The 130650-nt window shown below is 38.0% G+C and overlaps 7 protein-coding genes and 1 pseudogene across 16 annotated transcripts; 4 read left to right on the forward strand and 4 right to left on the reverse strand.

The window, feature by feature from the left end:
• The first annotated feature begins 1465 nt into the window (after positions 1-1465).
• On the forward strand, positions 1466-16377 carry ovol1a (ovo-like zinc finger 1a). Its single transcript, XM_038304011.1, has 5 exons — positions 1466-1986; positions 12611-12834; positions 13030-13248; positions 15328-15472; positions 15555-16377. The coding sequence occupies exons 1-5, from the start codon at positions 1887-1889 to the stop codon at positions 15896-15898; spliced, it is 1032 nt and encodes a 343-aa protein (XP_038159939.1). The 5' UTR covers positions 1466-1886; the 3' UTR covers positions 15899-16377.
• A 5483-nt stretch (positions 16378-21860) lies between these two features.
• dnai2b (dynein, axonemal, intermediate chain 2b) lies at positions 21861-30778 on the forward strand. Its single transcript, XM_038304029.1, has 12 exons — positions 21861-22179; positions 24556-24717; positions 26631-26746; positions 26826-26968; positions 27228-27341; positions 27426-27565; positions 27721-27843; positions 28025-28248; positions 28425-28560; positions 28649-28795; positions 30253-30474; positions 30577-30778. The coding sequence occupies exons 1-12, from the start codon at positions 21997-21999 to the stop codon at positions 30676-30678; spliced, it is 1812 nt and encodes a 603-aa protein (XP_038159957.1). The 5' UTR covers positions 21861-21996; the 3' UTR covers positions 30679-30778.
• Positions 30779-32672: 1894 nt separating this feature from the next.
• Positions 32673-49722, forward strand: mus81 (MUS81 structure-specific endonuclease subunit). Its single transcript, XM_038304003.1, has 16 exons — positions 32673-32806; positions 33050-33192; positions 36335-36464; positions 37914-38002; positions 38981-39112; positions 39202-39282; positions 39375-39463; positions 44090-44449; positions 44523-44650; positions 46373-46485; positions 46800-46919; positions 47589-47684; positions 47917-48045; positions 48140-48243; positions 48657-48740; positions 49630-49722. The coding sequence occupies exons 2-16, from the start codon at positions 33052-33054 to the stop codon at positions 49694-49696; spliced, it is 1863 nt and encodes a 620-aa protein (XP_038159931.1). The 5' UTR covers positions 32673-32806; positions 33050-33051; the 3' UTR covers positions 49697-49722.
• A 4929-nt stretch (positions 49723-54651) lies between these two features.
• Positions 54652-81604, forward strand: LOC119795795 (prostaglandin D2 receptor 2-like). 4 transcript variants are annotated; one of them, XM_038304013.1, is made up of 3 exons: positions 54652-54848; positions 59210-59309; positions 77948-79270. In XM_038304013.1, exon 3 carries the CDS (start codon positions 77985-77987, stop codon positions 79134-79136), a length of 1152 nt encoding a protein of 383 aa, XP_038159941.1. In that variant the 5' UTR covers positions 54652-54848; positions 59210-59309; positions 77948-77984; the 3' UTR covers positions 79137-79270. The 4 variants fall into 4 exon arrangements, with proteins under 4 accessions (XP_038159941.1, XP_038159942.1, XP_038159943.1 ...); XM_038304014.1 differs by lacking the exon at positions 54652-54848 and adding an exon at positions 79777-81604 and having other exon boundaries at positions 58767-59309; positions 77948-79144; XM_038304015.1 differs by lacking the exons at positions 54652-54848; positions 59210-59309 and adding an exon at positions 60512-60542.
• A 748-nt stretch (positions 81605-82352) lies between these two features.
• si:dkey-165a24.9 (G-protein coupled receptor 4) lies at positions 82353-86860 on the reverse strand. Its single transcript, XM_038304016.1, has 2 exons — positions 85904-86860; positions 82353-83436 (listed from the first exon to the last, which is right to left on the reverse strand). The coding sequence occupies exons 1-2, from the start codon at positions 86482-86484 to the stop codon at positions 83016-83018; spliced, it is 1002 nt and encodes a 333-aa protein (XP_038159944.1). The 5' UTR covers positions 86485-86860; the 3' UTR covers positions 82353-83015.
• A 5663-nt stretch (positions 86861-92523) lies between these two features.
• On the reverse strand, positions 92524-120502 carry ugt5g1 (UDP glucuronosyltransferase 5 family, polypeptide G1). Of its 7 annotated transcripts, none has more exons than XM_038304024.1 (3): positions 120367-120502; positions 106971-107523; positions 92524-93718 (listed from the first exon to the last, which is right to left on the reverse strand). In XM_038304024.1, exons 2-3 carry the CDS (start codon positions 107521-107523, stop codon positions 92682-92684), a joined length of 1590 nt encoding a protein of 529 aa, XP_038159952.1. In that variant the 5' UTR covers positions 120367-120502; the 3' UTR covers positions 92524-92681. The 7 variants fall into 7 exon arrangements, with proteins under 7 accessions (XP_038159952.1, XP_038159948.1, XP_038159949.1 ...); XM_038304020.1 differs by lacking the exon at positions 120367-120502 and adding an exon at positions 114935-115060; XM_038304021.1 differs by lacking the exon at positions 120367-120502 and adding an exon at positions 114935-115060 and having other exon boundaries at positions 92524-93706; positions 106959-107523.
• On the reverse strand, positions 98420-104473 carry LOC119795800 (annotated as a pseudogene).
• On the reverse strand, positions 111679-115057 carry LOC119795798 (UDP-glucuronosyltransferase 2C1-like). The gene is made up of 2 exons (XM_038304019.1): positions 114935-115057; positions 111679-113408 (listed from the first exon to the last, which is right to left on the reverse strand). Exons 1-2 carry the CDS (start codon positions 114950-114952, stop codon positions 111819-111821), a joined length of 1608 nt encoding a protein of 535 aa, XP_038159947.1. The 5' UTR covers positions 114953-115057; the 3' UTR covers positions 111679-111818.
• Positions 120503-130650: the final 10148 nt, after the last annotated feature.

Genomic DNA, 130650 nt, shown 5'->3' on the forward strand with positions numbered 1-130650 from the left:
AGGGTTTTATACACTCCCTACAATACTTACGGTACAAGAGCCATTGGCACAAATATTCAAATACCAGACGGAGATGCACAGAGAGCCCTTTATGATGGGATATTTAAATATTGGAGGAAAAAAAATGTTGCACACTGCAGGTCTGCTCATATTTCACCAGCAGTGGCTCAAATGTAAGACTTAAACTCTCTCCTTCGATTACCTCTGCTTGTTTAATAACTGAAAATGATTAGCTGAGGCCGGAATAACAATTTAAGTTTCTATTTTGTAGGATGGATCTTTCCAGGATCTTTGTCATAAATTAGCCCCTTTCTTTAACTCAAAAATGTACTTTACATTCTATTCTGCTAAGATATTTAAGAGCCATCTGGAGTTCAAAGTAACAGTTATTTTGCCTTTACTCTTCATGGTGAATATGTTTATAATGGAATAATATGAAAAAAACCTGTCCTACAATAGTTTTTATATATATTTTTAAACTTTTTTTAATGTGTAATTTTATAACATTAAACTTTATTGAAAATTCAAGTTTTATTAAGGTGAATTTTTGTCTACCCGCCCCATACTTTCATACTTAAATACGTTATAGTGCAACCAGCTACCTTCAGAAGTCACCTGATTAATAAACAGTCCAACTGTAAAAATTAATCCTTTCAGCAGAGACTTTAGAGTTTTGTTGCAGAATATTATGGAGCAAAAAGAAAAAAATAGAGAAGTAGAATGCGTTAAATCAAAATTAAGCATACTCAGCATGTTTTAGTTTTTTGTATTCATTTCATTATAGTTAAAACCTTGATTTATTCTTCCTCCTACTTTTTTTATTAGTCTATAGAATTGTTCTAACGTAGTTTAAGAGCTCATTCCCATGTATGTTAGTGGTTCTTTCTGCTCCATCTTGTGCAGTTAGGGGATTGTTTTTATTTATTTTTTATTTTTTTTTATTTATTTATTTTTTTAATTGGCATGCTTTGAGCTCTAGTCAATCTGGAAAAGTTTTTTTTTTTTCTTTTTTTTTAACCGATATTAGAAATCGTCATTGCTGCAGGGGGGGAAATATATCATTTCGATATATTTCTTTACCTATTTGATCCTAACTCCTTTGTCTTTCTGACATCATGGATGTCATCTTCCTGTTTCAGACTTTTATTCATCTGGCTGAAATCACCTTTTATTGTGAATCCATCTCCTTATCTTTCCTTCACCTTTTCTCCTCTTTCTCACGGCTCCCCCACCTTGAAGGGGAATGGAGAATAGGTAGGGAGCGAAAAAGAAAGAAAGAGAGAAACAGGGAGAGGAGGGGTAAACCGGTTCAGCAGGTATAGTGCGGCCTAACCCTCGCTCCCTGCAGCCTGTCACCGTTATTTCTGCAGCGCATGCGCGCTGGCGCATGTTTCCTGCTTTTTTTTTTTAATGAGTACCTGAGCTGTTGTTTGACCCACCTTTGTCGGCTTTGACTCTCTCTCTATGTGTGTGTGTGTGTGTGTGTGAGTGATCAGGGATATCCACCGTTTTTTTTTCACTCGCTCTCCCGTTATTTGAAGGCGCTGCTGAGTCCGCTCTGCTTTTACCTGCCTCACCTGAGCAGACTCACCTGTTCACTCGTTCCTTTCGCTCTTCAAAACTGAAAGCCTCACTTTGAGACGGATTTTTTTTAAAGAAATATTTAAAGATAAACCTTACGAAACAAGAAGAAAAAACGCAAGGAGGAGAAAAGAAGAGGATCGACCCTTGCCACTTTTTCCCCCTCTGCTTCCTGCTTTTCAGCCGTTACCTGGTTTGACGTCGTTTTTTTTTTTTTTTTTTTTTTTTTTACTTGAAAAGCAAAAATAAATATATATATAATTATATTTAAGATTTAAGAAGAGGACTGGTTGATTTTAAGGAACATGCCGCGGGCTTTTCTGGTAAAAAAGGCGAACGTTTCGCCGGGAAAGCGGAACTGGAGTGAGCTGCCCGACCATGAGAGAGGAGACGTTTACATCCCAGGTGAGTCCACTGCTGCAGTAATGAGCCATGTTTGGTGTTTAGCGGGAAACTGGACACTAACTAAGACTCTAAGGGGGTCACAGCGTGTTGGTTTCGGTGCCCTTTACGCACAGATTGGAGCGTAATTTACGCGGGGATTGGAATCAGGCCAGGAAAGCTGTTGTCGGTGTTGCAGGTGGAGGTAGAGGGAGGGGGTCCGGTGTGTGGATGTAACTGGGCCACCTTAGAGTTTGCGAATAACGGGAAACCCGATGGGGCCCCTGGGAGCCTATCGCTTCTTCATTGCAACATGTTTTTTTTTTTTTTTGCGTAAAATAAAATTAAATGAAAAAAGTGACTCATTTAACATAACCTAAATAAAAAAAAAAATATTTGATTAGATTTAACTCTATATAAATATCTATGCAATGTCTAAATATAGTTCTGACGTCTTCAACTGCGGGCCTTTCTTTCCAAAGGGCCCGTTGCTTTCCATCGACCTTCAACCCCTGATTGCACTCCTCCTTCCTTGTTCAATCGCTCCGACTTATAAAAGTCCACATGAAGGCCCGCTCCCTGAACGCACACCTCAATCAAAACAAGTCGCTCTTTTCTTTATGTTCGGATCCTTTAGAATAAACAGAACCCATCCCCCAAATTAAGACACACAGTGATGCGGATTTCAAATCCTTATGTTTACCCTCAGCTTTCCATGACTATCTGATCTGATTATTGGGGAACATCACCACCCCTCCTTTTTTTTTTTTTTTTTTGAGAACAATCCCCATTGTTGCCGTCGGCGGAGTTTTTATTGTAACAGGTCGTCGGTATCAGATAACAAGTAACGGACTACACCCTAAAGTACTCTCTGACCCTTCCCCCGCTCCTTCTTCACTGTTTTCCTGCGTCTTCCTCTCCTCTCCCGTTAACTTTTAATCATTGACTTCTACATCCTCCTGGCTGTTTGAACTGGGATGAACTGCAGGAAAGCTGATTTTTAACTCCACCGATGCCTTAAATTAGCACTATCTTTCAATCAACTCTGGATCAGCTGCTCTGTTTTTTTTTTTTTTTTTTTTTTTTTTGCTTCCCCACAGCATTATGCTGCTTCCACTGTGTTTCCCCATCAGAATGTTGTGTTCAGAGCTTTCTGATCTGATTGGAGCCCCATCTTCTACATGTTTGCTTTAAACTCTGACATGGCTTGTAGGAAAACTACCATTGGACATCTTGTTCTTCTAAACACTCACCAATAAAGGTTGAATTTGTGGATTGTGAGGATGTAGAAATCTGTCCCCAGATTGCCCAGCCTGAAATATGGATCTCTGCAGCGACAGAGTTGTCTGAGATCTTAAACGCTTATAATATTGTTTCTTCGCAATTGTTGTTAAACTAACTGACGGGTGAAGTCTATTCATCTATTGTAACTTTATGACAATTTCATTTTATTTAGAGGTAGGGAATAAAAAAGGGTTGAACCCACCCTTACCCCACGTATGATAAAAAAATTCTTGCTCTGTTTTAGATGGATATTTGCTTGTTGTGGAGTAGAGTTTTTTTTTTTTTTTTTTTTTTTTTTTTTTTTTTTTTTTTTTTTAGAAAAACAGTAAACTAATAAGCAGTTCAGTATAAAATACCAACCTTTAAATCTTTAGGTTTTCAAGTTTAAATCTTTCAAGCTTGAAACCAGAAAATGAACGGGACATATCAACCTGTTTTTTTAAATAACGTGTTGCAAGAGCCATATCACCCACATCTTCACTCACTACCATATATTTGTTATATATTTCCATGTCAATGTCTGCAAAACTTGATTTTACTTTTTTTCACAAATGATGACTGCCAATTAAATCCCTTAGTGGTAGAAGACCCTTTTATTTAATTTAGTTTTAAGACTTATAGACTAAAAATAAACCTGGAGCACCTGTGCCTTATGACACATCGTCAACACCCTGACAAAACCCAGCAACGGTCTCTGCTACAGTTTCAGGTATGTGCCGTTACTTGATGTACCTGCCTGGAGTGCGTTGGCGTGCACGCACGAAAAAAAAAACAAAACAAAGGACACCGCAGTCCAAATGAACACACACACACACAGAGGTATGATAATTACCCAAGGGAGAAATAGAGTAGGTGTGCTAAATACTTTTATTATGAGCCACAAGATGCCATCAGGATTATTTTTCCACATGATGATTTTGTGTATTTTGGAGTTTTATTTTTATCTCATAATCCAGAAACATGTGTCGGGGCCTGTTTCTGTTGGATCATCAGTGTGCTCTGGTCCTCCTCTCAGATTAAATACAGCTGATGGGATTTTAGTTTCGTAACAGTGGTCTTTAACGTTGCAACAAGCATACAGTTATTCTTGACATTAAGATGAAAGCTGTGCCCCAACCCCTCCTCTCCTTTTCTTTTGAATGTATTGTTTGGAAATAGTTAAATTCTGTCAGATTTAAGTTTTTTAAAGAAACTGTTACTTAAAACAATAAAGGAAAACTTAAATTAGACTTCCTGGATAAGACAGCAATAGCCTGTTGAACAGGTTATTCTACATTCAGTCTCTTTATGCGATACACCTACTCTTCAAGTGTTTGTAAGATGGGTTAATTGTATTTCTCTTAAAGTTTTGATATATTTTGACAGTAGTTTCCTTGTGGTTAGCGGAGGGAGTGTGTGTCCTGGGAAAGCTGGAAGTTCTCAGGTTCAAATTCCCCAGGCTGCTGCTGTGGGTCCCAAAGTGAGACCCTTAGCTCCAGGAAGCTCCCCAGGCGCTGCACAGTCGGAGTTCACGGCTCCCATTGGGATGCTGGAATTCAGAGTACATATATCATGATAGTTTACTAAATTGTGATGAAAAATACAGATGATTATTATTTTGATTTGCACTAAGTTAAATCTCTATCACTCTCTACAAGGAAGTTTTTATGTTATAAATGAGTGTTTTAACAAAAGGATAACATAATATGGCATCTAAATTTCACATACAGCGTATCCGTTAACAATAGCATTCATAAGACCTTAGATTTTGGCAACACATTTAATACTAAGAGCTTAATCTTTTGAGACAAAGCATTTTTGGCTTGGAAAAGAACCAGAAGCCTTTGCTAAAACTATTACTTTCCAAACTGTATTTACTAAGTTTTGGTGTCGTTATTTAGTTATCTAATTAATTGCATAAAAGCAAAACTAAATAACAGGATTAAAACCCCATATGGGGTTTTTGGAATTAAAAAAAAATATATTTCCAAAGGAGTCTGGCCAAATCAAAATATGACCAAATATTGCCAATGTAATATGAATTATGCATTTAATAACTTAATTCCTTATCCATGTTTTTATTTAATGAAAGCAGGATTCTATATGTAAGGAATCTTATTTTGTTCTTCAACTTAGAACCCAAGCAGCACATTTGCTCTCTCTTTAAATTGGCTTTAATTGCTATTTATTTAACAGAAAGACATTAGTAGTCTTAGATCTATAGCTATATAAGTTCCTATAGTTAGTTTTAGCCAATAGCTTAGCATTAAAATATTCACTGAGTAGCACTTTTTTAACTGAACAAATTTGGCATGAAAAGTTTATATGAAATATAGTTATTGAATCCTAGAATCCTAAATTTTTCTCTCTTTTCTCTTTATGCTTATGCTATGTATACACACACACATACATATATATATATATATATATATATATATATATATATATATATATATATATATATATATATATATATATATATATATATATATATATATATATATATATATATATATATATATATAATTAAATATTAATATAATATTTAATATGATAATTTCAAGTAATGGTTAATTTTCATTCCTAAAATATGGCAAACGGGTAATCTAGGTAGAGTATATATTCACCACAATTTTGAGATAAAATCTCACATTTATTCAGCCCTGTAACCAGCATTGAGAACGTCAAGGTCATGTCCTCGGTATTTTCTCTTTTTAAAATGATTTTATTACTATAATTTTTTTTAATTCAGAGAAATGTCCAACTATATTTTGAAAATTGTTCCGACTTTGGTGTGAAGATCAGCATGAATTCTTCATGAAGTCCACAACCATATTATTCCAAGTCATTTGATACATTTAGTGGGCCATGCACATGCATGTGGATGATGGTGACAATAATAATAGCAGTAATAATAATTCAATATTAATAGCAATGATAATACTATAATATAATGATGATGATAATAATAACACACTCAAATACTCTTAATTTTGTGAGTTTTGGAACTGTTATAATAAGCATGTTCATATTCACCTCCTTGATCAGGCTTATGATTTAACTCTCTTTATTCACGTTTCCAAAATATATATTTAAAAAGTCAATATATTAGGATGTTTTTTGTCAAGTAACATTTATGGCAATATTTGACCTCAGTATATCAAAAATCCTGGTTACGGCCCTGCATTTATTCCATACTTTTCTTCAGAATTAGCTTTTAAATATTTTATCCCTCAGTAGCAGCAGCTAGGTGGAATTCATGACCCATTCAGGGAGCTAGAAATATTTTCACAAATGTCTATATGTTTTAACAAGCTGAATACACATAGTGAATTATCGCAGTGGATTAATGATTCAACAATACAGGATTGCTTTGAGACTAACCAAACACCAAATATTTAATTGCTATCATCCTGTTTTGCCAAAAACTGAGTTGAAAAGAGGAAATTTTTATGCAGCTTTTGATAAGCAATTTTAGTATCTTATCGTGTTTTAGATTTGATAGAATCAGTAGAAGCTGTATGTCATCTACATGCCTATTTATATTTGTAAACTATGAGTATTAGTATTGAATTATTTGGCTTTTAATGATTTCAGCAGATTTGGGGATCTGCTTAAAATGTCGGCTTTCAAGCCGCCTGAAGGTTAACGTTTATTGAATGGAGGAAAATGTAACGGACTCTACGAACAGCCGGCTGCTGCAGACAATACACCTTTAGCAAACACACGCTGAGTCACACCCAATGTTTGATAAAGTTATCTACTGATTATTGACTCTCTCTCAGCTGATCTTTTTTTAAATAAATAATTTAAAAAAACAACAACACTATAACACCAAAACATGTTCAAACAACAGTGGAGCTCTTTCCTGGTCTTGACCTTGAAGTTAAAGCATTTTGATGGTTTTGGAATCCCTGCAGTTCTCCCAAAAACAAATACACTTTTCATTCATTGGTAATGGGGGGATAAGCAAACAGTACGAGTTGAGATTAAATGTCCACAAAAGGCAGTAACCAAAGAGCGTACCAAAACACAAAAGTAATTAAGACAGCCTTTGTGCCAGATGGGTGTTACGATATGATATGTGTCACAATACTTGGGTCACGATACGGTGTTATATTATGATATTTTTCTTTATTATGATAAACATTTAGGCCTTGTCTGAACGTCCGCCCCAACTCCAAGATCCCTCATTCACTTTATAGCACCGTCAGTTAACTAACCCTTCGAACTGATCATCGCTACTGTTCGCTCCCCGTTGTTCGCGTAACTCTGTCTCCAACGCACAGTGCCATCTATGTTATTTGTCGCCGCTGTCAGGTAGCGACAGCCTATAGCCACAGCAGGCCGCTGTGAAAGCAAATCCCATAATGCTTTACGAGGAGAGCTCTCCGCACAAAGCATTCCAGGATATATCTGCTCGTCTAGTTCCCATGGATGATCACTATATTTCAAGGTGCACTGGGAAATTTTGAGTCGAGTACTTTTCATCCAGTAGACGTTCGGACGCTCATCAAAAATGGCATAACCACTATATTGTGCCCTATATAGTGATTAGAGTGGACTTTCAGACACACCATAGATAAAACAGCAAGTGCTGTATATGTTCATCTAAAGATATTGATAATTTGGTTATTTTGGTATCCATGTTGTTTGGGGTTCTAGTCAGCCCATGACTTCCCCTGTGACTGCCTCAACATCAACAGCAAAAGGGCTACAAAGCCCTATCTAACAAAGTGACGGTGCAGAGGTAGCCCATTTTAGCTCTTTGTTTCAGGTAAAAATGTCTCGTTAAAATCGATGCTAGGAACTAAAAGATTGATATTATATCTAGCAGCCGAAAATCATGATATATCACCAAATGTATCCTTTCTCCAGGGTGTTGGAAAGGAATTTGAAACCGATTGTATTTTGGTTCAGGAAGATCAACATATTGAACATGTCATAGAGTCTGATTTCCTGGTCTGGTTGTACTTTGTAGTTCTTTAGGTTTACCTCCATGTCTGCAGAATCAGTGCATGGAATATGCTGCGAATGTTCCAGAGATGCTTTACAGAAGCTACCAGGTCGTTACATAAGCAAAGCAAGATCTTTGATTATATTCTTTGCATAGATCAAGTGTGACTTTACACTTTCAGTGGTATTTTGGGTGCTTGTGAACAGTTGTTAAGTTATATTCATGGAAAGGAGGATGTCTAGTTTGGGATTCTCTGGGTCTCCACACTGGAACAAATAAGAATGAAGAGTTCAGGAGGACATTTAATTCAGTTTGAAGGCAGGGAATTCTAATGGTAAAGGATGAACTGCTCCATCCGTATCCGGCTTCAGTCTCTGCAAAGTGTGCCAAAATTCATGCATCTTGGTATCAGTGATGATAGGATGCAGAAAGAAACTGGACAAATGTGACTCTAAAGAAGACATGGCAAGAGTTGGTAAGGATAATCAAACTTGGCAAGAAAAGGCAAAGCTCTTGTTTTCCCCTCCGTCTATGTTCTCATCCTCACCTATTGGGATGAGGAGATGCAGATTAAAATTAAATCCATGATACAAGAGGCTGAAGATGTAGGGTGGCTGTCATTCCTAGAGTTGGTTGTGGTTTCAGTCAGCAGTTGGAGCTGAGTTTTGAGCCATTGCTCTTCCACATCGGCAGGAGTCGGCTAAGGCTATTGAGGTATATGATCATGAAGCCATCGACCGATGGGTGAATGGATTTTTGTCAAATCTGGTAAACCGATTCTTAATCTGGCACCTCTAAAGAAACATGACAGGATATCCAGAAGATCAAATAGTTTAAACCTCATCTAAAATTAAAACGTGTTGGTGCTGGAATTCGGTTATAGCCTGCTGGAAAAACCAGTGTGAACAAGGCTTTTTTTGTGTGTGTGTAAATACTCTTTGTTTAAAACAGAACGTCAACAAGAGTACAGTCTCCCCAAAGGGCAATATTGATCATCCTCCAGTATTTATAGCCTCCTTCGCTATCATTATGCCTGTGTCTGTTATGCCAAAACAGGCGATGCCACCAATCAGGAAGTCACCTGCAGGCAGTCAGTAAGGAGCTCCTTGTGTGAGTTTTTTACCTATTGATTAGGAGACCTGCAAACGATAGTAAATTAACCATGGCAAACTGCTAATGTAGCTAATGCTAAGTCCACATGAACACGCTCACACACACACAAGTCAAATTCTTGTGCGTACCCTTGCAAAAAAAAGGGAGGTATGAAAAGGGATCTGCTTGAGCTTTTTTTTTTTTTTATCTTTTTTTTTATCTCCTAAACATGATTAAATACAAATATAAAGACTATTACCTGTAGCACTTTGAGAGATTTTGTTATTGGTTAAGAGCATTACAAATAGAATGTATTATTATTATTATTATTTTAGAAAAATTATGTTTTTAAATTCCCAGGTTAAGACCCCAAATTTGGATTTTAAATTAGAAGTCATGTCAGAACAATAATCTGAAATTGTAAAGAAATGTAGTCATTATTTCGTATTTTTGGTAGCACTTCATAATAATCTGCTCATTTCTCTGTAATCCCAGTCCTAAAATCCTCTGAAGTTTGTGGGTGACATTACATTACCAAATATGCTGCTATGGCTGCACAGAGCCCTCCTTGTGTCACCGCGTACCGTTAACTCTGTAAGTTTATAGATCAGCTTTTGTGTCTTCTCATCTTTAAAGCTAGCTGTGGGGCCTCATTTGCATTTACATTTGGGTTTTATCAGATTCTGGCCTGAGAACCTAAACTGATTCCTTGTTTTCACTTAGACAAGCCACACCTGCCAATGGGTTACCTGAAACACGCAGACAAGCACGCCTTTATAAAGTGCCGTTGGTTTTCCCTGTCAATCACGTTGCTCTATTTGACGTTTTTGTTACGTTCTGCTTGTGTGCACCTTTTTCCACATGGGGAGCACACCTGAGCGAATGGAGACGCTCAGCCCTGCGGAGGTGGATTGTTTGAGGAAGGTAAAGAGCTGGTGCTGCAAGACCAGCTGGTTCAGCAAGTCTAACTGTAATGGGGATGTCTTTGTATAGGTTGGTGCGTGTGTGTTTCTAGGCATGTGTCTGCGTGCAAAGTAAGGCATACTCAACAATAAGCCAAAGAGAAGCACACCTACCCACACAAACACACTTTTTTTTTTTATTATGTATGTTTGCTAGAAGAGCAATTGTGCAAATATGAAGTGGTGGACGATAGCTGCCTTTTGTGAAACCCAGTAATGGAATAATAATTTTCCCTAATTTCCCCTGTTTGCATTTCCATCGCTGCGTAAACAGTATTCTATTTCACCCGCCTGAAAAGACTTTTTAAAATCAGATTTTCTACTTTTCAACTTTTCTTTTGTTAAATCAGGAATCAGGTTCTTTCATTAAATTTAAGACTAAAGCTAATTTAGTGAGCAGAATGTTAAAGTAATAAAAAAATCAAGAAAGCATCTTCAAAGGGTTTTAATAAAGGTGAACCTGTTAGAACATTTTTTTTCTTGTTTGCAGACCGCAATTCTTTTACCTGCATTCTATGGAAACTCTTGAGTAAATACTATTTAGTCAGGTTTAATATTCATCATTGACGGTATAGAATACCACTTCCCTATAAATCAGTGCACCAAGTACCTTTAGTTTTTTTCTATTAAAAGATAGGAGGCAAGGGATGTTGGTTTAAATAGCACAGTTCATTACGAAGACAATTCAAAATGCTTTATATGAATGAAACAGTAAAAAAAAACTGAATAAAAGCAAGTAAAGAAACAAAAAAAAAAAGCAGGTAGTAAAGCAAGCATTAATCAGTTGGACCACAACCTTAAACTAATAATACCTCAGTTCATAGATTAACATCAACAGTCAAAGACAGTTCTAAACAAATGGATTTTTTTACTTTGACTTAAAAGAACTCAGGCTTTTAGTACTTTTACAGTCTTCTGGGAGTTTGTCCCACATAAATGGAGCATAGGAACTAAATGCTGCTTCTCCATGTTTGGTTCTATTTCTGGGTGAACATAGCAGGCTTGAATTATTCTATACAAAAAGGAAATAACATATAACAAAATACAGTCAAGGGTAAAGGAAAGTATCCAATTTTTAGAAACATAGGGTTTTACAAATGTTCTGGAAATGTAAGAGTTGCAGTCATTTTCGCATTTTCTGTATAGTTACTAAATCGGGCTGTCACCTTAAGGTTTAATTTCTCTATTCCTAAGTGAAACACTTCAACTGCTAGCAATTTTAATCAGATTTATATATTTTACAGTTGGATTTATATCACTCCAATAAACAATATCCAGAAATAACTAAGTATATTGGTCGGTTATATTTTCACTTTGAACCGCGGTCCTGGTGACCTTTACCATTTTGGAGCCCAGCCTTTATCATTTCTTTCCTTCCTGCAATAATTTCTTACCCTAAATAAACAGTCTTGTCCCCATTCACTAATTGTTTCTGCCCAGCACCTTTAAATTATTTTAGCTCATAATTGTGTTTTTATGTTTGTAATAGAGATAAATATTTATCCAGTGTATGTTTTTGCTGAGTATTTGCTAGGGTTGTCACGATACTAAACTTTTCAACTCGATACCGATACTAAGGAAAATACTTGATAATCGATACCATTTTCGATACCACAAGGATAAAAACAAAGACTCCAAAATTCTACAGAAATATTTTCATTAATAAATAAAATACAATAAATAAATACAATAAACAATAAGAACAATATTTTGAGGTTGTTTGCTGTGCACAATATTAAGCAAGCTTGATAAAAAACTTATAAAATGTAAAAAGTGTTCCTTCCTTGGCTATGCTTTGCACACATAACAATGACACTAGCCAAACTGGTTAAGAAACAAAGCACTGTAGCACTGTATCGATACTTTTAAAAATGAGTATTGTATCCGGATACAACATTTTGGTATCGATACTTTTTTGAGTCTCGATACTTTTGACAACCCTAGTATTTGCTGCTCTTGTTTGCGTCAGAGCTTCCAATTTTATTTATTTTCTCTCAGCTGTACACTGTAAAGGTTTAACTGAAGGCTTTTTTTTTTATTCTAATCTGGATGTGTCTGCTTATATTCAATTAGATTCAGATACAAAGCAAATGGAAAAGAACTACAATATACTATATTATATTATAATGATGATAAACGATCTGTTTGATCAAAAAGAATGGACATTTCTATGTTTGAAATGTCCAAAAGTGATTATGACCTAATTTAATTCTTACCTGGATTGAACACCACATCTTTTTCACTTCCTGGTTTGACATCTTACACTATTTTTTTAAAAAAAGTGGAAGTAATAAAGAAAAAACAGATTATTCTAATGTTAATGTCCATAACACAGTATAAGTGGTGATAACTTTTTTATCCGTCTATCTTCCAGTCTCCATCTTCCCGCCGTCGGTCTTGATGACAGAAGTTGAGGCCAGCCCTGCAGAGACTGTGCCTCTCTGCCTCACCAAACGCTCTCCATCAGACAGTCACGCTGAGCTGCCGTCCAGCACGCTGCTTGGACAACCGCGAAGTCTAGCGGGTTCGCCAGAGGGGAAGTCGAATATCAGACGGAGCTTGCATGGCGACTCTTTGTACATCCGATCTAAAATGAAGGTGAGGAAGGAGAAACGGCATTAGGCCTCTGTTAGCAGAATCAGAAAAAATATTGAGGTATTTGAAGTCTATTACTTAAGATATTCTTTAAAAAATTTAAACAGATCATCTTTAATTAGGATGTCAGAAAAGGAAGCTGTTTTAATCGTAAATTATTTCATTAAATGTTGTTAATTTAACTTCTCTCTCTGACAGGTAACTACAGGCGTGTTTCCTCCTGATCCCTCTCTTCTTCCTGAAGCTCGTCCCCAAATTTCCAACCCACAGCCTCTACCTCCACAGCCCCCTGTTACGCCAGCACCCCCCCAGCAAGCTCTGCCCCCCGGCCCTTCAGAGGCTCCAACTACTGTGAACAGATCAGCGGGTCAAAGTCAGAGCGCTACCCCTACAATGACAGGAGCGTATGTGTGCCAGGTGACTACAAGACACTCCGTCTTTGATTCATCATTGATTGCTCCAGATCCATTCTAAAATAGTAGAATTTTTATCTGCTGTTAAACTTGTAAATTCCTTAAAGTGATCCGACGGTTCTGAGGAAGTAAGAATTTTAAAAGCATGAAATTTTTTTGAAGAAAGTAACGTCCCAGTTCGGAGAAAACAATTGTTAGCTTTTAGGAAACAGCCTGTAAATTCTTGCAAAGAAAGCGATCTGTATGTTCAAAAAAGTTAACCCCCGACGCCCAGGAATGTTCTCTGTAAGTTCAAAGAAAAAAGATCCTGGGACTTAAAAAACTGGAAGGTTTTACTTTTTACAGAAATGTAGCCAGTAAGCCTTAGGAAAGTAACCTGTATCTTTAGGTATCTTTTCTGCATCAATGAAGAAGCACCATATTTTTTAATTCAAGAAAAGTTTATCATAATAGCTAAAATTGTATTTAGGAAGTTTTCTGAAAATGATAATATCTTTTGATATAAACTGTTAAGATTCGATGACAAACTGTGTGTTTTGTTTAAGTAAAATTTAATCGGAAAGAAAAATATTCAATCGATTACCTCTAAGCTCTTAAGATGTAATTTCATATAAATTAAACCGTGAGCTCTGGGTAGGTATTTTGTAGATATAATACAATCAAAATTCAACCTCTTGGGGAAAAAATAGAATCACAAAGGGTGTTTTGTTAGTTCAGTTTCATCTCACAGGATCCGTTTAAGCTTCTCATATTAGTTTCATTCTTGAATCACTTATTTCTGATTTACTTCTCCTAAGGGTGGCTTTGGAGCAAGAGATAAGCTAAACAGAGACAAGACATCAACAAGACATTAGGAGACTAAGTTGAGAAAATACTTGAGAAGTGGGATAAACACATGAGATCCCATAATAGTGCGGCTCTGATCTCAATCAAATCTTAGTTATTTTGAAGGAGAAATAAAGAAACATTATATAAATCTGAGCTTTTTTTGTTTAGTAGCTTTATTTGTGAGTAAACTGACACATTGGGCAGCCGGGGCTCCATGAAAAGGTCACATGTTTTAACCCCTGCTCCACTGCCACCACAGACATAACTGAGAGAGGGCTTCCAAGTAGAGATATCACATTTAAACAAGCTACAAACGTTCTGTCTCTTTTTTTCTCGTTGCTCAGGACGAGAAAAAGGGAGAGATGTGAGAGAAGTTTGAGAAAGAGCATAACGTTAGAGATTGAACTAACAGATTCTGCAGAGTGGAAGAATAGAAATAGAATGAAGCATTATGATGGAAAAAAGGGTCCCTAAGTCCTCCAGAAGTCTAAGCCTATAGCAGCATAACTATAGAGATAGATCAGGATAACCTGAGCCACTCTAACTATAAGCTTTAATAGAAAAGGAAAGTGTTAAGCCTACCATTAAAAGAAGACAGGGTGTCTGCCTCACAGACAAAAAATTCAAATTTAAAGGAAATATCGCCAATGTGGAACTTTGGCATTTTCAAATTTAGCAGAAATCAAAAGAGTTTTGCGCATATTTTTAATGGAAAAACAGCTTGTGAGACCTTATTCTAAAGAGAGAAATATAAAAGGAATTGGAGAACCCCTTTGGTCTCGATTGGTACTCTTTTATATCTAGCAGATGTGAAATAAATGATGTCTCACCTTCAGTTTTGATTTGCTGTACTTAGACCGATTTATTTTTTTGTATACACAAGTGTAAACAAAAAGAAATTTCGTTTAGAACAGCGCTTTAGACAATATCATGTTTTTAAAGTGCAGCCTTGATAAAGTAAGCAGCAGTGATAAAAAAAAAAAAAAAACTTTGTGATATTAAGTCGCTATATCTAGTTATGGTATGCGCATCATTCAAGTTTGCTTGGTAGCAGTGATGTCAGGCGGATCTCGATAGGATCTTTGCATCCAAATGGGACTTTTAGAGAAATAGAGAAATCTGTAAATTCAAACAGTTATCTGCTTCTTTTCCAAATATAAGATGAAAGTTATTCCATAGTAGTAGTATTAGCCTTAAAGACTCGAAGTGTTTCCATGTCATGCTGTCAGCTAAATGATGTGCCTGCTGGTCTCAGGTTTGCCAGAAGACTTTCCAGTACCAGCGCATGTTGAACCGACACATCAAGTGCCACAGTGAGACCAAGAGACATCTGTGCAACTACTGCGGCAAAGGCTTCAACGACACGTTTGACCTGAAGAGACACGTGCGCACGCACACAGGTAGCTATTCGCTTTGACTGTCACAAGAAGCCTCAAGATGCAGGAAAGCTTTTAACTCTTTGACTTCCTCTCATTACTTCAGGGGTCCGTCCGTACAAGTGCACTCTGTGCGACAAGGCCTTCACCCAGCGCTGCTCCCTGGAGTCCCACATGAAGAAGATCCACAGCGTCACCCTAAAGTACGCCTACAAGGAGCGGCGCAACAAGCTGTACGTCTGCGAGGAGTGCGGCCACACTGCGAGCACTCAGGATGAACTGCTGGTCCACCTGCACTCCCTGCACCCGGACAGCGCCCTGCTGAAGGGAAAGGCAGCAAGGAGGGCGGGAGGTCTGGGGGGATCCGCCTCTGGCTCCGTCGGAGGATCCACTCCAAGTTCTCCACGGGAGGCAGACAGCGATGACACTAACGGATCAGCTGGGCAGTAGATCACCGGAATGAACTCGGCAGGGAAGGATGAAGGAGGGATGTGTTAACTCATGGACATGCAGAGTGTTTTGTTTATATATTTATAAAAGGGCAGGGATTTGGGTTTTATTTTGCATGAAAAAAAAGAAAAAAAACTATGATCAGCTTCCTCTGATATAAATGTATTATTTATATTATATTCTGATCAACATGAATTTGAGCAAATATTTTCAGTCATGAAGGTGATACCCTGACCTTGGAACTTGACTTGGAAGAACCTCAAACAAGGTAGAACTTTTTCAGAAGATGCTCTGAATCAGGCATCCTTTCATCCAACATTCTTCCAGTCTCTGTATATTACATCCACATTGTGTTGTGGCTCATTTTTATTGCTTTGAATGGGACTTTATTACCAGTGGGCTTCTCTTTGCAACAGAAGATTTGAATTTTTCTAATGGAATATACATTATTATTATTAAAGCAAATAATATATTACATAGCACTGACTTAATGTCTTTTTATTTTATTTTATTTTTTATGTTACCTGCAGTTTAGGAGTTGAATTGCCTCAAAAATAGAAAATAATAAGTACTAACCTGATCTTCAAATCTGCAAAACATGTCAGTAAATACATAAAGAAACATGGACACATATATGAACACATAATCCACATAGAGTTATAAAGTTTTGCAGTCCTATCAAAGTTAAAATGCAACTAATAATTGACATCAATGCCATAAGATTTTTAATTTTTTTATTTTAACACCTACGTTTTTAAGGTTTGTGTCCAAAGAGCTTTAAGCAACTGTTAAAATAAAAGTTCAACATATACCTAAAGAGATAAATCACTTAAAACAAACAATTTCCATTGTAAAAATCAACATAAATCTAAATAAAAAGTCAAGGAGAACAGATTTGTTATAAGGTAAGACAAAAAAAAGCATAAGGTGAGTCAAGATGCCGGATGTGCAAAGGTCATTTAAAACGATCTTAAGGAATTGGGGAAACGCATAGCGGATTATTGTGGATTTCTTTCTTACTCAAACTTGAACTGCCATTTAAGGGTTACATGTGTTGACAAGGTTTTTGCATACCTTTTCAATAAAATCTGTTCTATAGTTACACATGTGAGGTGTGTTTAGGATCATATTTCGGTGGTAAAACCCAGTTATGTTCAAGCTTCTGTGGCCCTTAGATGAAAAAACGGTTGGTTAGAAGTTATAGAAATGACTACAAATGGGGAACCCAAAATATTGTTTTGAAGATAAAAAGGACTATTTGAATAAGTCTAATTTACTTTTACTGACATGATGAAGACACATGCCTTCTGAGGACAGTTCTATGATCAGATGGGAGGCGCTGCATATTGAGCGATCAGGCCAACAAAGATTTTTGAAAAACTTGAAGTGAGGCTGTCACGCATATCTGTTCTAGAACTTTTCAATTTCGGTGGTGGTGGCATAATGGTGCGGGCTTGCCTCATTGCTGGTAGTGGCATATCATACAGAATGGATGGAATAATTGAGAAGTAGCACTTTAAAACTCTAAATCTACACTTAAAATAGTCTGTTGTAATGTAAACCACTTAGGAATGGATAAGTTTCTGCAGAGGATCTGACCTTTACCAAAATGAAAAGTTATGATATTTTGTTAAAAGCCTGTACCATCCCTATAAACCAGGTATCCCCAAAGTCGGTCCTTGAGGGCCGCAGTCCTGCAGGGTTTAGAGGTTTCTTTGCTCCAGCACAGCTGATTTACATTGATAGCTGATCAACAGGCTTTTGCAAAAATGCACTCATCAGAATCAGCTGTGCTAGAGCAGAGAAACCTCTAAAGCCTGCAGGACAGCGCCCCCCCGAGCACCGACTTTGAGGATGCCTGCTATAAACCAAGCAGTTAAAATTAACTCTACTATAAGATTAGCCAGAAATCAACATTGTTCAGAATGGTTAATGTGCATGAATATGCATTAGATTATCAGGTTAATTCCAGGGTAAGAAAGCTGAGCTGACTGGTCAATTAATGAACACCCCTCCTCTCTAAAATCTACTGTGGTTCACAGCAAAGCAAAAGGTGCACAGGTGTAAAGCTGTACATTAAACCATTTGATGGTGGCTGATCATGGAAGAATGAAATCTAGTTACATTTTTAGAATCCACAGAGATGGTTTAAAGGACAGAAGAAGATGGCATGGCATTATGTTCTAGTTGCAGAGTAGAGTGAGATGTTACCCTCTGAGAAACATTTCAACATCCCGTCTGTGCTTCAGCTCGTAGTCAGACTGGGATTAGCTCTGCCACACATAGCACTGTTTTAGACCATGTTTAGACATATATAATTACATGTTTAAAAAGGGTGCAGGAATAATGAACCACTAAATGAAGCATTTCTCACCTCTAGTCTTTAGTGCGTTCAATATTTCTGTCCAAGCAGTTAAAGAGATTTAGCTTAACTCTTACTTCAGAATATATTCAAAAATACATTTCAGGAGATGCAAACATCCACAGGTTATGGTGGATAATCTGTTGAAAGAACAGCTGTCAGTTGTGCATTCAAGAAATCTGGTGTTTATGGAAGAGTGAGAAGAAGAAAGGTGTTCTAAAAAGAGATCCTGTTTAACAGTTGTTCATAGTGCAGGGAACAGCCTCACTGACGAGGACCGACTCAGGACATACAGATTAACAAATGGTTATCAGTTTCTCCATATTGATCATTTAGAAAACAAGTCAGGTGAAGACTTTAATGAACAGTTAGATCTGCTGAGATGATCCTAAGTGCCGACATTCCCTCTGTCCAGGACTTGTTCAGGTCTAAGGTCCGGAAAAATGGGCCGCTAACATCTCTGCAGATCCCACATATCCTGGGCACAAACGCACACCTGCCATCACTTAGATAGTTTCTTCCACGCCTATTTGCACCGATCCAACCACGTCTCATACAGTATTTACTAAATGTATACATTTACATGAACAAGAATGGAATCTTTGATTAGATTCCATTTTAAATGTCTATTGAAAGTAAAGAGGAACCCAAGTCAAGAGTCCATCAGACTTAATGGGAAGATAGATCAAAGTAAACACAGAGCATCCATGATCACAACCAGTTAGAGGCAGAGAAACACAGGGATGGAAATGGATTTAGCAGCAATTTAACCACAAACATACACTTAGAGGTAAAATAGCAGATCAATTAATATTCATCTTAAATTGGCCTTGTTGAAGTCCAGATATAAGGCCAGTTTAAATTCTCTTCAAACTTGTTTATTCTCTGGGTGTGCAAAGGTGGTGCAGACACACCCAAAAGTCTGATATCACAGTAGAAAGGGGTTCTGCATAACAATAACTCCTGCCTCCTTGTCTCCTTCTCCTCTTGGGTGACGCAACTGCTGAAGTACATAAAAGAACCAGAGGCTCTACTAACTTTAAAGTGAAAAATAAACTTCTTTAACTAGGTGGTCTTAATTCAGAGAAGATCAAATATGAAGAAGTTTTGTAAAACTTTTTGCTCGTATCTTTTAGCTTTTTTTCCCCCTGCTTCTGTGCTTCTTCCTCCAATTCTGCTGCTTTATAACTGGCTTTGGACTGACTGCATGTTTAGAAGACATAGAGGCTGTGGCTGGGAGGGAGAGGCTGGATTCCTGATCCCTGTCGAGTCTTGTCAGAGGATTCCAGCTCCTGTCAGCCTGGGGATACAGGGAGGAAAATGGAGGCGGTTAACGGTCTTCAAAGGAAACAGAGACTAACTGTATAAGAAAATAATACAACCAGAAGAACTCCTAATTCTTAACTCTTATCTTGTTGCTTTGTCATGGTTTTAATTCATTTAGTGTAAACTACAGGCAGATGTACTTTAAATGTGTCCCTTGGACAACGGCGAAATAGTCAATTGTGAAATAAGCTACATTTTGATCCTAAGGGGGAAAATGATCAAAAACTCATCTTTAATGTGGTAACATGAACTCACACTGAAAGACATTTAATAAGGCTGATTTATTCCCTGATAAAGTTCCACAGCAGACTGTTTTTTTTTTCAAAAGGTCCCGCCCACTCTTTATTCTAGGTGTGCACATTTTCTCACCTGGTGAGAAATACTCACACGTAATTAGTTAATAGTGTTTTACTCTATCATTTATAATGCACTCTAAGCTGCACATTCACCAGCAGGCCATTCATATTTTATAATGTTAAACTAATATTGTCTGCACTTAGTGATGAAATATATAAAATGTACTTTTAAATACATGCTCTATCTAGGAAGAAAAATCCTCCGTCACCAGGACTTTGTTTATTTTTTCTTATTAATCCACTATTTTATTGTGAAGGAATAAAATTACTTAATGCAACCTCATTCTCTAGGAATAAAACAGTCTGTCTGTCTAGATCACTGCTTCTGATGCTTTCTTCTCTTTAACTCACCCCATTAGATTTCATTGGATCTAGGTTTTGGACCAAGATGTTCACAAAAGGTGGTTATTTTTGTGTCTGACTAACATCTCCATGAAAAAGCTTTTTCTATGTTGATTTGGCTATACACTTTAAATCTGTTCTTCTAAAAGACCCGGTAATGGGAAACTTTTTTTCTCCCACATACCACTAGATTTTTATTTAATATATATTCATTTTTTTGGATGCTAAAAGAGAATCTGGTATGGCTCCAAAACAAGTGTCTAGCATGTAGACAAAGACTAATGATTTTTCTCTGTTCCTAATTCTTTCTCTGACTATAAATGTCTGCAGTGCCATAATCTTGGCACTGATGATTGGATTATTGGTTGATTTCTTCCACGTGCTTAGCCCCGTTTTATCAAACCCCTAGTGAGCAGGATGTGATGACCAGAATGCCCCCAAAACTCTAGTCTACTTTAATCACTAAAATATAGATTATAAGGCTTAGACTGCATTTATTTATTTATCTTTTTTTTTATTTTTTTTTTATCAATAACGAGCATAATAAAGGGGTTCTGGGATTGTGTTTAGAAATGAACCTTCAATTATGGATTTTTTCCCCCCACTGCATTAATGTTGATCAAATTCAAGGATTTCCAAATGTGAAATTCTTCATTATTAAGATTAAAAAGTTAATAAAAAAAAGACTTTAAACTATATATACCCAAAAAAACATGGACAATTACTTCTGCTATTCCAAATTACTCCTATTGTCATCCTTATGCTAGAAATATATGGCTCCTTCCTTGTTTGACTTAAATGTTTGTCTTGACTCATGAATCCTCTGCTGTTAGATTTTATACTTTGCACTTTTGAATTGTATTTTGTCTTCATCTGTACTATCTTTTTTTTATTTATTCTTTTTTATCCTATTTGAGAGTTTGTATTCTGTGTTGATTGATAAAAATGGTGCGGAACTGCTGACAACACTTCCGGGGGGAGATTCTCACAATAAAACTATGTTGACCCACTACGTAATAATAATAATAATAATAATTAAAAATAAAAATGTATGGTTCCATTTGTGTCTAAAATAAGTAAAAACAAAATCTACACTTATTATATGTAGGCCTACTTATGTTTGGCTCAAATGGAACCCATGTTAGATAGATAGATGGATATCCCAAGATATGTTTAAAGAAAACAACTTGAATGTTTTCCCTTTATTTCCGTTTAATTATTATCAGTTTGTTAAGCACTAGAATGCTGACTAAAAGATATTAACAATGTAAACCTATTATATCCCCACTGAACAAAATTCAAGAAATTTTTTGTTGAGAATCCTATTTTTAAAGCAAATTTCCTTTAAAAAAATGGTAGCATTGATAATTAAGATTTAAAGTCATACTGAGACAATGAGAAATCAAAGTTAATATTGAAATAATAATTTAAAAATTATTTACAAATTATGTATAACACTTACTCAAACACATATTTATACATTTTATTTAAGAGGATTTTTTTTCTATATCGTAGTGGGTGATTTTAAAAGGCTTTAGCCTTATGTATAGGCCTTTTTCTTCTTTGCGCCCTTGGCGTTGCTAGGATACGGTGTAAACGGCTGTTCTTTTAACTGCAGGAGAGCTGGTCTTCAGTTGTTAAAACAAGTTCGGTCCGAGTCCGAGCGAGTTTCCCTCGGTCCCTGTACCCACGGCTAACCGGTAAATCCCAGCATGGAGATCAACCACTTTTACACGAAGCTTCGCCGCGACTTCGGCTGCCGGTGTCTGTTCTCTGACCGGCCTGCGGACCTGAGAGCGGACGTCCATCCGGATCCCAGCCTGGCCTCCCACTTCATCCAGAAGACCTCCAAAGATCAGGCCACGCAGACCTGCAGTGAAATGTCCGAGCACCTGGTAGGGTTATACGGAAGCTCACCTTTATAGGCCATGATTTCTGAATTTTTTTTTTATAAATAAATAAATCATCCATTTAAGGCCTGCATAATAAATCCAATGGATTTTTGAAATGGGTTCCTAAACTAACAGGGTTATGACAAAAAAAAAAAAAAAAAAAAAAAAAAAAAAAGACCTTTACATGTGTAATTAAATAAAATATTCAATTTAAATGGATCACAGAGCCACGAAGAGGATTAGAGTCACTGAAAAAAAAAAATGAACTAATTTTTAAATATTTCAGTTTAATTTGGGAAAAAAGTCTGAACTTTGAATTTAATCTCAGAATTCTGACTTTTTTTTCAGAATTAAGACTTTTTTCTCAGAATTCTGACTTTTTTTTCTTCATAATTCTGACTTTAATCTCAGAATTTTGGATCTTATTGTAAATGGGCACCATGATGAAGAGATGTGGAAGCACTCAGCTTCACTGACAAATATGTGAGTTGTTTGGAGGGCCAGTGACACATTGGTGGAAAATTATGGAATTATGCGACTTTGTACGTGCCTGAGGGGTCCCTGGTGATCCTATTTCATTAATGGAAGAGCAGAAGGTGATTAAAACAAGAGAGCCAGGTTAGTTTCTGAAAGAGACATGGCTACGGCTTGATGCTAACATATTTGTTAGCCGTCAGAAAACAGCCAGAATTCTGAGATTAAATTCAGAATTCTGAGAAAAAAGGCAGACGTTTGAGAAAAAAGTAAGAAGTTTGACAAAAAAAAGTCAGAATTCTTAGATTTAAGTCAGAATTCTGACCTTTTCTCATATCCTACTGAAATACAATTTTAAATCATTTAACTTTTTTAATTTTTTCAGTGGGCCTAATCCTCTTCCATACAGAAGAAAAAAATTCAAAATAATAAAGTGCAGAACATGAATCTAGCAGAGTAGGTGAGAGGTGTGAGCAGGGGCCCTGCCATGAATTTGGGGCCACATGAAAGACATTGATATTGGGCCCCACCCAAAAAAAGTAAAAAACTAAATAGATTTTTATATTTGAAATATCTAGTAGAATATATGTTTTCTGATTCTTGTGTTCATTGTCACTTTATTAAACAAGCAGGGCAACAGTAAATAACCTCTCAGGTTTAGTCAATAGTTAATTTCAAGTCATGTAAAGAACATTAGTAAGGATCAGATTAATAAGAAAAGAAGTATAATTAGCGATTTGAAATGCAAAGTAATCAGTATGTGCTCAGGCAGTTTCCAAGCGGCATCATAAACACAGATAAAAATATAAATGGACAAAAACTGGAGGCTGGAACCCAGGGTCAGGTCAAATTTAAATTGTTTTCAAACTTTCCAGCCTTGTTTATAAAAGTGAACCCAGCTAATCTGTTGAACTCCTTATGGTATCTTGGCCATATGCATAAGAAATTGTATCGCTTTGTCCAGTTCCAGCTCAAAACAGACCCTAAACAGGTCTTAAAAGCGGCCCCAGGAGCCCTCCCTCCATCAGTCAATGAGTCCCCCTGCTAGTTTCTGTTAGCTATCTGTTATTACACACAAAACATAAACACACTATAGAATAAACCATACATGTTCATATTTATTAGCGTAATAAAGCCTATTACTTTCAACTGCATAATCCTCAAGTTTATGTTTACTATTGTTAAAGTGTAATATTAAGTTAATAATGTATGTATTTAGGTCAGATACATAAAAGATATTGTATGATAATGTGGTTACCTATACATAACAAATAGCATATATACTTTTTTGAATTGCATGTCCTCTATGCTAATGTAAACCGAAACGGTCTCCATCAAGGCCAGTGGGGCTGGTGTCTAGCCCCAGCGCGCTATGTGCGAAAGGCAGGATACCCTGGACAGATGCATGCAACCATCTAAACTTACACACTCACACCTAAGGACAGTTTACAGATGAACAATAAACCTAAGAGTCATGTGTTTGGGTTGTGTAAGGCAGCCAGAGTACCCAGAGAGAACCCTCACATGCAATTGTGAAAGTAAAAAAAAAAATCTGCAATTAAAAACTCCAATAATAGTTTGGGAGCAAACCAGAGAATGTAGGAGGGTTTTGATTTGTGACTCAAAGAACACAGTTTGTGCACTTGTACTCAAAAAAAATAAGAGGTGGAACCTTCTTTTTAAAATTTAAAATTACAAAACCTTGATTTTATTTATTTTTGGTGACATCAAATTCACAATAACGATGCACAAATACCTTGAAAATAAAATGAAATGTAAAATAATTACCCTACACATAAATCCTCAGAGCAGAACCTCTTCACCAGTAATAATTTCATCTTTCTTTAACATACATGTTAATCTGGACATTATACATATAATCAAATCTATAACCCGTGTTTTTAGGTTAACACCAAACACGTTGAGTTCAAAAGCTGTGGCATAAACCATGTGGAGGGCGGATGGCCCAAAGACATCAACCCCAAAGACGTGGAACAAACCATGCGCTTCAAGAAGAGGGTGAAAAATGATAAAGGCTACATCAACAGCATACAGCGACTCAGCAAGGTAAGATCTACTTTAAAGCAACACTGCGTAACTTTTCACCCAAGGTTTAACTTATGTTGAGCTGTGTTCAGTTATTCTTCAGGTCAATATACAGCACATTTTTAACTAATCACTGTTCCCTTCAAGCTGCCCTTCTCAAAAACCGGCCTATTTAACGAGGAAGTTGGATTTGTCAATAAATGAGTCATATGACCCAAAGCACCACTTTATGGCAGTCTGAGCTCCCATTAAATACAAGACCAAACTAAGCTAAAAGTTGTTGCTAGGCACCAAATTTTGACCCTAATCTGATCAATGGCGTAACAACACAACAATAAGCCCGTCAGCAACATTATCTGGGTGGGCCCCATATGAAGTACAACACGCAACCCCCTTTGGTCCTTTGAAAAAAAGTGTTTATTTTGGGAAGTTTTTTCCATTCTTCCAGCAGCTCGTCTCCCTTTTTCGTCGTGGGTGAGCGGTTAGGGTGTCAGACTTGGATCCCAAAGGTTACCGGTTCGACTCCCGACCCGCCAGGTTGGTGGGGGGAGTAATTAACCAGCGCTCTCCCCCATCCTCCTCCATGACTGAGGTACCCTGAGCATGGTACCGTCCTGCCACACTGCTCCCTTGGGGCGCCATTGAGGGCTGCCCCCTTGCACGGGTGAGGCATAAATGCAATTTCATAGTGTGCAGTGTTCACTTGGGTGTGCTGTGTCACAATGACAATGGGAGTTGGAGGAGTTTTCCCAAAGGGCTTTTCACTTTCACTTTTCACTTTTTTCTTTTCTAGAATCTGCTTAAGTACCTCTATTTGGTCTCCATCGTGGCTAACACATTGCACGCAACGGTTATGGTCATAATCTACGCTCTGGATTACCCATAACTCCAAGTCGTATTGTAAAAAATACTCAAATACATGGTTCTTTAGGATGTTCTCTAGGAGTGCATTTATTGCCAACCGTCTAATGAACTATGCACAGTTATTAACATAGTAATTAAAAGTACCACTGTCTGCTTTGCTATTAGTGTCGTGTTTAAACGGCTCACCATCATGTTGAAATCTGGCATGCTTTGCAGTATAACTAAGGTCTGGTCAGTCATTCTAGAATCAGGTGGGTTTAAGAGGAATTTTTCTCACCATTACATCTGCAAAGAGACGTCCTAGTCCACAATTGCGTAGGGGGCCAACCAGGTGTCAGTGACGGGGCCCCTAAGAGGTCGGGGGCCATTGAATCTGATAAGAAATATTTTGATTCTCATCTAAAGCGATGAAGTTGGCCTTGTCTTTACAAGTAATAATAATATAACTTTTTTGATCTCCCACTAAGGAAATGTACTGCTGCATTTAACCCATCACCTTGGGGAGCCATAGGCTGCCACTCCCCTCCAGGGAACAGTGTGCAGTTAAGGATCTTGCTCAGAGACCCAGTGTGCAGGCTTTGGGGATTGAACCGGGTACCACTAGGCCAACACTCCATCAGTCTCAGTCTGCTGATCGAAATCGGTGTCCAGCCAGTTTCCAAACACAGAGGCAGACTGCTCCCTCAGTGCCGTGATGCTAGTGGCTTCCAAGGGAGCTAAACCTGGAAAGTATGGACATAGCGCCCCATAGTGGCTAAAGGCTGTATGGTGTTAGTTTAATTCAATCAGCAACAACTGAAGCACACTTTATAATAAATATATATATCTTCATATACTGTATATACAGTGCTTGCTTGTTTATTCTTAAAGCACCTTTTTCCTTGTTTGCACCTTCTTTAATTACTATGCCAATATGTGACCAGTGAATTTCTCCGCTGTGAGATCAATAAAGCTCATCTAATCTAATCTTTAGCCTTTTATTGATGTATTCCAGCTTTGTTTCTTTGTTTGACCACAATATACATGGAGAGAAAATTTGTAACCACTGTCCCTGTTATCATGACAATTAGGTCATGGAACACATGATACAGAACAACAGCATAGACATCCACCAGCAGTACTTTGAGGAAGATGAGGTGGAGGAAACTCCAGAGCTGACGTCTGCAAGAACCGTCATTGTCTTCAGGTACTGTATACTTGATCAGCAGCAGAGCAGGAGATTGATTCATTTCTGATACTTGCTGGGTGCCTCATGTCTCCCTCAGGGATCCCAACAAGGTGCAGCGTACCATCTCTGGCCTGTCGTGGCACCCTGATGGCGGCAGGAAGCTGGCTGCGGCATACTGCTGTCTCAAGTTCCAAAGGACACCCACAGACATGAGCTTGGACTCCTACATCTGGGACATGGGTGGGTCATACTGGAGCTCTTTCTGGAGAGGCTTCATAAAGTATTCAACCCCCATTAAGTTTTTGAAGCGTCTAACCATATATTTCAGACATTAATGACAGAAATATAGGAAGGCTTTTCTTCAGCAGGGACTATTTTAACTTGTCACAAAAACACAGACTAAAACACGTTAAAGTCGGATTTTAACACAGCAAAGTAGTTCTGTGTGTGCAAACCTTCAGAGCAGAACCTTTTCACCAGTGATCATTTCATCTTTCAGAGAACCCAAAGTGCCCTGAGATGACTCTGGAACCAGATTCCCCTCTTGTTTGTCTGGACTACAACCCAAAGGACCCTCACACTCTGGTGGGGGGCAGCTACAATGGGCAGATTGGTGCGTTCTGCTTCAGGCTTTCCAACATTTTAGCTGAGAATCCTTTTGGAACCAGTGGGATTGATCTGTGGGTTTTTGTCTTAGCTTACTGGGACACTCGGAGAGGCAGCCAGCCTGTAGAGTGTTCCTCTATGGAGCACAGTCACAGAGATCCAGTTTACAAGATCATCTGGTTGCAATCTAAGACTGGGACGGATGCCTTCTCTGCTTCCACTGACGGACAGGTAGAACATCCCACATACAGTAGTAAAGTGATATCATATCGATTGGTGAGGGTAGGTGGATCAATGGTAGTTAAGGGACCTTTGGTTGATCATCAGAGAGAGAACCTCCTTATAAAAATGAGACTTGAGGATGAAGATTTCTCTTGTTTTGTCAGGTTCTTTGGTGGGATGTCCGCAAGCTGAACGAGCCAACGGAGCATCTAGTTCTGGACCCGAGCCGAGAGGGGAATCTGGATAGAGCTTTAGGTGCCATCTCTCTGGAGTTTGAGCCCACCATGGTGACCGTGTCTTTTTTTACTTGCAAGCTACAGTCAGTCGTCCGTTTAGAGCTTAAGTTGCAAAGACTATTTTTAAGTGTGGAATAATAACAGAAGTCTGCTAGAATAGATAGACAGAAGTTCCAGCTGGTTGGTTTTTCAGTTGATTTTCATCCTGTTCATGTGTCTGATGTCTGTTCAGCCAACTAAGTTCATGGTGGGCACCGAGGAGGGCCTGGTGGTCTCCTGCAACAGGAAGGCAAAGACTCAAGCTGAGAAGATTGTCTGCACATATCAGGGCCACCTTGGAGCAATTTACGCCATGCAGAGGAATCCCTTCTTCCCCAAAAACTTCCTCACCGTCGGGGACTGGACGGCCCGCATCTGGTCAGAGGACATCAAGGAGTCGTCCATCATGTCCACCAAGTAGGATAAAGACTCACTTCACTGAGATCGGCTCTGTAGGGCGAACATTGTTGGATTGAGTTCTGTATTTGTCCTTATGTTTGTACTCTCTCTTCTTCTAGTGATACACTTTTGTATCCTGCTGTTTATTCTGAACTCTATGGTCTTTTTTTTTTACTTTACAAATTGTATTTCAGGTACCAGATGTCTTACCTAATGGACGCCTGCTGGAGTCCAGTAAGGCCTTCTGTCTTCTTCACTGTTAAGATGGAAGGAGTGTTGGACATCTGGGACATCCTGTTCAAAGAGAGTGAGCCCACCCTGAGTGTCAAGGTGCTTGGATCTCCCTAGTAAACCCCTGAATTTTCTCCTCCCCCGTTTCACAACCGTCATGGCGTTTGCTCTGTTTCTTTGTCCTCAGGTGAGTGACAAAGCTCTGTACAGCCTCCGCATTCAGGATAACGGCCAGCTGGTGGCGTGCGGCTCCGACAATGGTGAGGCCACGGTGCTAAAGATCTGCTCCGGACTGTCAACCCTTCAGAAGAACGAGAAGAGTCTAGTTGCCGATGTAAGAAACGCTGAAACATTTACTGAGCAAAAATCCTTTTTTTAGTAACAAGAAAGGTAAATTTGTCAGTGGCAATTAAGAGCAGCACCTCTAAAAGATATTAATATCCCTTTAGATTGTTTTACCTTTTTGCAAGTAACAATCACAAACTTTTGTGTATTTATTTATTAGATTTATTTTCCTTCTTACAATAATGTAGAATGGAGAGAAGTCAAGACAGTTTTAACATTATGTAGGGCAGAGTTCTCAGTGTTGCAGTGGGTAGAACTGCTGCCTCGCAGCAAGAAGGTTCTTGGTTCGATTCCTGGTGCGGGGTCTTTCTGCATGTTCTCCCCTATGTTAAATGGCTTCTCTAAATTCTCCTCAGGTTGTGAGTGTGTGCGTGAATGGTTGTTTGTCCTGTTTGTCTCGTGTTGCCCTGTGATGGACTGGCGACCTGTCCAGGGTGCACTCTGCCTCTCGCCCGTAGACAGCTGCAGATAGGCACCAGTACCTCTTGCAACCCTGCTTGGGATAAGCGTAATGGAAAATGAATGTAGGGCAGAAAGTTTTTGTATTCAGACGCCATGAGTTAATTATCATAGATCTTCATTAAATTGAAGTTAGAAGTCATCTAGAAGCTGTCACTTTTTGTCAGGCATTCATCTTTGTGAAATATCTCAGTGTCTGTCATTTTGGGTTTAGGGCGAACATTAGTTGCTTCATTGTGGGATGGAGTGTTGCGACTAAGGTGACATTCATGTAGATCATAATGGTTTGATGTGGATATATCAGATCGGAGCATCATCTATCACATGTTTACAGGGTTTTCTACAGTGACTTTATTTTTGTTGCTACTTTATTAAGGCCAGAAGTGAAGAGTGCAGTGCTGATAGGTTTTGCACTCTGCAGAGATTCACACCTGAGCCAAAGAACTCTGCAGATCCTCCAGTGTTTACATGGGCCTTTAGGACTGCTTCTCTGACTAATATTTTACTCACTAAATCTGTAAACAAAAGCAGCTTGAAAGGTAAATATATTAATAAAAACAAGCATGTAATTTGATTTTCAGAGTTGTAAAAATAGACAAGAGAGAATAGAATAGAATAGAATAGCCCTTTATTTGTCCCTCAGTGGGTAAATACAGTGCATCACAGGAAAATGGAAAGTGCAACAATTTTTTTTACTTGGGATACAGATAAACATAGAAATAAACTAGGAAGTGTTGTAAATACCGGTACCAAGTAAGAAACCAATGAAAAGCTTCAATAAATAATGAAAGTTTTACAAATGTACATGTTATACACTGTTATAAACTGAAAGGTGTGCGCTTGTATAAATAGTCCCCTACAGGATTATAGAAAGCTTTAAAACAATGACAGGACTCTAATAGAGGTGTAATTTAGGATCTTTTTCAACACTGAATTCATCTTTATGCACTGGCTTCCAGTAAAAAATGTTGCTGCCTTTTTCTACAGATATTTGAAAGGGAGACGAAGGGGGAAAAGATTCTGGAGGCTCGTCAGAGAGAGATCCGTTTGAAGGAAAGAAGTCGCTCAGAACAGAGCAGAGAGGATGAGGCGAGGCAGGAAGATGGGGAGGATGACCCAGAGCAGCTCATCGCCAAGGCTGAGAGAGACTTCTACAGCTTGGTGGAAGCCGAGAGGAAAAGGAGGGAGAGGAGAGAGGAGACACCACAGGTAAGGGAGCAGAGCGAGGAACCTGGTCCATATTCTACTGGCCTGGATGGACCCATTTACTTTGGTCACATCTGTTTTACAACCAGTCTCTCCTTTTTCCAGCAGAATGGAGACTGTAATGGAAGAGAAGTAAATAACGGAGAGGAGAAACAGTTACCATGGGTTGACTCGTCTTCAAACCTTTCCACCTCTGTGCCAGTTTAATATCTTTGTATTTGCTAATTTGTGCTTTATTGTACATAGTTCAGCTTTGTTAAATTCAAAAACAATAAACTGATCAATAAAGTTAGATTATTATTAGTTTATTTTTGTTTCTGTGATCTGTTACACAAACACACAGGAAGCACGTCTTAGGATAAAAGGATAAAAACATCCACCCAAATATTTTCCATGAATCTATAGAGAAGTTTTCTTACATAAATGAATAATTGGCTAAAAAATATCTACTCACCACCTCAATTAAACACTTTGGAAAAACTTTCTGCTATTTTCCAGATTTTTAAACACAAGCGGTGTCTACACACAACATTAAATGTATGATTATACAACAATACCAACAATATCAAACAGTTTCTGTTGAGATTTCCTGTAAATATTGTTGGTAATTAGATGAAAGTTGGGCTGAGAGTTTAGCTTCGGTATTGTGACATCAAATGAAAACCAAGACAAAAATATACAAACACATAGAAAATGCATAATTATTAATATCAGGGAAGGAAAATAAACATGGGGTATCTCTCAGAACATAGTAAAGATGGATTATTTTAATACCATTTTCTTTCCTCAGACTGCAGAAGTTCATTTTGCAACCAGTTTGAACTCCGCTCTGCTCACAATGAAGCTTGCGGGTAACACTTGATATGATGGACTATAAAAGGTTTATAATGGAGTCATCAGTTTATGATTCAAACACTGCAAACATTTGGAGAATGTTTTTTAGTGCAGTTCAAACTCTGTATAACAGATGCAACCGTTCTTGGCAGATGTGATCGATGAATGAAGATACAGGATGACATTTAAATAATAGTCAAAGTAGGGAGAGACAGAAATGGAGATGAAAGTTAAAGGAGAGGAAACAATCATGACATCGTCACGAACTGGTCTAATAGATTTCAATAGTAATCTTTTCCTCATTGGAAAACATCAAACAGGGATGGATAATTAAAGTAATCCCCAAGAAACTAGGGAGCGTTATCGCAGATTCTTCCTCCCAGCAGCTGCAAAACTTTATAACCATCACTGTTTCCAACAACCTCAATAAGTTGTTACATTTATGCTGATTTTGCACAGTTTATACCTTAGTCAATTACATAACATGCTGCTGTCATTTTGCACAAATCTGAGGTTACTGCTATTTTCAACTATCCATTACTGTAGAAAATATCCATAGCTTAATATTGGTTAGTTATTCTCCAGGTGTAAAGCATTTATATTGTTAAAACACTTTACAGTGCAGTATGTCATTTGTTCCTTTTTTACCTCTACTGTTATGTTATTTTTATACACTTTTCTAAGATCCAAATTTGTGTGACCATTTTTTCTATAATCTTTTTGCTGCTGCGAACTATTCTATTCTTTTCTTTTCTATTCTGCTCTGTTCTTTTCTATTTTATTGTATTGTATTATATTCTGAATACGCCAGGTGGCGGTAAAGGCACCTCAAGTTGGTTGGCCAACGTATTTCTCGCCGCTAGATTTTGTTTATTTTATTTATTTTTTTCCAATTAATGCTTTATTAGTAATTTCATGTAATATTACAGACTTAATCAAACATCAAGTGTTAGAAAGTCCATGTTGTTTAGACGTTTTTCTGTTTGGAAACTAATCATTTATACTGCTTTTTCGGTGAGATGTCATATGTCTGATGCTCATGAACGCACCATAGGTGTTCGAAGCTTCATTGAACGCACCACACCTTCATGCGAGATGGCTGAACGTTTTTCCTACAGCAGTGTAAAGCTCATTATTTCCCGTTTTTTCCTGAAATTCTCCATTTGTATGTGTTTACCTACTGGACTTCAAGCATAGATATACAACAATTGGTGAAACATTGGACAAATATAGGTGAAATAATAACTTTAAGAAAGACATAGAAGGTAACAATAAATAATAAATAAAAATAAACATTAAATAATAGCTAGGGGTTTACATTGAGTTTACGGGCATTTACAAAATTGTATAATTTTATACAATTTTTCTTCCTTATAAATGTAAGTGATTTTTCTCGTCGCTAGATGTCGCTACTCATTTTTCCTCTCTGCAGTACTGAGGATCACGTGACCGATATCAATAAGGAAGTGTTCTTGTACGTTTGAAAACAAGGCGCCAGCAGGTAATTGTTTTGGGAAATTACATTAAATCTGTCTTATTTGCGTGTTTCATTTTAAGCAACTTATTCATTTTGTCTTTTATTTATTAAAGTTCGCGATTTGTGCAAAAAACCTTGAGTTAAACATTCTTGTAATGTAATTTTTTTAGCATATATCAAAACTTCCTCTCATGTCTTTTTTTTTTTACTCTCTTCTCGCGTTATTGTGCGAGTTTATCGTGTAATCGTGTCTGGTGTGGTTCAAAGTGATGCCAGACTCGGAGCCGGTTCGGTTCGGTCGGAAACGCGCCCTGCCGTCCTGTCCGAACCCGCTGTTCCTCCAGTGGCTCACCGAGCTCCGGGACGAGGCGAAGGAGAAAGGCCTGAAGATCCAGTACACCTACCAGAAGGTACCCAGCTCACTGCAGACTCTCTGAAACTTTACCAATAAGACACAGTTCGGTGTGAAGGAAGGAAGCAAGACCACTGACAGCTGGAGAATAAAAACACATTCTAGAAATTAAAACAGCAGCTTTGCTTTACATGAAAGCCCAAAAATGAGAGCTGTACTGTACATATAAAGTGAAAGAAAAAAAATCTGTTGTTAATAATTTGTCAACGTAAAACTATTTCATTTGTTTGGAAATAGGTTAAAAAAAACACAATGTTTGGTTAAATTAGAGGTGTCCTAATACAGCTTTATTAGGGTTTGTTGTTGATGAAGAGAGGAATAAACACAGTTAAAGACTTGCAGGTGAATTAATTTCTTCCCACTGCTTCCAAATTCTCGTTATGAGTGATAGCATGTCTTATACTAGAAATGCCCTTAATCCAGTAATCTGTCATATTTTACATTAGCCTCTTACACCCTAACTGGGTATAAATAAATTTCTGCCTGACAAAAACACACAAAAGTAAATAACTTATAGCCTCAAAGCTATTAGATTTAAGAAGAAACTTTTGGTACGGCTGTAAAGGTAAGATGTCATAGAATGGTTTTCTGGTGTCAGCACCATTGTAGCTTTGACCCTGCCTGAAATATTAGGGACAAAATACAAAATATTTAGCATTTTTTGAACCTCGCCAAAATTTTCTTTGAAATAAACATTGCAAAACACTACCAAAATATTATTTATAGCACAAAAAAGTAGTACAGACTTTCAAATCTAAATGTTGTGTAAAAATATACCAAATTTGGACTCAATCAGATGAATTATATATTTATTTTAAAATGGTATTAGTGAGAAATTTCTTAGGCGGAGAGGCCATTTTGGCACATTTATCCATAAATGTCACCAAACTGTGCCAAATATGTTTTTTACATCAATACTGGGGGTTTGGTAAAATTACGAGGTGATGTAGCAGCTGGACCCGCCGGTGGGTCCGTAGGGTTCAAGGGGTTAGAAGGGGATTTACCAGAAAGTTTACTCTCTCATCTTTGCAGGACGTCTTAATTTGTGTGCCCTGCTATCAGCCAGTTTCCATCCTCTTATATCGGTAATGAAAAGTAAAAATACACACTAAGTGTTGGTGTTGTCGGAAATTTTTTTTATTTCTCTTCTATTATATATTTATTTATCTTATTTACTCACTATAAAAGTTTTCACTCAGTCTGTTTCACTTTCAAGTCCACACAATTCTCCAGGATGGTGTTTGTAGACCAGACATTGCTTCTTCCCATAACAAACCAGATTCTTTCTCAAGCTTTATTCATAACATGTTACTGTTTAACCAAAGTGTTTGTAATTTGTTTTGACTCTGACTGCTTTTCCATTGTTGTAAGTAAGGGGGAACGAATGCTGCCCAGATCAGAACAGGGCAGAATACTGTGCCATAAAGGCTGTATGATGAACTGTTCTCTCTTTGCAAAGATTATTAATAAATGTGCCGACTGAGTGAAATCCATCGATCTCCGTTTATTTAACTAGGATGAATAGTTGAATACTTTTTTCCCACGACATTGGAAATCTGTTTGGTGACTGACTGTTATTTCTGTTTGGCTTAAGTGGAAAAAGTTGTAGAAATACAGATTCTCTTGGCATTTAAAAACCCCCAACACAAAACGGCTTGAGAAGACCTTGTTAATGTATTTATTTTACAAATTTGTAACAACAACTACTGATTAAACTGCATGTCACAACACTGACATGATTATATGAGCCGTTTTTACCGAGAAAATATCAGAAGCGCCATGAAAATGGTTGCAATGTGCGCTCCCGACACAGGGGGGGATCAGATTTTCACTGGGAAACAGAATTTCACACAGGACCGGTACAAAACTAATTATGCAGCTTTGAGTATTGGCCAATACCGATATTGACTAGGGCTGAAATGACTAATCGGATTAATCATGATAAATCGCTTATTGAAATAATAGTCAGCTAATTTAGTAATTGATTAATCGGGAAAATATAGAGAGTATAGAGACTAAAATGTGCCTTTAGCTGACGGAGCGACCCACTGAAATTATACCAAAATAAAAAAAGTAACATTTTGCATATCAGATTTAAAAAAGAAAAAACATTTTCGTCTGTCATTATTCTCTATCCAGAACTCCTCAAGTGGAAAAGTTTAAGTTTCTCCTGGTTTTATTTCACAAAAAAAATCTTATTTAAGATACCTTTGGCTATCGATTAATGGAAAAAATTATGGATGGCAAAATAATCGTTAGTTGCAGCCCTAATATTGAATAAATACAATATCACATGAATCATAAATACTATTAACTATTTCATAGCATGGAATAGGGCTGAAAGATTTTGCCCAAAATCGAAATTGCTATTAATTTTAACCAAAATTGCGATTTTATTTAAATTTTTCTTTATACTAAACCCAAGCTTGTAGCTGTTTCACCCCAGACTTTCAGTTTTAGAAGCTTCCTTCCCCAGAGAACATTGTTACAGCATTTTACTGTAACCAATGTGTGAAAAAGTGTTTACGTCTACTTGCATGCATGGATCTGTGTGCCAGCTGCAATTCTCTCTACCTTTCATGTGGTGAAAAACCCACCTCAAACGTTTTACCAACACCTTAAGGGGGTGGAGGCAGAAATGTGTCTTTCTCAAGGTCAAAATAGTGTGATTAAAAATAAGCGCCTCTGCAGTTTCAAAATTTTTTTTTTTTTGTGATTATATTGTAAATCGATTAATTCCCCAGCCTTAGCGTGGAATGATAAAAAGTATTGATTTGATGTTTATCATAGAGAGAGTAATACTTTACTACACATGAGAAACACTGTTCCTTTTTTATTCACCAGAGTTACATTAACTTTAAATAAAAGTGGATATAAGTAAAGTATGGGAGAGTTTAGAGGCAGGTCGATATATATTTCAACATTCTTTATTTTTTTGCTGATATGCACAGTGTAGTAGTTAAAATGCAAGAAAAGTTTGATTGTATATATCCTGTTTGTAAGTTGCAAAACACTTTTAAAATATTGCATGCTTTTTTTGCCAAAAAAACATCCAGTTTTGAAGTTACAATAAAATGTCAGAAATCAGCTGTGATTTTTGTGTTATTTAAAGGAATTGTGTTTTTTATTTCTTTTTAAAGGCTATAAACTCTTTGAATAAATATCCACTTCCACTAAAAAACGCTAAAGAGGCAAAAATCCTTCAAAACTTTGGAGACGGAATCTGCAAAATACTGGATGAGAAGCTGCAGCGATACTACAGAGAAAACGGTAAGAAACAGACGGGGAGAAGCAGCTCTTTGCATGAATTTACAAACCTGATGGATGATAAATGATCTGATGGATGGACAAACAGTAGGATTAATGGATGCACAGCAGATTGTAACCCTGAAAAGTCTATGAACAGGTATATAGACGGTTGGATAGATGAATGGATTGATTGTATCATTATCAAAGCAATGGACAGATGGATGTTTACCAGAACGATAAATGGACGAACACATGGACTGACCTGCAGAAATTCCTGTTGCACTCGCAGACGGGCTGCTTAACTGTTTAGGGGAATCCCAGGATATGAAAAAGTCAGGGTTTCAAATGCACTGAAATGCTCCTGCTGTATAAATATTTTATATATACACAGAGAAACTGAACAACAGATTGAAATCATGTTCTTCTGTAAACAAAAGTAAAATATCAGCACTTTCATTACTAGTTGAATGGATTTGGAAGTTCAGTAAATGATGCTGAGGATATAAACTCTGTAGCGAGGCCTTCCTGCTGCTGCTTTTTCTTCCATCTCAAACCCCCGCCGCTTAGTGCCACACTAGTCAAACATTCAGGTAAATAAAATAATAAAATTGTCCCATACTGCAGAAGTACCTTCAGTGTTAGGCACTGCATATGTATAAATGTGTTCTTAAAAAAAAAAGAAGAGAGCTTCTTGTGAAAGTTAACTTTTGAAAAGAAAGTTCTTATTTAATTGTCATAAATCATTGTTTTAATATTTATATACTGGTAGAAAATAACTATGAACATTTATAGTCAAATTTATACAAAGTTAGACACCCAAGGAATTTAATGTAATTTCACTTAGACGTTCAGACCATTTCATTCAAACATCATTCTGTTTAGCCAATTTATTAATAATGTTTAGATTTTTATGATCGATTTTCATAAAAGAATGGAAATCAATAAAGTCTGGGAACCAAAATAGAAACGAGGATTCGGAAACGTTCAAATTGAAACGATGCCCAATCCTGAAAAACACCAATATTTTTCTTTAAAGCCACGATACCATCAAAATGTCACACCAGCCCGTGCCTAGTTGCACTGCAGTCAAATGTGAAACGTTAGACTATACATTAAAAAAAAAAGAAAAAAGAAAGAATTAAAGACTATTTTCCCCGAATTTTTTCCCCATTTCAGTCAATTTTCACGTTTAATAAGGTTTAAAATAGATTTAGAAATTAAAACATCAAATAAGTGGTAGCTTTATAATTTGATTTAACAATACATTTATTTCACTCTAAAAGATCCCTACATTCATCCATCAATTTTAGTTTAAATTGGAATATTGTGTCATTTATTAGACATTAATTTAAAAATGGAAATGAAAACAAATCCATATTAAAAACCAAGTCATCTTGTGCTTAAATTGTTCCATCAAATTTGACTTAAACACTTTTGCGTTATTGTCTTCTTTCATTTCTGATGATGCAGGTCCCAAGGCTTCAATTCACTGCTTACCCAAAGGTGCGCCCCCTCCTGGTCAGAAAGACAACAACAACAGGCTGGCTCCTCCCAGGAAGGTGAGAAAAATCATGTTTCCATTGTCTCCTTGTTTGTGGTCTTTTTATACATGTAGGACAGCGAGAGGAGGGTTAAACTGGGAAACATATTTATTTATTGAAAAGCTTGTTTTTAAATAGGACAATTTAGTTTTATAGAAATGAGGAACTACAAGTTTGGATTAAAGTATACATAATAATACACACAGAAAAAATAAATAGGTAGACTTGGTTAGTTATAAGTACGATGGAGTGTTAGGGCCAGGCTAAAGATTATTATTATTTTTTTTCTATTTCAAGAATAGATTTAGACAGATTTAGTTTGTCATGTTGTATACACGAGTGTATACAAAATAAAATTTTGTTTAAAACAGCTCTAGACAATTTCATTTTTTACAGTGCAGCCTTTAAAAACAGTAATAATAAATATATAAAATAATAGAATAAAGTCGTACCGTTACGAGAATAAAGTTGCAATGAGAATAGTTATAAAATTATGAGAATAAAGTCATAAAGTTATGAGAAACAAGTTATATTTTATGACAACTCTTACAAGAAGCTATTTTTTTCCCTAAAATGAGCTCTGATTCTCGTAATATTACGACTTTATTCTTGAAATAGAAGAAAAGAACTCTCTAGCCTGGCCCTTATACTCCATCATAATAAGTTGTGCAAAATATAAACTGAAAGTTAAATAAATGGCTGGAACTTGTTTTCTTAATTATTTTTACATGTTAAAGTAATATTTTATAGGGTGCAAATTCCCTATCATCCACTAGAGGGTGCTGTATGACCATCCTCTCTCCAGAACTCTGATAAATGAATCAGGGCTTAGAGCTCACTCATTTTCTGCTTTTGCTTTCTTTTGTTGCGCTAACATTAAAAGGCTTTTTAGTGATTTAAAATAACTGTTAGAAATATGTTTATAAATGATTGCAACCATTGTTTGAAGGCTATAGTTTGAGCCACAGCTGTCGTAGTGTAATCAATCTGTCATAGAGGAACGATGGAAGTGTTGAAGGGAAGGAAAAGGGAGGAGGTGGAGGAACAAAGAGGAAGAAGAGGGAGTACGTACCCCAGAAGAGGTCTGGAGGATACGCTGTACTACTCACTCTTTACAGACAGGCACAGGTATGCTTCTGTTGCTACCTTTGTTCATGAAATATTTTGTTCTTGGTTCAGGATACATTTTTTTTTTGCCCACATTTAACCTCCTGCAGATCCCAGGTAGTAAAGGCTACATGTTAAAGATGGAGCTGCAGACAGAAGCTCAGCCTCTCTGTGACAAATCTTTTACCGTGGTGAGTGTTTTCATGTGAACTTGTGCTACTGCTGCTTCTGTCTCTATGCCTTCCCTAATCCTGTTTCTCACCCTCTTGGTTTTTATGACCAGCCCGATCTTGGCAGCAAGTACACCGCCTGGTCCTCAGTCAGCACTCTGATCCAGAAAAACCTGCTGATAAAGACTCACAATCCTGCCAGGTTATTCATTAATGTTCATATCTAAAGTAATCCTTGCCTTTTCATTTAACTTAGAAAATAACATTTTATCATCTTAAAACAATAAATATTATTATGCATATGTTGCTTTAAAAAGTTGTGCTTTGCTGTGAAGTGGAAGGAAAGTGGTTAATGTACAAATCTTTAAAGTGCGGCTTGTTAACCACCTCTAGCTGCAGTTATTAATAAGAGTCTCTTGTAGTATCTGCCATCTGGCTGCTGTAATTCTTGTTCTTTCCACTTTACAAAATAGCTAAAGTTTGGTCAGATTCTCAGTTTGATTTAGATCTGAACTTTGACACTTATCATGCTAAACCAGTAAACCACGCCTCTGTATGTAACTCGGATCATTGAAGAATATCAGTTGGATGCCATGATGGGCAGAATTCACTCATTAGAGGGTTTTTTTTAGGCAGTTATGGTACTGAACCCAATAAAGAAAGATGCTGATTATTAGACAACCTCCTCTTTCCAGGACCAGTTTTTAGGAACAAAAAAAAAGATGCAAAAGAGACTATTTTAATAAACAATTTTTTATTGAAGTGCTAACAATATTATTTAAACAACATTGCATTGAAATATTTGTGCAATTAAACAATAAAAAGTAAAAACAAAAAAACCGTAATGACACATTTAATAGGGGGTTTTCAGTGACGTCACTGGCCAGCTTCCGGTCCGCCATCTTGGGTGGCATATTATCGTATATCATATATATCATGTCGCGAATGGATAAGTACGCCAGCACGCTAGAGCCACCAGATCATGGAACATATCTGAGGAAATGTTCCGTGATCGACCATATGGACCCCTATGCCCTCCACGGTGCCTTGTTTAGCACTAATCCAGATGATTGGCCAAATGTAGAGCACGGTGACATAGTTCATTACCCGGTGTTCAGTGAAAACCCTCTGCACACTCTTGAGGAAATGAGAGCGTACAAGGGTCTAGAGGCTCACAACCAGTTCACATCTGGTTGGGTACGAGATGTCGAAGTGATGTACATGAAGGAAATCGCCATCATACGTGGACGGGTGAGTTTTAATAAGATGGTAAAAATGTAAACAATCCGACGCAGGGCTCGCTATGCTAGGTGGCTAACGGGCCGGCGGTGCGCGAACAGTTCCAAAGCTACAAGTCCTTGGAGTCTCATGTGCAGTTTACAAATGGATGAGTTCAGGAGCTGCAGCTCATAAAGCCAGCAAACAGTGCTAACCGTTAGTGCTAACAACCACTCAGGCATGTAATGTACTTTTAACTAGCTGCTATGTGTTTCAAAGGTTTGGTTAGTAATGTTAACTGCCAAACCTCCCTAAACCCTCCGGGTTTCTCACATATTTGAGCCTTTTCCCGCTGGTTGAAATCAAGTTAAGGTGAAATTAATCAAATTAAAACACGGCTGAGAGAGGGAGTCCAGTACGCGGTAGTCATAGGTAGTAGTCTGAGTAGCGTTGGCGGAGACGGTCAACATTGCGGCCACGGAAAGTAATACGTCATGACGCCCAAGCCCTATTATTAATATATTCTTACATGTTTTAAATGCTTGACAGTTAATTACCTGTGACAAAGTGAGCACTGCAGACTCTGGCGTATTCCAGCTTAACACCGTCCAAATCGGACCTGGATATCCGTGTCAGCCATAGGTGACGGCGTTGTTCAGATAGCTGTTTGTTTTTTCACATTGATTCACGATTACGGCTGGTATGCGATAGAAAGACCGTTGATCTCCACCTCCACGGGCCGTGCAACCAACAATTACATACAGGTGCTGGTCATAAAATTAGAATATCATGAAAAAGTAGATTGATTTCAGTAATTCCATTTAAAAAGTGAAACTTGTATATTATATTCATACATTACATACAAACTCATATATTTCAGATGTTTATTTTGTTTAATTTTGATGATTACAAATGACAACAAATGAAAATCTCAAATTCATCATATCAGAAAATTAGAATATTGTGAAAAGGTTCAAAATTGATGGCCCCTGGTGCCACACTCTAATCAGCTAATTATCTCAAACCACCTGCAAAAGCCTTTAAATGGTCTTTCAGTCTAGTTCTATAGGCTACACAATCATGGGGAAGACTGCTGACTTGACAGTTGTCCAAAAGACGACCATCGACACCTTGCACAAGGAGGGCAAGACACAAAAGGTCATCGCTAAAGAGGCTGGCTGTTCACAGAGCTCAGTGTCCAAGCACATTAATAGAGAGGCGAAGGGAAGGAAAAGATGTGGTCGAAAAAAGTGTACAAGCAAGAGAGATAACCGCACCCTGGAGAGGATTGTGAAACAAAACCCATTCAAAAATGTGGGGGAGATTCACAAAGAGTGGACTGCAGCTGGAGTGAGTGCTTCAAGAACCACCACACACAGACGTATGAAAGACATGGGTTTCTGCTGTCGCATTCCTTGTGTCAAGCCACTCTTGAACCACAGACAGCGTCAGAAGCGTCTTGCCTGGGCTAAAGAGAAACAGGACTGGACTGCTGGTGAGTGGTCCAAAGTCATGTTCTCTGATGAAAGTAAATTTTGCATTTCCTTTGGAAATCAAGGTCCCAGAGTCTGGAGGAAAAGAAGAGAGGCACTTCATCCACGTTGCTTGAAGTCCAGTGTAAAGTTTCCACAGTCAGTGATGGTTTGGGGTGCCATGTCATCTGCTGGTGTTGGTCCATTGTGTTTTCTGAGGTCCAGGGTCAACGCAGCCACATACCAGGAAGTTTTAGAGCACTTCATGCTTCCTGCAGCTGACCAACTTTTTGGAGATGCAGATTTCATTTTCCAACAGGACTTGGCACCTGCACACAGTGCCAAAGCTACCAGTACCTGGTTGAAGGACCATGGTATCCCTGTTCTTAATTGGCCAGCAAACTCTCCTGACCTTAACCCCATAGAAAATCTATGGGGTATGTGAAGAAGAAGATGCAATACACCAGACCCAACAATTCAGAAGAGCTAAAAGCCACTATTAGAGCAACCTGGGCTATCATAACACCTGAGCAGTGCCACAGACTGATCGACTCCATGCCACGCCGCATTGCTGCAGTAATACAGGCCAAAGGAGGCCCAACTAAATACTGAGTGCTGTACATGCTCATACTTTTCATGTTCATACTTTTCAGTTGGCCAACATTTCTATAAATCCTTTGTTTTTATTGGTCTTCAGTAATATTCTAATTTTCTGATATGATGAATTTGAGATTTTCATTTGTTGTCATTTGTAATCATCAAAATTAAACAAAATAAACATCTGAAATATATGAGTTTGTATGTAATGTATGAATATAATATACAAGTTTCACTTTTTAAATGGAATTACTGAAATCAATCTACTTTTTCATGATATTCTAATTTTATGACCAGCACCTGTACGTTTTCACCATTTTTCACTGTCAATACTGCCTAAGGCTGCCACCCAATATGGCGGACGCGCTGAGTAGTCACGTGAGCGTGACGTCACCTGAAAACCCCCTAACACTTCAATTCCAATGCAATTGGAACTTTGCTCACGGAACGTCTCCAAAACCTGCATAATGCTTCTCCTTACATACGTCCTCTACCTTGCTGTCACTCCCAGTCCCATCCTGCAGCTCTGCAGTTTTTTCATAAGCTTTTCTTGACACTCCGTAATGGCATATTTCTTTGCTGCATAACGGTTATTTGAAGCCTCTGCTGTGTTGAAGACTGTTATTTTAAAATTGGCGTCATTGGCGTTTTGATCCCCTCCATTCTGGGGCGCAGTTCTCCATCGGTACAGTAGCAGCCATTCCAAATGGCCCTTCCCAGGCGAATGCCAGCCCAATCCTCTGCGACTCCCAGCAAAATCCCCTCCAACTTCCAGCCGCTGGCCTTCTCCTTGGTGTGCGTTTTCTTTACTCTGACTCCATCCTTTCACTGAATTACAGGGTCTGACCAGGATATAGCGCTTCTGTTTAGATCTTAAAGTCCACAAATCATGACAGAAAGAATATTTTGATACAAAGATAGATGTTTAAAAAGGAAAGTGGGGACATTTTGAATGGCTAATACTGTAGCACCCTTGGAACTTCCTCTCTGTTATATAGAAAGATGAGCCCAGCCACAGTGAGGTCACTGGCTTTACAAAAGACTGGCTCCTTCTGCTGTTGCGTCCGTGTAGCGATCAGCCTGTATAATTCCTTAGACCCCCGATTATAAGACAACCCCACATTTTCACATTATTTTTAATGAATAAAACACTGTCTTATCTTTGGGCCAATACGGTACTTTCACTTGATCTTTTTAGGGTTTTCGGAGCTGAATGCAAATTTATGCCAAACGTTTGTTAAGCAAATAATTATATAAGCATGTGTGATTTTCTTTGCAGTTCCTAATTTTGTACTAATTTATCAAAAACAACAAATAGATCAAATAAACTGAGGTTTGTAGATAAGATGTGTTAAACTTAAATAAAAAAAGAGAGATTTCAGTAATTTCTAACAAATATTTCCATGCGCATAGAGCAGAGTTGATCAGCTCTATGCAGAGAACGTATGACAATAACACAACTGTTATGTTTAGAAGTCCTTTTCATGACATTATTCTGCACATTATTCGGGGTCTCTCAGTTTAGCATCATTCTGTTTCAGGTATTCTCTGACGGACGAGGGTCTCGCTTTGGCTGAACGACTGGAATCAGTGGAAAGAGATGTGAAAAACATTCCAGGAGAGGACATTAGTGAAGGAGATGGACAAGAGGAGGAAGAGGAGGAAAGGGTTGTTGATCTTACGGAGAGTGGTGATGATGATAGTGATGAAGAGGAGCAGCTGCCTGAGAGCCTTTCACAAAGAGCAACCTGTGCCATTCAGCTGAGCAGGGATGCAGGCGAGGGGTCTCTACAAGGAAAACCACAGAGTACCCTGACATCAATTAGAAAGCCAAACAGAGAAAGTCTTCTACCAGGAGCTTATGAGATCCTCCTGTGCGTCGACTTCATAGAGACCACTGGGTAAGAACCACTCCTGCATGTTAGTGAGAGTCAAAAAGAATCCGATTTTTGAGAAGGAACCCGGTGTTTGCAGCGGCAGCCACCACCGTAAGCAGGAGCTGGTCAAAGAGCTGCAGAGGAATGGAGTCGCCTTCGATGTTAGGAAACTCAATGTTGGAGACTTCCTGTGGGTGGCTCGGGAAAAGGTCACACCTGTTCCAGGTAATTGGACCAAAAATGGAGGGAGAATGAAACAGCTGAAGCGGTTTTGCATTTAATAGGGGTGAAAAATGTATTAAATCTAGACTAAAAAAAACTGATTTATTGATGCTTTTAAGACTTTCATAAAATTTTCCAGCTGTGGATTTTGTGTATCTTTGAACTTGCATCTGGTAACTTAGCTTTACTAGATGTTAGCTTGACTTTATTAGCTTTCCCTTAATAGTTAATATTTTTTAGCCAAACTCTGTAAACTTCTTTATAACCTGACTCCAAATAGCTGTTATCTTCAGCCTGTAAGCTAATACTTTGACTCTGTTAGCTAACTTTTGATGATGGTGTTTTCCACTATCTACCGTACTTAAATTTGAGAGATAAATACGTTCTAGTTTTCTGCTGTGGATCCTCATATTCTCAATTTCCAATATGGCCACTGTTACAAAAACAGTCAAAAACTGTGTTCTAAGCTGTACAGCAATGAAACATGTTTTGTAAACAATAAGTAATACCTGATCAACTGACTTAATGCTGCACTGTTAATAAAGAACTGCTACAAACAGTCAAAAGTTGGAAAGTTGAACTACAGCTGAAAGCAGAAGTCTGATACCATCTTGTTGCATCGACTTTCTCACGCATATTTCCCACTTGGAGACGACACAGTATAAATGTAGGATTCAGGATTCGGACATTTCAGCGCAGACCACAAATGGAGCGAACCAGAAGGAACAAATTGGCTCAACCCTGTTAGCCATTAGCTGGGCTGTTAGCTTGCTACCTTAGATCTCCAAAAAATCAGTTGAAACTAACTTGGAAGATTGAAATTTCATGTTTAAAGTAGGGATGCACGATGTTGGGATTTTGGCCGATATCCGATATGCCGATATTTTAAAACTCATGCAGCCGATAACCGATACCGATGTTAAAGCTGCACAAAAATAAGTAGTCATTGAAAATAGCAGTTTTGTTATCCATTTCTGACACTTTGAAAAATAATATACTCAAATATATTTTCATATGCTGATATCAAATAGATTTTTAAAAACGCGGTATCGATCTATTTTACATTCAAAATCTGGTGAAATTTCATCGTTCTGTTACAAACTCTCGTAATATTTTGCAAATTCTTCAGAGATTTTGTTAATAAAATAGATCGATACCGCATCAATATATCAACATATAACAATATGGCAAAATTTCGTGAATTTTCGGGGGATTTCGTAGCATAACGATGACATATAGCAATATTTCATTAGTAAAAGAGATTGATATGGTGTTTTTAAATGGCAATATATCAGCATATAAAGATATTGGGATATTTTAATGTATCAATATTTTTTCCCTCGTCTTTAGAAGTAAGTCTGTAAAAAAGAAGTTTTTTAGGAAGAAGAAGAAGTAGTTTTATTTATTTATTTTTTTGACTTTAGAAGCTCAGAAGCTGATCAAATATCGGGTTAAATATCGGTGGGGTGGCCGATGTCCGATATTCAGTTTTAAGGCGGATACAGGCCGATACCGATAGGGGACGATTATATCGTGCATACCTAGTTTAAAGGTAACACAGCATCTGATCTATTAGCTTAAAAGTCCTTATAAGCATTTCTATGACCGTAACCTTAGCAGCAGTTTATCAATGGAGAATCTGTCTTTCTAAAGTTTAATAACGACTACATAACATGACTACATCAAAGTAACTGAGTGCATATTTATATGAATTATGATGTCCAGGTCAGCTGCGAGCTCCCGTAGGGAGAGAGCTGGTCCTCGATTATATCATTGAGAGGAAGAGGATGGACGACCTGTGTGGGAGCATCATCGACGGACGCTTTAGGGAACAAAAGGTGAGGTTAAAAAGTTTAGTCTATATTTAATGATCTTACTAATGTGGATATGAATCTGAACTAAGTAGAAATGGAAAAAGAATATTTAAATTCACACATTACCTTCATGTTTTTCTCCTTTTAAAGTCCAGTGCTTTTATTTGTCAGTCGCTTCCTAAATGTTGAAAAACTCACACTGCACCCTTTTGCCTTAAAGATCGACATTCGTTTTTTTCTTAGCTAGTGTCAAGTGAAAAGGATCCTACAGTATAATGAAGAATGAATGAGCAAAAAAATATGTCTTAAAATGGTTATTTTTTCTGTTCTTCTATCAGTTTCGACTGAAGCGATGCGGTCTCCGTAAGCCCATCTACTTGGTAGAGGGCAGCAGCTCATCCACTGCTCACCTGAGTTTACCTGAAAGCACCTTGCAGCAAGCCATCGTCAACACACAGGTGAGAGTATGAATGCTCTGAACACCAAAGCAACATCAGCAGGTACTTCTTATGTAACAGAAACAACCTTTAGTAAATTTGTAAATTGAACAATAATTAAAAGTGTATTTTTTTGCATGCAATTAAAGTTATTTAGCAACAGAAATCCTCATTACACACATATTGATTATTGGCCCTGTTGTTTGTATCATTAATCCATTAAAATAGTCTATACTTAAAAGCTATAATCACTTTTCTTGAAGAGGCCTCCAGGTTTATATTTAAGATTTATGTTTATTTCAAAGTCTCAAACTTGATGATGCTGTGTGTTTTCAGCTGGTTCTCATGGCCTTTAGAAGAGAAACAGGCCCGCAGACTGCTTTTCCCTACTATCTCAAACCAACAAAAATTAACAGTGAACCTCAAAAGGACACAATTCGAGAAGAAACCAGTTATTACTCTTTTTAAAATTGAAACTTTGTTGTGCTTCGGTGGCGCAGTGGTTAGCGTGCACGGCCCATATACGGAGGCCTTAGTCCTCGATGTGGGCCGGTGGTCCTTTGCCACATGTCTCTCACCGTCTCTCATAACCCTTTTCCTGTGAGCCTACTGTATAATAAATGAGCCACTAGTGCTGCAAAAACTGGCTACGAATGAAAATTATATTGTTTTCTGTCATGTTTGTTTTAGGTTGTTGACGGCTTCTTCGTTAAAAGAGTCCAGGATGTCCGCGAGTCGGCCGCCTACCTCACAGTCATGACCCGATACCTGACCAAGCTCTACCAGGTGGGAAACAAAGAAACCAAAACCTGATTTCGTGTTTCAACTTTAATAAAAATTAGGCGTCTATTTTTGTGTTAATTTTCCCTTAAGGATCGGTGTGAAGCAATGACCTATTTAGCAACATATCTGTGTGAATCTCAACACCTCACTGAAGGTTTTGTTACCTGTGAGAGAAAACAAAGAGATGCTTTACTGTGACCTATCTTCTAACTTTGCCGTCTTCCTCGTGTCTCAGAACCGAACCCTGTTCTGTCGCTCCAGAGAGCTGGAGGGAGACATATCCAGCAATGAAGAGGAGGGAGGGATCCCCTTCTGCTCTCTCATTTCTTTTGCAGAGTTTAACCACGGGGCTGTGAAGAACAAGGTGAACACCTCCCCTTTAGGTGGTTTTAGAATGACCGACAGAAATAAACACATCTTGTTTTTTGTGATTCTGTTTGTTTTATCTTCCACCACAGTGTCAGACGGTGAGAGAAGTGTTTGCTAGACAGCTGATGCAGATCAGTGGGTTGTCTGGTGATAAAGCAGCAGCCATACTGGGGCAGTACAGCAGTCCACATAGGTAAATCCTCTGGGCCTTATAAAAACATCTCACTTTTCTATAGAATACTACCTGTAGGGTAAGTGTGAGCATATTCAGGTTCAAATATTAAAAGTTTGTGTTCTAATCTGTGTTCAGTTGAGAATAAACAGAAATGTTAAAAAAGAACAAAAAGCATCCAAAAAAAACATCCAAAGTTATTTTCAAAATTAACCAATTTATTAAATTAAATCTGCTTCTGTGGAAGAAAAGATCAGAACACGACCAAAATATGTAAGTGATTGACAGTTCCTGTTAAATAATTAAGAGACAACATTGTCAAGATAAGAGATTTTTTATTCTAATCCTATTTGCTCAGTTCCTTGTATAGTTAATGCTCTGATAAAGAAATGTGATTGTTTCATCTGTTTATGACTTATTTTTTCTCCTCTTAGTCTCCTAGCCGCTTATGAAAAGTGTGGAAGTGAGGCAGAGAAAGAGAAACTCCTCTCCTGCATCCGATACGGGAAGTTGAAAAGGTTAGCAGCATATTTCATCATTACAGATTAAAACAATCATTGATTTTATTAAAACCTTCTTTAAGGACTGAAGGGCAATGATAATTTCACATGCTAATTAGAAACTCGTTTCTCATGGTAAATATAGTTGTCTGTCTTCTATTTCCAGGGTTTTGCATATTTGGGCATAATGAAAATGATTTAATCTTTACTAAGCTACAAAATTACTTAAATCTGACCTGAATCTGTGTAGAGATCTCAACACATCTTTGAATCAGTACCTAGTAGGTGGTTCTCAAGCATTTCGAGTCTGGGTCTGAAACTTGCTATTAAAGCTATAGTGGAGGATGTTCTTTTTCCGGGTGGATCATCAAAATAAGTGATCCTCCTAAGTATTAATCATTCTGGTGGTACGTTTACGTAAGGCCATGCTACGTCATTCAAAATCATGAAATGTCATTATTATTTTTTAAATTACAGCCTTAATTAGCATTAAAATTCATTACATCTGTTTATGGTGGCATTTAAAATGCTTTCTTTTAAAAAAGATTGTTTATAAAAACAATTTCGTCAAACATATTATATCAAGATATATTTGTGTGGAACTGCTTCCGGTTGATCGCAAAGCCGTATGCTCAGAAAAAGCTAGAGAATGGCGGGGGGAAAAATGACAATTTCAACAAAAGTGGCTGTAAAACGAGGAATTCAAGACATGGCTGCAGCCTGTCAACGGGTACATGTTGGTGGCATTAAAATGATCTCTAAGAGCATTAAAAAGCATCAAGTTAGAGTTATTCATTCCTGTATAAACCCTGGTTTCATGCCTTAAGTTCCTAAATAAATGATTCAGACTGAATACATAATGAGGAAAATTGGGAATGTTTAATGTTTTATCTTCTCTGTTTTTCAGAAATCTGGGTCCAGCTCTTAGCAGAACGGTTTATCAGCTGTACTGTACTCCAGGAGCCCTTACATGATCTCCCTGATAAACCAGATGACAGATATTGCTGTCATTCTACAGCAGAGGGCATATTAAGCCTGACATGTTTACATTTGATGACTAGAAAGCTAATCGTTTCCGTCGGTAAATAAGCTGCTATTTTTGAAAAGGTCTATAACCTCCATTTTTCTTTCTTGTATGAAGAATTTTAGAAATATTTCATAATTTTAGAAATAACTCATTATATTGCACCAATAAAAGCTGTTTTGAAGCATTCTGGTGTTTAAATGCTGTTTTTAAATTACTTGGGTTTTGTTTTTAAGATAAAAATGTACAGAAAATTTGACAGAAGTTATCACCTTTTTCCTTTATATCTATGCATTTTGTGCATAAGATAAAAAGGCTCTGATTTTAGGCAGCAGTGCTCTACACCTACGGTGGACTCTTCTATACAAGCTGCACAATATATTACCTAGATTTATCTGTAGCATAATATTACTACACATAATATGCATATGGAGCGAATTATCTGAAATGCAAAAGTTAAGTACCATTGATTCAGAAACTTCACAACATTACAAACTGATGTAGCTTATAAAGATGTAATAAAATTCCTCCTTGATGTGCTCTACTATTAACAGTATTATCCCATAGCGAAAAGCTAAGAGTAAGAATGCTGGGACATCTTTAGCTTTTAGTCAAGAATCATTTTTCATGAAAGTCTTAAAAGCATCAATAAATCAAAGAAATACTGATTCACCAACATTTCTATCTACAGGGTTCCCGCGGGTCCTTAAAAAGTCTTAAAAGGCATTGAATTCTTCAAGATAAATCTAAGGTCTTAATTGGTATTGAAATGTCTTAAATCAGTCTTACGTAGGTCTTAATTTTTAAAACATCATAAATAGGATTATTTTTATTACGATTTATTTTTGTAATCTAAATAAAACATTAAAATGTACCTTTTTTTTTTTTTTATAAAAAAAAAAATAACGACTCGCCATCATTGGTTCCGTCCTGATAGCGGAACCAATAAAAGCGTTGTTGCAGCCAGGACATTTGGGAGATGCGCCATTTACTTTTTGTCTGGAAAATATGAGCAAGTGTAAATGTAACGAAAATTGTCTCCAGCCAAGAGTTTTCTCCATGGCTAAAACCAGGGAACATACATGAGGCTCAGAGGATTTTGCGCAAGAAGCGATTCAAGCTCGGAACGATGTGAATTAAGGCAGTGGAGTCACATGCGAAGCAAGAAACACAAAGCGTCAAAATCGAGTTACAGAGAAACAGCCGGTATTTCTCAGTTTAGTTCCACCCTTGTCTCTGCAGCGCCTCCACTTATCACCAAATCAAACATACTAAGAAAACCATACAAAGAAAAATAGCTGCAAAAAAGACTTAGCACTTGTTATGTTGGGGCTTTAAAACTGATTTGTTTTGTTCCCTGCTAAAACAAAGTTTGTGAATTCAGTTAAATAATTGTTGTTTTTAGCTTTCTTCCTTTATGGAAAGCTTTTCAAAATTTGAAACATTAGTGCAGTGGTTTATGTTATAATAAACCTTTGGGTTAAGTTGTCGCAAGCAGGTTTTTCTTGCGTTTCTTGTGAATTTGGTCTTAAATTTTTATTTCAAGTGGCATTAAAAAGTCTTAAATTTAACTTGCCTTATGCTGTAGGAACCCTGTATCTAAATATAATTTCTTTAGTCGGTTATTAGACAATGTACTGGCTAAAGTAATAGGTTGATGACTATCCTACTTTAGCCTACCAGCCTTGGCATCTATTAGACACTAACATTACAGATATGATTAGGTTAGGAAAAATACACATGAATAACAGTGGTCTTAGTGTATAAACATGCATCAAGTCATTAAAGTTAGTTAAAGAGGTTAAGGTGGTGCTCATGTTCTTTTTTTCTGGATTACTAACGATGTCAGATGGAAGTGGTTTAGTTGATATATTCAAGAATCTGACCTCTTTAAAGGGAAGAGGATATTTTGTAACTTTTTTGCAAGAGTCTGCCCCCATTGTATTTCCAGGAATGAAATGCAATGCATTCTTTTTAAGCATCTAACAAAACCTCCTTTCTACTAAAGGCCTCTCTAGCAGCAGCATAGTAGTCAGCAACAAAATCCTTTCATCCAGCTCTGATATCGGCACACTGTAATATTTTAAGACATTTTACAATAAGATCATACATGGCTTATAAGTGATATACATGCTTACGATTAATTTCAGAATACATTAAAGCCTCTTTAGATGACTCAATGTTAAAGTGGAGCATAAGTGGTTGTGAGATCATAATGTATCTTCACATTTTCTTTCACTATCTGACATGTCAGCATTAATCTATGGCAAAAATGCAAGATTAGCTGTTGTCCTTTATAAACAACTACAAAATGTAACCTATTCAAATACTCGTCCTCATTCTCATGAGATTCATAAGGTTTATAAAGATTTAATAGGCATTTATTTTAAATATACTCAAACTGAAGCCCATTATTTCAGTCAAAAATATGAATCACCTCTTCCAGCTAATCATTTATCATGTTCCACATAAGGACTACACAATGGTCTTCATTACTGACAGTGATCATGATCTTTTTTTTTTTTAAACAGAAACGTTCACAGAAAATGAAATGAGGAACAAATTCTAACACGGTCGACTCCTCCAAGCTACACTTTTCTCTGCAAGACAGCAGAAGAGAACTGGGGGAGTGGCCACTTTTTCTAAACAATTTACTAAAGTAGAAAAAGGTATTTCTGGGCAAATTTGGTTCTAAATATTCTTTATTTTTTGTAAGAGCCCTGCTTCTGATCTTTAATCAGTGATGTGTGTTATGACTGTTTAATGATTGTAGGAGACATTTGCTTGGTTCTGCTGGAGGTTTCTTCTTGTTAAAAGGGAGTTTTTCCTCTCCACTGTCGCTACAAGCATGCTTGGTGTGAGGGATTACCTTCGAGTCAATGAGTCGACGCAATCAACTGGTTTTCCTTAGATAGAAAAATTTGAATCAATCTGACTGTATGATCTGGTTGAATTGCCTCTGTAAAGTGAATTGAGATGAAATTTGTTGTGAACTGGTGCTATAATAATAAACTGAATTGAATTGAATTTACACTGACATTGATGGCCCAGAAGCTAGAAGTGCAATAGAACTATGGGATAGAACTTTGGTTTGGCCATCATGGTAAAACGGAAAACACACAAACAGGGACTTGATGATCACTAAGGGTCTAAACATTTCCAAGGTGTTTGTAACTGATGTTTCCTTGTATGACCACTTTTCTGTTATTTTTTTAGAAGGCATTTTCCGAAGACTCACCTTTAAGGACGGTGCTACTGAAAAGTTTCACCAGATTGACTCCTCTGCCTCCACTTTTCCCCGTTACCCTGGAGATAAGTTGATCAAACAGCTTTCATAATACTTGCAGTCTTTGCTAAATTAGTAGGCGGCAGTGGCGTCAGGTGCAGTTTTCACTGCAACCAGATGGTTGTCGGTTTGAGTTCCGGCTCCAGCTTTCAGTATTGTTGTGACTAGGGGTGTAAGTAATAATAGTTTTGCATCGATCCAACAGCCAACGATCCGATGCATCGACACATCTGCAAGAGTATTGATCAATTTTTTTTTGGTTTATTTTTTTTGTTTTTCCGGTCTATTTTTATCCATTTGCTCCTGGATGTAATTCTGACTCTCGTGCTGTGGTGGTGCTAAACCTATTTTGCCCTCCTACCTCACTTCCTTTAGCCACCACCCCCTTTCTGCTTGCACACACACAGATGCGTAAACAGTAGACAAGACAAACATGGTGGTGAAAGAAGAGGTGGAAAAAGAAGACGATGTATTCCTGAGTATCGAAAATAATCGAATCGTTGGGTCAGGAAATCGATACTGAATCAAATCACCATGATGGGTGTGATTTACACCCCTAGTTGTGTCCTTGTGCGAGACTCTTCACCTGCATTGGCTACTGATGGTGGCCTGGTGGGGCCAGTGTACGGCAGCCTCGCTTCCATCAGTGAGCCCCAGGGCAGCTGTGGCTACAATGTAGCTTTCCACCATCAGTGCGTGTGTGAATGACTGAATGTAGCGTGAAGCACTTTGGTCAAGTCTCCTGAATTGAAAACGTGCTTTATAAGTACAGGCCATTTTTGTGATCAGTGACCAAAGCTTTCCTTTTTGACATGCTCCACCAGTCAGTGATAAAGTGAGTTTAGAAAACTTAAATGCAGGTTTTACAAGACCCAACTCCAAGTTTACTATAACATCTATTAAGAGAGACTACAAATACAATTTACTACTACAATAAGCAAGGGAGTCCTTCGCTGAGATCATCAGTTCACTTTCAACAGGTTAACCAACCCTGCAGTGGCTCGATCATCTGAACTCTACTGTACCAGAACAGGTCATGAATCTCCTAACGTCTTTACTGAAAAACCATGAAAATAAGAGGGCCCATCAGAGCTACATCTACATCAAGTCCAGTACTAAAGTTGTCCTCAACTGGAACTGATTTTATTGAAACGCCCCAAATGTTGATAAACTACAAGAACTTCATCAACTAAATACAAATGGCTAGGACTTATAAACAGGGTTTCTGTGGGTCATTAAAAGTCATTAAATTATTGTTTAAATTAAGGCCTTAATTGGCATTAAAGTTCATTAAATTTGATAATCGTGGCATTAAAATGCTTCGGAAAAGAAGCTTGAAGCGGAGAAAAGGCTAGAGCATGGGGTAAATGCAAATTTGAACCAAAGTGGCGGGAAAACGAGGAGGTCGGGACATGGCTGCAGCCTGTCCATGGTGCAGATGACGAAGGATTTTGCCGTGTATATATATATATATATATGTATAAACCGGGCGACCCTCCCCCACCCCCCTGCTTGCAAAGTGAAGTCCTGCATCACTGAGCTTCCTTTCCTGCTGCTTTGAGATTTTACCCACAGCTTTTAAAAAGAGTTTCACCTGTTACTACATCTGAGTCGTGTCCTTTTTGCCAGGTGTTTTCCTCTGGGACCTTAAAACGGTCAATGATTATGATCATTATCAGAGAAATCTGCAGGATGAGAATGTTTTCTCAGATTTCATTTAAGGAACTGAAACTGAAGCTGATTAACAGTCAAACTAAAACAAAATCCACACACAACAAGTCCTTCACTCAAACATGCTGACCCTGCTAAAGCCATGGTAGGCGAACACTCTAATTCCTTTGTGTTTAACTCATTAATATCGTAAAATTCTTATTGCTAACAACCTGATTTGATGCTTAACAGATATAACCTAGGTTTACTTCTCTGTGGTGAGCTAATGCATGCTGGGATAGTTTTAGTCATTATTTAAAGAAACTTGTAGAAATTATAGCTGCAGACAATGTGATCTGACTGAATGCACACTAAATTATATTTATCTTATTATTTTATTAAATTAAATAATCAACTTTACATATTTACAATACCAAAAAGTAATCGTTAGTATAATACATGGTATAATACCTATATCTGATGCAATTTAATATCTTTACTTAATCATTTTATCTTTTTCATCCTTTCTATTGAGAAAAAAATCAAAACTATTTGTTGCTGCCTTGCAAAAATATTTTGACCGCCTGCTGACAGTTGAGCTTGTAGTACGGCTTGCACCATAGTGCACTTTGTGGTTCACAGAAACAGGAATTATTGCAGCCAACTTAACTGCTTGAGTAACTAAACAAGAAAATGAATTCAAAGAAAAGGAAACAAGTAACCTAATCTTAGTCCCTTTTAATGTCCTAATACTAATGTAGGCCACAAAGTTACAACACAGATCTACAAAACTCATCCCAGCAAGTGAAATAGTTAGTAAACACTTAAAAACATTTTTATTCAGTGTATCAGTGTACTTATTTAATGAATAAACAAATATTTCTCTACTACATTAAAGCATGTAATCAAACCAATAAGATGAAGTGATCGGAGAATAAATTGTTTTCTATTCATGCATTTTTAAGTCAAGCTGAACATCAATATAAAGTTAAAAAATATTACTCAAGTACTTTAGCAGACTTTAAACCAAATACATTTTATATTGATAAATAATTTAGTTGGATGGCTTAACTTCTTAGTTCTGAGTAAAAATAAATCAAAGTACCGTATTTTCACGACTATAAGGCGCACTTAAACGTCTTTTTTTTTCCTCAAAATGTGCGGTGCGCCCTATGGTGCGGTGCGCCTTATGTGTGTTGTAACTGCGACTTTTGAGACCACCTCATTGAGGAGATGATGAAAGAGTGGCTGAATGTAAGGAGACCAGGTGTTTTTTTTCCACCCCTCACCATCGCTGTTAATATGTAACTCCATGCGTGCCCATCTCACAGCTGATGTGAAAAACATGGGGAAACAAATTAACGCTGCTCGACATCGGTGTGAACCGGACGCAGCAGGTGCAGCAGAAGCAGCGAGTTTACATGCAAAGTCAATGGTTGGCGCATATAGGTGCAGCAAAAGGTCCCGCAGCGCATTTTGGTGCAGCACGTCGGGAGCGTTTAAGCATCTGAAGCGCCGCGCTTCTGCTGCTCGAGATGGAAAAATTGAAGTTTTGCTGCTGGACGCGCCGCATCAACCAATCAGAGAAGCTGATCTGGGAGCTGCCAGCGAGACAGACAGCGCTCTGATGACATGATATTAACGCAAATGGAAAAGGCTGGATGGATGCGTGGCTGAGGCAGGTGTATGTGAGAAGACTAGGTGTTTTTTTCCACGCATCACCATCGCTGCGTGCCCATCTCACAGCCGATGTGAAAAAAGGTGAATCAAATGAACGCTGTGCTCGCCGTTATCTCGGGGGTCTGACAAAGGAACTTCAACCGCTCGACATCGGTGTGAAGCAGCCGTTCGAAGTAAGGCTGCAAGCGGCGTGGGAGCGATGGATGACCGACGGAGAGCACAGTTTCAGGATAAGAAGGCAGCGCCGGGCAGATTACGCCACAGTTTGCGGATGGATTGTAGATGCTTGGACTAAAGTGTCTGCTGGCTCTGTTGTTCAAGCTTTCGCAAAAGCCGGCATTATTTCTGAGGAGCCGCGCTGCACGGAAAGTGACTGACAGCGAAGAAGGGGAAACTGGCATGTCTGATTTAGCGCAGCTGTTTAATTCAGAAACAGAGGATGATGACTTTGATGGGTTTGATTAATACTTTGTAATAAATACATGAATAAAGCACAATCATACTCAGTTTTGCTCCCGCTGTATTTTTCTCCCTGAAAACTTAATTCAACAGCAGGGCGGGTCTGGGCGGGTCTCCTCCTCTTCATCGCGGTGGCTGGCAGGTGTTTTTTCATCTAAATAATCTAAATCTTGCAGCTATATTTGCTGTGATCAGTGGGAATAAAGTAGTTTTAATATGTTTTTAAGTGAGAAAGTCCACCTGAAAACTTAATAATTGCAGTCAGTTCATCCAGATTATCTATTTCTGTCGGAGGCGCTCAGACCCCCACATACCAGCGGTGCGCCGACAGGAGAAATCCTTTCGTTCACCGCGGCTGCTGGCAGGTGTTTTTCATCTAAATAATCTAAATCTTGCAGCTATATTTGCTGTGATCAGTGGGAATAAAGTAGTTTTAATATGTTTTTAAGTGAGAAAGTCCACCTGAAAACTTAATAATTGCAGTCAGTTCATCCAGATTATCTATTTCTGTCGGAGGCGCTCAGACCCCCACATACCAGCGGTGCACCGACAGTGGAAATCCCTTCATCAGCAGCCTCTAGGCTGGGCAGCCTGGGGTTCACCGCGGCTGCTGGCAGGTGTTTTTCATCTAAATAATTTTAGCTGCAGGCACCAGGATACCGGCAATAAAAGCGAACATATTCTGTCGGCAGGTTTCAGGATTTTAAGTTAATTTAGGAGTGACCACAGCGCTGTGTCATCTGCAATGTCTCTGTCTCACGGCCAGCTGCCAGGTTTGATTAATACTTTGTAATAAATACATGAATAAAGCACAGTCATACTCAGTTTTGTCCCCGCTGTATTTTTAAATACGCAGTAGAGGTATTTAAAGGTAGTAGAGGACTTGTACCTGTATATAAAAAACGCGCCCTATAGTCCGGTGCGCCTTATGTGTGTGTTAAATACAGAAATGGGACACATAACTGAGAGTGCGCCTTTTAGTCCGGTGCGCCTTATGGTCGTGAAAATACGGTAGTACTACTTTTTCTAAGTACAAGGAGTTCAAAGAAAAACTATTGATAACAGTTTTTTGTTTTTTTAAAAGCTGCTTCTAAAGCTGCCTTTTAAGTAGTGTTGCACTGATGCCATTTTTGGCCCCGATACCGATACCCGATACTTGGCTGTGCAGTATCGGCCCATACCGATACCATCTGTTTGAAATTGATGTGTGTGCATATATATGAAGATCTACATACTACTTGGATGTAAAATAATTGCCATCATGGCTTTGTGAAGCTGCTGCCTATGAAGGACCAACTCTGCCATATTTAAAAATAAATACAGAAATAAATAAATGCTCAATAAATGTATAAGCATGCAATTAATTGCCAACAAAAAAGTGAGACATAAATGTATATAACTCTTAATTAGCTTCTTTATTTATTTGCCTTTGTAATATTTACCTTATTTATTTTTCTGTCCTTTATATCCCTTTATTTTTTAATTACTTATATTTTTAAGTATTTATTTATGTGCATGTTATAATATTTTTGTCTGTTTTATTCTTCCTTTGTATTTTTTTACCTTAGTTATTTCTTCACCGCTGTTTATTTCTCTCTGCCCTTTTTACATTTCTCTCTGCCCTTTTTACATTTCTCTCCGCCCTTTTTACATTTCTCTCTGCCCTTTTTACATTTCTCTCCGCCCTTTTTACATTTCTCTCTGCCCTTTTTACATTTCTCTCCGCCCTTTTTACATTTCTCTCTGCCCTTTTTACATTTCTCTCCGCCCTTTTTACATTTCTCTCCGCCCTTTTTACATTTCTCTCTGCCCTTTTTACATTTCTCTCCGCCCTTTTTACATTTCTCTCTGCATTTCTACCTCATTATGCAAATGAGGAGGGGGTGTGTCCTAGAGAGTCAACTTCTGCTCATTGGTTGGCTTGGCGGTCCATCTTCTTAACTCACAGAGCTCAGAGTACTAAGTTAAATGTTCTCTTTTCTGTTGCTGTTGTTCAATTAAAGTATGTTTTAAGATCATTTGAGGTGAGAACCTTATACATTTAAGCATCACCACATGGCCCATTCACAGATTTAATGCGTAATTTAAAAGAAAATGTGACGAACTTGAGAGGACCGCGGCAACCAGCGGAGCTCCGAAGCTGACGGCAGCTAGTCAGTCCTAATCCTCTTCTGTCAGCGCCCCCTGTGGAGCAAAAATAATGTTAGGACAGTCTGCTCTTCTTTATAAATTTGAAGTGAAAGGACTTGATTTCTCCATCAAATCCTCACAAATCCCTCTGCAGCAATCACTCCTTTGTTTAGCCTCTTATCTCTAAGTGAAGTGCCCAGATTACATCTGCATTTTTTCCCTTTCTTTTTTCCTCTCCGGATTTTTTCCCATGTTCAGCAAGTTTTGAGCAACTGACGCCCATTTCCAAATGAACAAAACGAGAGCCTGAAGAGGAAAACCAGCAAACATCATCATCATCATCTTCCCAAGTTTTAGAGTAAGTAACGCGGAGCTTTGCTTCGGTGAATTAAAATGTATTTGCGCTGATTTTCTTTCCGTTTCTTATTCTCTGCTGTTTGTTTTCATAGTAATGTGGCTGTAATCTGACATCCTGTGTGGCTGTTGACTCTGTTATTTCATCTCAACTGTCGGTGCGAGGTTTGCGCGTTTTCTCACTATGTGCGTGTTTTCCCCCTATTTAACACGTGCTTCAGTGACAAATGGGGCATAAGGGAGTCCTTTCCTTCAGGGGCGGAGCTAGATGGGGGGGCCAGGGGTGGCCATGGCCACCCTTAGCCAATCATTGGCCACCCCAACCATTATTTCGCCCTCTAATACAGACGGAATGTTTAAACTTATTAAACATTTAATTTTTCATATATTAATCGTTACTTGAGAATTAAAATGCTTTGGTTAATTATGCACATCAAAATACTACCATTAAATTTGATATATACAAAAGGCATTCTCTTTTAAGACCCTAATTTTGTGTTTTATGGGGTAAAGAGAAAATTATGTCTCTGCATACATCAAGGAGTTTTCAGTGAAATCATAGATAAATAACTACTTTAATAATAACTTAAAAATCAATTTAATGTAGATATTAGTAAATATCATATAAATGTAATGTGGAACAATTTTTAATAAAAGTAGGTAAGTAATGACAATGGAAAAGATGTTTGCCCCAGACATTTTGTCCACTATACCTTTTATTTAGACAGGATGGATGTTTAAATATATGCATCTATTTGTAATCAAAAGGCTTTAGAAAAGTATAGTTTGTCTTTATTTAGAAAATATGGATGTTGTGCTCGTTCCTGTTGGAACAGTGTAGATGGACCCTGAGGTTCTGGCGCCTATCCGCTTTCAACCACCCCCCAGTTTACATTGGTTTTTGACTGCCCACCCTTATTAAAATTTCCGGCTACGCTTCTGCTTTCCTCCCAGTTCAATGACATTTTAACACAGTAGATTTAGTTTACTTCACATTTCTTGGCAAAATACTTAAATGTTTCAGCTCACTAAGGAAATTTGATCAGAAACACGACATGAAAAAGACTCATTTAAAGCTACAGTGTGTAACTTTTAGCGACATCTAGCGGTCAGACTGCAGACTGCAGCAACATGAACATCTCCCCCCCACCGCTTCTCCCCCCCAACAGTACGGCGAGCGTTACGGGACAAAATGTCTTCCACGACGTCCGCATCACCTACCTTCTCAAGTGATGAGGTTTGTTTACATAGATAATTTTACAGATAGTATTCTCAGGCATAATACTGCCATCTATTCAGTTCAGTACCGTCTCAGTTCATCTCTCTCAACTTGCCGTAGTTACTTTCGAGCGTAATGGGCGATCTCGCAATTGCTAGTTTGTTGGCTCTGCGCTGCCGTAGCGCAAAGATGTCTGCCTCCATGGCTGCGAGACCCGCTCCTATGTAATTATAAATAACGAATTCTAAGGCAACGCAAATATTAAGGTTAAGAGGCTGAGCTCGTAGATGATGATAAATAACATAGTTATGTATAATATATTACATTTCTGACTGTATATCCCTGTAATTATTACACACTGTAGCTTTAAGCTCATTTTACAGCAACAGTTACCATTTTGTATTTACATGAAGTTGCACTAGGTCCTAAAAATATTGCTAACTGTATAAGTGCAAATACTGATAAATAGGCAAAACAAGGATTTAAAAATACAACAAGTATTGAGTTTTGTGATTTAATGTTATACAAATATACTTTATAGACTTGAATGCTTTATAGAAAAAGTATTGAATTATTTTTTTTTTTTAGGATAGCCACATTGGAGGGTTTAATGCACAACATCTCAAATAACTTGGTGCTCAAACTTTGACTATGTCGGTTTTATGACTTTATCATTTTTGATAAAAGACATAAAGGCATCCTCTGGCCAGCCTCAATGACCAGACATTGTGGTCATTGTTCACATTCCCTAATGGGTAGACCCTGAACATACATCTTGAACATTTCTTGGGAAGAGCATTATTCATGATTCTTCATCCAAGTCCTAAAGTAGTACACACTTTTTAATGATTTAAAAAAAAAATTTTAATCAAAATATTGCATTGGTTTTACACTATATGAGACGTTCCCAAAATCAAATGTCTTAGAGATAGACATTTATTTTGAAATGTGAGATGAAGCCTTGTAGATGATTCGGTCAGCATTAGTTAAGGCATAAGTGAGGCTTAGAGTGTTTTACAGTAGAGGATATTCTGCTTTTTATTGATCAATGTTAATGAATTTTGGATAATTTTAGTATGCTGGAGAATCTAGGGATTTATTACCTTTTAAAATTTTCTTTTTACCCTCTCCAAACAAACACATGAAACAGATATGTGTACCTTTCAGCCCACTTTATGCTTTTAGAAAAGCACTTTTTGGAGTATTTCTTGGTTGTAATGTTTGGTATTATCATTTATAACAGATATTTTTTATATAATATGATTCTCTTTTTCTAATCTGTTTGTGGAGTATGTCAATTTATTTTTTTAAACTCTGGAATCTGTTACATTTTTATGTTGCATACTCACAGTCAGGGCCGCAACTACCATTGAGGACACAGATGTTGTGTCCTCTGTATTTAATTAATTAATTTATTTATTGCTTAAATTGTGATATAAACTAAATAAATTACAGTGAAACTGACTGGAAGTTGATGATCTTGGTCTCCCACTAAACTGTTAGGTGTTTTATATTTGAAGAGCCAAAACTGTGCATGAGTGGATCTTATCCTTTGTAACATGTGAATGTGTGTGAATATTGAGAGTCCTGTAGCTCCATACTGAACTGTTTTAAATATATGAAGCGACTCATTTCAATTATAGTGGAATGTCTTTGGTGATACATTTCTAAGCAGTTGCAGACAGAAGCTTCAAAAGAAAGAGACCATAAGAATCTGGTTTATAATGTCTGAAATGTCTGGTGAGTAAAAGAAAGGAGAGTAGAAACGCACAGCTGAGTCTTTTCAAAAGTAAAAATGATTTTTATTGCTCCTTAAGACTGTGAAAATGGCCAGATTTAAATAATGGAATTAAAAACATCTCTGAGGGAGCACGTCGCCAAACGCGCCTAGAAGTTTTGACTCTTGACCTCAGTATTTTTTAGGCCCTGCTCACAGTATTAGATATGCATTCAGCTAATACAGGGAGAAATTCTGATTTCTCCACACATGGAGCTGATTATTCTGTGGGGGAGTAACAGTTCCACTCTAAGGGAGAGTAGATAAAAGTTCAACAGCCTTTAGACAGTCACACTCTGCTGAGTGGAAAAATAAAAGGGTGGTGTTAAATTCCTGCTTTGCATTGTTCAATAGACAGACAGTCACCATACGAATGCCCTGATATGAACTACAGTACTATCCACAGAGAGAACATCCAAACTCCATGAAGAAGTTTCCCAGGTTTAGATTCCCTTTGCAGAATAGATACAGCCATATGAAAAAGTTTGGGTACCCCTATTAATGTTAATTATTTTTATTCCTAAATATTTGGGTTTTTGCAACAGTTATTTCAGTTTGATATATCTAATAACCAGAGATGGCAAAAGTACTCACTTTCCGTACTTGAGTAAAAGTACAGATACTTGTGTTAAAAAATACTCTTGTAAAAGTGGAAGTACTGATTAAACTTCTTTACTCAAGTAAAAGTAACAAAGTACAGGCTTGTAAATTTACTTAAAGTACAAAAGTAAAAGTAGAAACCACTTTTTTCATGCCGTTGCCTACATTTTAAATGGATGTCTGCCAATAGGACTAGATCTCCGTTGTGTTCATTTTCAATCATCTCGTCGTCCATACTACTATGCTAACGCCACCGCCACCAAGCTGCAATGATTTGCCGCCAATGAATACTGCAGAATCTGTCGATTCATCTTGTAGTGGTGCGTCAAATGCAACGTAGATTCCCATCCAATTAGATTGAATTTGGTATTGATGACGTGAAAAATAATAACAGTAACTCCATTGAAATGATTCAAAACTAAAGTAACGAGACAATTTTTTAAAATGTAAGGAGTAGAAAATTCAGGGGCATCTCTAGGTTTAAGAGACAAGGGTGGCTCAGCCCCTAGAAGATAATTTTTTCAGTGCACCTGCTAAGGCGTTGTCTAAGACAAGGGTGTAACTTTGTGTTGAAAGTTGGTGGGGACGGCTCATAAGGAAAGGGAGCTACCTGCGCGACGCCTTTTTTTTTTTGTTGGAAAGGATAAAGCCAAAAAAATGCGAATAACATTTATCAATTTAATGCTTACAGTTGAAAACATAACTGTTACAATATTCACTTATATATTTTGTGCAAAAAATATCACATAAATCTAAACAGACAGTACAAATCAAAGAAATCAAATAAATATATCAATTTTGTAGAACATTTATTGACAGTCAATTTTGGGTCACTTTTTAAAATTAATTTACTTTTAAACCAGGACTCGGACAAGATCTTATGGGACCTTAAGCAGAATATGATTAAGCAACTCCGTCTTTCTGTCAAGAACATCCACCAGCAGGGTATCCAGGGGGGATTTACCATTAGGCAATACTAGGCAGTTGCCCAGGGCCCCAAGTTCTGGGGGCCCCATAAAACTCTGTTTCCATGTATGGTTAATACAACTAATCCTTATTTGTGCACATTAATTATGTTTTTGATAAAAATCCTTTGGCTAAAATGCCATCAGAACGCTGATAAATAGAGAGGAAAAAGGGACAAGAAGAGAGGGACAAAACCTAGAACAGATAATGGATGTCTATTCTATTAACATTTCTCTATCTGTAGAATGGGTCTGTTTTATGGGTTTACTTCTCAGGGGGCCCCCTGCCTGTCTTTGCCTAGGGCCCCAAATTTCCTAAATCCGCCCCTGAGGGTATCAATACTGATTTGATAGAATCTGGGAGAGCGGACCATTTTCAACCATCCATTTTCTTTAACCTTATCCCTCAGTGGGATCAGGAGGTGCTGGTGCATATCTCTAGCCACGTTCTGGGTGAGAGGTGGGATCACCCTGGACAGGTCACCAGTCTGTCGCAGTATGTTCAACCAGCTTAAAAGTAATCGGTAATCAGATTTATTATTTGCACTTTTACTAAGTGAACTTTCTAACTCCCTTAAATCTGAAATTCCAATGCCAAAATTGTTTAAATCTTTTATCTTTGGACCCCCTGCAGAGTGACGTCACACCTGCAAGATCCTATCCTTACCTTCCTGCTAGATTGCAAAAAGCAGCTTGCTCATGAGTTGTCAACATAACACGCTAAATCTTAAATGTACGTGTACATATAAAAGAAAAAGGGGCGCAGTGCTTGCTACTGAATGGCAACACTATCAAAGTCAGGAAAAAGTTTTAAGTAAAGCCGGGATTAAAACAGTAGCTACAAGAAGCTTCAAATAAAAGGTGTTCTTTATGTTCAACCTAAACACCAACTCCGATAGACCATCAGTAGAGCAGGTGTTTAATTTAATCAATCACTGCTGCGAAAGCTTATAGCAGTGAAAGCTAATATACCACAGCCATCACTTAATAAACGCAAAATAAACAACCCTCTAAAAACGGGAAACTGTAATGGACTGAAAGTCCTGTTTTTATGTGGGAAATTATTTGCGTGTGTTTTAGTATAATTCTGATATATTGGCGCTGTTGTCTGTTTCTATGGCAACGATACTGAATGTAGTGTAGCTTAGAGACCTGCATGGGTCGAGTTTTACCAACCCGCACCCGCCCGAACCCGTTAGGATGACTACCGAACCCGACCCGTCACCCGCGGATATCTTCAATTCAAATGTTATGGGGAGAGGGCGGAGGGGGGTGATGGGGAGAAAGCGAGAGGCAACAGATTCTTTTTTCTGAGTTTTTTTGTCGGGGTTTGTGGACGGTGAGCAGCGGGGAGAACTTTTTTTATTTTCTTTGTGAGGAGCGGCATGAATGGGGTTTTAATCAGATATACACAGCACCGAAAGCAAAATACGTGTACAAAATATTGGTGGGGACATGTCCACACCAGTCCTTAAGGAAGTTACGCTATGATTGTTCAGATTAACTTGTCTTCTTTATGGCTTTTATTCGGTCCTTTACTGCATTTGTTTTGGGAAAATATGAGGAAAAAATAAATACAGAAAAAAAAAAAATATATTTTTTAAAATCGCAAAATAATTATAGGGTGGCTAATGCCAAAGAAAGGGTGGCTGAAGCCACCCTTAAATAGGTCTAACGACGCTTATGAGTAGAAAGTACAGATATTTGTGTAAAAATGTAAGGAGTAGAAGTAAAAAGTCGCCATAAAAATAAGTAGTAAAGTAAAGTAAAAATATCAGAAAAATCTACTTGAGTACAGTAACGAAGTATTTGTACTTTGTTACTTCCCATCTCTGCTAATAACTGATGGAAACAGTAATATTTTAGTATTGAATTGAGGTTATAGAGAAAATGTGCAGTACGCGTTAAAACAAAATTTCCTGACCTTATGAAACCTGATCAGGAGGCCTTGTTATCGCTTATATTCTACACGATGCAGGATGCACAATGAGGCTTGATCGAAAAAATTCTCGCACCACTGGAGAATCGGCCCAAAAAAGGCAAAAAGAATTGTAGATTGTATGCCCGGTATTAGCACCACAGAAAGACTACACAATAGTTTTCCTACCTACTTTTTGGCAACTTCCGCTTCACTTTATGCTTTTTTTGACTTGAGGTCACAACATACATACATACATACATACATACATACATACATACATACATAATGAGCCAAAAGCAGAGATGCCTTCATTATTTCTGCTTTCTTTAAGCTGTGGGCAAGGCAGGAACCACAGTGGCATATTCAAAATAAACAAAAAACACCAAATAAATAATTCAGGCATTTAGGACCACATATCTCTGTAAAAAAAAAAATAAGACTCATTCTTTTTCTCAACAGCTGCTGGTCTGGGGGAGTCTTTTCATTGCCTAAGTCTGGTGTTGAAACACAGGAAGGGTTGATACTGCTTAGTGTTTTTAGTTATATTTTTTTGGTCATTCATCTTTTGTTAAAACTGGTGATAAAATCTTCCTGTGCATCTTTCTTAGCTAATAAACATGATTAGTAATAGGCTAAAGTGAGCTTGTATAAACAGAATTACTGTCTAATCTATCTGGGTTGGATAGATCAGCTCTTTTTCAGTGAAGATATGTTTACACTTGTGTTTTATTACCCTCCCCCCATGTAATTTATTTTTTCCTGGTGGTGCATTGTTTTCATATGTGCAAAATGTACACAACGCATAAGTGCAAAGACAAAAAGAGATGACTGTGACCACATATTTTACATGCTCTGTAAAAAAAAACCCACAAAACTTTCGTTCTTACTGTGTGACTCTGAAAGACCTTTTATTCCTCCTTGTTAAACACCAGCTCAATCTGAAAAATTCACACGGAATAAAAAAGACAAAAGAATTTTATTTATATGGTTGCTTTAGCCTTTGGCACTCAGATTTTTTGATATGCATGAACAGGAGTAAAGAACAGGGATGTTTCCCCCAGGCCTGAAACTGGTTGTAGAGTGGAGATAGATAAAGTCAATCCATAGACTTCTAGTTGGCGAGACGGTGTGCTTGAGCTGTATGGCCCTGTATTCCCTCCAGTGGATTGCGTGAGCTGATACTAGTGCTTCATTCAGGGACCTGAAAGATGGAACTCCAGCTTTGATAAGACAGGTTACATGAACCTTTTCATGATGAGCAAGCATGATGCGACAGTGGAGAGAACAAAAATCCCCTTTGGGAAGAAACCTCTGACAGAACCAGGCTCAACCTGGTGGTCTTCTGCCAGACTGGTTAAGATGAGACAGGGAACGCAGTAAGAGTCTGGGAGGTATGACTCTCTGATGAAGCTTTAGCTATGATGGTGGAGAAGGGGCTGGAGGCGGGTTAAATTGGGGTCATCTGAATCGAAGTCAGACATTGCGCAACCAATGCCTGCGCTTTGGTTAGCAGACTGAGTTGTAGATGTGGGGATCTTTTAAGATGAACTCTGGATGCTGATTGGGGTTTTATGGGGGTGTGGTTCAAAGCTGATTGGCCTGTGTCAGAGGTGGAAGAAGGTGAGTAAGCAGTTTCTTCATTTGAACTTCCGCCTAGGCTTCATTATAATAATGACTTTTTAAGACCTTCTTTTAAAGGTCATGATTTGATATCTATTTTATTTGTATTTGTTAAAATTGGTATTTAAGCAGTATTTCACAATGGGGTGAAGGTTTGACAGGACCCAAATGCAGCTTGAGGTGGTTACTTGAAGGTTTAATAAAAAAAGTTTAACAGAAGCAAAAATCCAAAAACATAAATCCACAAAAAGCCCAAAATACTGAAGACCAGGAATACTTACAACAAGGGGGCAAATAAATGATGACAAACCAGCCAAGAGTGACTGAACAGGAGGAGAATAAATGGGAGAGAGAAACAAAGACCAGGCTAATTAGCAGATTAGGAGCAGGTGTGAACAGAGGCAAGAAGGGAGCTAGTAAAAAGGAGACTGAGAAAAGAGGGCAAACAAGAAATATCTAAGAACTAAAAGACAATAAATATAACTGGAACACAAGAATGGAAATAAGACCAGAGATGGCAAAAGTACTCACTTTCCGTACTTGAGTAAAAGTACAAATACTTGTGTTAAAAAATACTCTGGTAAAAGTGGAAGTACTGATTAAACTTCTTTACTCAAGTAAAAGTAACAAAGTACAGGCTTATAAATTTACTTAAAGTATAAAAGTAAAAGTAGAAACCACTTTTTTCATGCCGTTGCCTACATTTTAAATGGATGTCTGCCATTAGGACTAGATCTCCGTTGTGTTCATTTTCAATCATCTCGTCGTCCATGCTACTATGCTAACGCCACTGCCACCAAGCTGCAATGATTTGCCGCGAATGAATACCGGCGAATCTGTCGATTAATTTTGTAGTGGTGCGTCAAATGCAATGTAGATTCCCATCCAATTAGATTGAATTTTGAATTTGGTAACTCCATTGAAATGATTCAAAACTAAAGTAACGGGCCAATATTTTAAAATGTAAGGAGTAGAAAGTACAGATATTTGTGTAAAAATGTAAGGAGTAGAAGTAAAAAGTCGCCATAAAAATAAGTAGTAAAGTAAAGTAGAAATATCAGAAAAATCTACTTGAATACAGTAACGAAGTATTTGTACTTCGTTACTTCCCATCTCTGAATAAGACCAATAAAACCTCAGATAAAACTTGAATAGAACCAAAACCATGACACAGGATGGAATGTGTTTGATATCATCCCACAATATTCTCATAGTAGTTTTCAGGAATGTTGGCCCTTTCCTCCAGTGGAATCTGTTTAACTGAGTCATATTTATGGACCAACTTTATCCACAGCCCCTTCATGTAATGGCTCAGAAAGTAGGAACCAGAATTCAGGCAAGACAGACTGTGGATTACTTAAAAAGTGTTTATTGAAACAACGATGGATCGATTACAGTGGCAGTGGCTGCAGTGGCTAGAGCGTCTGAGGCTTGAAAGTCCCTCGGAGAGAAACACAGGTTAGTGACTCCTAGAATCAGACGGAGGATGATTATGATTATGCACAAGTCACCAACCTGGTGGCAGCCTAAATAGGAAACTGGAACAGGTGGATCTGATGAGTCATGAGGAATAGGGCAGAGCTAGACAGGTGAAGGAAATGAGCAATTAAGCCAGCCATCAGCGCCAAAATCATGACACTTCAGCTGTAATTGCAAATGCATGATCATTGTGATGGCCACTACAAAACGTTGACATTGCCATCTTGTTGTCTTTCATTTTCTAGATTCCATTTGCCTCAAAGCTTTACTTTCTGATGTCTTAAGATCAAAAGGGGGTAGTAACATGTTAATTACCCTCAGTTACCTTATATTAAACTTATTTTAGGAGTGGCTTTTCTTAAAGGAAATTCTTTTACATAAGTAAAATCTTCTTGAGGTTGCTTAACTCCTATTGATTAAAACATCTGGCTACTCTAAACACTGTGAGTAACTTGAGCTTTTCAGATATCAGGTAAATACGCGTTAAACGGTGGATTTTACCAGTAGAAATGTTTTATGCTCTACTAGCTCTCTATTTTCAAGTTTGAAATTGAAAAGAAGGATTTGAAAAATAGTCTCTCCTGCATAAAATGGTATATGTTTGTATTTTTTAAGCATTTTAGTCTTTAATATACCATAGTCTCCGCATAACGTCTTCCTAAATCCATATTTTGTAAATATTAAATCAGGTTGTCTTGATCCAACAATTAGCGCTTCAGTAGCCTTTTTACCAAATATGTTTTACTAATACTTGAGTAATTTGTTGGGAGTACTACTTTTTAATTTTACTTAAGTCAAAGATACTTCACTGGGCCTTTGGTTCCCTAGAGGTTGAGTGCTTTTCAAAGTTACCAGGGCTTCTTGGAGGTTTGGGGTTTGTTCAGCAAAATATCATGAGTGGCAGTAACTAAAAGAAGTTGAGTGAACAAATCTTGTTTTTGTACCTTTATTTTGTATAAGAAAGAAGTTCTAGGATGGTTTTAGGCAAAAACATCCTAGAGCTTCGCTGACTCTCTACTGACTCGAGGGGGTCTGTGGTGGGATCTCTGGTCTATCTGCAGCTGTGATGTAAGCAAGTCATCTTTAGATCCACAGGTGACAACGTTTCTCTTGGCGAGTGTTTCATATTAGATGCACTGAAACACATGAGAATAAAATGTCTCTTCAATGTCCTCCTTCTTCTGTAAATTGTTAGGATTTTTGGCATAACTTCTCTATCAAATTCAGACATTCCTTGTTCGAAGCAGTTTTTTAAATAATCTAACTAATGTCCAACATTGCATTATTGCTACAGCAGAGTATCAATATTGGCATAATAATGCTGGCTTATAACCTGATGTCTGTCTGAACTGTTTACAGCTTTTCAGTGGGTGTTCCCAAAGTTCCATATTTCGCCACTTCCGGTAAACTTTGGACTGTCAAATCATTCCTCTAATGTGAAATATCGGCCAATTTTTAAAAATATCCATATGCTTTTCTTCAACTTTCTGCCTTTATGGCAAAAAGTTTGCGACAAGACTTAAAAGGTGTGAAGTGATGTGTCAGTGCAGAAAAAACACTTCTGAGTAAACAATTCCCTTGTTCTAAAAGCAGCTACTAAACCAGAAAGATGTGAAACTCAAGACAAACAACTAAATGTTGTTTGTTCTTTTCCCCCTCACCAAATTTTATCATTTTATTTTAGCTTATCTTACTATGGCCACATATTTAAATGTTGCAGTGGTGTTATAATTATTTTGTTGCAAAGAAAGCAGAACTTTAAAAAGCTATCAGACTTTTATTCCTTTGTGCTGGATGACATTAGCTTCTGCATGCACAATGTCGCCACAGAACAATCGGACGCAATCATTTTCATACTGAATGTTTTTGAACATCTCTTGAACAGGGTTCTCACGGTACTTAGTGATCTGACTACTTAACCTGAAGATGGCAGAGGAACATTACAAACCACAATTTGAAAGCTAAAACTTTTGATGTTTCTAGTTGAAAGAGCTGTGCTGTTGTGGTTAGTGTTTATATGGTCCATTAGCCACTATAGAGAGAGATGACATCTCAGTAAACCACAGGAAAAATGGTTCCCCTCACTTCTGAGATAGTGGTTTTACCTCTGCTGGGGGGACATTAACAAACTAAGTTGAAATTCTGCCAATAAAAAAGCAGCTGACTGCTGTCCAGCTTAACTGCGTTAGATCTCTGTCACACAGAGTAACATGCACCTTGCAATATGCCCTTTTTCAAGACAATTTCTTTACCTAGACAATACACACAGGAGTAGTTGCTTGGTTCAAGCAGAGCAAATACTTTGTGCATCTGAGCAAGACCCTTAAGGGCTGGTTATACACCCCACAGCTGTGTGGAGCAGTGAGAATGATGCAGACATTTTTCAAGAGAATCAAGAACTAGCTGTGGGTCTAGATAAGGCAGAGGTGGTGAGGAAGTGGTGGCGTGTTTATCCGACAATGGAGGGATATGAGGGGCGAAAAAGAGCAGGGATCCTGGTGGGAAAAAGGGTCCCGGCGTTATCGCGCACCTCGCTCTTCTAGCTGGTCAAACTTCATGAGTTTTTTTCCGCAATTGTGGTCATAAAAAACAATAAAATCCCTGCCCCCTGTCTGCGGCACTGTCTGCGGTCACCTACAATTTGGGAGAGGTGCAGCAGACTGTCCGCGAATGGGGGCGGGGACGTCCTTGTGTTCACTGCAACACCTACACAGACGACCTGGTTTCGAAGTATAAATCAGCCTTTAGCCCCAGATTGCTTCCTTGGCAGCTCTAACTAGGCTAACCACCCAAAGGGATGGGTGAAATGCAGATGTCCAATTTCCTTGCAATTTGCATTTGTAGTGACTGATTAAGTTCTTATCCCTCTATCAACAGAACCACAGCTACAAAGCTCCCTTCTAGGTATTGCTTGCTACTAGCTACTTTTTTGTGCTAAGGCTGTTAAAGCCATATACCTGATTATTATCTTCATTTCTCTCACTAAAATGCTTTATATTGTTTATTGTATGGAAGAAGAGGCCATTCATAAATTACTGATGCATATGCAGGTGTCCAGGTATTTTGAGTGCAGGAGTCTAGGCATGTCTTGTATACAGAGAAGCATGGCGGCCAACTAATGGAATGTTGCAATACCTCTTTTGGGAGCCAAAGCATATACAGCAAAACAGCATAAAAGAGAAGTCTCAACATCAGTGTTTTCAACAGTTTCGGATGCAAATAAGTTAGTCTGAAAACAGAGATAACAAACAGCAGAATGCTTATGATCTAGCATAAAAGTTGCGAAGTAATTAACACCTTTGCCTGGTGTATGTGTTCTGACGTCAGTAGGTTCTTGTGGTGTTAGGAATTTATCAGCTCTTCAATCACAAGCCGGTAACAATAATTCAGGCCTGTTAATTCACCGCTTAAAAGACTAGACTTGCCCTTAGACAATGTCTACACATTTCGTTTAGTACAGCTTTCAGACAGTGGATGAACATTTAAACACTGGCTCCAGCAGAAGTTGATGTAAACAAAGAACGGTCTATTCTGTTGGATAAAATCCGTTTGTAAATTGATCTTTGTCTCCCTTGTGACTTTGGTGCAGAGAGAAGTTGGTTGAGCTGGAGATCCTTCACAGAGGATCAAAAAGCATAAACAGGAAGTAGAATTTGTGTTAAATTTACCTGGAACTTGTGCGTAACATTCTGTCCACATCTTGGAATTTTTTTTCTTTTTATCTAGAATTAAATTCGTTTGTAAAGTTCTACTTTATTTTAAGATGTGTTTCACTATTGGCTTCACTCTGACTTTTTTCTTCCTCTTGAGGTTTTTATACTTCCTATTGCTTTAACACCCAGAGTTGGTGCTTTCTAGAGTGTCACTCTGTAGCAGGGACTGTGAAAAGCAAAACTACCCGGTGAGTAAATTTTTAAAGGCTTATAAAATGATCAATCATGAAAACTTTATTTTGTGTTATTTGATCCACAATTACATAATTTGCCCTCTCTTCTGCTGCTCATCCATCAAGTGGGCTGGTACCTATACCCAGCAATGTATGGGCGAAAGGTGGATGCACCCTGGACAGGTCACCAGTGCACCACAGGGTGACACATAGATGCACAACTGTGCACACACATTAATTCAGATTGTACACTATGGGAATTAGTCCAGTGTATGCTTGCTTTTTAACTGGCTTGCATTGTTTAACTAATATTAGCAACTTAAGAGCAGTTTGATCTTCTTGATAACCTGGACTGTATATTTTTTCCTTTTAAATGTCATCTATACATATTACTTTGAAGTGTATCTGAAATTATGAGATCAAACTGTGTAGTTTTGCAGCAATGTTTAAAAATATTAAGAGGATGTGGGTGATGTGAGAAAAGCTGCTGTTAAAAACTCAGAGGGAGGGTACCGGGTATCAGCTGCCAACTGAGCCGTTCATTTTCTTTTTAGCAGTGGAAAAAATGCATACCAAAGTAAAACTGCAGGTAAAACACTGGAAATGTTGAATGCTGTGTTTATTTTTCCTGGCAAACACGTGGGTTTAAGCTTCCAGTTGGGATGAAATGAATGATGATTTTTTTTTTCAGAATAAACCAGAAGCTCTTAAACTATTCAAACATTTTTTTAAATATAAATAAAAAAGCTAAAATTAAAACTCATATTCATCTTAATGATGGCGTTATTCGGTGTTAAACACTACATGAGTGGATTAGAATTATGCATAAATGCAGGGGTGGGTTTTTATTCTGATTACATAAGAGAAGCAAGTGGAAGGGTAATGTTAATATGAACACTTTAAACAGTGAAAGCTAGCTGTAGGGTTGGGCGGCCATAGGTATGTTGAGGAGGACTTATGATGAGCTAGGCTTTCTGCTCAGCTGCTCCCAGGCTGTGGAATGCTCTCCCAGAACCACATGAGGACCCCACAGACTGGATGCTTTTGAATGTGGCCTTAAAACCCACCTTTTTAGGAGATGTTTAAATTGATATCCTGTCCTTTGACTTACTGTCTTTGTTCATTTTATTTATTTTTTACTTCTTTCTTATTTTCATGTGTTTTTATTTAGCACTTACCTGATTTAATATGTAGCACTTAAGGATTTGTGTAAATATAAAGTGCATTACAAATGCAAAAGTTGGTGGGGTGTTATTGGCACGTTACTCAGGACGTCCACATACCGGGAAGGAAAAGTGATTCAAACGTGATCAACTACTGACAGGCTTCCTATTCATGCATGTCCCAAGAAAGTTTTGCAATCTTTACATAATTTTCATGGCTTTTTTACATTAAAATATTTTAAAGGCACAGTGTTTGGACCCCCCCCCAACAAAATTGTGGTTTATCAGATTAGAATGTACTGTGTCACAGATGCTAAATTAGAGGTTTTACACAAATTGCCTGTGAGTGAATATAGGACACAACCAAATTGCATTTAGGAAAAATGTTATTAAAGGTCAAAATACAGAACTTTGTCATCTGTATAAATACTCTGGGGTTCGTGATAGCTCAATGTACTTTAATGATAAAACAAATTGCATTTGCGCAGGTGGACTTTAAAAGAAGTAGTGGTGTTTAGGCCTGAAACAATTAATTGCATTCATCCTTTATTGTAGAAAAAGGAGAATTCAACTTTATTGTCATTACACTGTCACAAGTACAAAGCAATGAAATTCACTCTTTGTGCATTTAACCCATCCCCTTGCAGAGCAGTGGGCTGCCATTTTGTGGCCCTCTGGGAGCAGTGTGGGGTTAAGGGTCTTGCTCAGGGACTCAGAGTGGCAGCTTCATCTGTAGACCAAAACTTATAACTCAGTTTCCTTTTTTCTGGGCATGGAGGGGCCAAACCGTAAGCTACTTACATTGACATACATGTATACTGAGCCAACCACAGCTTTTAAACTTGCAGCCGGAAGACAACACAGAGACATGGTGTGTGATGCCACACCTTATTCTTTTCTAAAATTATACTTATACTATACTTATGTAGTTTTAACATCACCTTTTTTTTTAGCTCTTTTTATCTGAAATAAAGAATTACTCCTTATTATTGCTTTATAAATACCAAGTTGAAGTAATAATAACTCCTAAATAGTAATGTTAAAATGTTGGATGCACCAAGTGATCCTAAACTGCATGTTATTGTGTGCATGTTAAAGCATCAATGAACTCATTAATACAGTATTTTATCATTAAAGTTCAACTATAATACCACCAAGAGTGTTTGTAATCATGTACCTCTCTTTGAAATATCAAAAGGGACCTAAAGTAACCTGTTATAAAGTCTATTGCATTAGGAAACCTCTACGGTTATATAACTGAAAAGGGGATTATTGTTTTGCGTGCAAATTTTGGGGCTGCTGACATTCAGGTGCATTCCTGATAATGTAGATAATGCTATATAGGCTAAAAGTACTTAATTTTGAATTTTAATGGATATAAATCTTCTTGCACGGCTGAATTTGAGGGTAAGCAACATCTGCATCTTAGTTTTCAACAACGGCTAAGAATACATGAGCTGTAAGTGAAAGTTTTCTTGTAGTTCGTTTCAAGCAAACCGCTCATTTATTGTCTCTCCTCTTCCTGAACAGATTCAATGGGAACAGTCCCCGATTAATAATGTGCTAAAACTAAACCTAAGTGCTACACATTATCAAACTAGTGTTTTTTTTTTTCTTATTATGCACAGCATGTCAACATGATAGAAAAAAAACTCATCCACCAAGTGTGAAAGATGGTGGTGAACGGTTTGCTTTGAACCCACAGGACTCCGGCACCTTTTAGTCATTGAGTCAGCCATAAACTGCCTTTGTTAACCCATTTATTCTAAGAAGACAAACTGAAGTGAACGAGTGATGTTGAAAAGATTGGGACATTTTCTTCCAGATTGTTTTACAACCCAGAAAAGTCTAAGGCCAGCCACATAAAAAGTGAATGCTCCGTCTTGATTGGAAGCAAGTCTTTTCCCCAAGCAGTTTAAGTGCTTTCATGTTTGCTTTACAAATAATTGTGGGAAACAGCAGTGCTGCCGCTGCTCCAACTGGTCCCAGTGTAAAAGAAAAAGACTGACCAAAGAGAAGATTTACCACTCTGTGTACATTTTCACTCTTACCTGTGGTATTAACTCATGATCATAAGAACAAGATGCCTCTGTAAAGCATCTGAAATATGTAGCTGGACTCTCCCCTGAACAAAACGAATGCGATGTTGCAGCTGATTTGACAGAAACTCGTGTCGGACGAGGTTATGTCATTAAGCACTCACTGAGTGTCAATGTGAATGATAACACCTGACGCGATTTTCTTTAGGGGGCTTGCGTAGCTCCGACTGAGATAGACCCCCGGTCTATTTTAGTGTGACTATGCAGAAATTAAGCTGACATTTCATGGGTCTCACAAGAAAAGAGATGCTGTTACAATTCAACACACATCCAGTTTGTTTTAGGGTCTCTAGGGTTTTCTTTTTTTTACTGGTGTCAGTGAGCTTCCTGTTACAGAGAGGATCTTTGCTGGTGGCTTGGCCGACCCATGTTGCTGCACACTTGAGAACATTTCTCAACGACTAGCTTGTGAATATCGAGGGGAAGGATCATCTCTCTTTGCTGGATGATTACCCCTGATGGTATTCCTAAAGACCTAAAACAGGAATATCTTTCTTTTGGAAATTTTATTGTTGGGAATCTCTTTGAAGGTATTATTGTTTTAAACAACCAGTGAACCTGAGTTCATCTCCGATCTTGATGGAAAGGTCTTACCTCATGTGTGCAGCAGGTCTCTGTCTTCATCACCTGCCTACCTGCTGTCCAGCACGATGTTTCTTGCAAGAACCAGCTTTCTGAGATCTCACTCACATTCTCCTGGATCTCTAGGGTACAGTCTGAAAAGTACAAAGCCCGCTGAATCAAACTCCTACAGATCCATGCTACCTTTCCCTGCTTTCCCTCAGATCAGCCAGAAAGTTAAGCTGACTTCCTCTAGTTCTCTGCTCCCAGATTCTTGTTGCTTTTGTAAATAAAATGGAAAAATTCACTGGGTCTCCATGTGATTCTGCACGTGGGTCAAAAAACTACAAACCAACATGACAGTTTTAGGAGAAAATACAAACTAAAATCTGTCAATGCCAAGAGAAAACAGTCAGGTTTGGAGTCGCACAGGATAGACTGGGGTATAAACGATGAATTAAACATTTTTGAAACAGAAAACTTTACCCATGATAGGTGTTCATAAGGACAGGAAAGCTTTGTGCAAATTTTGCAGAAAGCTGTCTGAATCACCTCTCACTGCCTCAATCAGTACTTATACAACCATACCACAGCCTTTCCTCTTATTTAAAACTAGTTTCAATTATATTTTTAATCTAATCCTCTATCTGTTCTGCTTTGAGATGCTGTAAAGCAGTCTGATCATGAAAGGGGGCTTTGCTTTGTAGCTGTGCTGGTTGTTTATATATTTTCCTTTTCATCTGTATCAGTCAGATTTGGGAAACTGTTTTCATTTGTGGGCCAGAAGTAAAAAAAAAAGATCAGCACCAACTGCGATCTGCTCACCCTGCGTTTCTGAAACCCTCCATATGTAGCGTGACATGGAAAAAAGTCGTTTGCAACCAGTTTGGCCCGGGTTTAGAGATGGGTGAGGGGATTCATAGTAGAGCCACTGCTTCTTTGCATCAAAATGAGTCAATTAAGGGGATGAGGTGTTGATCTGAGGGACAACTGGAGGTTTTCTCATGGCCTTCCCAAGATTGCAGGAAAGTTTCAGAACCTGCCGGAGGGAGTATATCCCTTGTTGCCTTGGAAAGCCTAGGGATCCTCCTGACACTAGAGAGTTTGCTAGGAGAGAGATGTTTGGGTTTTCTTGTTTAAACTGGTAATTCTCATAAACAGATTGCAAATAGGAATGAGACGTTAGGTAGAAGATTTACATTTCAATCACATCAACGTAAACTTACTTTTAAGTATGTAAATCTATCTACATTATATTCATAAGTAATGCAAACCTCTTTTTGTCATGGTTTCTATTATTGTAGCCATGCAATTAATTTTCATTAATTATTTGTGTTTTTATTTTGTTTTAGATTACTCTGAAATTCAAAAGCATCTCTTCCCTCCAAGATGGGCATGGACTGCTTTCACTCCAACACATCAGCAGCACCAAACCAAACATTTGCTCCAGGAAAGCTGAGCTCATTGAGCATTTTTACCATCTCCCTCCATGGAATTGTGTCTACTATAGGCATCATAGAAAACCTGATCATCCTGGTAGTGGTGGGCTTTCGTGTCAAACGCTCCATCATCAGCATCTGGATCCTGAACCTAGCAATGTCAGACATGCTGGCCACATCCTCACTGCCAGTCTTTACGGCCTACTTTGCTCGAGGTAACACCTGGACTTTGGGCTCTACCTTCTGTCGCATCCATTCCGCCGTCTTTTTCCTCAACATGTTCGTCAGCGGCTTTCTTCTGGCAGCCATTTCTCTGGACCGCTGCCTGGTGGTAGTACAACCTGTGTGGGCTCAGAACTACCGAAGCATACAGCTTGTGTGGAAGATTTGTTGTCTGATTTGGGCCTTCGCTGTTATCTGCTGCATCCCCTTTTACATGTTCCGTGATGCTATTCCCCTTCCAAGCGGCAAGATTTTGTGCTACTACAGATACTCGCTGTATCTCCCTAGCCGACCCTATGATTTGGAAGCCCTATGTCGGCAACGCAAAGAAGGTTTGGCTTTTATGAAACTCTTTTTTGCTTTCCTGATCCCTCTTGCAGTTATCATTCTCAGCTACATATTTGTGAATTTAAGTTTAGCACGAAGAGGCTGTCGGAGGCCTTTTCGATTTGTTCGACTCGTCATTGCAGTAGTGGTGACCTTTATCATCTGCTGGGCACCATACCATATTTTCATCATCATAGAGGTGATGGCTACCAGCGGAAGTCCTGCACAGAAATTGGCGACTAAAAGTCTTCCAATTTCAGCAACGATTGGGTTTCTCAACAGTGTCCTCAATCCTGTCCTGTATGTCTTCAGCTGTCCTGACCTGTGTCGTAAAATCAGGCATTCCTTGGGGGAAGTCATGGAGAGCGTTCTAGCTGAGGATCTGGCTGAATTGGCTCGGCGACGCAGCACAGCTCGCAGCACCATAAGCAACTATGAATTACCCAAGAAGGTGAAATACTCAATTCCGAATGAAAAAGCAGATGATTTGGACGAGAATGACAGTCTCACCAACTCGGCTGAGATCACCAGTGTGGTTAAAGATGAAAAGTAGGCTCTGGTCTTTAAAGCTGCAGTCTGTAACATTGAGAAGAGAGCAGACTTCGACTGAAAATTTGAAGAAAAACAGGTTTCACGCCGCTCCCCCACCCTCTCTGCTTCACTCATGCCCCACCTCCAAGCTCCACCCCTCTCACAGCATCTGCGCGGCTACCGCATGCGACCAGAAGCGCCCAAGCAGCATACGCGGCATGGAGTGTGAACCGGTAAGAGCGATAACACTCACCTCCAAGCAGCTAGATATAAGATGCTGGTTATACCGAAGTTTGCCGTGTAAGCAGTTGTCGGCAGGGGCAGTAAGGGCAGTTTCTCTTTCGCTGGTGGCTGTCGCTCCGCCATGACTTCCACGCGCGTCCTCCTGACTGCGGCAGCCGGGCGCTGCGGCAGGTTAAGCGGGGGCGGGATTCAGCGTGTGTGAGCTGTGATTGACACTCCATCAGACGCTCCTCTGGCTGTGATTGGTTGTTTTAACTCGTCCCGAAATATTCTTTCCAGATTGAAATACAGGCAGTAGGCGGTACCAATTGAAGCAGTTTTTTTCACAGGTTACATATCACATGTACTGCTGTCTGGGCATAGGGACAGTTTTAGCCAATATGTCAAAAAAGTGATTTTTAAAAACTTACAGACTTCAGCTTTAACCAGCCAGAGAAACCACTCAGCTCTGTACAGTTTGCTTTTTTTTAATCACCTTTAAAAGCTGATGCTTCCCCTGCTTTACTGCCCCTTTTTATTCGGTTTTTTTTTTTCTGCTTTGAGGAAACAATCAGCATTAATTCAGTTTAGTTATTTAGTGCCAATTCACAACACAAGTCATCTGAAGGCGCTTTGTAGAGACAATACAGTCAGATTGATTAAAAGTTCTGCCAAAGAAAAAACAGTTGATTGCATCAAGTCATTGACTTGCAAGACATGCTCCTCCTGGATGAGCTCCACATTCAAGCCCTTGTGACACAGAAATCCCTGCAATCAAGGGGATGGGTCAAATGCAGAGAACAAATTTCCCCATCATGGAACAATAAAGGGATTTACATAAATGTTTTAGGTGAGAGTTTCTGCAGAGTTTTAACGTTTTTAATTTTTTCTATACTTTTTTTAATGTGTTTTATATGTTGTAACTCATATGCTGATGTTCTTTTGGCCAGGTTTATCTTGAAAAATAGATAATAGATCACAGAGGGACTAACCTTGTTAAATAAAGCTAAATACATGAAGAAAAAAAACGAGACAGAAGCAGACATAAGTGATCAAGTGTCGGATAATTACACTTCTTGGTATTTTGAAAGAAGTTCCAACTTACTGCTAAGAACAAGGTTTCAAAAGTAGGACTTCACTTCTAGGTTTCATATTCTTTGTGTTTTTTTTTCATCACATATTACAGAAAAGCACAGCAGTGTACAAAAAAAACAAATTCAATCTGTCAGAGTTGTTCATGTGCTGTCAAAGAAAACTTTTTTTAAACGGCAGTTCTTCGAAGTTTTTAAAATTTTGCTTTGCTTTTTTTTTTTTTTACCTATCTTATCCAAAGTTATTGCAATTTCTTTAAAATGATTGTTAGACCCCTGATCTCTGAATCACACAGCAGATAAAAAGTCTCTGAAGCTGAAGACTTGGTTTGGCAAATAGCAAACACACTCATTTTAAACAGGATGTCTAGACCCATTGAAAACCGGAGTCCAAATCTGTACTTGTTTATCATTATGAGCATAAAAATGAGCCTAGAGGTACATGTTACCTTCCTTTATTTGGGTTTTCTGCCTGCATTGTTCCATTTTGCATTATTCCATTAATTCCTAATTTACAGTAGAAAGGTTGTGTTCCATATAATGTTGAAAATACTGTGATGTATTTAACAGAAAGCTTTTTTAATTTGCGCCATGTTTTTATTTTATCAAACTTCATTGTTACTGCTTTAGTTAAGGTTTATAACCATCCTTAATGGCTCCTATCAAATATAAATATTCTTTAGTGAATATTCTTTTTTTCAATATTCTTTAGTGAATAATAAAAAAAAAAAGGAAAAAAAAGATTTGTTCAAACTTAATTGCGCCTTTAATTGTGTTTTTGGTTGCTGGACAACTTCACCATTGGAAAGGTGTAGTTGTCTACATGAATGCACTGAAACCTTTCACTCTCCTACTTAAAGAAAGAAAAAAACACAATTGTATGATTTCCTCATTTTATTTTGGATTTTGTGTTTTGTTTAAGTTACATTTTTTCTTGTTTTTTTTTAATGTATACAGTACAGACAGCCACAGGTCAAAGACGCCTATGTTGTCCCATCATACTGTACATCTTATCAGTGCCTGAAAGTGCTCATGCAACCAACCTCCTTTGCATTTTTTATTAAGTATGTTGACCTCCTTGTAATGATTTATAATGTCAAACTTATTCTCATCCATGGTATGTTCATATTTTTCATTGTTGCTAATTACATTTATAAATCTGTATTAAAAAAAGTGAAGCGTGGATTTCTTTTAATGTAACATACAACACACAAAATCCAACCACAAATAATTCATTTTATTTAGAGAAAGAGAAATATCCCTTAATAGTATATAGGATCTTGCTTATGGACCCAGAGTGATAAGAGTCCTCATGCAAGAGCCTTAAATAGTTAACCCTAAATTGATGTTCTTTAATGTGGAAGAGAAAAATAATGGAGAAAACAAATGTCTGTAAAGCAGAGTGGAGGATGCTACAGGAAAGCACCACTCATTGCCACGGTGCTGTAAAAGCATCATGTCAGCAGTCTCAGTTGTGTTTGCACAGTCATTTTTGGACACTCTTTACAAACAAGTAACAACCAACAAGTACAATTTAGAACTAGCAACAAAATATTTAATGAAAATATCTTTTTCCATTCAACCAAAAAAAAAAAAAACACAGGTAAGTATTTATTTACCATTTGCTATGGATTCTGACTTTATAGTTCAGTCCTTCTCTTATGTACCCTCTTAATCCTACAAAATATCAATCAAACATAAGTTAACTTTAACTTCTATCCATGTGTTATTGCATGCAGATCTGTAGAATTAAGAAACCCCTTGACATGGAGTCTGTTTGAATACATGAAGTTGTCTTAGTGATCTCAAAGAGCAAAACTTTATGCATTGATTTAGATACATTTAAAACCAGATAAAGAAAGCTCAAAATATGCATCATTCTAGAAACATTACAGAGCCATTTCCGAAGTCTGGGGTTCCGGTTGAGGTTCGTGATTGAATAATTAAAAAGAGAGCCTGAGAAGAAACGTTTCCTAAACTTCTTGATAATCATGGAGAGTTATTGAATAATAATAATAATAATAAAATATTTTTGTTTTTTGTAAACTGTAAAACAAACAGCACTTGAGAAAAGGAACACTATGCCAATATAAAAATTTTTTGGTGGAAGTATGATGATATGTCACCTTTTCTGCTTCAGGACAATTTGGCGAAAGTGATAGGGTCTTGAATTCGGCTCAACTGAAGAAAATTCCTAAGGAGAATGTCAAGATCATCACTTTCTGACTTTAAACTTAGGTGCTTATTTTTTGTAACAGAACAATAAATAAAAACCAGTGAGTCCACTTCTAATCCATCTATAAGAATGTTTTGGAGTGGACTGGTCAAGCTCAAACTAAAGTGCAGTGATGTGACCCTTAAGAGATCACTCATGACAGAAAACCCCATATTGCATTCAATAACTGTATTAGAGGGACAAAGTTAAACATCCTTTCACACATTTTTTTGTACTTTACAGGTGCTTATTTATGTTTTTTTTTAAGGAAACAGAAATTGTTTTTCAAATTAAAAGAGCAAGAAAATGCAATTGTCCAGCAGATGGCGCCATTGCCTTGATTTAATATCTGATTATACATGGTCTGTCCAGTTTAAATAGTTACAAAGTTATGTCTCTTTTCGTTCTCCTTCAGTTTGTCCAGGTGGAGTCTGGTACTCATCATCATGTTCTTATGGTTGGTTTGTCCTCTTCTCAGACAGGGCAGGGATCTCTGCAGCTCTAGCCGAGCATCAGGGCAGAGGAAGATGTAAAAAAGGGGATCCAGGAGAGTGTTGAGGCTGGTCAGGCCATAGCAGAGGCGGTAGACATAGAAAATCGACTGCTCAAATGGGCACGGGTCATCTGTCCGCAGCAGGGAAACAAACCTGTAACCCCCCACCAGGTGGTAGGGTCCAAAGACAACTATGAAGTTGAAAGTAATCACAACCAAGATCCCTACAATTTTATAGCGCTCATGGTTGGTGAGAGATGGAGACCGCCGTAGTGTCACCCCAATATGTGCTGAGGTGTACCTGGGGGTGGAAGAGGAGATTTAGATCAGATAGGAACTTGATTGTTCAAATGCCAACATCAAACCTCGTTGACTCAATGAAAAAAACTGTTTTTTGTCATTGCTTAATTTTGCTTGTTTCAATTCCTTATCATTGTCTTTTGTTTGAGTTTAAAAACAATCTGTTGTGCAGATTTACCTTTTTTTAGAGGAGGTTTTATTTTTTTAAGTCATTACAATCATCTAAAACAATTGCTTTTTAAGTTTTACAATCATTTTTTTATCATTTTTTTTTATCATGCTGCAATGTACTTTTTTCTGTGTCTTTTTCTGGTGCATTTTTTCATGTACAGCACTTTTAATTGAGCCGTTACTAAATTGTGCTATACTAGCCTGCCTTTAAAGGAGAAGTTCGGTTTTTTACACTTTAAGCCCATTTTCTGTAGTGTCCAGGATGAAATCGAATGATCGACACCAAAAGTTTGACAATTGCTCCTGTCTCTGCTTTTTGGCTCATTTAGAATCAACCCCTGGCTGCTTCATAATGGCTGCCATAGTGCATGTCGGATAATGTCCTTAAAACAAGGACGACAGTGGCGACAGTGGCGTTGGATGTAGGAGTTTGCCCTGTAATCGGAGGGTTGATGGTTCAAGCCCCGACTCCGGCTTTCATTGTCGTTGTGTCCTTGGGCAAGACACTTCACCTGCATTGTCTACTGATGGTGGTCAGAGGGCCCGGTGGCGCCAGTGTACGGCAGCCTCGCTTCTGTCAGTGAGCCCCAGGGCAGCTGTGGCTACAATGTAGCTTGCCACCATCAGTGTGTGTGTGTGTGCGTGAATGGGTGAATGAATGTAGTGTAAAGCGCTTTGGTCAAGTCTCCTAACTTGAATAAAGGCGCTATATAAGTACATGCCATTTACCACATTATCCGACATTTTTTTAAAATATGCTACTCACCGGGTCGTCAGCGCTGTTCAATGACGTTCCAAAAAAAGTTTCGTGAAGAAAAACCGTTCCTGTCTTGTTTTATTTAGCATTTTGTAAATCCCATTGAGTTCTGTTGGAATAGTCAATATTCCCCTGCCACCGGAAACGGAAATGGAGCCTGTTTACACAGTTGTAGTCTTTTCGCTTCACTCTGTGTACTCCGACGTCGAGGTGCTAACGTCTCTGTTAAACACTTTAAAAAACTCTGAAAATGGAATACGAAAGGTGGATTCTTGATTCTCGACGTCAGAGTACACAGAGTGAAGCGAAAAGACTACAACTGTGTAAACAGGCCCCATTTCCGTTTCCGGTGGCAGGGGAATATTGACTATTCCTACAGAACTCAATGGGATTTACAAAATGCTAAATAAAACAAGACAGGAACGGTTTTTCTTCACGAAACTTTTTTTGGAACGTCATTGAACAGCGCTGACGACCCGGTGAGTAGCATATTTTAAAAAAAGAACGTTTAAGGTTGTTTTAAGGACATTATCCGACATGCACTATGGCAGCCATTATGAAGCAGCCAGGGGGTGATTCTGCATGAGCCAAAAAGCAGAGACAGGACCAATTGTCAAACTTTTGGTGTCGATCATTCGATTTCATCCTGGACACTACAGAAAATGGGCTTAAAGTGTAAAAAACCGAACTTCTCCTTTAATTGTCCCAACTTCCCCTACTTGACTAAATGTACTTTATCATGATATTAGATAACTTGCTGCAGACTCATGATGATCTGCCAGCAATAACACTGAGTCATATACAAAGATATTGTATTGCTTACCTTGGGAAAGAAAAAAATGTTTTACAGGGAAAAACCTGTTGTTCAATGGAAGAGAAACATTTTCTGGTGGATTTAGCTAAATAGATTTCTATTGTTGGAACAGTACAAAGTGAACACATATTACTGAACATGTAAATAAGATCATATTCCTTTTATATTGAGCTTAATTTAAGTAGCTATTAGCTTGATTAACCAGGTGTAAATTGGACTCTTGAGTAGTTATATGATTCTGTAGTTGGTGTTTATGGGTTATTCAGGTGCAAGCTTGACTCTCAGTAGGTGTTAGACTCTGGAATTAATTTAATTAGCAATTAGCTTGAATCTAAATGAATGTTAACTTTATTTTGCTTTTAGCTTCACTCTGACAGTATTGAACTCATGGAAGATGGCCAGGAGCTGTTTGACTGGGACTTTTTATGCAGATTGCACAGAACCAGAAGTGGCCTATGTGCCAAGAAATAAGGGTCACTCGTGAAAATGTTACCATTACTATCAAAAGTGAGATTATTCTGGCTTCTGTCTGCTGCAGGTAAGATACCTGCTGGTCATAACTACTCCACAGTTCTACTAGGACAAAAACAAACTTCAGCATCAAAATAAAAAAATCAGTTGAAGAAAAAAAATATTGTTTGGTTTAGTCTTCTACTAATTAATTTAGGACATAAATTAAGTACTGAGATTAAACAATGTACATTTTGATTCATGGAGCTAACTTACCCTAGAATAGCACATGGCAGTAGAAAGCCCAGTACGGCGGTAATGATCTTAAAGTGAGCATATCTGGGGCTGACTGGATACTTTTCCAGACACAACAGCCGGTCAGAGTCAAACACAGATGGCAGCAGCCCACTCAGGCAGAACAGAAAGGTTAGGATCCACACAGCTATGCCCAACAGAGCTGAAACCTTTACTGTCCGTACCCTGCGGCTGCTGAGTGGATATACAATAGCCAGAAAGCGATCCATAGCGATCAGGCAAAGGAACATGACGCTGGCATAGACGTTCCCATAAAACACGTAGCCAACCAGTTCGCAGGTAAGTCGGCCATAGGGCCAGCGGTGAGGGCCCTGGAGATACAGGATCCAAAGGGGCAGAGTGAGCAGCTGGAGAAGGTCTGATAGCAGCAGGTTGAGGATGTAGACGAGCTGACAGCCTCCCGCACCTGAGCGACCAAGGTGGTACAAGCCCCATAGAGACAACAGGTTACTGGGCAGGCCCAAGGAAAAAATGACACCATAGACACAGGTCAGTCCAAAGATGTCGGTGTCCAGGGGCAGGTTGCAAGTGTCATTGGACATGTCTCTGTTGGTTAAGCATCTGACATAGGAGCTATGAGATGAGGCCTTAGCTCTAAGGTAACCATTTACTCACTCAAGGAAAATGGGAACTTAATGCATTCATCTTGTAGAATTCATAAATCCATCCAGGAATGGAGAACGGATCTTCAAAGCATCTTGGATCCATCAATGAAAATAAAACCCGCAAAGCAGACGGTGTGAGTTCTAACCGATAGTCTGATGCCAGCAGATGCAGAAAGAAAAACAATGCAACAATCTATGGTTTCCCTCACCAATTAAAGCTCTGGGAATGAGACTGAGTCCAAAAGTGTGGTCCCATTCTCTGCAAATGGGTGACCTGAGCTCAAGAAAGCTGGGAACACGGTGTCTCGCCCAGCCCTTGTCTATTCTGTGATCGCTTCCTCCACAGGAAGCTCACTTCTTCAGCTTTAAAGGCAACATCCTGAGGCAGGAGAACGCCTTTCTGACACAGAACAAAAACATACGCTCTCTCTATTTTTCTCTGCCACCCTGTAGTCACAATTACTAAAGGTGGAGAGTTGAGACATCCTGACCTGTAAGCATTTTCACCTAAAAGGAGAGAAAAAAAAACCTCTAAATTTTTAAGCAAATGCATACTGCAACTGAAGCTTTTTCCCAACATTGCAAGGTGACCAGAGTCCATATTTTACTCTGATCTTCTAAACTTTACTGTATGGAAATTGTGACTGATTGTGCAAAGTGAATATACTCAAAAGGTCAACGAGATGCACAATGACACAGATAAAAGGGTTCGTATTTTTAATAAAAGCAGTTGGACGTAGCAGTGATTGTTTTTTTTTACGGTTATTACAATACAAACAAATGTGCTAAGAAAATGTGCATATGTGCTGCATTTCTTCAGATTGTGTCTTGCCCTATAAATGTATATATATAAATATATATATATATATATATATATACACACATATATATGTATGTATGTGTATATATATGTATGTGTATATACACTATATTGCCAAAAGTATTTGCTCACCCATCCAAATTATTGGAATCAGGTGTTCCAATCACTTCCATGGCCACAGGTGTATAAATTCAAGCACCTAGGCATGCAGACTGTTTTTACAAACATTTGTGAAAGAATGGGTCGCTCTCAGGAGCTCAGTGAATTCCAGCGTGGAACTGTGATAGGATGCCACCTGTGCAACAAATCCAGTCGTGAAATTTCCTCGCTCCTAAATATTCCACAGTCAACTGTCAGCTGTATTATAAGAAAATGGAAGTGTTTGGGAACGATAGCAACTCAGCCACGAAGTGGTAGGCCACGTAAACTGACGGAGCGGGGTCAGCGGATGCTGACGCGCATAGTGCGAAGAGGTCGCCAACTTTCTGCAGAGTCAATCACTACAGACCTCCAAACTTCATGTGGCCTTCAGATTAGCTCAAGAACAGTGCGCAGAGAGCTTCATGGAATGGGTTTCCATGGTCGAGCAGCTGCATCCAAGCCATACATCACCAAGTGCAATGCAAAGCGTCGGATGCGGTGGTGTAAAGCACGCCGCCACTGGACTCTAGAGCAGTGGAGACGCGTTCTCTGGAGTGACGAATCGCGCTTCTCCATCTGGCAATCTGATGGACGGGTCTGGGTTTGGCGGTTGCCAGGAGAACGGTACTTGTCTGACTGCATTGTGCCAAGTGTAAAGTTTGGTGGAGGGGGGATTATGGTGTGGGGTTGTTTTTCAGGAGCTGGGCTTGGCCCCTTAGTTCCAGTGAAAGGAACTCTGAATGCTTCAGCATACCAAGACATTTTGGACAATTCCATGCTCCCAACTTTGTGGGAACAGTTTGGAGCTGGCCCCTTCCTCTTCCAACATGACTGTGCACCAGTGCACAAAGCAAGGTCCATAAAGACATGGATGACAGAGTCTGGTGTGGATGAACTTGACTGGCCTGCACAGAGTCCTGACCTCAACCCGATAGAACACCTTTGGGATGAATTAGAGCGGAGACTGAGAGCCAGGCCTTCTCGTCCAACATCAGTGTGCGACCTCACAAATGCGCTTCTGGAAGAATGGTCAAAAATTCCCATAAACACACTCCTAAACCTTGTGGACAGCCTTCCCAGAAGAGTTGAAGCTGTTCTAGCTGCAAAGGGTGGACCGACGTCATATTGAACCCTATGGATTAGGAACGGGATGTCACTTAAGCTCATATGTGAGTCAAGGCAGGTGAGCAAATACTTTTGGCAATATAGTGTATACGTATATTTATATATATGTATATATATGTATGTATGTATAGGACAAGCACAATCAACCTTGTAGCCACAGCTCGGCTCAACAATAAAGGCATGGAACATGGTCCACTCAGACTCAAGGTCCCCCCCTCCCTCGGACCGTCTTCAAAGCTCTCCCGGAGGTGGGAGTTAAAGCTCCTTCTCACGGGGGACTCTGCCAGACGTTCCCAGCAAACCCTCACAATACATTTGGGCCTACCAAGTCTGGCCGGCATCCTCCCCCAGCATCCGAGCAAACTCACCACGACATAGTGGTCGGTGGAGAGTTCCACCCCGTCTTCATCCAAGTGTCCAAGACATGCGGCCGCAGGTAAGATGAAACAACAACAAAGTCGATCATTGAACATGTTTGTTTTGGACATTCCATGACTAGTACCGAAGTCCAACAACAGAACACCACTCAAGTTCAGGCAAGGTGGGCCATACCTTTCTGACACACACACACATTATATATATATATATATATATATATATATATATATATATATATATATATATATATATATATATATATATATATATATATATAGTTGAGAATGACTGAGCTAAGATCCTATGGGACTTCAAGATCCAGACTGACAAACAGGTGATGGCTAACCAACCAGACATCGTGTTGATCGACTAACAGCAGAAGAAGGCAGTAGTGATAGATGTGGCAATCCCAAGCGACAGCAACATCAAGAAGAAAGAACACGAGAAGCTTGAGAAATACCAAGGACTGAAGGAGGAGCTAGAAAAGATGTGGAAAGTAAGAGCAGCAGTGGTGCCAGTGGTAATAGGAGCACTGGGGGCTGTGACCCCCAAACTGGGAGAGTGGCTACAGCAGATTCCAGGTAAAACATCAGAGGCCTCTGTCCAGAAGAGCGCAGTCCTAGGAACAGCTAAGATACTGCGCAGAACCCTCAAACTCCCAGGCTTGAGGCCAGAGGACCCGAGCTTGAGGATGACACATACCACCCCATGAGGGGTGAGAAAACTTCTTTATATATATATATATATATATATATATATATATATATATATATATATATATATATATATATATATATATATATATATATAAATACATACAGGGACAAGCAGACGACCATGATTGACGTGTCAGGAACCAATCAGGTACAACGGACACATGTTTTGCGATTGGTTGACGTTACTCATTAATTTTTCGCTTTAGCGGGGAGCATTTGTTGTAGTTTCACTTCCAGACCTTCTATTTCACTGCTTGCTAAGCGACAGTTGGGGAGATCTTCAAGCCACATGGTAAAAAATGTGTCAGAAAAGATCTCCTACTGCACCTTTAACTGGTGATATAACACATTTTATTTCTCTTGACAATATCTTGACAATCAAGGCAACAAAAATAGTTCCTATACTGAAAATTAATAAGCGAGCGTAGAGAATGAAATAAACATTTTTCTAGTTTTTAGTCATCAAAAATGTTTTAGTCTGTAGGACCATAAGCAGATTAAGGAACTCAAAGCTGTGAATTGCATTTGACAGTCCCGTAATTTAAAAAAAAGACCATTGTATACATTTCTGAGGGTTTAATAGCTAGGTAATTGATAAAAATGTGTGTTTAGCTTTCAAGGAAAATGACTATAAATATCTATTTAAAAGATCAGTCAAAAGTAAAAGAGAATAAAGAGAAAGCATTGTGGTGTTTGTGTGTGATTATTAAGTCAGACATGGTAAAGTTTAAATCTCAAATAAAAGCCTGAAATAAAACTTACAAAGCTTAAATATAGCTGCTTTAGAATGAAGCGGTTAAAAATGTTTACTAATCTCTTTAACTCAAACCATAACTTAGATTTACTTATAGAAACATAGTGAGCTGAATTGTAGTCCTGGATATTTTCTCTCAGCAAAGGGGTTGAAAAAAATCCCAGACAATTGAAATTGTTTGAGTAAAGAATGGATTCATTGAGACAATAAGTGTCGGTCTGTATTTTTACCACGCAGTTTCAAAGGCAGTGGGGGTCATTCGGTTGGTTTCCTTTTAAATGTCACAGATCTTTGATTGATTGAATAACTGAAGTTAGTCCCTAGTAGGCTGAAAATCCCACGAGATTTTACAACCTCTGAGCAGTCTCCCGCTTACTGAGTGCCCCTGTGTGAACCTCCCTGAGCATGTAGACTGATATAAACATGCTCAAACAGGAAGCCACCTGAATGTGACCTTTTCCTTGAGTCCATCACAGTATTGCGACTGCAAAATAAACAGTTTTTCATGTAGGTTATTTCAATATCGCAGAGCAGATGTTATTTTATTGCTCTTATATGGAAAAGGTTGTTGTTTTTATCTCACATGCAAGATCACTCTACAAGTGAGAGATGAGCTTTATCTTCTTTTTTGATCCGTCTTATTTATGTAAAATAATGCTGAATGCTTGGGTTTAACTCTTCTTGCACATTATACTCATATACATTCTGTGTATATACCGTTTGTGCCTGTCTGCTCCTCCTTGTGTGCTACATATACTGGTGGCTGCAAAAAAACTGCCCTTCAAAGGATTGTGAAAGTTTTAATTGACTTGACTTATTTCCAATTCTGTCATGTCAAAAATTAAAGCTGAGATTAGAAAACTGACCTTTGTCCGAATAAGGCGGGAAGAGTCAGAGTTCCCAGATTATCAGTAAATCTTAATAAGTTGATTATATTTGAGCATGTCCTATTATCACCAAAAGGATTAATTATTGCCTGGACAAAGAACATCTGAGGAGTGTCCTGTAGCAGGATATTAGTACTCAAACCTTTAGTTTTTTTTCGGTTGGTAGTTGTTTCTCAGACTAAACTTTGGGTTGTTCTGGATTTATAACAGTTTTCAACTCCTGATGATAATTATCTTCACACTGTCCCATAATGAGAATGAATTCACATGTTGCTTTCACTGACAGGCAGCTGCAACAGCATGCAACTAATGATATAAAGGGAGTGAAATCAAACTATATGGACACAATTACTAAAGGAGGGTTTAGTTACTCTGCTCCTGACCTCAAAACCATTCATGACGAGTGTTGGCTACTTTAAGGAGAACTATGACAGCATTTCCAAAGAAGAATTTTTATCCAAAGAGCAATTTCTAACCATTTTTTTTTTACCAATGCCTTGCTATTTTTTTGTTTTTAACTTAATTGCAATGGTTTTTATCTAAAGCCTACATTTGATCATTATCATAATTGCACTAATGTATTCTTCTATTGTGTCAGTTACTTCCTTTTTCTTTTACTGTCCTGTAAAACTCTTTGTGTATAGAGTAGATACCTCACAATTGGTAGCATAATAACTCAAAATTGGGTAAATATTTAAATGTAAATCTACAAAACGTGTCCTTGATCTTCTTTATCTTTAGTTGTTAATTCCTGTAATGTAAACAGGTGTCATTTAAATAATCACTTTGCCTCTGCAATATATAGGAACAAAAATGTACTTTTAAGAAATAATAAAAGTGTCACTCATTACAACTTGTTAGGATGCAGATCTGTTAAAATAGATATTCCCAACCCCTCAGGCCCACTCTAATACTGTTTTTTTTTGTCGTTGTTTTTTTTATTTTTATAAAGCTTAGTCTTTCACTTGAGGTGTAAACACACAAATAACCACAACACTGAAGACAATAGTAAAGCTTTTTTATTTTTGAAAATCTTTGCCTTTTAGCTTAGGTTTCTGTAATGTTTTTGACAACAAATTGAAAGTATCCTTAAAAACCCATAAAACTTTAAATGACATCTGAAATTTTCTCCACATCTCTGGCTTTATTTCCCCCCCCCCAAAAACAGACTCTTCTTTGCAATACATATAGTCATAGCCTAAAATTGTTGGAAATAGGTTTAAATGCATTACAGATGATTTTTTTTTGTCACTATCAGTTCTTTTAGGTGAACATAGACATACAATTCTTGAGCAAAATGTGTTTATGGTGATTTACTCTGCTTTTATTTTCTTTTTGGATTTCCTGCAGCAGAGAAACCTGCAGACAAAGACTGAACCCATGATGAAGGTTCCAGTTATGGCCAAAAGAAAGGCTGCAACATCCAAACAGAAGTAGGAATACCAAGGCAGATTAAAACCTGCTGACTTCAGGTGAGCAGCTCCTTTGTTCCTGATGACATACTCTATCCAGAAGATGGCAGTGTCCATTGGAGACATTGGTTGGTCACGGTGTAGCTGAGAGAGATGTTGGATGTTTTTACGGTAAGATGGATTTTCTAAGATGTCCTTCAGAGCCTCCAGGAAACTATCTTTGGTCAGAGATCCGATCTCCACCACTCGAGCTGCACCGCGCACCTTCAGCTTGAGTAAGTTGTCAAACTGATCAAACATCAGGGGTAAACCCAGAACAGGAACACCGTGATAGATGGCTTCATACATTCCATTGGTTCCCCCATGGGCTATAAAGAGATGGGTCTTAGGGTGTCCTAAAAGGTCCTTTTGGGGAAACCATTTTACTAGCCGGGTATTATTTCCTAGTGATGAAGGTTTGTCACCCACAAACCGCCAAATCACCTTCTGAGGGAGCTCAGCAAATGCAGCAGCTATTGCTTCTGTGATATCTGAAGACAGAGCTGACACCACTGTTCCCAAAGACATGATCACAACCCCATGTTCTCCAGAACTCTGCATGAATTCCTCCAAATCATCAGGGAGAGGTTGGGCTTCTTTGCACTGGAACCCCCCTATGTACACCACATTAGGCATGGTGGGCCGTGGAAAGTCAAAAACGAAATCTCCCCTAAAAAGCCAGATATCAGCTGAAAGATCCAAAGAAATCATGTCTGTGCCAGGAGGAAAGTGTTTCTTGAACACATCTGAGTAGGCTGGGTTTATAATGTAGTACATCTCATAAATATTATAGAAATAGTGCAACATATTCTTAATCCTCTCTGGAAAATCCATCTGATCCTGAAGTTCACTTCCTGATACAGGCACATAAGAGACAGGAGAAGGGGCTATAGTTTGATGACCTTCTCCATTATTAATCCAGCGGACATTAAAGACCATCGGCAGCTTAAGGTAACCACCCACAATAACCCCTAAAGGAAAAGCAGGGTCTGTCAAAATTATTTCAAACTTACTATCCTGTAAGTTCTGCATTAACACTGGATCCTCTAAAGTTTTACCTGCTAATCGCGCTAAACCCTTATGGCCCTCCTCTAACATCTGTGTCAGCAAATTCTGTTGACAAAATGAGCGTATAAAAGTAGGATACCTTCGGCACTGTATTCCATCTTCTATCAATTTCATAAAATTTGCATTTGTCTCATCCTCTAGCATTGGAACATGAATGGAGGTATAAATGGAGGAGTTACTGGAAATGAACCAGCTCTTGGCTGAGTGCAAAATTGTGATTTCATGGCCCCTGGAGTGAAGCTCTTCAAGGATAATCTTCATGTTGATCCAGTGGCTGCCGTCAACAGGTACCACCAGGATCTTGCTAGAGTCAGAGGGTCTTGGCAAAAAACAGCAGAGTACTGCCAGAAATACTGTGACAGAGTTGGACATTTTCTGTAAAGCAAAACACAAAAAGTTAATTCCCAATAAAGAAAAAGAATGTTAGAGATTAGATTTAAAAACTGAGTTTTTTTGCTCCAAGATGGTTGTCGATGCTAACAGTTATTCACCCAGCATGTATTGATACTTTAGACAGTGAGAAGTACAATGACTGAGAGAGCCAAGTGGACTGCAATTACAAAAATGGGTAACCAATATAAAAAGTACTGTAAAGTTAGAAACCGTCTTGAAAGACAAAAAGGCTAAACCAACAAAGACAAAAATTAGACTTACAGACCAACACATAAAACAGATGCAAAGGAAAAATCTTGCAAAGGATAAATGTTGCAGAAAATAAAGAGCAGCCAAAGGATAAATTCTGCAGAAAATAAAGAGCAGCGAAAGGATAAATGTTGCAGAAAATAAAGAGCAGCCAAGTCCAAATGTGCTTTAAACGCTAAACCTGCTGCAAACATATGATGCTAACACACAAAACACAGGCAAAGATAAAATGCTGAAGATACCTCAAATAATTAAAGTTTAAAAAAAGCTGCATCAGCTCTGCATAATTGAGTGCCCCTGACTTATAGGAGTATGTGATTATCCTTTCATATGGGATCAGATCATAGACTTTACTATGAATTGTATGTAATGAATGGACTGCAACCCCTCGCTAAGACTATAAACCAGATGCCTGCCTAGAGGACATTTGATAAACTTTCTTCTTCTTCTTTAGATGAAGGCTCTACAACTTCTAAAAAAAGATCCTGTGACTCACTATTTTTATTTCCACATGTAATGCTCACCATTATATTCAAACATTTCATTTAAGAACATATCTCCATACATTAAGGTATGTGTGACCAATGACATTGCCTTACCAGCTTCAACCAGTAACTATTTTTCCTTGATCTGGTTTTATGAGCTCATTTCAACCCAAAGTATGTTTATCTTTGCTGGACATTGTTACAGCTGTTTTACTTTCATGTAGCTGTTATGTCCAACTCTATGAAGTATATATTTTTTTTATTTGAGTTTTGAAAACATACATTTTTACCTCTGTTAATTATATTTCTTTTTTTAGTTTCTTTTTAATCCTAAATATTAGGACATTTGGAAGTTAACTATTTCTATACTATCTATGGAATTAATTAAAACGGACTATTTATGAATGATGGGAATTGCTTTTAGTACTTTTTTCCATATTTTCATAAACGTGAATGCATTAACAGAATGCCGTTACATTTGCCTGTGTTGTTCGTCCAGATATGAAACAGTATTGCTCTAAAAGATATGTAGAAAATGACAGAATCAAAACTTGCTTTATCCTTTTAGAATTACAGACAAAATAAAAAAAATAAAAAAATGAGTTATATGTATTGTTCATACCAAGTATAATCAGCACTTCTCAGCCGTTGAAGAACCCAGTTCCAGAGATTACGCCTGAGCTGCCTGTCTGTTGTCCGGAAGCAGAATCCTGACTGATACTCAGCTCACATTTTAACCTGAGTCACCCTCAGCTTATGAGACAAAGTCCAGTATGTGTGATAAAGATAAAGTATATTAGAAAGCTTTATTTCTTGTGTGTAAAACTTGTTTGCTTTAATTACGTAACATATCTGTATCTAAGTCAACAGTGTAGTCACTCTCTTTCTAGAAAATTTTATTAACCCATAACAATTTCTTTTAAGTTACAGTAAATTATGTAATCAGGGCAACCAGACATAGTTTTTTTCTTTGAAATATATATACTCATTTTAAGACTGTTAAAAATTAGATTTGGCTGGTGTTACTTTGACAAAAATTTCTCGCCAAATCTGCATTGCCATTAATCTCGCCTGAAAGCAGAATTGTCGCAATATTTCTGAGTTTACAAATGCTTGAGAATCCATCTTGTACCGGTGGGAGAACAGAACCTGTGTAACTTTGCAGAGCACAATATGTTTTTAATGAAGGAAATTCTTGGTGTGAATACAAAATTTATTTTAGAATAGCAATGCCATTTTTAGGAGCTTGCTGCTCTCATAGCCGGCTTATTTCTATAATATTCATTTAAATTTTTTTTTTCTTCCTCCATTGGAGAAGGTAGATAAAATAATAATGGATTTAACTACTGAGTGGAAGTTGAACACATACAATATGAATTTTGTTACTTTTCATATTTGAACTGATTGAATCCGGGCAGATCCCTTTACCTGGGAATCTGCCTTGATACTCATTGATCCCTATTTTGAGTATCATGTTCATTTTGTCTTAAACAATAGTTATTTAGCTGAAGTAGATGAAAATACTGATTCAGCTGCCCCTCACTGCTAGCCCAGGATCCTAGGGTGTCAAACTCTGCTCTCTACAGCCTTAAGAAAATCCCACTTCCTTAGATTAGAATTACCGCTGCTCATCTTACATTTTATTCAGAAATTGTAGAGGCCACAGTCAGCATCGCATTTTCAAAAACATAGCCATTATCTCATGATTTCTTTTAGTCATACTTGCTTTGTTTACTGCATTAGTGCCATCTGACATAATCACAGTATTGTGCATGCAATGCTATTTTCATGAGTGCTATGGAAAATTGCCATTCCCTCCATATCACAATGATGCATTAAGGTACCGAATCATAGTACTGTGCCGTTTGATTTTACATGAATCTGCACTTGGTAGCATCAACGGAATCTACAGTAGTCTATACTGTTAAAAGTATTGAATTTGGGATGCATCTTTAGATATTGAAATTATATATGGATTGTTTAACAATTTTATTGCTCAGGCTTCAAGGCTTCAAAAATGGGATCATTTAGATGTCCTGCTGCATGGTATATTAGGAAATGAATCATTTTCTCATTTCTAACACATACCTGCAATAAGGGCGCAGCTCCTGGATTTCCTCGAGGCTTAGGCAAAAACAACAATTCAAATAAAATATTGTACATTCAAAATTGGACTTTATGATCGTAAACTTGATTCTTATTTCTAAACTTTCTTTACACAAATTCAGATTTTTGAATAATTCCTTGCCAAAAGAACCTTTCTTCTAGCCTAACGTAGTCCTACTCAATTCTAGTCAGAATATGAGTCTGATACTGCTCCATAGAGCTGTGATTATGGGGCGTGTTTCGAACGAACCAGGGAAAAAAATGCCTCTGCACTCAATTGGATAGACCTACAACCAATAAGAGAAACGGAGTGCGTGACGTATGTTAAGCCACGCATAGTTGTTGTCAACAAAACTCAAAGCGTGCAGTTGCACGCTTAGAATAAGAAGATGAGCCTTGATCGCGTTTCTCTGTTCCTCTTTTAAAATTAATTTGCTGTCGATATCTTCTAGAACAGACCTAATAGCAGAATCTACACACCTCAAATCTCCAGTGGCAGCCATTGTTGTTGTCACCCAAGCGCGCTTTGGTCACATGGTTGATTACGTTACTGTTGATCATCTGTCCATCATCGTATAAAGCCCGCCCTGACAATTTGATTGGCCCGCCAGATATTGTGCGAGCATACTCGCGCTACTACTGAGCAATGCCAGACCGAACTTCCCGACCTCAGACGTTGTGGGCGGGACTAAGTTCGGAATGGCACCCAGGCTACCTTTCTTCACCCTCTGTGTAAATCTTTGAAACATAGAATGCTAAAGGGACCAAGTTTGATGCTTTAAACTGTAAGTCTCTGACAGTTGTACGAGATCACTAAGTTTGATACGATTCTGACTTATGCACTAGTGGCATTCCTCTCCTCTCTATCTCTTAAAGTGTAATGATTAGGACTTTTTCTGGGGTATGTTTTAGGCTAGATAATCTTTAACAAGTTTTGAATATACATGGTAATAATGCATCAGTTAAAAAAAGGGGGGGGGGGATTTCCCACAATATAATGATGTTTATAATTTATTCAAAGTTTGAACATCCAGATATGAGAAACACATGAAGAAAGAAAAGTAAATTTTTCTGTTTTTAAGGAATAGTTTTGTACCGTTGCAAGAGCAATTCTGTTTTCAAAAGTCAAAATGTAAACAAAAAACATTTTTATGCAGCTTACAAATTGGTTAAGACCACAGTGGTCTCAACACAACATTGTTTATGAGGAAAAAGGTAGTAGTTTGCACTTCTTTATTTTTTGTTCATATACAGGCCTCTTTGGGGAAAAATGAAAAGTAATGGATGCAGGTTAATGAACTGTTTCCAAAAGTGGGACTTCATTACATGTAAATTTTTATTTAAGAGTTTTATTATTTTAAGACAAGTGTATAAGGCATAATAGTTGGGATGCACTTTAAAAAAATGGTAGAGTAAATACCTATATTCCAGTTTTAAAGTTATTAGAGTTGTTATTTTGGTGATTTACTCTGTTTTTATTTTCTTGTTGGATTTCCTGCAGCAGAGAAACCTGCAGACAAAGATTGAACCCATGATGAAGGTTCCAGTTATGGCCAAAAGAAAGGCTGCAACATCCAAACAGAAGTAGGAATACCAAGGCAGATTGAAACCTGCTGACTTCAGGTGAGCAGCTCCTTTGTTCCTGATGACATACTCTATCCAGAAGATGGCAGTGTCCATTGGAGACATTGGTCTGTCATGGTGTAGCTGAGAGAGATGTTGGATGTTTTTACGGTAAGATGGATTTTCTAAGATGTCCTTCAGAGCCTCCAGGAAACTGTCTTTAGTCAGAGTCCTGACCTCTTCCACTCGAGCTGCACCGCGCACCTTCAGTCTGAGTAAGTTGTCAAATTGATCAAACAAGAGGGGTAAGCCTAGAACAGGGAACACCGTAATAGATGGCTTCATACATTCCATTGGTTCCCCCATGGGCTACAAAGAGACGGGTCTTAGGGTGTCCTAAAAGGTCCTTTTGGGGAAACCATTCTACTAGCCGGGTGTTATTTCCTAGAGATGAAGGTTCGTCACCTAAAGTCCGCCAAATCACCTTCTGAGGGAGCTCAGCAAATGCAGCAGCGATGGCTTCAGTGATATTTGAAGGCAGAGCTGACACCAGTGATCCCAGAGACATGATCACAACCCCATGTTCTCCAGAACTTTGCATGAATTCCTCCAAATCATCAGGGAGAGGTTGGGCCTCCTTGCACTGGAACCCCCCAATGTACACCACATTAGGCATGGTGGGCCGTGGAAACTCAAAGACAAAATCTGCCCTAAACAGCCAGATATCAGCTGAGAGCTCCAAAGAAATCATGTCCGTGCCAGGAGGAAAGTGTTTCTGGAACAGCTCTGAGTAGACTGGGTTAATAACGAAGTACTGCTCATAAACATTGAGGAGATAATGCAACATATTTTTAATCCTCTCTGGAAAATCCATTTGATCAGGAAGTTCACTTCCTGATACAGGGACATAAGACACAGGGGTGGGAGCCATGGCTAAATGACCCTCACCTAGATTCATCCAGCGGACATTAAATACCATCGGCAACTTGAGATAACTACCCAGAATAACCCCAAAAGTAATGGCAGGGTCTGTCAATATTATATCAAATTTAGTATCCTGTAATCTCTTAATTAACTCTGCGTCCTCTATAATTTTTGCAGCTATTTTGGCCAGAATCTTATGACCATCACATATTTCAGATGTGAGCAAATGCTGTTGGTAAAGTGTCCGTATAAAATTGGGATAGCTGCGGCGATCAATTCCGTCCTTGAGCATTTTAATGTAGAATTCTCTGTCTGCATCATCCTCAGACATTGTGACATTAATTGAGGTATAAATAGGGGAAGTACTAGGGATGAACCAGCTCTTCTCAGAGCGCATAACTGTGATGTCATGGCCCCTGGCATGAAGCTCTTCAAGGATGATCTTCATGTTGATCCAGTGGCTGCCATCAGCAGGCACTACCAGGATCTTACTTCCATTACAGAATGAGGACTGGGCCAATAAAACACAGAAGAGTGCAGAGAATACAGAAACAATGGTGGACATGTCCTGAGAAGAAAAACAAAACAAAAAGAAATGGTAAACTGTATTTGCTAATCTTTGAATTGAATTCAGTAACATTGTCTGTCCACTCTGTTTAAATCTTACTATATCTTAGCAAATTTTACCCTTAACTTTTCATCAGCACTGCCTGTTTTCTAAGTAAACATGTAAACATATTATGCCTGACAGAATGTATCTTAAGGATAGTTAAGGTTAAATGTTCAATAACGATATTGCTCTGATTGTGTAAACTGCTCGTCCAAGCCACACATCTCCAGGTAGGTAGCTCCATTACCGTCCACAGAGGCACTGAATTAACCAGGAGCGCAAGAGCACAACCAAATGCACTCCCCTAAACCATTCAGAACTCGAAGAAGGCAAAGATACAGTATGTGAACTGCTGTTAAACTTCTATACCTGTCAGAACTTTCCTTCCTCCGTGCACAAAGGCCATACTCAATAAAAAGAGCTCTGAAAAGGTCTTGTTATTATCCTGGTATCTTCCCAAGATTTGAGAGTTTAGGAAGGAGCTAGGTTTTAAAACCATGAGCTGTGTAGGATGGTGAGTCCAACTAACTGTATGTTACGGGTCTCAGAGTAAGATGACCACATTAACAAATATGTTACCTGTTTAAAGCAGGTGAAAGAGGAGAAGTGAGAAAAGGATGGAAACAGTTTCTCTTCCGAATAGGGCTGCAACAACGAATCGATAAAAATCGATTTTTAAAAGCGATGGCAACAAATTTTATCATCGATTAGTTGTGTTGCGCGATTAATACGTCATCCGTCACCGTCGTCATCACTGCCACTTGACTGAAACGCGGGAAGAAAAAAAAATACGGCAGAGCGAGCAAGCTCCGCAGCTGACCAAATGCTGTTTTCAAAAGGCAGTAACGTCAACTCTTCTAATGACCGATACTGCAAACGCAAGCTGCGTCTCAATTCGCAGACAGCCTGCGCTTTGTAAAGCGAAAAAGTTGTAACATGCAACTTTTGTAAAAACAAATTAACATGGCACGGAAGCACCACTGTTATGATGCAGCACCTGAAAAGGAAACACGTTGGAGCCTTCGATGGCAGTGAAGAGAGCTGATCAGCAGGATGAGAAACCATGTTTGTTTCGTTTTAAAGTGGGGAAACGTAACGTTAGTTTCTCTGGTAGCTCATCTGATGCTTTCCTTACCTTGTTAGTAGGTTACAGACAGTTATAAGGCTGGCTACTTATTTTACTTTTAATTTCAATTGAATTAGCTTAAAGCTGAAGTCTGTAAGTTTTAAAAAATCACTTTTTTGTCATATTGGCTAAAACTGTCCCTATGCCCAGACAGCAGTACATGTGATATGTAACCTGTGAAAAAAACTGCTTCAATTGGTCCCGCCTACTGCCTGTATTTCCATCTGGAAAGAATAATTCGGGACGAGTCAAAACAACCAATCACAGCCAGAGGAGCGTCTGATGGACTGTCAATCACAGCTCACACACGCTGAATCCCGCCCCCCCCCCCCCCCCCCCTTCTGGTCGCATGCGGTAGCCGCGCAGATGCTGTGAGAGGGGTGGAGCTTGGAGGTGGGGCATGAGTGAAGCAGAGAGGGTGGGGGAGTGACGTGAAACCTGTTTTTCTTCAAATTTTCAGTCGAGGTCTGCTCTCTTCTCAATGTTACAGACTGCAGCTTTAAGCAGCGTTTATATTTTATTTATAAATAAATTAACTTGCAAATTATGAGGGCAAGTTTAAATCTTCTGGCAAAGATAAAGTAAAGAAGATCCTGTATTTTATTGAAGTAAAGCAGAATAAAATCCAGCAAGATCAGTAATATGTTCAATTAATTATATGCCACATTCCCATGTAAATATCTGTCTTTGAAGGATGTGTTTTTTAGCACCCCTAGTTCTCTCATTTTTATTACAAATACAATTTATAATTTGAATCACAGGGCTATTTTTGTCTCTATGGTTAAGTATTTTCTCAAGTAGCAACTTTAACTGCTATACTTTCCTGTCTTAAAAGGCAGAACTCTTCTATAAAAAAAAAAAAAAACTCATTTGTTGAAATGGGGGGGACCTATTGTTTGAGCCCCTTAGGGGCTTTAAAAAACAAAAATGCCTGTCTTTTTTTGCGCTTTATGAAACAAAGTACCCTATATTTTGTGGATGTATAGCTACATTTCTCATGTAAGTTTGCATAGTTTTAACAAACATTTATTTTTCATATTGCACCAGTACAGTTAATGAGCAACCTGTACTTGTGTGCTTGTTTGTTCTGTCTAAAATGTTTATTTTGGAATAAAGAGGTTAATATAAAAATATTTTTTGTCCGATTCATCGATTAATCAAAAAAATAATCGGCCGATTCATCGAATTTTAAAATAATCGTTAGATGCAGGCCTACTTCCAAATCACGTCTCTTTTATTGAACATTCTCTCGTCACAAACAATGCTGCATTTTAACTTAAGTTTGGTTAAACTTTGCTTACTCAGTTTCTCAATTCAGTTGTACAAGTCCTTCAAACCACCTTCAGTATCACATTTATGTTACCAAATCTTCCTGGTCACTTATATTCCTGAGATGAACACATCTGTATAATCATGTATTTATATTAACAGTTTTGTGCATAAAATCACTCTCTTTTATATCACAGCATACTACTGGTTCAAAACACTTAAATTAAGTAATAACCCCACAAGAAATGTGCTTGCCAAACTAATACAAAGTTAAGCTGCTGTAAAATGTACAGGTCTTTGAAAAATGCAGCATGGAATATGCTTATGTTAACTCTAGACATTTCTGAATTAAACATTTCTGAATTAAACAAAAATTCACAAAATAAACCAGTGTGAAATACAAATAAAATGCTTATTTCCCCATAAGTGCATTTAGATCCTTATTATTAAAAGATAAAAAGTGTGCTCAGGAGTTTCCACAATAAACCCAACCACTGTCTAGATTGTAATACCCCTGCAATACCACATGGCGGCCGCTCGGGAAAATGTGCTTCCAAAACCTACTTTTAAGTGATTTTATACAGACACTAACAACGTGAAATATACACACAAACAAACTAAACTAATTCTTGGCCGAATACAGATATATATGGCGATTTACTAACTTGTTTAAAGCAGGTGAAAGAGGAGAAGTGAGGAAAGGAAGGAAACAGTTTATCTTCCAAATCACGTCTGAAGAAACGGCGGGAGTGCGCGCCCCTTTACCGCTCCCAGCGCAACAGGACAAAAACAAAAGTTCCGCCCCCCACTTTCAAAGGGAAAAAACTACTGGAAGCTAAATCGCCAATTAATCACAAATAAAATTCAAAATAAATGTGGTCACCCTATTGTAGGTGCGCCACATGTATATCCAGCTCAACTTTTAATTAAGTTTTGATCCCATACCAATGGGTTGACATTGGATTTCCCCCTAAGGCCAGACTGTAATACCAAGAAATGGCACTTCAAGTTCCTGACTCCCACTTTCCTCCTTGCCACCGGACCCTCATACCAGCTAACTTTGACTTTCATCCCTGCGGGTGAGGCATACACCATCTTTCATTTATTGTATTTCAGAGCACCAGGAGCAAAAGTTTGACAATGCTATATGGTTTTCCATCTATCAGCGTCTTTATATGAAAATGACCCTGAGGACAATTTGGCAGACCCTACCATAGGCAAAAGCCCCTAATTTTTATTTTGGTTATATCTAACAAGCCAAGATTTCCCCTGTGCACACTCACAACTCCACTACAAACACAGGCTTGTTATATAGACTTACTAAGGAAAGCGCTTTGACTCCCATTCATTTTCCGCTCTTTCTATAGCTTGAACATGACCCTATCTTAAACCTAATTAATACCTTACTTATCCTGGCCCAAATAGTAAGGATATGTAATCACTCTGTGAGGATAAGTTAACACAAGATTGCAAATAAATCAGTACAAATAAATCCCCTGTGTCTTTTTCCAATATTCTGGTTATTGCATTGACTTGTGCAACCATTAAGTTTCTAAAATTGAAAATAAACGTAGTCGAGAATAAGCACAGCAGTGACCATTGAAAAAAGATGCAATTCAAAGCATATTTTATCCAGACTAAACTCAGAGATAGCAAGATGCCATACTGCATGGCCCTTTAGTACTCAGTAGGTTTTTAGTGCTGTTCGTTTATATAAAGGGTTTGTCAATTACCTCACCTGATTGTTGTTAAACATGATTCCCAGAGTCAAAATTGTTCCGGCAGTCTTCAGTGAGCCAAGATGATATTTGATATTTAATTACCCAGAGCACAGCTTTTGTACACAGATGCCTGCAGTTTGTGGAACAAAGTCCAGCATGTAGATTGAAGGTTAAGTAACAAGAGTTAATATCACGTGTTTGGGTTCATAACTCATGTGAACATAATGCTGCAATTAATCTAGGCACTAATTTGGCCTTAAGTTAATAAGACTTAACATTTATTTGATCACTGTAAATGTATTTTTAAGTGAATAGTCACTCTTTTGATAAACCATTACAACATGTTTATTGCTTCTCCTTCGGTTTATCAGAAGGATGAGGAAATAATATCCATTAAGCAAAGCTCGATATCCTTACTCTGACACTTAATTATTGCATTTCATCAACAATTACATCATCATCAATTAAGCACCAGAAGTAAGGATGTCAAGTCTTGCTCAATTTCAATTCTGTTGTAACAATTGGTAATGTATTAATTTCCCTTAAAACCATGGCATATGTATCGACTGCATCTTCCACCAGTGTTGATGGAAAAAGTTTCCACTAATCAGTGTCATTCTTCATCAGTCCAAGGAAAAGAAATGGCACTATGACTGCATCTTTCTACTGTTGCGTACAGGTAAAATATATTATGGAAAGTAAAACTGGACAGGGCTATGGATCATTTTGGGTTTCCTTGTATAAAAAAAAAAAAAAAACAGAAAAAAATAAATTTTTTAGGTTAAGGTTTAGGACACAAGACTTTATTCATCTATATATGAAATATTTCTATATATGTCTATGATTCTTTAGTTTAGGCTATTTGCTTTTGTTAAAAAGGTCTAAATAACTGTTCAGCCATAACAGGGGGGGGATTTCCCACAATATAATAATGTTTATAATTTATTCAAAGTTTGAACATCCAGATATGATAAACACATGAAGAAAGAAAATACATTTTCTTGTTTTTCAGGAATAGTTTTGTACCGTTGCAAGAGCAATTCTGTTTTCAAAAGTCAAAATGTAAACAAATAACATTTTTATGCAGCTTACAAATTGGTTAAGACCACAGTGGTCTCAACACAACATTGTATATGAGGAAAAAGGTAGTAGTTTGCACTTCTTTATTTTTGTTCATATACAGGCCTCTTTGTGGAAAAATGAAAAGTAATGGATGCAGGTTAATGAACTGGTTTAATTTTTAAATTTTTTTTTTACTGGACCCCCAAACACCAAATTACGTCAAAATTAATGTACAATGAGCAGAATCAGTGGATGGTACAGGTATATATTTCTGTACAAATGATCCATGTGGGTAAGTAACTTAATTTTCCTTTTCTACACATTGTTGGCAAAAATATATTTTTTAATAGTTAGTTTTAATAATAATTAGTTTTTTTTTCTGTTTCCAAAAGTGGGACTTCATTACATGTTAATTTTTATTTAAGAGTTTTATTATTTTAAGACAAGTGTATAAGGCAAAATAGTTGGGATGCACATTTAAACAAATGGTAAAGTAAATACCTATATTCCAGTTTTAAAGTTATTAGAGTTGCTATTTTGGTGATTTACTCTGCTTTTATTTTCTTGTTGGATTTCCTGCAGCAGAGAAACCTGCAGACAAAGACTGAACTCATGATGAAGGTTCCAGTTATGGCCAAAAGAAAGGCTGCGACATCCAAACAGAAGTAGGAATACCAAGGCAGATTAAAACCTGCTGACTTCAGGTGAGCAGCTCCTTTGTTCCTGATGACATACTCTATCCAGAAGATGGCAGTGTCCATTGGAGACATTGGTCTGTCACGGTGTAGCTGAGAGAGATGTTGGATGTTTTTACGGTAAGATGGATTTTCTAAGATGTCCTTCAGAGCCTCCAGGAAACTGTCTTTGGTCAGAGATCCGATCTCCACCACTCTAGCTGCACCGCGCACCTTCAGTCTGAGTAAGTTATCAAACTGATCAAATAGGAGGGGTAAGCCTAGAACAGGAACACCGTGATAGATGGCTTCATACATTCCATTGGTTCCCCCATGGGCTATAAAGAGACGGGTCTTAGGGTGTCCTAAAAAGTCCTTTTGGGGAAACCATTTTACTTGCCGGGTGTTATTTCCCAGAGATGAAGGTTTTTCACTTTCAAACCTCCAAATCACCTTCTGGGGGAGCTCAGCAAATGCAGCAGCAATAGCTTCTGTGATATCTGAAGGCAGAGCTGACACCACTGTGCCTATAGACATGATCACAACCCCATGTTCTCCAGAACTCTGCATGAATTCCTCCAAATCATCAGGGAGAGGTTCGGCCTCCTTGCACTGGAACCCCCCTATGTACACCACATTAGGCATGGTGGGCCGTGGAAACTCAAAGACAAAATCTGCCCTAAAAAGCCAGATATCAGCTGAGAGCTCTAAAGACACCAAGTCAGTCCCAGAAGGGAAGTGTTTCTGAAATAGCTCTGAGTAGGCGGGGTTAATAATGAAGTAATGCTCATAAACACTGTATAAATAATGCAACATATTCTTAATCCTGTCTGGAAAATCCATTTGATCATGAAGTTCACTTCCTGGTACAGGAACATAAGAGAAGGGGCTATAGTTTGATGACCTTCTCCATTGTTAATCCAGCGGACATTAAAGACCATCGGCAGCTTAAGGTAACCACCCAGAATAACCCCTAAAGTAAGGCCAGGGTCTGTCAACATGAGATCAAACTTACTATCCTGCAAGCTTTTCATGAAAACATTGTCCTCTAAAATTCTAGCAGCAGATCTTGCCAGAATTTCATGACCTTTCTCTAACATTGATGTAATGAGGCGCTGTTGGTAAAACGTGCGTATAAAAGTTGGATAGCCACGGTAACTCATAACATCTTTCAGCATTTCATTGTAAAAGCTCCTGTCTGTCTCATCCTCCAACGTTGGAACATAAATTGAGGTATAAATGGTGGAGTTACTGGGGATGTACCAGCTCTTGGCTGAATGTAGAACTGTGATTTCATGGCCCCTGGAGTGAAGCTCTTCAAGGATAATCTTCATGTTGATCCAGTGGCTGGCGTCAACAGGTGCCACCAGGATGTTACTGCCATTACAGTAAGGAGGTCCGAGCAACAGGGAGCAGAGGACAGCCAGGAATATGGTGACAGAGGTAGACACCATCTGCAAGATAAACAAGGATAATATTTATGCAAATTTGTTCACTTCACCAGACTTCTACTTATATAGAGTATGATTTAAGAGAGCAGGAGTAAGGGGTTGGTTTAACCACATCTATTAAGTCAGGAGTTTGTGTGATTTGCTGGCTCTGCTATACATCACTCAAAGACTGGTGTCCTTAAAATTTAACTGTGTCCAAAGCCAAACAGCTGAATCAAATTAGGTCATTAACAGTGATAAGTGGAACTTGCATAAGAAATTGGTTGGGACTTTATATAGATTGAAATGTTTCATAAGAAGAACCCTCAAGGACCAGACTTTGACCCCTATTCTTTAATACATCTGTCTATGAAAAGCTGTAAAGATATTTCCAAACAATCCAAAAGCTGTGACTGTTATTATCTTGGTGCAGATGACTGGCTTGATTGTTCATTCCATTCACCTGCCTTGCTCTGCCTAGTTTCTCATCACCTCTCATCTGTCACCTGTTCCAGTCTCTCTTTAACCTGCCTGCTTCCAGTCATCAGTGCCAGATTTTTTTAGGCTGTAGTGAAAGTCTTCCTGCGTACCTTATTGTTACAGATTGCCTGATCCTGACCTGTTCTGCTTTTGGACCTCTGAGCCTGCCTGTCTCTGTTTTGGTCAGTTTGACTGACCTGTCTTTGGACTCCTGCTGGATTCTGCCTGTTTACTGAACCTTTAACAAATTCCTGACACCATCGTGGATGTTTCTTAGAGTCCTCTTTGTACTTCTGAATCCCGAGCACATCCTCTACATAGGCTTTGACTTCACTCTCTGCATTATCCTGCCTTTCTTTGTCTGCTCAGTTCTGACCTCCTGCCTGCCCTATGACCTCTGGGGCTACAGCATCTGAGACTCTCTGGGCGGCGTCGGCCGTGTCTTGTTGGCAACCAACCACCTGGAATTAACCTTGTCCCGAGAGCACGGACTAAACTAGAAGACCAGATGTTCCTTGCTGTTACTGACGATCCGTCATTTTTAGATAAATGGTTTTTGAGATATTCAACTGTCTGTCTGTCTTGACTACTGGGTAATCTTTTCTGAGCCCTGACAGGGACATAAGGCGTGTTTTCATCAGCCTATTCTAATGTGCTATGTTTTGGAGTATCACTTCAGAAAGCTTGATGGAAACGGCTAAATTAAAAAAAGAAACTCTCTCAAAATAGAAAAACAAAAATTTCACGCTTGTTGAGGTGGTTTTTGGCTTTCATGAAAAAGGGTTAATGGGGGATGGAAACACTTTCTTCGAATCATCCCAGACATCCCAGACTCTCACACTACTGATCAGCTGTTTCTGCTGTTGGCGTCTTCTCGGTTGCACTTAAACGTGGCTGGAAGCAACATCGCCAATAATAACTGACATGTCAACTTAAGAACAACTTACCTGATAGCAACACATTCATTAAAACTTGGCCCCAATACTGATTTGTCGCCTGTGCTAAATTGCACCCTCTATTTCTTATTTATTACCGCCATGATGTAACGTGGACGACAATGTATGACCACATTAATCTCTGAATTGTTTGGTTAATTCGCTTCAAACCAAATGTCAAAACAACAATTTCGTACCTCCTCTTATTCATAGTATTAAAAGTTTGCTTCAAATTTGACTTTCTGTTGGACGGAAACATGGCCTAGAAAGATATATACCGGTATATATATATCCTCAGGCATGAGGAGATAGAATCCTATAAATGTTGGACTCGGCTCAATTGGATGATTGATGTCAAAAACTTCACACTGTCACCTGGTATACTTCACTTTTATGCTGTATCATAGGTGAATCTGCCTGGACTACATCTAACTGGTCATGTGGAGTTTGTTTTACAAATGCCAAGGCACCAAGCTATCCTACGAGCTGCTCTGAATAAACTGAAGAATACACTTAACTACCCCATAGATTTTGAAACTATCATTAGATACTAATTGACGATTTGATTTTTATGATCACATATGTGGGTAAATCATAAAGAAAGAAGTTATCTCTCTTTGGTTGCCTTCCTGTACAGTTTGTTAGCATTCCCACTGTGCATGTTAGCTGGTTTGATCTGCCCCAGAGTTCAGATGAGCTTCTACCAAAAAAGAAAAATCCTGATAAGTTTAAATTGGACCAAAGAGCTCTGGTTTGAACCCCTTTTTAACTTTACTGCACTTGGTGAATTTTCAAGACAAAACAGGATACTTGTACTTTAGTATGACAAAAAGTGTTATGTCTTTAACTTTTTGAACATCCATGTTGGCTTTGTGTTACTAATGCCTGATTAAGTTTTATGATAGCCTTACATATACTGCGAAGAAAAATCTGTTTATGGCATAATTAAATCACAAACCACCTGCCAAATTGGCCTTATCAAATGATAAATTTGCCGTCTTTATTATTGACTCTGCCAGCTTCCTTTCAACTTCTTTTTTAAAAATTTAGATTGCATGCTGATGGACACTGAATAGCTCACTGTAGTAAAGGTTAATTATTGAAAAAAAGACATACTACTGGAATATGCATAAGTCTGAACAAGAAAGACATTTTGAAAAGGTTGCCAAGAGGGAGTCCCGTTACTCAAACAATACTTCTTCATGACTCGGGTTAGCATTTGACGGACCCAGAACATATCAGATTAACAAAAAGGGGTGGCATCTTCTAAAATATGAAGATTATCCACAAAATGTGAAAAAAAAAACCTACAGCAAATATTAAGATTTTTTTTTTTTTGGTGAATAACAACTTTTTGTTATTGTATGTTTTTAAAGGAAACATTCCTAAGTATAACATATTGTAATCATCTTCCAAAATATAAAATCCAAGAGTAACCAGTATAACTATTGTCATAAGTGTACAGTATGTATTGTTACCTAATTAAAATCATTTATAGCCTTCAGTCCAACCAGTGAAGCAATTAATACACAGAAAAGACGATAATACAGACACTTGCAGCAATGTAAAGAGTATGCAAAAAAAAAAAAAAAAAAAAAAAAAACATTTTACTCTCAGATAAATATTAAAAGCACTTAGATCCATTAGTGGTTCATACAAATGTTATTTAAAGATCCAACCTGATTGTTATGGAATCCAATTCCAGAGGTTTAATTTGAGAAGCCTGTTGCTGGTGAACTAGAATAGTGTTGGATACTCATCACAGGTTTTACATGCAGAGACCCTGAAACTCAAAGCAAAGTCCATTTTCTGGTTTAAAGGTCAGCCTGAAACAATTATTGCCCTTATCTTTAATCAGTGGGTTTGTTTAACATATGTAACTGTCCTACATATTTTAAGATCCTAGTTGTTCTGTAGGTACTCATCATTTATAGCATTGTAAACTGCTTTTATACTTTTATTATCACCCCCTTTGCAGTCATTTAAATAAATCAAATGAATATTGTGTTTATTTAGACCTGTATTAAATACTTTTTTATACCAGTTTGTCCATGTTATGTGTTAATTATACCAAAGTAAAGTGCAAACAAATAATATGTTTCCTTTAATTTTGGCTAAAAGATTACACACTGGATGAATTTGGCAGGGAAATCAACAGTCTCTTTAAACAGTTTTCTCCTCTCAAACATAACCTCTTTAGCAGACACCATCTTTTGCGAAAAAAAATATGTTCTTACAATATATTTGACACCTAAAACCCAACTGTGACCCTTCACTAAACCTAAATCTGACATCAGGACAGGTGACAATGAGCAGGTCCGCCATGGTTCATGTCCAACTTAATACTGGAAATTTGGACCAGACACCTTCTCCACTTTTACAGCAACTGGATGGCCCCTAGTAAAGGGGCCCTGAATATGTACGCCTGGGGTGTTCCCCACAAAGCCTTCCTCAGTTCCACAAAACGCATGCGGACTGGTTGGGCAAGCCCCCATAAACCCTCATGCATCCTGCAGATGTTGGAGCTGGTCCGGTGTTCCTTGGCTGTGACGAACAAACAGTAGTTTCTCAAATCAGACTTATGTAAAATAGAACTTTAGTTCTTAAGACTACAAAACGCTAAGTTACATTAAACTACAATGACTAATCTGTTGATGGTACATGCAGTAAAGTAAATACTTGACATTTCCTTCTCTTTTCTATACAATGGTGGCAAAAGACTTTGCTGTCAAGCTCCAAAAGTAAGACTTCATTACATGTTTAATGTTGGTTAAAAGTTTTATTATTTTAAAACAAATGATAATTATCCTAACATAAGACAAACATGTTTGTAAATGACATTTATAAAAAGGTAGAGTTAAAGTAATTCATAAAAGTTTTTCAAGTGTCAAATATTTTGGTGAATTACTCTGCTTTTAATTTCTTGTTGGATTTCCTGCAACAGAAAAACCTGAAGACAAAGACCGAACCCATGATGAAGGTTCCGGTTATGGCCAAAAGAAAGGCTGCAACATCCAAACAGAAGTAGGAATACCAAGGCAGACTGAAACCTGCTGGCTTCAGGTGAGCAGCTCCTTTGTTCCTGATGACATACTCTATCCAGAAGATGGCAGTGTCCATTGGAGACATTGGTTGGTCACGGTGTAGCTGAGAAAGATGTTGGATGTTGTTCTGGTAAGATGGATTTTCTAAGATGTCCTTCAGAGCCTCCAGGAAACTGTCTTTAGTCAGAGTCCTGACCTCTTCCACTCGAGCTGCACCGCGCACCTTCAGTCTGAGTAAGTTATCAAATTGATCAAACAGGAGGGGTAAGCCTAGAACAGGAACACCGTGATAGATGGCTTCATACATTCCATTGGTTCCCCCATGGGCTACAAAGAGACGGGTCTTAGGGTGTCCTAAAAGGTCCTTTTGGGGAAACCATTCTACTAGCCGGGTATTATTTCCTAGAGATGAAGGTTCGTCACCTAAAGTCCGCCAAATCACCTTCTGAGGGAGCTCAGCAAATGCAGCAGCAATGGCTTCAGTGATATCTGAAGGCAGAGCTGACACCAGTGTTCCCAAAGACATGAGCACAACACCGTGTTCTCCAGAACTCTGCATGAATTCCTCCAAATCATCAGGGAGAGGTTCGGCCTCCTTGCACTGGAACCCCCCAATGTACACCACATTAGGCATGGTGGGCCGTGGAAACTCAAAGACAAAATCTGCCCTAAACAGCCAGATTTCAGCTGAGAGCTCCAAAGAAATCATGTCCGTGCCAGGAGGAAAGTGTTTCTGGAACAGCTCTGAGTAGGCTGGGTTAATAATGAAGTACTGCTCATAAACATTGAGGAGATAATGCAACATATTTTTAATCCTCTCTGGAAAATCCATTTGATCAGGAAGTTCACTTCCTGATACAGGGACATAAGACACAGGGGTGGGAGCCATGGCTAAATGACCCTCACCTAGATTCATCCAGCGGACATTAAATACCATCGGCAACTTGAGATAACTACCCAGAATAACCCCCAAAGTAAGGGCAGGGTCTGTCAATATTATATCAAATTTAGTATCCTGTAATCTCTTTATTAACTCTGTGTCCTCTATAATTTTTGCAGCGAATTTGGCCAAAATCTTATGACCATCACCTATTTCAGATGTGAGCAAGTGCTGTTGGTAAAGTGTCCGTATAAAATTGGGATAGCTGCGGCGATCCATTACATCCTTGAGCATTTTAATGTAGAAGTCTCTGTCTGCATCATCCTCAAACATTGTGACATTAATTGAGGTATAAATAGGGGAAGTACTAGGGATGAACCAGCTCTTCGCAGAGCGCATAACTGTGATTTCATGGCCCCTGGCGTGAAGCTCTTCAAGGATAATCTTCATGTTGATCCAGTGGCTGCCGTCAACAGGCACTACCAGGATCTTACTTCCATTACAGAGTGAGGACTGGGCCAATAAAACACAGAAGAGTGCAGAGAATACAGAAACAATGGTGGACATGTCCTGAGAAGAAAAACAAAACAAAAAGAAATGGTAAACTGTATTTGCTAATCTTTGAATTGAATTCAGTAACATTGGCTGTCCATTCTGTTTAAATCTTACTATATTTTAGTAAAATTGACCCTCTTTTGATCAGCACTGCCTGTTTTCTCAGTAAACATGTAAACATATTATGCCTGTCATAATGTGTCTTAAGGATAGTTAAGGTTAAATGTTCAATAACGATATTGCTCTGATTGTGTAAACTGCTCGTCCAAGCCACACATCTCCAGGTAGGTAGCTCCATTACCGTCCACAGGCGCACTGAATTAACCAGGAGCGCAAGAGCACAACCAAATGTACTCCCCTAAACCAGTCAGAACTCCAAGAAGACCAAGATACAGTATGTGAACTGCTGTTAAACTTCTATACCTGTCAGAACTTTCCTTCCTCCCTGCACAAAGGCCATACTCAATAAAAAGAGCTCTGAAAAGGTCTTGTTATTATCCCGGTATCTTCCCAAGATTTGAGACTTTAGGAAGGAGCTAGGTTCTAAAACCATGAGCTGTGTAGGATGGTGAGTCCAACTAACTGTACATCGAGCTCAACTTCTAATTAAGTTTTGATCCCATACCAATGGGTTGACTTTGGATTTCCCCCTAAGGCCAGACTGTAATACCAAGAAATGGCATGTCAAGTTCCTGACTCCCACTTTCCTCCTTGCCACCGGACCCTCATACCAGCTAACTTTGACTTTCATCCCTGCGGGTGAGGCATACACTGTCTTTCATTTATTTTATTTCAGAGCACCAGGAGCAAAAGTTCGACAATGCTATATGGTTTGCCATCTGTCAGTCTCTTTGCATGAAAATGCCCCTGGGGACAATTTGGCAGGGGAGACCCTACCATAGGCAAAAGCCCCTAAGTTTTTTTTTGGCTATATCTAACAAGCTATCCATCCATCCATCCATCCATCCATCCATCCATCCATCCATCCATCCATCCATCCATCCATCCATCCATCCATCCATCCATCCATCCATCCATCCATCCATCCATCCATCCATCCATCCATCCATCCATCCAATGTATTTATTACCTATTAGGAATTAAAAGAAATAAAGACTACATTTGTGTGTAATTCATTTATCTTCTCAATTAAGTTATTTAATTTAATAAACTTTTTTGTTAAATTTTATTAAAGTTTGCATGTGTTAACACAATCTATGTGAGCTTGTTATGCTCCTCCGGGTCATGAGTCCTAGATAAGCTTTAAAGAGAGGTATGTTGTTATTATTGCCTGTGTCTGTGTGTCTTTTTCCAATATTCTGGTTATTGCATTGACTTGTGCAACCATTAAGTTTCTAAAATTGAAAATAAACGTAGTCGAGAATAAGCACAGCAGTGACCATTGAAAAAAGATGCAATTCAAAGCATATTTTATCCAGACTAAACTCAGAGATAGCAAGATGCCATACTGCATGGCCCTTTAGTACTCAGTAGGTTTTTAGTGCTGTTCGTTTATATAAAGGGTTTGTCAATTACCTCACCTGATTGTTGTTAAACATGATTCCCAGAGTCAAAATTGTTCCGGCAGTCTTCAGTGAGCCAAGATGATATTTGATATTTAATTACCCAGAGCACAGCTTTTGTACACAGATGCCTGCAGTTTGTGGAACAAAGTCCAGCATGTAGATTAAAGGTTAAGTCACAAGAGTTCATATCACGTGTTTGGGTTCATAACTCATGTGAACATATTGCTGTTATAAATCTAGACACTAATTTGGCTTTCAGTAAATAAGACTTAACATTCATTTGATCACTGTAAATGTATTTTTAAATGAATAGTCACTCTTTTGATAAACCATTACAACATGTTTATTGCTTCTCTTTCGGTTTATCAGAAGGATGAGGAAATAATATCCATTAAGCAAAGCTCGATATCCTTACTCTGACACTTAATTATTGCATTTCATCAACAATTACATCATCAATTAAGCACCAGAAGTAAGGATATCACGTTTGGCTCAATTTCAATTCTCTTGTAACAATTGGTAATGTATTAATTTCCCTTAAAACCATGGCATATGTATCGACTGCATCTTCCACCAGTGTTGATGGAAAAAGTTTCAACTAATCAGTGTCATTCTTCATCAGTCCAAGGAAAAGAAATGGCACTATGACTGCATCTTTCTACTGTTGCGTACAGGTAAAATACATTATGGAAAGTAAAACTGGACAAGGCTATGGATCATTTTGGGTTTCCTTGTATAAAAAAAATAAAAAAAAATAAAAGAATAAAAATTGTAGGTTAAAAATTAGGACACAAGACTTTATTCATCTATATATGAAATATTTCTACATATGTCTATGATTCTCTAGTTTAGGGTATTTGCTTTTTTAAAACAGTCTAAATAACTGTTCAGCCATAAAGGTTCCAAATTGATGACGATCCTGACCCAGTTTAACTGAGCAGTAGAGCTAAAGCTGTAGAGCTTCAGCTGGGTTTATATCAAAACTTTAGTACACAAGTCATAATTAATCACCATGGGATGATGTCTATTTTGTAGGGGTTCTTTTCAGATTTTCATGTGTCATTGAACAAAAACGGTGTCTTAAACACATCAGGCCGTTTCGTTACTCATAAACTGCTCCCTGTTCAGGTTTCCATCTAAAATCTATCCATTGTGATTGTAATGGGCAGCAAAACATGAATACAAAGAACACTTTTTTTGGCAATGCAAAGACAACTAATGGAATATTTTGGTCAGGATGTGAAGGACAAGGTTAAACAAATACCTGAACTGGATGTCAAACCTGTTTGCAGGAATTTCTACCTGGCCTTTAGATCATCAGTAAGCCATGATAACACGCTCTGTTTATTTGGATAAGAGTTAACCTTCATGGATTTTGTGAGGCATGGGTTCAGTGTAGACTGCTTCTTCAGTTTGAAAGTAATTGTCATCCCGTCTAAACAGCCTCTACAATAAAACTACTTGTGATTTGGGAAGCTTTGATTCAAAGCATTTTTTTGTTGGATTCACAACTTTTCTTTGCTTACCAGTTATGGGTCCAATCATAGAAAGTTTGTGAGATTAGATGTTTCCTTAGAGAGATAGAGAGAAAAGAAGTTCTAATTCTTCAACTATTCAACTATTCTGTTACTTTTCTAAGTTTATTGGTGTCAAGCTTCGGATCCTGGATTGGATCAGACTAAAAACAGAAAGAGGAAGCCTAATTAGGTGAAATGTTTCAATAAATAAATGAAAAGCCTACACTCAGACATGTGCTTCATAAACAGGTACTTGTCAAATCTGGGCATGAAAAGCTTGGTATAGCAAGAAAGAAGAAAGCAGCTGGATCAGGTGGTGGACATGAGTTAGATAAACATGTGAATCCAACAAGCTTATTCTTCATCTGTGCGTAACCTTTTCTATCACAAACAGAAACTATTCTCATCAATGAAGTAATTCTGCCATGACATGACCGCCTGCCCTCCTCCATTATCTATCAAAAATGGATTGACTCTATTTCTTCATCAGTGTCTAAAACCTAGATAAGCCAGACCAGAAGTCAAACACAGAAACAGTAAAGCGTCTCCGCTACATTTCACATAACATGGGTCCTATATATCTCCAGTGTGTAATGCTGCAACAGGTGATGGAGCAGACAAGAAACAACGTTAGTGTGAATCAGACCTGAGAGTGAGAACTATGGTATAATATCAACTAAGCAGAATTCAGAGCAAAGTAAAAGGTACTTGCACAATTAACTCAAAGTGAATGAACCTATGAAAAAACTATTCAATTCAATTCAGTTTATTTATAAAGTGCTGACTCGCACTCACGTCACATGACACATGTCATCTCAAGGCATTTTACAGTTCAACAGATCATACAGTCAGATTGATTTAAAGTTTTCTCTATCTAAGGAAAACCAGTTAATTGCATCGACTCAGTGACTCTTCAACAATCCCTCACACTAAGCATGCTTGTAGCGACAGTGGAGAGGAAAAACTCCCTTTTGACAGGAAGAAACCTCCAGCAGAAACAGGCTCAGTGTGAGCGGCTATCTGCAGAGGGCGACTGGGGTTCAAGGAGACAGAAGCAGAGATACAAAAAGCAGCTGTAAAAGGCGGCGTCGTCCAAACTAGAAAGCTAACAGTAAAGAGAAGCAACAACTTAAGCATGGAAAGGTGAACTTATTAGGAAAAAACAAATGATTAAGGAAATACCATATTGGAATATCTAAACAGAGATTTTGAACCTAATATGGAAAACAATGACCTCTAAAAGTAAACTAACAAAGCAATACTTCAAGGTTAAAAAAAACTATTACAAAAAAAGAAAATCAAAAACCTAATGATAACAATCAGAGTAGCTAGGAACCTTTAACCACTAGTCTATGAATCTCTGTTTCCTTGGAGTTTGGACACAACTTAAAGCCTAGGTTCATTTAATGCTGCATTTAATTTGTACTCCAAAGTTAGAATTTTCTGTATTATAACTAAAGGCCCCCCATAGTTGGGCTTACTGATAAGAAAGTCAGAGCCATATTCTGTTTTCAATATTACAACCTCAAAGTCACAGAGGATAAATTAAACTACTGTGACTTTCCTTTGGCAGTTCTTTATTATAAATCAAATATTCAATTTTTTCTCAGTTGATAAAACACTATTTTACCATAATAATATTTTACCAAATATGCTGAAAAATAAAACATATTTCCCAAAATATTGCAAACTTTTACCTAAAAATAGGACACAATTCACAAAGTACCATACACTTGTGGCGTGTTATTGTCAAAATGAGAACGCTCATGTCAAAATTTGCACACTGATCAAAATTAGCACACTGCTCTGAAAAATTCAAAACACCTTTCTCTCACTGTGTTTCCACATTAAGTATAAAATTGATGTCCCAAAAAATTAGCACAAATGCAGCTCACTGTTGAGTAAAAATCATCATTACAGTCCCTGACTGTACATTACTAAATTAGAAATAGTACACTTTTTTGAATGCTATGACTGAAAAGTCTATTCAAATAAGCAAACAGTGGCGACAGTGGCGTTGGATGTAGGAGTTTGCCCAGAAATCGAAGGGTTGACGGTACAAGCCCCGACTCCGACTTTCAGTGTTGTTGTGTCCTTGGGCAAGACACTTCACCTGCATTGTCTACTGATGGTGGTCAGAGGGCCCGGTGGCGCCAGTGTACGGCAGCCCCGCTTCTGTCAGTGAGCCCCAGGGCAGCTGTGGCCACCATCAGTGTGTGAGGGTGTGCGTGAATGGGTAAATGAATGTAGTGTAAAGCGCTTTGGTCAAGTCTCCTAACTTGAATAAAGGTGCTATATAAGTACATGCCATTTACCAAAAAAAAGTGAATTATTTTTCTAACTGTGTGCAACAGCTTTAGGAGCAGTGTGTCTGAGCTATGAAATGTGTCTAATATTTCGATAGAACAGGAGAATGTGTGCAGTTAATGGAATTCAGTCTTATAAGTTAAGAACAAACATAAGGCCGTCATACACTTACAATTTTCAGTATTAGCAAAACAAGATCTTTCATTCCTGTTTATCAGCACATGTAGAACAATATTGTTGTCAAAAGTGGCTGTATGAGCATCCAAAAGTGAGAAACTGGAACGTTATGCTATCGGAGATGACGTCACTGGAGCTGACGTTCTGAGTTTAGAGGTAAATGGAAGGCAGCATCACTGTTCAGGAAGTGCAACCACAGAGCCGTATGTGTGTCTCAACATGGGAGTTAAAAAACAATGATAGAAAAAAAAGTATTTCATGTTCTACCATGAAAAAAATCACATCAAGGCTAGTAGACAATGCTGTGACTTAAACAAGACAAGGTCTGACTTGGTCAAAATGGAGTTTTCAGGAAAAATAAAAATGCAGGTGATGAAAGTAGTAGTAGTACATTCATGATCTGTGCTGCTGCAGGTCGTTTTTTCAAGAAACTTATAGTGTAAGATGTCATGAACACAGAATTACAAGGAGGTATTTAATATAATTCAAGTGGTATGTGGACCATTAACCTGACTATAGGGGTCTTTTTGAGGTATAATGATCCTAAACATACAGATAAATTTACCCAAAAGTGTTTATCAGCTACAATATCATCCTTCTTCAATGAACATAATGCACCTCTGAATTATATCCTATAAAAAAATCTGTGGATGAGCTTAACAGAAATGAGCATAAAAGACCCACATTGTTTGCAGATCCCTCCTTCTGTTTGCTCCAACCTTTGGAATTGTTATGAGAAAAGACTAAGTGCTTTTCAGTGGGGGAATGATGCTGTAATTGTTAAACTTTGTAAACAATTAAATGACACAATTTTGCCTCTTCAATCAATAATCAATGTAGCTACTGTACTTTAAAGCTTTCAACACATCTTAAGGAAAAAATATGCCGTAAGATGTATGTTTAAGGCTGTGTGGGTGTAGTTTCACCACTGTGTTTTTCTAAACTTGTCATTGAAACCAGTTCACCTCATTCTTTGTGCATGAGCTCCAAAACACCGCTTTAAAAACCCCAAAACAAATTCTTGCTGAAACAAAACCAGAGAAGGAGAGATAGATGGGAGTGGCAGGGAAAAGAGGGAAGGAGGAAGCAACAAGGTCACATAGCGGAGGGAAAATAACACGGCTGTTCATGATTAGAGCTTTAAATTGAGTCCCAGGACAGTCATATCAGTAAACCACAGCCTTCCCCTCCCTCTGTCAACCATGCAGGAGTTACACAAGCCAAGGGAACAAGAGAGGGACAAAGGTAATAATAAAAAGTTGGCTGCTGCAAAGATGTTTACAATGTCACAGTTAACCATTAACTCTGACACAGAGTAAAAGGTTCTTCATAGTTATAGGAAGCAATCATCACTGTCAAGCATTTGTGGAATTAACAAAATCATGCAGAACACACCTAAAGAAAGTAGTTGATCAAACATTTGCAAAGACAGCAAGAAAAACCTACTTGGTGTAAAGGGCTGCACAAGGGCTCCTATAGAGAAACCACATGGTTGATCACAAGTGCAGGGGGAACCAATCACATGCGAGGGTTTGTTTATGGCATGTCTGTTATGTGGTTTTTCAGGTGTCACCCGGATACAATAAAAATATTAAGTGGTGACAGAGGTTACAGTTCTGTAGAAGATCTGAGCAAAGATCGGGTTGCAGTGGCATTGCCACAAGTTCTTAGGAGTGGCCAGGTAGGGACCAATGTGCGCAGAGGGGTGGAATAAACCAGACACCCACCAGACCCTAGGGTCAAGACTAATTAGATGCACATATACTTAAGAATGAATGCTTGAAATAAAGGTCTGGTAAATGATCTTCTTTAAGTTCTGAGTTCAGGAGTGAACTTATATATATAAATATACTTAAAAATATATCTACATATATTCATATATATCTATATCTATATATATATATATATACTGTATATATATATCGAGAGAGAGCGAGAGAGTACTTTCTTACCTGCAATACTCTAAAGATTGTCCACTATACTTTTAGCAGTTATGCATATTTGGTTGCAGATACCCATAACTGTTTCTTTCCTATAAAGCAGAAAAAAAACTAGCCCTGAAAAAAGTAAATTCAATACTCATTATCTTTAATGTTAGTATATTGATGTAAGTGAATCAGAAGAGTATTTTTATTCAGGTTTTGATTCAATGTAAAACTAAAATGTAAAATTAGGTACAACTTTCCGCTTGAGAGTATTTATGCATCCATCGTCTGTTTTAGAGTGGAACCGCTTGTGAATTATGTCCACGTGGGATTACCTGGCAGGGGTGGCCAATTGCTGTGTTCGATTTCAGACGCTGCGTCCTCCAAGGACCAAGTCTACCTGGACTGGATCCTTGGACGTCCTTGAAAATAAGGAGGCGCAAGAGTTTTGGCTATGGATTCAAAAAGGTCCAGCCTTCTCCGGCTTTCATTGCCTGTAAACGTTGTTGACTAGCAACCGTGAGAGTTGACACAAAAAGAAAGCAAAGAATGGATACTAAAATTCCCACTACAGTTCTTTGTGCCAATAACATAATAACAATAATAATCCTGGGATACCCAAGTCTACGTAGGACATGTCAGACCTGTCCTTCAAAACTGGCAAAAACAAGGCTGCATTTGTTGCATTCATCCACATCAAGCCAAGAGCCTTGGTAGATAAGGATGCCACACTAGCTGTTATCGCTTCAGTTATTTCACCCAGTCCCATTAGATGAAATATTCTAATGGCTGTCCATTAGTAGCTACCTCAGATTTTGCAATCATATCTATTTAACAAGACAAACTCCTCATTCAGCTTCATTCAGCCGGAAACAAAGCTATGCCCAACATTTGTGTGACGTGATCAAATGAGCTAATTGTATTGGCTAGAAGCTGCTCTACCTCTTCAACTCTATTTTGCTTTGGCTTGAGTTCATCAAAAGATCAACACATTTGCAGTTAAATATTTTGCAGGCAAATTTTTACCAGATAAAAATTCAGTTTAAGGAATTTAATTCGTAAAAAATATTCAGTGTCTAAAACTCGGTGCAAAAAAAAAGGCAGATTCCAATGAGACTGTTTTTCTTCCATAATTGCAAGTAAAGGCATTTTCAGATACTGTCGGCCTCAGTCTTTCTATGCATTTGTATATACAGAAGTTTCTATAGTAGATCCTCTGATTTCTGAGTGGAATGGTTCAGAACCAAAACTTGGGTTGCAGATTGGCATGGATTCTACCACCCCCTACTGGATGGCAGGGTCATAAACATACCAAAACAAGTGGAACTGGAAAAAATAAATAGATGAAACCTATTATTAGACGAAAATAACTGGTAATACCAATAAAGATGTAATACAAGTCTTAAAATAAAGTCTAATACTTAAGATACACTGCAATCTTACAATGAATTACTGCTAAATGTTTTATAATAGGGGTTATTTTATTGTATTTTATTATATTTATTACATTTAATTATGTTAAAAAAGAAATGAAATGTTAGAGCTGTAAATTTACAGCCATGTGTTTATATTACTGTTTTTATATATATATTTTTTTACTATTTTTCAAGACTGCACTTTCTAAAAAATTGAAATTGTCTAGAGAGCTGTTCTTAACCAAATTTCTTTTTGTTTTACACTTGTGCATACAAAAATCAAAAATGCATCTCTCTATGTCTAACTCTAATTATTTTGAAAAATCTATTTTTTAAATTCAGAACAACAATATAAAGAAATGTATTTTTTTTTCTCAAATCACTAGTATCGTATCAGGCCTTTTCACACTTCTACTGCTGATAAGATTGGACAACCCGTCTCTCGTCGAGGCACAATTGTTTCTAGATCTGAGACTCCAACACCGATCCCCAGGGCTAAAACCTTTAGTCAAATTTAGGCTCAAATGTTATGAAATATTCCTGGTTAAATAGATTAGGCTCTGAGAGAAACAAACAGAAAAAGCAGGAAGAGAGTTGACATCTTGCATGAGAAATAACAATAGAGAAGGAGTGGGAGCTGCTTCTGAGGGTTCCCACTCCTCCTCCTCCTTACAATGAGTCAGGCTTTAAAGCGATAGTTCGGTATTTTTGACATGAATCTCTATGGCATCCCCATCACCAGCGGCATGCAATCACACTGACTAACCCCTGGCAGCGTCCTGTGAGCAGAGTTATCGTCCAGTTTTGGTCAAGCCAAAAGTAGTCCGGCAGGTTTTTAGGAACAGCGAAATAAAACTTTTCTCTTCCCAAAACATTATGTGTTCAAAAGAGCGATATTTTTGCATCCCAAAAAGATTGTAGTGGAAAAAGTCACACGTCGTTATCAATTGGTCCTATTTTCTCTCTGTTCGTATCAGTGCGCGCCGTCATTCAGACAGCGAGCCCAACAACAGCCATGTCTCCTTCCGCCGCGGAGGGACAGCACTTCTGAAAAACGAGATTGGGAGATCCCAGCTCTCGCTGCAACCGTACGCTGGAATGACCCAGATGCAAAAAAGTGCAATGTTGCAAGGAGTTTTGTGATATCTGGTATTGCGTGGGTCCTCCTTGTGGCTGGCTCCAAATCCATTCGGAGTTCCCCCAACAGCTCCAAAATGGCAATGCTGGATAAACGACATGTTTTGATGATCGTTTCCTCGTTCATTCCAAAAATATTCACACGGAGTGAAAAAATGCATTCTCTGCGTCTCCTTGCTTCATTTCGATGTCTCCTTCTTGCGACAATAACCGCTGCCATGTGTGCGCAATTACGCATACAGACCATTTGCACCTTCTTTTGAAACGTGTTAAATATAGAGTCAGATACCGTTAGCAAAATTGCTTTCAGGTTTGATAAATCACTTTGCGAGTGCTAAATTAATATATTTACATGTTCTCCTCCCACAAGACGCACTTAACGTGTAAACGCCCCATATTGCATATTCATTGCAGAAAAAGTACTAAATGGATAAGAGGCGCTATTTAGCACGTTTTAAAGACCAAATCCTTTTAGCACGCTGTTGATAGATCAGTTTGTAAATTTTTTAGCGTGCGCAGTGAAATAGCTCACGTTTTTATACACGCAAACATTTGATAGATCCGGCCCTATGTAGTAGAGTGATGATCCAGGGTTGCTTCAGGACCATGTGCTCTGCTCCCCAAAGGAAAAAAAATCCTTGAGATCATGTCAGACATCAGTTTCTGACATTAAGGTTGAGAAAACTAGGGTTATAAAAAGGGACGATGATCCAAACCACCTCAGGGAGTCCATCTCTGAAAGGAAACTATAAACGTTTTATGTGGCTCACTAACAGCCCTAACACAAACTACAGATGCACTGATACAGTTTTTTCAGACCCAATCTGATACCGATATCTAGGACACCGATACGATTCAACTGTTAAATGATTAAACCATATATCTTGCCATGTGATTAAAGGCTTTAGCCTTGAAATTAATATTTGTTTAAAAAAAGGTAACAAATGAACAGAGACATACAGTGTAAAGGTACTTTATGTTATTTATTAACTAAGCAGCAAAAATAATAAAATAGTTTCCTGTAAAGAGCAATGGTCTGGATCTCTGATATCATTGATATGCGATTCAGCTAATTAGTCAATACCGGAAACACAAACCAAGATATTGTTGTGCCTTAATCAGTGTTGTTTGGGTGGTAGAATTAAAACAGTTCTTCAAATAAGAGCAGCTTTTAAGATACCTTTTATACCCCTTCATATTTGTATTCATATTTTTTTTCTTCTTATTTTAGAATGAGATTCATGATCCAAAACATGAAAACTTAAGAAAATAGTTAAGAAGAAAATATTCTCCAGGAAAGATACATCTATTTTTTACTGCACTATATATTAAGATATTTTTTTCTTGAAATTTTTATTAGTTTTTTTTATTATTTTTTAGAATCGGTTTGAATTCCCATCTTATCCTCAGATAACCACATACAAGTTTAAACAGCTCGGGCTTTAGGCAAACCTGCCTTCTGCTGGAAATAAAATGCTACTCCTGAAATAGAAAACAGATAAAATTCCTTTATGTTCAAGTTTATGATCAAACCAAAAATAAAACAGTTACTGGGATCTTGTTGAATTGTGTTTTGACTATCATTGTTGTTTTGATGCTCTCTTTCACTTAAAATGAAATAAAAAAATAAGATGATTTTGCAGTTAGATTTGTTTTATGTGTCTGATCCCTGGCTGGCTGGAGTTGATAACATTCACATAGATTTTCTTGTTATCTGCATCAGTCTGAGTGGTTTGCATCTACATGAGACATTTTTAGAACATAGGTCTGCTAACAGTACCTTTGCAATTCAAAGAGCTCCAGTCAAGCTACAAAAAACTAGCCTAGAACCAAATATATTAAAGGACCTTAAGTATAAGGTAAATGTAAAATTACACTTTTTGATAAATATTTGATAAAGCACTTTCGTATTTTTAAGGAACAACCTTTTATTACTAATTTTATAATTTCAAAATAAAAGTTTAACAAAAATGAAGAAAAAATTTAGATATTTGCAAAAGATGATATCTAAAAATAATGTTTCAAACTAATTGCAATAAAAATAGAATTAGAAAAATATCTGTGTATGGTACCTTTGATGCAATTCTGTTGTAAAATGTGGTCCAATTACAGTATACCATTAAAAAAAGCATATAAAGGTATTATTATTATATTGACACAAAAAAGTAATTATTTCCTTATTATTTTAACCAAGAGCTGTTATGGAAGGTTAAAAAAACCCAAACAAAAAAACAGAGATGTAAGCATACATGTACAGCTCCAGAGCTGTAGGTTCCAGATCCCTGTTATTCACATTTCGGTTGATACATTCAGTACTGGATGCTTAATGTACTACAGATACACATACTGTAAGGAAAAAATATTAGATTTATTATTGTTTGCTCTGATGACTGATATGTGACATTAATTTGACTGGAAAGAGGTGGGAAAACCATGCAGTTAATGACTCAGTCAAAGTCCAAACCTAAATCCAATAGAAAAAAATTAAAGTGTATAGATTTTAGATTAGATTAGATTAGATTAGATGAGCTTTACTGATCTCACAGCGGAGAAATTCACTGGTCACATATTGGCATAATAATTAAAGAAGGTGCAAACAAGGAGGAAAAAGGTGCATTAAGAAAAAAACGATAAATATACAGTATATCAGGGTATATAGAGTATATCAAGTATATCAAGATAAATAGGATTAAGGTGTAAGTGTACATGTATCACACACAATGAAAAACACAATAAAAACAAGAAATAAAAAAATAAAAAATACAAGGGAGTAGCACAGAGATTTGAGGTGTCATATGTACAACCCGGATGGCTTATATACAGGTCGAATGACTTTTACATTAAAGTGTAGTAGGTGAGGAGCAACGGTGAGGTAGTGGTATGACTATTATATTCTCACCCTGGTTGTAAAAGACATGATAAGGAAGATTTTTCCATTAAATTGAGCAGGTTAGTTTCATGTAATCCAATCAGCACTATGTGGTCTTGGGAATGATCGGATACACATCCAGTGAGAGCAAACAGATACTCCAACCTGTGAGGTTGGATTTATAATCACAAGATCCTTGTGGACTAAAACAACCTGGACCAGGTTTCAGATTCCTCATTTTAATATCTGAAAAATGTTGCTTCATATTTCCTCATTTTAATGTTATTTTGACCTTTTCTATTACGTTAAAATACATAGATGTATCTGCAGTTTGTGACCATTCATTTGAATGGGAATAAAGTCCACAATTTCCTGCTGAATAACATTTCTGTTTTTGCAGGTTTCTAACATATTATCATGCACTATCCACATTTAAAGCCTAAAGTCTCATGAAGAATGAAGACTAAAGCTGTTGGACACATCCATTACCATGGCTGCTACTGAAACAAAGCAAGGCCTGCACATAAAAACAACCTTTAGTGCTTTTCTCATGAGGTTCTCACCGCATTCAACTCACCTTTCCCAAAGTTTGATTCAGAGCCAAAATATGTGAACAAAGCCTTTGGAGACATTCACAGACTCAGAACCTTTTCCTTCCTTTAATTGTTCTGCATCATGATACAGATCGTTCCAGTTCTCAAGTCGCTGTTCACACAACTGATTCAGCAGCCATGCCTGGACTGTCACTTGGTTACAGGTGCTTACTGGTAATCAAAACACTTTTTTTTCCTCTTATTTTTTAACGAGAAATGTCTGCAGCCATAAAGTGTTTAAACCTGTCGAATGAAAGGCTTTAGAAAAACAACTGAAAACTGAAAGTGAAAATTTTTGGACCCCAAATTGTTCTTATATTGCATTTTATATATAAACCTTCAGCACTTGACGGCTTATACAGTTGCAGAAGCAAGCAAGATACAGACCAGAAAACTTTTACTACAGGACCAGCAGGGGATGTAGCTGGATATTTATACATATTTATTTCTGTCTTGCTTTATTTGATAACAGCATTGTGGGATTTGTTGTGAGTTTTTTTTTTTCTTTTGATAAGGGCAAATTCCTCATTTACTTTTATTGATTGATTGACTTTACTGATCTCACAGTGAAGATATTTACTCAGCTCAAACAGTCAAAACTAAGGAGAAGGTGCCAAAAAAACAAAAAGGTGCATGGGATATGTATAGTATATACACACACCCACACACACACATATGGGTTAGGGTTAACACTAGTCCTGCACCTAACTCTGAAGTCTCTTATTGAGCAGAGTTGTTGTGCAGGGTATTTATATAGATATTTATATAGATGGGCATTTTATATATATAGTTATTGTACTGGGTTTCAATTATAAAGAAACAGGTTATTGCACAGGGTGCCAAATAGAGATTGCACATTAAACATTGCACAAGTAATTGCTGTAGTGTCGCGTTGTAGAGTCTGGTTGCAGCAGGGATGAATGACCTGCAGTACAGCTCCTCTACAGTCTGGTGCAGAGGGTGGAAGGTGTTGTCCATGATGGATTTAAGCTTGGACAGCACCCGTCTCTCAGCCACTTCCTCCACTGAGTCCAGAGGGCAGCCTAGGACAGAAATGGCCTTTCTCACTAGTTGGTTCGGTCTCTTTCTGTCCCGCTTTGCGCTGCCAGGGGCCCAGCAGACGACAGCATAGAGGAGGGCTGATGCCACCACAGAGTCATAGAAGGTTATAAGCAGGTACCTGCTCACTCCAAAGGATCTCAGCCTCCTCAGGAGGGTGGAGGCAGCTCTGGTCCCTGTTGTAGGGGAAGTCAGAGGTGTAGAGGGTGAAGAGGAGCCGAGACGGAACAGTACCCTGGGGGGCCGCAGTACTGTAGACCGCCACCTTTGACTGACAGGCGTGCAGCCGCACATGCTGAGGGCATTCGGTGAGGTAGTTGATGGTCCAGGCAGCAAGATGTTTGTCCACTCCAGCGTCCTCCAGCTATCAACAAAACAAGCTTTTCTTTAAATCTATGCCTAAATATAATACATCCAAAAAAAAGTACACAATAAGGGTGTACTTTCTTTCTTCCTTGGAAGTGTTTTTGTATTTGTTTACCTTTAGTTTGGGTTCTAAACTCTTGCCTTAGTTTTAAAGTTTGGTGTTTTACCTTCAATACGTCCTACACACAAATCTATGTTTGTATAAACCAGACTTTGTTGAAAAGTATAGTTTTTAAAAATAAAATTTTCAATCATTTTAAATTTGAAAGTTGGTTAAAGTGACAAAAAGACACCTTATATTACTGAACATGTGCATAAGTTCAAAGATTAAGTTCAATAAAAGTGGAATGTTTACAAAAAAACATTCATGGTTTATAGAGACTGGGAAAAAACTTTAAACCTTCTGGCCTCATTCATCAAGTGTTCACCTTTTTCCCTTCATATGCCACATTGTTCTTTTGTTCCTTATCAGCCGATGTTTAGTCAGCTGATCGATGATGCTCTTAAGCTTCAGGTGTTGCCTCCATGAGGGTAAAAAGCATACTCTTCATGCATTAGAGCTTGACAATGATGATGATTAGGTGCTGTCTGTAATGACTATATGACGTCCCTGTTTCTGGATGTTGATGAGGGAAGGAACCATTTGTTCTCATCCGGTGGCTGAGCTGGTAAACACCAATGGGTTTTCTAATTTTGATCTCTTTGGATATGAGACAGCAGGTTCAAGGCCTGCAGAAGAATGCACACACAAAGTCATTGCAAATGGCTCCCTGTGAAGGACATGGCAGATGTCAAAAAGTGATAAATGAGTTGAGGAGTTTATCAACCTTAATATCTGAAAAAAAGACAGTAGACTCTTTAACAAGCGTGCCACGTGAATATCTAGATGCTTGGAATGTAAACACAAACTTTGTCGAAACACGTTTGAGTCTGATCCATGAAGCAGATAAAGACTTGTGGCGTCTCTGAACATTTTATCTATCTGAAGTCAAGAACCAATAAATGAGAGGATGTTGTTGTGCTTGCACCTCAAAGTCATATCTGTAGTGTAATTAACAAGCGGAAAGCTGTGGTCATGGGAAGGAAGAACCCTCCTTTGATATCTTACAGGTGAAGCAAGGACGGCGCTGAACGGCAAAGGAGTCTCTTGAGGGTATTAACATGTAGATTCTAGTTGTATAACATCAGTGTGAATAAGGTGACGCACACAATTACCTCTTTTGGTGGCCTTGGGATGAAGCAATCAATTCGTATTACTGCTGATTCCTTAGTTCAGAGATAAAGGTTAAAATCTGTGGATAGATTTAAGGGTGGCTAAATAATAATAACAGTGGGTCTGTCTGTTTTTTCTTAGTCTTAAACTTATTTAGGGACAGATGTCAAATGTCCAGCAGAAATGCGAGGCCTCTAGAATGTACTTGTTCCTCATAACGGTCGTAGATAGACTGGTAAATTGAGATAGATGACTTTTAGCTGGGTTTTGTCTTTAATAAACAAAATAAAGCAAGAGTTAAATCCCTGCAGACAAGCCATTCACTCTCCTAACCCATCTGCTTCTCCATCACTCCATCAATCCTCAAGTGGGCCGGCTATCCCCAAACTTGCTTTGCCCTGTAAATACTGTTAATTGTATGAGATTTGATCCTTATCTTACTTTATTCTTATATCTTATACACTGTTAATATGGGAAGGGTGCAGTTTTACAATTTGGCTTGTTTTATTTTTTTATTTTTACTAATTGTATTCTGTATTATTATACTATATTTGTATTTTGCTCTTTTGTATTTACAATCTTGTTTTTCTCTCTTCTGTAAAAGGTTGCACTGAAAGAAAAGAATGTCCCACAAGGGATTCATAATTCTGATTCTGATTCACACATAAAGACAATTTAGAGAAGCCAATTAACCAAAGAATTGTGTTTTGGACTGTGGGAGGAAGCCGGAGTACCCAGAGAGAACCCACACATGCACAGGTAGAACATCCAAACTTAATCCTTGCTGCAACACAACGGTGCTGCAAACTGCTCCACTGTGCAGCCCAAAACGGTTACCGTTAATTTAAGCTATTCTACATGCTGTATTGATTTTGTATGTTTTACAACTCAAAAAATATTAAAGCCTTTGTTTGATCATTGGTCGTAAGTAGATTAGTTAGTCATTAATTCAGTAGCCTTTCTACTAAATAATTCTGTACTTTTACTTGACTAATTTCTTGAAAGGCTACTTTTTACTTTTACTTGAGTAGAGATATGATGAAGTTGTGCTACTTTTACTTAAGTAAATTTTTTCGGTACTCTACCCACCTCTGTTCCTAACAGCAATCCTGTGACTAACATCACTGATGATGTTCTTGTATAGTGCTGGGCA

The sequence above is a fragment of the Cyprinodon tularosa genome, unplaced genomic scaffold, assembly GCF_016077235.1.
Source record: "Cyprinodon tularosa strain WSP-4 unplaced genomic scaffold, ASM1607723v1 ctg523, whole genome shotgun sequence".
NCBI classification, from domain to species: Eukaryota; Metazoa; Chordata; class Actinopteri; order Cyprinodontiformes; family Cyprinodontidae; genus Cyprinodon; species Cyprinodon tularosa.

Excerpts from the sequence above, each read along its gene's own strand:
- ovol1a (XM_038304011.1), top strand. The coding sequence starts at position 1,887 with ATGCCGCGGGCTTTTCTGGTAAAAAAGGCGAACGTTTCGCCGGGAAAG. Across the intron at positions 1,987-12,610 it reads AGGAGACGTTTACATCCCAG|TCTCCATCTTCCCGCCGTCG; the intron begins GTGAGTCCACTG and ends TCTATCTTCCAG. Across the intron at positions 15,473-15,554 it reads ACACGTGCGCACGCACACAG|GGGTCCGTCCGTACAAGTGC; the intron begins GTAGCTATTCGC and ends TCATTACTTCAG.
- dnai2b (XM_038304029.1), top strand. The coding sequence starts at position 21,997 with ATGGAGATCAACCACTTTTACACGAAGCTTCGCCGCGACTTCGGCTGC. Across the intron at positions 22,180-24,555 it reads GTGAAATGTCCGAGCACCTG|GTTAACACCAAACACGTTGA; the intron begins GTAGGGTTATAC and ends CCGTGTTTTTAG. Across the intron at positions 28,796-30,252 it reads AGAAGAGTCTAGTTGCCGAT|ATATTTGAAAGGGAGACGAA; the intron begins GTAAGAAACGCT and ends CTTTTTCTACAG.
- mus81 (XM_038304003.1), top strand. The coding sequence starts at position 33,052 with ATGCCAGACTCGGAGCCGGTTCGGTTCGGTCGGAAACGCGCCCTGCCG. Across the intron at positions 36,465-37,913 it reads GCGATACTACAGAGAAAACG|GTCCCAAGGCTTCAATTCAC; the intron begins GTAAGAAACAGA and ends CTGATGATGCAG. Across the intron at positions 46,486-46,799 it reads GACGCTTTAGGGAACAAAAG|TTTCGACTGAAGCGATGCGG; the intron begins GTGAGGTTAAAA and ends TTCTTCTATCAG.
- LOC119795795 (XM_038304013.1), top strand. The coding sequence starts at position 77,985 with ATGGGCATGGACTGCTTTCACTCCAACACATCAGCAGCACCAAACCAA.
- si:dkey-165a24.9 (XM_038304016.1), bottom strand. The coding sequence starts at position 86,484 with ATGTCCAATGACACTTGCAACCTGCCCCTGGACACCGACATCTTTGGA. Across the intron at positions 83,437-85,903 it reads CTGCCATGTGCTATTCTAGG|GTACACCTCAGCACATATTG; the intron begins GTAAGTTAGCTC and ends TTCCACCCCCAG.
- ugt5g1 (XM_038304020.1), bottom strand. Across the intron at positions 93,719-106,970 it reads GATTAACAATGGAGAAGGTC|ATCAAACTATAGCCCCTTCT; the intron begins ATCAAACTATAG and ends ATGGAGAAGGTC.